General features: G+C 43.7%; 2 protein-coding genes and 1 non-coding gene across 10 annotated transcripts; all 3 read right to left on the reverse strand.

Moving 5' to 3' along the window:
- Positions 1-26,427: 26,427 nt before the first annotated feature.
- Positions 26,428-99,978, reverse strand: LOC122276602 (serine/threonine-protein kinase rio1-like). 8 transcript variants are annotated; one of them, XR_006228903.1, is made up of 9 exons: positions 99,422-99,968; positions 99,003-99,317; positions 98,812-98,885; positions 98,485-98,568; positions 98,293-98,381; positions 96,664-96,723; positions 90,513-95,143; positions 90,024-90,085; positions 26,428-26,960 (listed from the first exon to the last, which is right to left on the reverse strand). XR_006228903.1 is itself a non-coding variant. In XM_043086448.1 (5 exons), exons 2-5 carry the CDS (start codon positions 98,911-98,913, stop codon positions 96,492-96,494), a joined length of 507 nt encoding a protein of 168 aa, XP_042942382.1. In that variant the 5' UTR covers positions 98,914-99,317; positions 99,422-99,973; the 3' UTR covers positions 96,374-96,491. The 8 variants fall into 8 exon arrangements, 2 of the variants coding, with proteins under 2 accessions (XP_042942382.1, XP_042942383.1); XR_006228902.1 differs by having other exon boundaries at positions 90,024-95,143; positions 99,422-99,969; XR_006228906.1 differs by lacking the exon at positions 26,428-26,960 and having other exon boundaries at positions 89,198-95,143; positions 98,990-99,111; positions 99,422-99,978.
- A 25,350-nt stretch (positions 99,979-125,328) lies between these two features.
- On the reverse strand, positions 125,329-125,484 carry LOC122277944. The gene has a single exon (XR_006229246.1). It is a non-coding gene; the product is annotated as a 5.8S ribosomal RNA (ribosomal RNA).
- Positions 125,485-127,286: 1,802 nt separating this feature from the next.
- LOC122276998 (cyclic nucleotide-gated ion channel 1-like) lies at positions 127,287-127,760 on the reverse strand. The gene has a single exon (XM_043086876.1). The coding sequence runs from the start codon at positions 127,758-127,760 to the stop codon at positions 127,287-127,289; it is 474 nt and encodes a 157-aa protein (XP_042942810.1).
- Positions 127,761-144,179: the final 16,419 nt, after the last annotated feature.

The raw sequence follows: 144,179 nt of genomic DNA on the forward strand, positions 1-144,179 counted from the left end.
CTTACCATTGGTTTGGATCAAGCCCAAGAAACGTAGGAAGCCCCAAAGGTTCACATCTAGCCATGGTTGAGCTTAATACTTGAGTTAAGGGCGATAATCAACTCACACATGATTATTTATTTGTTGACCGTATTTTGAGATTAACTTATCTTTTAATATTCTTTCTCACCCTTGTTATCTTGACCTTATTGTTTTCATTGTTGTTTTCCATCATTCTTAGATTTAATTAGAAGATTAGTATTGATCCAAGACATGTCAACTGAAACAAAGTCATGGAAATGCCCAAGTCACCGCAAATCCGCTCCTCAGTGCATTTTCATGTGTGCATTGCAACAAATCCGCTCCAAGCCCATGCCTTTTACACCATTTCCTCGTTGGAAACTTCACTATTTACATCCCACATTAACCCTCCTAGTTTACTTCTAGCATCCGATGAATTAGCAGCAATAAACCCAGTCTTCTATCTCATTCTTTCAGTTGATGCCCACATACACCTTACCATTGGTTTCCGTCGAATGCAAGACGTGTTAAAAGCACCCAAGGTTCACATCTAGCCATATTTAAGCTTCTAGCTAGAGTTAAAGGTCAACAATCAACGTACACATGATTATTCATCTCGAAACCATGTTTTGTGCTTATTTTCCCTTCTAATATTCTTTCTCACCTTTTGTCCTTAAACCTTGTTGTTTTTATTGCCGGTTTTCATCATTCTTGGGTTGAATTAGAGGATTCGTCTTGATCCAAGACATGTCAATTGAAGCAAAGCCATGTAAATGCCCAGGTCACTGCAAATCGGCACCGAGGTGCCCCTTCATGTCCATTGCAACAAATTGGCCCCTAGCCCACGCCTTTTACACCATTTTCGAAAGTCAAATCTCATTACTTACACCCCACCATAACTAGCCTAGTTCGGTAACAGCATCCGACGAGTTGCTTCCAGACAACTGTCTTTCATTTCATTCTTCCAATTGATGCCCACATACACGTTACCATCGGTTTCCGTCAAGCCCAAGAAGTGTAAGAAACCCCCGACATTCATCGCTAGCCGTGGTTAAGCCTATGACCCACCCACCATAATCAACTTAGACATGATTATTCATCTCCAAACCAAGTTTTGAGGTTAATTTCCCTTTCAATTCTCTCACTTTCTTTATCTAGGCCTTATTGTTTTCATTGTTGTTTTTCATCATTCTTAGATTTATTTAGAAGATTAATCTTGATCCAAGGCATGTCAATTGATGAAGGAAAGCCACACAAGTGCCCAAGTCACCACAAATCGGCACCTAGAAGCACCTTCATGTGCGTTGCAAAATAAAGCACCCAAGCCCATGGCCTCTTGCACTATTTTCTCAAGTGAAGTTTCATTATTTACACCCCAGATTAACCATCCTGGTTCAGTTCTTGCATCCGCCGAATTAGCTACAAGAAACCCATATTTTTTTTTTCTTCTAATTGAAGCCCCACAAACAACTTACCATTGGTTTCGATCAAGCCAAAGAAACGTAGGAAGCCCCCAAGGTTCACATCTAGCCATGGTTGAGCTTAATACTTGAGTTAAGGGCGATAATCAACTCACACATGATTATTTATTTGTAGACCGTATTTTGAGATTAATTTATCTTTTAATATTCTTTCTCACCCTTGTTATCTTGACCTTTTTGTTTTCATTGTTGTTTTCCATCATTCTTAGATTTAATTAGAAGATTAGTATTGATCCAAGACATGTCAGCTGAAACAAAGTCATGGAAATGCCCAAGTCACCGCAAATCTGCTCCTCAGTGCATTTTCATTTGTGCATTGCAACAAATCCGCTCCAAGCCCATGCCTTTTACACCATTTCCAAGTTGGAAACTTCACTATTTACATCCCACATTAACCCTCCTAGTTTACTTCTAGCATCCGATGAATTAGCAGCAATAAACCCAGTCTTCTATCTCATTCTTTCAGTTGATGCCCACATACACCTTACCATTGGTTTCCGTCGAGCGCAAGACGTGTTAAAAGCACCCAAGGTTCACATCTAGCCATATTTAAGCTTCTAGCTAGAGTTAAAGGTCAACAATGAACATGCACATGATTATTCATCTCGAAACCATGTTTTGTGCTTAATTTCCCTTTTAATATTCTTTCTCACCTTTTCTCCTTAAACCTTGTTGCTTTTATTGCTGTTTCTCATCATTCTTGTGTTGAATTAGAGGATTCGTCTTGATCCAAGACATTTCAATTGAAGCAAAGCCATGTAAATGCCCAGGACACTGCAAATCGGCACCGAGGTGCCCCTTCATGTCCATTGCAACAAATTGGCCCCTAGCCCACACCTTTTACACCATTTTCGCAAGTCAAATCTCATTACTTACACCCCACCATAACTCGCCTAGTTCGGTAACAGCATCCGACGACTTGCTTCCAGACAACTGTCTTTCATTTCATTCTTCCAATTGATGTCCACATACACGACGTTACCATCGGTTTCCATCAAGCCCAAGAAGTGTAAGAAACCCCCGACTTTCATCGCTAGCCATGGTTAAGCCTATGACCCACCCACCATAATCAACTTACACATGATTATTCATCTCCAAACCAAGTTTTGAGGTTAATTTCCCTTTCAATTCTCTCACTTTCTTTATCTAGGCCTTATGGTTTTAATTGTTGTTTTTCATCATTCTTAGATTTATTTAGAAGATTAATCTTGATCCAAGGCCTGTCAATTGATGAAGGAAAGCCACACAAGTGCCCAAGTCACCACAGATCGGCACCTAGAAGCACCTTCATGTGCGTTGCAAAATAAAGCACCCAAGCCCATGGCCTCTTGCACTATTTTCTCAAGTGAAGTTTCATTATTTACACCCCAGATTAACCATCCTGGTTCAGTTCTTGCATCCGCCGAATTAGCTACAAGAAACCCATATTTTTTTTTTCTTCTAATTGAAGCCCCACAAACAACTTACCATTGGTTTCGATCAAGCCCAAGAAACGTAGGAAGCCCCCAAGGTTCACATCTAGCCATGGTTGAGCTTAATACTTGAGTTAAGGGCGATAATCAACTCACACATGATTATTTATTTGTAGACCGTATTTTGAGATGAACTTATCTTTTAATATTCTTTCTCACCCTTGTTATCTTGACCTTATTGTTTTCATTGTTGTTTTCCATCATTCTTAGATTTAATTAGAAGATTAGTATAGATCCAAGACATGTCAACTGAAACAAAGTCATGGAAATGCCCAAGTCACCGCAAATCTGCTCCTCAGTGCATTTTCATTTGTGCATTGCAACAAATCCGCTCCAAGCCCATGCCTTTTACACCATTTCCAAGTTGGAAACTTCACTATTTACATCCCACATTAACCCTCCTAGTTTACTTCTAGCATCCGATGAATTAGCAGCAATAAACCCAGTCTTCTATCTCATTCTTTCAGTTGATGCCCACATACACCTTACCATTGGTTTCCGTCGAGCGCAAGACGTGTTAAAAGCACCCAAGGTTCACATCTAGCCATATTTAAGCTTCTAGCTAGAGTTAAAGGTCAACAATCAACATACACATGATTATTCATCTCGAAACCATGTTTTGTGCTTAATTTCCCTTTTAATATTCTTTCTCACCTTTTCTCCTTAAACCTTGTAGCTTTTATTGTTGTTTTTCATCAATCTAGGGTTGAATTAGAAGATTGTTCTTCATCCAAGACATGTCAATTGAAGGAAAGCCGGGTAAATGACCAAGTCGCCGCAAATCGCAACAAATTGGCCCCTAGCCCACGCCTTTTACACCATTTTCGAAAGTCAAATCTCATTACTTACACCCCACCATAACTCGCCTAGTTCGGTAACAGCATCCGACGACTTGCTTCCAGACAACTGTCTGTCATTTCATTCTTCCAATTGATGTCCACATACACGTTACCATCGGTTTCCATCAAGCCCAAGAATTGTAAAAAACCCCGACTTTCATCGCTAGCCTTGGTTAAGCCTATGACCCACCCACCATAATCAACTTACACATGATTATTCATCTCCAAACCAAGTTTTGAGGTTAATTTCCCTTTCAATTCTCTCACTTTCTTGATCCATGGCATGTCAATTGATGAAGCAAAGCCACACAAATGCACAAGTCACCACAAATCGGCACCTAGAAGCACCTTCATGTGCATTGCAAAATAAAGCACCCAAGCCCACGGCCTCTTGCACTATTTTCTCAAGTGAAGTTTCATTATTTACACCCCAGATTAACCATCCTAGCTCAGGTCTTGCATCCGCCGAATTAGCTACAAGAAACCCATCTTTTTTTTTTTGTCCTCCCAATTGAAGCCCCACAAACAACTTACCATTGGTTTCGGTCAAGCCCAAGAAACGTAAGAAGCCCCCAAGGTCCAAATCTAGCCATGGTTGAGCTTAATACTTGAGTTAAGGGCGATAATCAACCCACACATGATTATTTATTTGTACACCGTGTTTTGAGATTAATTTATCTTTTAATATTCTTTCTCACCCTTTTTATCTTGACCTTATTGTTTTCATTGTTGTTTTCCATCGTTCTTAGATTTAATTAGAAAATTAGTATTGATCCAAGACATGTCAATTGAAACAGAGTCATGGAAATGCCCAAGTCACCGCAAATCCGCTCCTGAGTGCATTTTCATGTGTGCATTGCAACAAATCTGCTCTAAGCCCATGCCTTTTACACCATTTCCTCGTTGAAAACTTCACTATTTACATCCCACATTAACCCTCCTTGTTTACTTCTAGCATCCGATGAATTAGCAGCAATAAACCCAGTCTTCTATCTCATTCTTTCAGTTGATGCCCACATACACCTTACCATTGGTTTCCGTCGAGCCCAAGACGTGTTAAAAGCACCCAAGGTTCACATCTAGCCATATTTAAGCCTCTGGCTAGAGTTAAAGGGCAATAATCAACATACACAAGATTATTCATCTCTAAACCATGCTTTCTGCTTAATTTCCCTTTTAATATTCTTTCTCACCTTTTTTCCCTAAACCTTGTAGCTTTTATTGTTGTTTTTCATCAATCTAGGGTTGAATTAGAAGATTGTTCTTCATCCAAGACATGTCAATTGAAGGAAAGCCGAGTAAATGACCAAGTCGCCGCAAATCGGCACCTAGCTGCCCCTTCATGTGCAATGTGACAAATCGGCCCCTAGCCCACGCCTTTTACACCATTTTCGGAAGTCAAATCTCATTACTTGCACCCCACCATAACCCGCCTAGTTCGGTAACAGCATCCGACGAGTTGCTTCCATACAACCGTCTTTCATTTCATTCTTACAATTGATGTCCACATACACGTTACCATCGGTTTCCATCAAGCCCAATAAGTGTAAGAAACCCCCGACGTTCATCGCTAGCCGTGGTTAAGCCTATGACCCACCCGCCATAATCAACTTACACATGATTATTCATCTCCAAACCAAGTTTTGAGGTTAATTTCCCTTTCAATTCTCTCTCTTTCTTTTTCTAGACCTTATTGTTTTCATTGTTGTTTTTCATCATTCTTACATTTCTTTAGAAGATTAGTCTTGATCCAAGGCATGTCAATTGATGAAGCAAAGCCACACAAATGCACAAGTCACCACAAATCGGCACCTAGAAGCACCTTCATGTGCATTGCAAAATAAAGCACCCAAGCCCACGGCCTCTTGCACTATTTTCTCAAGTGAAGTTTCATTATTTACACCCCAGATTAACCATCCTAGTTCAGTTCTTGCATCCGCCGAATTAGCTACAAGAAACCCATCTTTTTTTTTTTTCCTCCCAATTGAAGCCCCACAAACAACTTACCATTGGTTTCGGTCAAGCCCAAGAAACGTAAGAAGCCCCCAAGGTCCAAATCTAGCCATGGTTGAGCTTAATACTTGAGTTAAGGGCGATAATCAACCCACACATGATTATTTATTTGTACACAGTGTTTTGAGATTAATTTATCTTTTAATATTCTTTCTCACCCTTTTTATCTTGACCTTATTGTTTTCATTGTTGTTTTCCATCGTTCTTAGATTTAATTAGAAAATTAGTATTGATCCAAGACATGTCAATTGAAACAGAGTCATGGAAATGCCCAAGTCACCGCAAATCCGCTCCTCAGTGCATTTTCTTGTGTGCATTGCAACAAATCCGCTCCAAGCCCATGCCTTTTACACCATTTCCTCGTTGGAAACTTCACTATTTACATCCCACATTAACCCTCCTTGTTTACTTCTAGCATCCGATGAATTAGCAACAATAAACCCAGTCTTCTATCTCATTCTTTCAGTTGATGCCCACATACACCTTACCATTGGTTTCTGTCGAGCCCAAGACGTGTTAAAAGCACCCAAGGTTCACATATAGCCATATTTAAGCTTCTAGCTAGAGTTAAAGGGCAATAATCAACATACACAAGATTATTCATCTCTAAACCATGCTTTGTGCTTAATTTCCCTTTTAATATTCTTTCTCACCTTTTTTCGCTAAACCTTGTTGGTTTTATTGTTGTTTGTCATCAATCGAGGGTTGAATTAGAAGATTGTTCTTCATCCAAGACATGTCAATTGAAGGAATGCCGGGTAAATGACCAAGTCACCGCAAATCGGCACCTAGCTGCCCCTTCATGTGCATTGTGACAAATCGGCCCCTAGCCCACGCATTGCGCTATATTGTCGCAAGAGAAATCCCACTACTCACACTCCACATTAACCCGCCTAGTTCAATAATAGAATCCGACGAATTGCCACCCAGAGACCTATCTTTTATTTCATTCTTGAAATTGAAGGCCACATACACCTTACCATTAGTTTCGGACAAGCCCAAGAAGCATAACAATCTCCCAAGGTTCACTTCTGGCCACAGTTAAGCTTGTGACTTGAGAGTTAAGGGCAATAATCGACTTCCACATGATTATCTATCTCTAGACCATATTTTGAAATTAATTTATCTTTTAATATTCTTTCTCACCCTTTTTATCTTGACCTAATTGTTTTCATTGTTGTTTTCCATCATTCTTAGATTTAATTAGAAGATTAGTATTGATCCAAGACATGTCAATTGAAACAAAGCCGTGTAAACACCCAAGTCACCGCAAATCCAGACCTCAGAGCATCTTCATGTGTGCATCGCAACAAATCGGCTCCAAGCCCATGCCTTTTAGACATTTCCTCATTGGAAAATTCACTATTTACACCCCACATTAACCCTCCTAGTTTACTTCTAGCATCCGATGAATTAGCGGCAATAAACCCAGTCTTCTATCTCATTCTTTCAGTTGATGCCCACATACAGCTCACCATTGGTTTCCGTCGAGCCCAAGACGTGTACCAAGCCCCCAAGGTTCACATCTAGCCATGTTTAAGCTTCTAGCTAGAGTTAAAGGTCAACAATCAACATACACATGATTATTCATCTCGAAACCATGTTTTGTGCTTAATTTCCCTTTTAATATTCTTCCTCACCTTTTCTCCTTAAACCTTGTTGCTTTTATTGCTGTTTTTCATCATTCTTGGGTTGAATTAGAGGATTAGTCTTGATCCAAGACATGTCAATTGAAGCAAAGCCATGTAAATGCCCAGGTCACTGCAAATCGGCACCGAGGTGCCCCTTCATGTCCATTGCAACAAATTGGCCCCTAGCCCACGCCTTTTACACCATTTTCGCAAGTCAAATCTCATTACTTGCACCCCACCATAACTCGCCTATTTCGGTAACAGCATCCGACGAGTTGCTTCCAGACAACCGTCTTTCATTTCATTCTTCCAATTGATGCCCACATACACGTTACCATCGGTTTCCATCAAGCCCAACAAGTGTAAGAAACCCCCGACGTTCATCGCTAGCCGTGGTTAAGCCTATGACCCACCAGCCATAATCAACTTACACATGATTATTCATCTCAAAACCAAGTTTTGAGGTTAATTTCCCTTTCAATTCTCTCTCTTTCTTTATCTAGACCTTATTAATTTCATTGTTGTTTCTCATCATTCTTAGATTTAATTAGAAGATTAGTCTTGATCCAAGGCATGTCAATTGATGAAGCAAAGCCACACAAATGGCCAAGTCACCACAAATCGGCACTTAGAAGCACCTTCATGTGCATTGCAAAATAAAGCACCCAAGCCCATGGCCTCTTGCACTATTTTCTCAAGTGAAGTTTCATTATTTACACCCCAGATTAACCATCCTAGTTCAGTTCTTGCATCCGCCGAATTTGCTAAAAAGAAACCCATCTTTTTTTTTTCTTCCAATTGAAGCCCCACAAACAACTTACCATTGGTTTCGGTCAAGCCCAAGAAACGTAAGATGCCCCCAAGGTTCACATCTAGCCATGGTCGAGCTTAATACTTGAGTTGAGGGTGATAATCAACTCACACATGATTATTTATTTGTAGACCGTGTTTTGAGATTAATTTATCTTTTAATATTCTTTCTCACCCTTTTTATCTTGACCTTATTGTTTTCATTGTTGTTTTCCATCATTCTTAGATTTAATTAGAATATTAGATTTGATCCAAGACATGTCAACTGAAACAAAGTCATGGAAATGCCCAAGTCATCCCAAATCCGCTCCTCAGTGCATTTTCATGTGTGCATTGCAACAAATCGGCTCCAAGTCCATGCCTTTTACACCATTTCCTCGTTGGAAACTTCACTATTTACATCCCACATTAACCCTCCTAGTTTACTTCTAGCATCCGATGAATTAGCAGCAATAAACCCAGTCTTCTATCTCATTCTTTCAGTTGATGCCCACATACACCTTACCATTGGTTTCCGTCGAGCCCAAGACGTGTTGAAAGCACCCAAGGTTCACATCTAGCCATATTTAAGCTTCTAGCTAGAGTTAAAGGGCAATAATCAACATACACAAGATTATTCATCTCTAAACCATGCTTTGTGCTTAATTTTCCTTTTAATATTCTGACTCACTGAAAAATGAGTAGCACTAATGCTATCCCAAGTGCAGGAGGATGTCATGTAATAATTAGGAATAAATTCCTAGATCGTCTCCTCACGGAAAAGTTGCTTAAAATTAAACTTGTTGAAAAAATGTGAAAAACTTCACAAAGAGAAAATAATATGATGGTATATGCAATGGATGAAATAGGGTACTAGTCATGGACTAGCTTCATGTCTGTTGAATTTTTTTTTGTTTGTTGGATTGGAATGTAAAGGACTTATAAATTAAACTCAGAAATTAATAAAACTAAATTAAGCATTAAACTAAATTAGAAAGTAATCGACAAAACATGAGTGGAAAATTTAAAATGCCCAAAACTAAGATTCTAGAATTCATCTTTATAATTAAATTACGAATTAAAATAACATATAACAGTTGTAATTACTATTAAATGAAAACTTAAAGAAGTAAGAAAAATAAATAACACGAAATAAGTAAACAAAAACTTAAAAGTATTCTATAAACTTTAAACTGAAGTTAAATAAAATAGGGAATGAAGAATCTAAACGAAAACGTCCTTTCACGATTCGATTGAAATTCGAAACGAAAAGGAACAATTTCTTACGTATAAAAACTCTAGAACAATTCCTCTGCTCTTCATGTATGATATTCAGAAAAATCAAAAACAAAAACAAAAGCTTAAAATCAAATCTTTCTTGCAATAAATTAAGGTAACACAATTAATTTAGAACTTCTAAAACAATTCCTTTTATTGTATGAAACAAACTAGTAATGAAACAAACTAGAAATGAAACAAACTAGAGATGAAACAAACTAGTAACTTAATGGAAATTAAGGTATTACACTAAATGAAATACAATTCTAGAACAAATATTAATGCAAAAAATAAAAAAATACTAAAACAACAAAGCTTTTAAACTTAAAAGGAGAAACAAAATTTCTTGAAACAAAAAGGAGCTAATTCTTTCAAGTAAATAGCAGAAAATTGTGTGTTGACAAGTGTTTTTCTAAGCTTGAGTTGTCCTCAATTGTACTCAATTGTACTCTAAAATGTTCTCCCTTAAGCTTCGGTGTGCACCTCCTTTTATAGCCAAAAATCTTGGCTACTTCATCTCTCATTCAATTGGTTTTGCATTCACACCCAACAACCAAGTCTTTAATCTTGCTTTCACACTCATTTTCGGCCACTTGCATTCTTCTTTCTTTATTTTGTGTCTTGCATTGCATTCCTCTTTCTTTTGCCGTGTCTTCCATTGTTTTCCTCTTCAATTATTTTATTCAATTGGTTTAGTAATTCAAACCAAACAACAAAGTCCAACATGCCTAACTTCTTATTCAACTCTTGCCTAACTCTTGCCTAACTCTTGGCTAACTCCTTCCTAACTCCTTCCTAACTCCTTGTTCGGTTTCTTCATTGCTGACTTCCTCAATTTGTTTCTTCAATTTGTTATTCAATTTCAGCACATGTTCCTTCATTCACCTACTGCTTTGACCGGTCCAAATTCCCTCATAATTCATTCTAGCACATGTCTCCATTATTCACCTACACGGCTCCTTCCTTTGATTCACCTACACGGCTCCTTCCTTTGATTGCATGGTTAAGCACGACTTCTTCTCTTCAAGAGTCAAGCAAGGCATCTCTCCTTTGATTTCTTCATCCAGCAATATATATATATATATAAATAGCTGCCCCAAGTTGCAAACTCATTCTTCCAATCAATTTCAGCCGAAATTCATCACATGTTCTTCACCCTTCAACAAAGCCGGCTTCTCTTCAATTTGTCACATGTTTTCTTTTCTTTCTTCCTTCATTTCGATTGTCTAATTCAATGGAAAGGAAGCAACCTTTTATGACTTCTTTAATGTTTAATTTGGGGGAGAGTAGCAGCCTTCTTCTTCATATAGTTTCGGTGGACACAAAAAACTTCTTGTTGGATTTGATTAAACTTGGTCTCTTGAAGCTCTAAGCCTATATTCATCACCATATATGCTTGGATCCCTGATATCTTCATTAAATCACCTTTTTGTTGTAGAACAAAGGCCTGGAATAGGCATTGCATGAACAAATGGAAATGAAAAGTAGAGAATCAATAGGAGAGAAAGACATAACCAAACATGCAAGATAAACAAAATAGACATATATTTGAAGTATGTGAACTCATAACTCATGCACAAAGAGCAAAAATATGTGTCCAATGAACTGTGATCACGAAAATGAAGACATGTGAAGCCATTCCAATATCGACCTAGTTCAGTTTATTTTGTTTCTCAATTCTAGAGGAAAAGATCAGAATGCACAGTAATCAATAGTTGGTAGAATTCAAGCATAAATTCATGCTTTTAATCAATTAAAATCACAACTTTGATTTATTCATTTGAACCATTTTTCCATTTAAAACCAATAATAATGTCATGATGAATTTAAAATACATTGGTTTTAAATAGTTAAAATGTGCAATATTTCAGCTCAATCACACCCCCCAACTAGCATTTTGCTAATCCTTGAGCAAAATATTTAAAATTAATTGAGATGAATATTGCATAAAGCTCGAAATTCAAACAAAAACAATCAAACATAATTCTGAATTCTCACAAAATAATTGATTCGTGACTACTCAACACCATGAGTTGTATCCACAAGGAAAGTCTCAGTAATTGTTCACATAGAATTGGGGCAAATGTCTTAGAACTCAGATATGTGTGTGTGGCTAAACCTCTGTATGTTCCTCACTAATAAACATGATTTATCATAGGATTTTTCAACCATAAGATTAATCATTATTGATTCTAACTACCTCAAAGCCTAAGGGACTAGCAGTTTTCACGCCAACTCTGTTTAAAGGTTGATCATTCAACCCCCAAAGTTTTGGGTAACTGTTTCTAGCCCTTTATTTAGGAAAACTTACACGATTTTTTTCGTTTTCTTTTCTTTTCATTTTCTTTTCTTTTCTTTTTCTTTTTTTTTTTTTTTTTTTTTTTATATAAGGCTCGGTAGTCCTGCAATTTACTTCTCCTGTTTTAAATCAATAAACATTAATGAGGAACACTACAAGTGTAAGCATGTGCAAAATGTTCTTTCAAAACTTGCCCTTCATTCTATATAAATTATACTAATTCTCATTTTTGTAAATATCGCATCCCGGTGTTTCAAGTCACTCCTCAACAAAATATGAGGCATCATAAGTCATGTTCTATGCTTAAGGTTGAAAATAAATCTTCACAAAATAATTCCGCTCAACTATTCCACCAAGATACACAAATCTAACAAACATGCCAGAAGTGTGTGTTAATCGTTTATGTTTCAATGCACCACAAATTTTTTTTTTTTTTTAAACACATTTTTAACAGAAAACCCTCCCCCCAACTAAATGTGACATTGTCCTCAATGTTCAGCAATTGAATATTCGATGATGTATGTTATACAGACATGAATTGGAGTAAGATAAACACTGTAGAACATATATTGAGAAGAAAATGATTAAACAGAGAGGAAAAAATTCACCTTAGATATTCAGGAGTAGATTTCTGTCAAAGTTAAAAAATAAAAAAAAAAACAAAAGAAAGAAAAACAAAACAAATAATGCAAAACAAGCAAGAAAGTAAAAGAAATGTTTTTTTTTTTACATAAACTTGAGGTTTTTAGCCTCATGTTTGAGACGCTCATGCTCTTCATACAACATCAGGTCATCCTTAGCCATGGGAACTGGCAAGCGGAATGAAGAATCTAAAAGAGACTTCAACTGTTTATTCTTCTGCCGTTCGATTCCTTCCCTTATATGAGACTCTTGAACAATTCGTTGAAGTACAACAATTTGTTCTTTAAGCCTTTCAACCTCATGGTTTTTGGCTTGTACCCGCTGGGAAAAAGCAACAATGGAGGATGAGTAGCGAGTCCCAAGACTCACCAGGTCGTAGATAGCATCTGAGTCTGACCTATTAGCCATACTATTATTCTCTTGTTGCAACATGGCACTAATGGTAGCTGTAGAAAGGACAGGAGGTTGAGATGCAGAATGTCTCATGGATTGATCTAGAGAAATGCTAGAGGAATGAGCCATTGATAGAAGAATAGGAGGCTTAAAAACGAGAATGTTGAAAGAATGCAGATGAGTTTATAGAGATGAGAAGAAAACTTGATGCGGATTTGATGAAGTTCAGGACTGATTTTATAGAGATAGCACAAAGAACCAGACGAGCTATCATCCAAGTCAAAGAGTAATGTGATTTCGGTGAAATGACATTTCTTAGAAACTCGGAGCCTTCAATCTCGTTTGTCAACAACATCAAGCGATTGTTTTCAAATCTCCAGCCACTCTTGTCAGGTCACGGACGGATCCAATCATTTTTTCAACTATCTACAGTGTCTACTAACGCATTGTTTTCTTCAGTCCACACCCCCCAACTAGCGAGAGACATAGTTCTTAATGAATCGAACGAAAGAAAACAAAGTGCACAGAACTAAGCAAGCAAAACAAACAATCAACATGAAATATAAAATCAAAGCAAACGAACAAATAAAAACAAAGCAAGTAAAGAAAACTGTAAAGAAGGAAAAACAACTTAAAACACTTCCCTGGGGTCCTGCACAAGCAAGATCTCATCATGTGGATCAAAGACCTTCAGAAATGACTTTAGACGTTGTCCGTTGACAGTGAAGCTATTACCATTCTTCGGATTGACAATGTCTACCGCGCCATGAGGATGAACAGTCTTTACAATGTATGGCCCACTCCATCGGGATTTCAACTTTCCAGGAAAAATATGCAAGCGAGAGTTGTAAAGAAGAACTTCCTGGCCAAGTGTGAAATGCTTTAGATGAATTTTCTGATCATGCAGAATTTTCATGCGCTCCTTTGCCATTTGCGCGTTGTCATAAGCATTTCGACGAGCTTCATCCAATTCATTGATCTGCAATTTTCTCAGCCCTGAAGCTTTATCAAGTGACATGTTAACATGTTTTATGGCCCAAAGAGCTCGATGCTGAATATCAACAGGTAAATAACAAGCTTTACAATAACTAATCGATAGGGAGACATCCCTAGATTTGTTTTAAAAGCTGTCCTATAAGCCCACAGAGCATCAAGAAGCTTAATCGACCAATCTTTCCTATTAGGATTTACTGTTTTCTCCAGAATGATTTTTATTTCTCTGTTTGCCAATTCAGCTTGCCCATTAGTTTGTGGGTGATAAGGGGTAGAAACTCTGTGTGTGATACCATATTTCTTCACAAGTGTAGAAAATGGTTTATTGCAAAAATGAGAACCCCCGTCACTAATGATAACCTTGGGCATGCCAAATCGAGCAAACAAAGATTGTAAAAATTTTAGTACAACATGATGGTCATTGGTTTTGCAAGCGATGGCCTCAACCCACTTTGAAACATAGTCCACAGCCAATAAAATATATGTGTTTCCAAAGGAAACCGGAAAAGGTCCCATGAAGTCTATTCCCCAACAATCAAAGATTTCTAAAGTAAGAATGGGGGAAAGGGGCATCATGTTTCTTTTGCTTATGGCTCCCAATTTTTGACAAGACTCACATGCTTTACAAAAATTGTAAGCATCCTTAAACATGGAAGGCCAATAAAAACCGCTTTGCAAAATTTTTGCCACTGTTTTGTTTGCTGAAAAATGACCACCACATGCACCCGTATGACAAAATCTCAATACTGAAAACTCATCATTAGGAATGCATCTCCGAATCAATTGATCCGAACAATACTTGAAAAGATAAGGGTCATCAAAGTAGAAATGTTTTACCTCAGATAGAAACCGACGCTTATCTTGGGTTGACCATTCAGAAGGCGTTCGCTCAGTCACTAGATAATTGACTATATCAGCATACCAGGGAGCTCCATCAACCACAAACAGCTGCTCATCCGGGAAACTATCATCAAGAGGAAGGCTGACATTTGAAGAAGGAGATGATGACAATCTAGAGAGGTGGTCAGCTACCACATTTTCAACTCCTTTTTTATCCTTTATGTTGATGTTGAACTCTTGAAGTAATAGAATCCATCGAATCAAGCGTGGTTTAGCATCTTTCTTGGCCAACAAATACTTAAGAGTAGAGTGGTCAGTGAAAATAGTAACAGGAGAACCAAGAATATAAGCCTGGAATTTATCAAGTGCAAAAACAACTGCAAGCAATTCTTTTTCAGTAGTGGTATAATTTTTCTGGGCATCATTCAAGGTTCTACTGGCATAATAAATCACAAATGGTCTGTTATCCACTCGCTGCCCCAAAACAGCTCCTAAGGCATAGTCACTAGCATCTGTCATAATCTCAAAGGGAAGGTCCCAATGTGGGGGTTGCACAATAGGGGCAGTGGTAAGCGACTTTTTCAAGGTATCAAAAGCTTTTTGGCACTCATCACTCCAAACAAATTCAATATCATTTTGTAAAAGAGTGCACAAAGGTTTTGCAATGGAACTAAACCCTTGAATAAACCGCCTATAAAAGCCAGCATGACCAAGAAAAGAACGAATATCCCTAACTGTCCTAGGGATAGGAAGTTTAGATATTAATTCAATCTTTGCCTTGTCGACCTTTATACCCTCAGAAGAAACAATATGCCCTAATACAATACCCTGAGTAACCATAAATTGGCATTTCTCCCAATTAAGTAAAAGATTTTTTTCTTCACATCTCTGGAGAATACGTGCCAAATTATGCAAACAACTCTCAAAGGATTTTCCAAAAACAGAGAAATCATCCATGAATATTTCGCAAATATCATCAATCATGTCAGAAAAAATACTCATCATGCATCTCTGAAAAGTAGCTGGAGCATTACACAAACCAAAAGGCATTCTAGTAAAAGCAAAAGTGCCAAAAGGACAGGTGAAAGTGGTTTTCTCCTGATCCTCAGGTGCTACAGCAATTTGATAATAACCAGAATAGCCATCCAATAAACAATAATATGCATTACCAGCTACTCTTTCCAAAATTTGATCCAAGAATGGTAAAGGAAAATGATCCTTCCTACTGGCTGAATTAAGTTTTCTATAATCAATGCACATTCTCCAGCCAGTAACCATTCTAGTTGGAATCAACTCATTTTTTTCATTTTTTATGACAGTCAAACCAAATTTCTTTGGTACCACTTGAGTTGGACTTACCTACTTACTGTCTGAGATGGGATAAATGATTCCCACTGCGAGTAGCTTAAGCACTTCCTCTTTCACGACTTCCTTCATGGTAGGATTGAGCCTTCGTTGAGCATCACGAACTGGTTTAGCATCGTCTTCAAGATGGATTCTGTGGGTACATACAGCGGAATCAATGCCTTTGATGTCGGCTATTGTCCAACCAATTGCGCCTCGATGCTTTCTTAATACTTCAATCAACTGGGCTTCATCCTTCTGATTTAGCTTTGAGGAAATCACCACCGGAAAAGTTCCTTCTTCAGGTCCAAGAAACGCATACTTTAAATCTTGAGGAAGCGGTTTCAGTTCCATCTAAGGAACTTCTTCCTCTGAAGATCTAAGTATGTGTGGTGGTGGTAGAGCTTCGAACTGGGGTTTCCATCTTGCTCCCGCAAATTGTACTTCAAGTGGTAAAGATGAATCTGCAAAACAATCAAAAAATCAAAGTCATCTTCATCAATATGATCAATTTTCTCATCAAGTAAAAATTCAGGTGTCTGAAAAATATAATCATCATCAGAAAAAGGAGAAGTTGAGCAAATAAAATCTGTTGGTGTCAAACTCTCCACAGCATTCAAATCACTTGTGTCATCCAAATGTGCTGGCATCTTGCAAGCGTTGAAAACGTTCAATTCAAGTGCCATGTTCCCAAATGTAAGCTTCAAAACTCCACTTCTGCAATTGATCAAGGCATTTGATGTAGCTAGAAATGGTCTTCCTAGGATGACAGGAGCTTGGTAAATAGTGGAGACCGGCTGCTGCATGTCAAGAACCACAAAATCTACTGGGCAGTAGAATTTGTCCACCTGGACCAACACGTCTTCTACAATACCCCTCGGTACCTTAACTGATCTGTCAGCCAGCTGTAGCATGATGGAGGTCTTTTTCAGCTCACCCAATCCCAACTACTCATATACTGAGAATGGTAGCAAGTTCACACGACTCCCCAAATCAAGTAAAGCTCTCCCAATTCTTGATTCACCAATCATAATGGAGATGTTGGGAGAGTCGGGATCTCCAAACTTTTAAGGAGTCTCTCTCAATATCAATGCACTAACTTGCTCCGTTAGGAAAGCTTTCTTCTTCACATTCAGCTTCCTCTTCACCGTGCACAAGTCCTTCAAAAATTTTGCATATGAAGGCACTTGTTGTATGGCATCCAAGAATGGAATATTGATTTTCACTTGCTTGAAAATCTCTTGAATCTCCGTGTGATACTTATTCTTTTTGCCAGCTGCCAATCTCTGAGGATAGGGTACCACAGGTTGGTATCCCTTACTAGTTTCAGCATCTGCACTCACAGGCTTCTTCTGTTCTGGTCTTGCCACCTCTGGTTCTTTTTCAGCTTCATCAATCTCTGCTGCATCTTTAGGTATAGGAGCAATTACCTCTGTGTCTATGGTCATCTCAGGTCGGGAAACTTCCTTCCCACTTCTCAAAGTAAGAACAGCTTTTGCTATCTCAATAACGTCTCCTGAGACATTATGCACTTGATGTTGTTGTTGTCTGTATACTTGAGGATTAGGCTGAGGCTGTGCAGGAAATTTCCCTTTCTCTAGGGTGCTCAAGGTTGTGCTCATCTTATTAACAGTGCCACACAACTCATTTATGGCTTGAGTATTTTGATTATTTGCGGTGGCCTGGATCTGCATGAATTGCTAAAGTGTATTGGCCATCTGTGCCATACTGTCATCTAGAGTCTTCTTGGCAGATGATGAAGGCTGAGGACTTTGTGTAGCTACATGAGGTTGAAATCCAGGAGGAGCTACATAAGGATAGCTCTGAGGATTTTGATATGGCGGATATTGGTGCTGAGGAGCACCTTGATTAAATGGCTGCTGCTGAGGTGAGGTGGTGGGGACCGACCAGGCTGATCATTTCTCCATGAGAAATTTGGGTGATTTCTCCATCCCGGATTATATGTGTTGGAGAAAGGCTGATTCTGTGCTTGATTGACCCAGTTGGTTGATTGTATTGGCTCAGACCCACCTTCTTGAAATACTGGCATAATTGGGCAGTCTTGGGTCTTATGGTTTGAATCAGCACATATAGAACATGCCTCTGCTACTTTCGCAGCCTTTACTTTTTCCATCTCCATGACCTCCATTCTTCTAGTTAATGCAGTTATTCGGGCTTGAACATCCGTGTCTCCTTTGAGCTCGTATCTGCCCCCTCCAGAAATAGCCCTCATTGGCTGTGCTGTTAGTGGAACTCGATCAGTACGAGTGTTCCATTGTTGTGCGCTCTCAGCAAGGTAGTCGAAAAATGATAATGCTTCATCAGGTTCTTTGCTGAAGAACTCCCCATTGCACATTGTTTGAACAAATTGCTTGCATTCCGGAGTGAGACCAGTGTAAAAGTAGCTCACCAGCCTCCAGGATTCAAAACCATGATGTGGACAAATGTTCACCAAATCCTTAAATTTCTCCCAACTGGCCTGAAAGGTCTCATCAGGTCTCTGATTGAACTGGCTGATCTGCTCCTGCAAAAATTGAGTTCTCTGAAAAGGAAAAAATTTCTGTAAGAATTCACGTTGCATGTCAGACCAACTAGAAATGGAATTAGGTCTCAAAGAGTTAAACCATATCTTCGCTTTATCTTTTAAAGAAAAAGGAAATAAACGAAGTCTAATGAATTCATCAGTAACAGCCCTAGTGATAAAAGTAGCACAAGCCAGCTCAAAATCCGTCAAGTGCTGGTAAGGACTCTCAGAATCCATCCCATGGAACTGAGGTATCACCGACATCATGCCATGCTTGATAGAGAAATTAGGTGCATTTTCAGGTAAAATTATGCATGAAGGTGTAGTGGTACGAGTGGGTTGCAGATAGTCCTTAAGCGTGCGTGGTGCAGGTGCAGCCATTTTTTCTGATTCAATTTCAATTTCGTCACCTGGCTCACTCAAAGAAAAGACAGACGAGCTATCGATCTCCAAGTTGTGTATACTACTCTCAACACTCGATGTGACTCTAAGCAACCTATTTGAAGTGTCTCTTACCCATGACATGAAACATCAATCTAATATGGTAGAGATGAGTGGTTGATGCAGATGAGACGAGTAACCAGAGATAATATGGTAAAGAAAAATAAAATAAAATAACAAGTTTAAATTTAAGCTTAAACAACTTTTCCCCGGCAACGGCGCCAAAAACTTGAATCACTCAAAAATGAGTAGCACTAATGCTATCCCAAGTGCAGGAGGATGTCGTGTAATAATTAGGAATAAATTCCTAGATCGTCTCCTCAGGGAAAAGTTGCTTAAAATTAAACTTGTTGAAAAAAGGTGAAAAACTTCACAAAGAGAAAATAATATGATGGTATATGCAATGGATGAAATAGGGTATTACTCATGGACTAGATTCATGTCTGTTAAATTTTTTTTTGTTTGTTGGATTGGAATGTAAAGGACTTATAAATTAAACTCAGAAATTAATAAAACTAAATTAAGCATTAAACTAAATTAGAAAGTAATCGACAAAACATGAACGGAAAATTTAAAATGCCCAAAACTAAGATTCTAGAATTCATCTTTATAATTAAATTACGAATTAAAATAACATATAACAGTTGTAATTACTATTAAATGAAAACTTAAAGAAGTAAGAAAAATAAATAACACGAAATAAGTAAACAGAAACTTAAAAGTATTCTATAAACTTTAATCTGAAGTTAAATAAAATAGGGAACGAAAAATCTAAATGAAAATGTCCCTTCACGATTCGATTGAAATTCGAAACGAAAAGGAACAATTTCTTACGTATAAAAACTCTAGAACAATTCCTCTGCTCTTCATGTATGATATTCAGAAAAATCAAAAACAAAAACAAAAGCTTAAAATCAAATCTTTCTTGCAATAAATTAAGGTAACACAATTAATTTAGAACTTCTAAAACAATTCCTTTTATTGTATGAAACAAACTAGTAATGAAACAAACTAGAAATGAAACAAACTAGAGATGAAACAAACTAGTAACTTAATGGAAATTAAGGTATTACACTAAATGAAATACAATTCTAGAACAAATATTAATGCAACAAAAAAAAAAAAATACTAAAACAACAAAGCTTTTAAACTTAAAAGGAGAAACAAAATTTCTTAAAACAAAAAGGAGCTAATTCTTTCAAGTAAATAGCAGAAAATTGTGTGTTGACAAGTGTTTTTCTAAGATTGAGTTGTCCTCAATTGTACTCAATTGTACTCTAAAATGTTCTCCCTTAAGCTTCGGTGTGCACCTCCTTTTATAGCCAAAAATCTTGGCTACTTCATCTCTCATTCAATTGGTTTTGCATTCACACCCAACAACCAAGTCTTCAATCTTGCTTTCACACTCATTTTCGGCCACTTGCATTCTTCTTTCTTTATTTTGTGTCTTGCATTGCATTCCTCTTTCTTTTGCCGTGTCTTCCATTGTCTTCCTCTTCAATTATTTTATTCAATTGGTTTAGTAATTCAAACTAAACAACAAAGTCCAACATGCCTAACTTCTTATTCAACTCTTGCCTAACTCCTTCCTAACTCCTTCCTAACTCCTTGTTCGGTTTCTTCATTGCCGACTTCCTCAATTTGTTTCTTCAATTTGTTATTCAATTTCAGCACATGTTCCTTCATTCACCTACTGCTTTGACCGGTCCAAATTCCCTCATAATTCATTCCAGCACATGTCTCCATTATTCACCTACACGGCTCCTTCCTTTGATTCACCTACACGGCTCCTTCCTTTGATTGCATGGTTAAGCACGGCTTCTTCTCTTCAAGAGTCAAGCAAGGCATCTCTTCTTTGATTTCTTCATCCAGCAATATATATATATAAATAGCTGCCCAAGTTGCAAACTCATTCTTCCAATCAATTTCAGCCGAAATTCATCACATGTTCTTCACCCTTCAACAAAGCCGGCTTCTCTTCAATTTGTCACATGTTTTCTTTTCTTTCTTCCTTCATTTCGATTGTCTAATTCAATGGAAAGGAAGCAACCTTTTATGACTTCTTTAATGTTTAATTTGGTGGAGAGTAGCAGCCTTCTTCTTCATATAGTTTCGGTGGACACAAAAACTTCTTGTTGGATTTGATTAAACTTGGTCTCTTGAAGCTCTAAGCCTATATTCATCACCATATATGCTTGGATCCATGATATCTTCATTAAATCACCTTTTTGTTGTAGAACAAAGGCCTGGAATAGGCATTGCATGAACAAATGGAAATGAAAAGTAGAGAATCAATAGGAGAGGAAGACATAACCAAACATGCAAGATAAACAAAATAGACATATATTTGAAGTATGTGAACTCATAACTCATGCACAAAGAGCAAAAATATGTGTCCAATGAACTGTGATCACGAAAATGAAGACATGTGAAGCCATTCCAATATCGACCTAGTTCAGTTTATTTTGTTTCTCAATTCTAGAGGAAAAGATCAGAATGCACAGTAATCAATAGTTGGTAGAATTCAAGGATAAATTCATGCTTTTAATCAATTAAAATCACAACTTTGATTTATTCATTTGAACCATTTTTCCATTTAAAACCAATAATAATGTCATGATGAATTTAAAATACATTGGTTTTAAACAGTTAAAATGTGCAATATTTCAGCTCAATCATATTCTTTCTCAACTTTTTTCGCTAAACCTTGTAGGTTTTATTGTTGTTTGTCATCAATCTAGGGTTGAATTAGGAGATTGTTCTTCATCCAAGACATGTCAATTGAAGGAAAGCCGGGTAAATGACTAAGTCACCGCAAATGGGCACCTAGCTACCCCTGCTTGTGCATTGTGACAAATCGGCCCCTAGCCCACGCATTGCGCAATATTTTCGCAAGAGAAATCCCACTACTCACACTCCACATTAACCCGCCTAGTTCAATAATAGAATCCGACGAATTGCCACCTAGACACCTGTCTTTTATTTCATTCTTGAAATTGAAGGCCACATACACGTTGCAATTAGTTTCGGTCAAGCCCAAGAAGCCTAACAATCTCCCAAGGTTCACATCTTGCCACAGTTAAGCTTATGACTTGAGAGTTAAGGGCAATAATCGACTTCCACATGATTATCTATCTCTAGACCATATTTTGACATTAATTTATCTTTTAATATTCTTTCTCACCCTTTTTATCTTGACCTTATTGTTTTCATTGTTGTTTTCCATCATTCTTAGATTTAATTAGAAGATTAGTATTGATCCAAGACATGTCAATTGAAACAAAGACATGTCACCGCAAATCCGCACCTCAGTGCATCTTCATGTGTGCATTGCAACAAATCGGCTCCAAGCCCATGCCTTTTAGACATTTCCTCATTGGAAAATTCCCTATTTACACCCCACATTAACCCTCCTAGTTTACTTCAAGCATCCGATGAATTAGCAGCAATAAACCCAGTCTTCTATCTCATTTTTTCAGTTGATGCCCACATATAGCTCACCAATGGTTTCCGTCGAGCCCAACACGTGTAGCAAGCCCCCAAGGTTCACATCTAGCCATGTTTAAGCTTCTAGGTAGAGTTAAAGGTCAATAATCAACATAAACATGATTATTCATCTCAAAACCATGTTTTGTGCTTAATTTCCCTTTTAATATTATTTCTCAGCTTTTCTCCTTAAACCTTGTTGCTTTTATAGCTGTTTTTCATCATTCTCGGGTTGAATTAGAGGATTAGTCTTGATCCAAGACATGTCAATTGAAGCAAAGCCATGTAAATGCCCAGGTCAGTGCAAATCGGCACCGAGGTGCCCCTTCATGTCCATTGCAACAAATTGGCCACTAGCCCACGCCTTTTACACCATTTTCGCAAGTCAAATCCCATTACTTGCACCCCACCATAACTCGCCTAGTTCGGTAACAGCATCCGACGAGTTGCTTCCAGACAACTGTCTTTCATTTCATTCTTCCAATTGATGCCCACAAACACGTTACCATCGGTTTCCGTCAAGCCCAAGAAGTGTAAGAAACCCCCGACGTTCACCGCTAGCCGTGGTGAAGCCTATGACCCAGCCGCCATAATCAACTTACACTTGATTATTCATCTCCAAACTACGTTTTGAGGTTAATTTCCCTTTCAATTCTCTCTCTTTCTTTATCTACACCTTACTGTTTTCTTTGTTGTTTTTCATCATTCTTAGATTTAATTAGAAGATTAGTCTTGATCTAAGGCACATCAATTGATGATGCAAAGCCACACAAATGCCCAAGTCACCACAAATCGGCACCTAGAAGCACCTTCATGTGCATTGCAAAATAAAGCACCCAAGCCCATGGCCTCTTGCACTATTTTCTCAAGGGAAGTTTCATTATTTACACCCAGATTAACCATCCTAGTTAAGTTCTTGCATCCGCCGAATTAGCTACAAGAAACCCATCTTTTTGTTTTTCTTCCAATTGAAGCCCCACAAACAACTTACCATTGGTTTCGGTCAAGCCCAAGAAACGTAAGAAGCCCCCAAGGTTCACATCTAGCCATGGTTGAGCTTAATACTTGAGTTAAGGGCGATAATCAACTCACACATGATTATTTATTTGTAGACCGTGTTTTGAGATTAATTTATCTTTTAATATTCTTTCTCACCATTTTTATCGTGACCTTATTGTTTTCATTGTTGTTTTCCATCATTCTTAGATTTAATTAGAAGATTAGTATTGATCCAAGACATGTGAACTGAAACAAAGTAATGGAAATGCCCAAGTCACCGCAAATCCCCTCCTCAGTGCATTTTCACGTGTGCATTGCAACAAATCCGCTCCAAGCCCATGCCTTTTACACCATTTCCTTGTTGGAAACTTCACTATTTACATCCCACATTAACCCTCCTAGTTTACTTCTAGCATCCGATGAATTAGCAGCAATAAACCCAGTCTTCTATCTCATTCTTTCAGTTGATGCCTACATACACCCTACCATTGGTTTCCGTCGAGCCCAAGACGTGTTAAAAGCACCCAAGGTTCACATCTAGCCATATTTAAGCTTCTAGCTAGAGTTAAAGGGAAATAATCAACATACACAAGATTATTCATCTCTAAACCATGCTTTGTGCTTAATTTCCCTTTTAATATTCTTTCTCACCTTTTTTCGCTAAACCTTGTAGGTTTTATTGTTGTTTGTCATCATTCTAGGGTTGAATTAGAAGATTGTTCTTCATCCAAGACATGTTAATTGAAGGAAAGCCGGGTAAATGAGCAAATCGGCACCTAGCTGCCCCTTCATGTGCATTGTGACAAATCGGCCTCTTCATGTGTGCATTGCAACAAATTGGATCCAAGCCCATGCCTTTTAGACATTTCCTCCTTGGAAAATTCACTATTTACACCCCACATTAACCCTCCTAGTTTACTTCAAGCATTCGATGAATTAGCCGCAATAAACCCCGTCTTCTATCTCATTCTTTCAGTTGATGCCCACATACAGCTCACCATTGGTTTCCGTTGAGCCCAAGACGTGTAACAAGCCCCCAAGGTTCACATCTAGCCATGTTTAAGCTTCTAGCTAGAGTTAAAGGTCAACAATCAACATACACATGATTATTCTTCTCGAAACCATGTTTTGTGCTTAATTTCCCATTTAATATTCTTTCTCACCTTTTCTCCTTAAGGCTTGTTGCTTTTATTACTGTTTTTCATCATTCTTGGGTTGAATTAGAGGATTAGTCTTGATCCAAGACATGTCAATTGAAGTAAAGCCATGTAAATGCCCAGGTCACTGCAAATCGGCACCGAGGTGCCCCTTCATGTCCCTTGCAACAAATTGGCCCCTAGCCCACGCCTTTTACACCATTTTCACAAGTCAAATCTCATTACTTGCACCCCACCATAACTCGCCTAGTTCGGTAACAGTATCCGACGAGTTGCTTCCAGACAACTGTCTTTCATTTCATTCTTCCAATTGATGCCCACATACACGTTACCATCAGTTTCCGTCAAGCCCAAGAAGTGTAAGAAACCCCCGACGTTCATCGCTAGCCGTGGTTAAGCCTATGACCCAGCCGCCATAATCAACTTACACATGATTATTCATCTCCAAACCAAGTTTTGAGGTTAATTTCCCTTTCAATTCTCTCTCTTTCTTTATCTAGACCTTATTGTTTTCATTGTTGTTTTTCATCATTCTTAGATTTAATTAGAAGATTAGTCTTGATCCAAGGCATGTCAATTGATGTAGCAAAGACACACAAATGCCCAAGTCACCACAAATCGGCACCTAGAAGCACCTTCATGTGCATTGCAAAATAAAGCACCCAAGCCCATGGCCTCTTGCACTATTTTCTCAAGTGAAGTTTCATTATTTACACCCCAGATTAACCATCCTAGTTTAGTTCTTGCATCCCCCGAATTAGCTAGGAGAAACCCATCTTTTTTTTTTTCTTCCAATTGAAGCCCCACAAACAACTTACCATTGGTTTCGGTCAAGCCCAAGAAACGTAAGAAGCCCCCAAGGTTCACATCTAGCCATGGTTGAGCTTAATACTTGAGTTAAGGGCGATAATCAACTCACACATGATTATTCATTTCTAGGCCGTGTTTTGAGATTAATTTTTCTTTTAATATTCTTTCTCACCCTTTTTATCTTGACCTTATTGTTTTCATTGTTGTTTTCCATCATTCTTAGATTTAATTAGAAGATTAGTATTGATCCAAGACATGTGAACTGAAACAAAGTAATGGAAATGCCCAAGTCACCGCAAATCCCCTCCTCAGTGCATTTTCATGTGTGCATTGCAACAAATCCGCTCCAAGCCCATGCCTTTTACACCATTTCCTCGTTGGAAACTTCACTATTTACATCCCACATTAACCCTCCTAGTTTACTTCTAGCATCCGATGAATTAGCAGCAATAAACCCAGTCTTCTATCTCATTCTTTCAGTTGATGCCCACATACACCTTACCATTGGTTTCCGTCGAGCCCAAGACGTGTTAACAATCCAATCAAGACATTGCTAATCGGAAGATAAAAAGTTGTGCTCAAGTTTTGCAATATTTTTTTTCAGGGATTCTCTACTTTACTAGCCAAATACACATTAACAAACAATCGAGAGAAGCCTTGATAATTTTCAAGCTTTTGTTGTGCCTTACGTCAATAACAAAACAAGAGCAAGAGCCACAATCTATTTTCAATTCAAATCCGACTAGTTATATAGAGTAATCATCATTTATCGACAAAATATTGCACTAGACTAGAATCCAAAAAAAAATCAAGCTTCATTCCACAACCCAAGCTTCAAAAATTAGCTACACATGATAATTCTAACAACAAAGATTAATCTAAGCAAAGCCATAACAAAAACTGAGAAGAATATAAAAATAAATAAATAAAACCACAAGCTCCACGCCAACTCAACTAAGAACTTAGGAAAGAAAACTGGGCAACTAAAAAAAATAATAAAACTGAAAATGAGTCCTCTGAAATATCAACTGAAAAACACTACAATCGTAAAGCAAAAAAATGAAACCAGCGCCGCAAGGCCACCGACTCCCTACCCAAATGAAAACAAAAAAAACTGCATCCAAAATGAAAATGCCAGCCGTCTCCCCTGCGTCTCTAAAGGAACGAAAATGTGAAAAAAAAGAAAACAGCCAAATGAACAATGAAACCCGAGAGGGAGAGAGGGCCTTCCGTCCAAAATGTAAAAGAAAAATTCAAAGCAATAATATACTCCCAGCCGAACAATGATCTGAACTAAGAACAAATAAAAAAATGAATCCGACTCCTCAAATTAAAAACTGCCAACGTAAACGAGAAGAGTAACTAAAGCTAAAAATCTCCCCAGGTCTGTAAACCTCAGCCTGAAAACTAAAAGCAGAAAAAGAAAACAAATAACCAGCCGAATGAACGGTAGAAGAAGCTGCCGAGCAAGAGACAGAGTTCCATCCCAGCCAAAACAGAAAATGAAGCAAAAAAATAGAGAGTTCCGTCTGCAACGTAAAAAAAATGAATACAAGAAAATAAATTCAAGCCGCCTAGTTCATGAGGTCTCAAAGTAAAAGAAATACAATAAATGAAAACCAGCCGACCTTGAGGTCTAGTGTCTGCAGCTCTAGAGTAAACAAAAAGAACAAAAAGAACAAGAAGAAAAACTAAAGCTGCCCTGCGTTCAAAAATTAACAACTCCAAAACGAAAATGAAAGATGAGTCCTTGGTCTGGAAAACACCTCCAGCCGTAAAGACCAATAGCATGCCAATGTCTAAATGAAAATTAAATGCATGAAGACAAAGCAAACAGCCTTCTGTCCAAATGAAAAAAAAAAAAAGAGAAAATGAATAAATTTCAGACTACTCTACTCTGCTGCTAAACGAAAACCAGGTGAAGAATACAAAAGGAAAAAACTGCCCCCCGTCTTTTTATAGCCTTGTGTCTCAACCACCCCAGCTGTCTTCCTTCTCCAATATTTTCCAATTAGGTGGAAAGGCAGTAGCCTTTAATGACTTCCTTGTCAAATTCGGTGGAGAGGCAGCCTACTTCTTCAATGTCAAATTCGGTGGAGAGGCAGCAACCTTCAATGACTTTCAGCTCATTAATTTCCAGCCTCTTTTCACATACAGGACGGGAACCCCTCTCACCAGCGTCCTTGTGATGTGCTCCTGCATGTGTGAATGGGTGAGTGCTGTCCGAAGGCTGGTCTGCATGTGTGCATTTGACTGCATGTGTGAATCCGGCTGTGTGTTGTCCATGTGATGCTGCACGTTCAGCTACTCGAAAAAGAGAGAAGGAATCAACTCTATTGTCCTGCATGCGTGAGTGTTCTGCAACGTGCAGGTTGTGTGCTGTCCGAATGAGTTTGTTGCTGCATGTGTGTTGCATGTGTGAGTGGCTGCTGTCACATTTATTGCATGAGTTTGTTGCTCCTGGTGCTCTAGTTGACCCCATGGCGGTTGGGCCTATTCGTTAGGGTACTTCTTTGGCAACATGACTGTCCACGGCAGATGGTGTTATGGCACCCAATGCTATGCACATTGTTGCTCTTGGTGGTATTCGGATGAGGTCGGCCTTGCTTCCTAGGGGGGAACTTGAATGCCACCAAAAATAATTTTTTGGGCTCGTTAACGTGGGGCTGATTCTTACGTTCTCGTTTGCTCTCTAGCAACAAGCTTGTGCTCTAGGGAAAGTCATGGTGCCAATACGTGCCAAGCATGGGCTTGTTGATAGGGGCAATCGTTGATATTAAGGGCTTTCTCACGTTCTCGAGCCCCCCAAACGAAATTTTTTGGGCTCGTTAACGTGGGGGTGATTCTTACGTTCTCGTTTGCTCTCTAGCCACAAGCTTGTGCTCTAGGGAAAGATATGGTAGCACTACGTGCCACGCATGGGCTTTTTAATGCGGGGCAATCGTTGATGTTAGGGGCTTTCTCACGTTGTCAAGCCCCCCGGTGCTCTAGTTGACTCTATGGCGGTTGAGACTATTCATTAGGATGCTTCCTTGGCAAAATGACTATGCACGACGGATGGTGTTAAGGCACCCAGTGCTAAGCACATTGTTGCTCTTGGTGGTTTTCGGATGATATCGGCCTTGCTTCCATGGGGGGAACTTGGACGCCACCAAATAAAATTTTTTGAGCTCATTAACATGGGGGTGATTCTTACGTTCTCGTTTGCTCTCTAGCAACAAGCTTGTGCTCTAGGGAAGGATATGGTGGCACTACGTGCCACGCATGGGTTTGTTGATGGGGGGCAATCGTTGATATTATGGGCTTTCTCACGTTCTCGAGGAACCCGGTGCTGTAGTTGGGCCTATTCGTTAGGATGCTTTCTTGGCAACATGACTGTGCACGGTGGATGGGGTTATCGAACCCAGTGCTACGCACATTGTTGCTCTTGGGGGTATTCGGATGATGACGGCCTTGCTTGCATGGGGGGAACTTGGACGCCACCAAACAAAATTTTTTGAGCTCGTTAACGTGGGGGTGATTCTTACGTTCTCGTTTTCTCGTTGGCAACAAGCTTGTGCTCTAGGGAAGGATATGGTGGCACTACGTGCCACGCATGGGCTTGTTGATGGGGGCAATCGTTGATGTTAGGGGCTTTCTCACGTCCTCGAGCCCCCCAAACGAAATTTTTTGGGCTCGTTAATGTGGGGGTGATTCTTATGTTCTCGTTTTCTCTCTAGCCACAAGCTTGTGCTCTAGGGAAAGAGATGGTGGCACTACGTGCCACGCAATGGCTTGTTGATGGGGGGCAATCGTTGATGTTAGGGGCTTTCTCACGTTGTCGAGCCCCCCGGTGCTCTAGTTGACTCTATGGCGGTTGGGACAATTCGTTAGGGTGCTTCCTTGGCAACATACTATGCACGGTGGATGGTGTTATGGCACCCAGTGCTATGCACATTGTTGCTCTTGGTGGTATTCGGATGATATCGGCCTTGCCTCCAAGGGGGGAACTTGGACGCCACCAAACAAAAGTTTTTGAGCTCACTAACGTGGGGGTGATTCTTACGTTCTCGTTTTCTCTCTGGCAACAAGCTTCTGCTCTAGGGAAGGATATGGTGGCACTACGCGCCACGCATGGGCTTGTAGATGGGGGCAATCGTTGATGTTAGGGGCTATCTCAAGTCCTCGAGCCCCCCAAACGAAATTTTTTGGGCTTGTTAACGTGGGGGTGATTCTTACATTCTCATTTTCTCTCTAGCCACAAGCTTGTGCTCTAGGGAAAGATATGGTGGCACTACGCACGCGCATGGGCTTGTTGATGGGGGGCAATCACTGATATTAGGGGTTTTCTCACGTTGTCGACCCCCCCGGTGCTCTAGTTGACTCCATGGCGGCTGGGAGTATTCGTTCGGGTGCTTCCTTGGCAACATGACTGTGCACGGCGGATGGTGTTATGGCACCCTATGCTACGCACAATGTTGCTCTTAGTGGTATTTCGATGATGTCGGCCTTGCTTCCATGGGGGGAACTTGGACGCCACCAAACAAATGTTTTTGAGCTCGTTAATGTGGGGGTGATTCTTACGTTCTCGTTTGCTCTCTAGGAACAAGCTTGTGCTCTAGGGAAGGATAAGGTGGCACTACGTGCCACGCATGGGCTTGTTGATGGGGGGCAATCGTTGATGTTAGAGGCTTTCTCACGTCCTCCAGCCCCCCAAACGAAATTTTTTGGGCTCGTTAACATGGCGGTGATTCTTATGTTCTCGTTTTCTCTCTAGCCACAAGCTTGTGCTCTAGGGAAAGAGATGGTGGCACTACGTGCCACGCATGGGCTTGTTGATGGGGGGCAATCGTTGATGTTAGGGGCTTTCTCACGTTGTCGAGCCCCCCGGTGGTCTAGTTGACTTTATGGCGGTTGGGACTATTCGTTAGGGTGCTTCCTTGGCAACATGACTATGCATGGTGGATGGTGTTATGGCACCCAGTGCTATGCACATTGTTGCTCTTGGTGGTATTCGGATGATATCGGCCTTGCCTCCAAGGGGGGAACTTGGACGCCACCAAACAAAACTTTTTGAGCTCATTAACGTGAGGGTGATTCTTACGTTCTCGTTTTCTCTCTGGCAACAAGCTTGTGCTCTAGGGAAGGATATGGTGGCACTACGCGCCACGCATGGGCTTGTTGATGGGGGCAATCGTTGATGTTAGGGGCTTTCTCAAGTCCTCGAGCCCCCCAAACGAAATTTTTTGGGCTTGTTAACGTGGGGGTGATTCTTACATTCTCGTTTTCTCTCTAGCCACAAGCTTGTGCTCTAGGGAAAGATATGGTGGCACTACGCGCGCGCATGGGCTTGTTGATGGGGTGCAATCGTTGATATTAGGGGCTTTCTCACGTTGTCAACCCCCCCGGTGCTCTAGTTGACTCCATGGCGGCTGGGAGTATTCGTTCGGGTGCTTCCTTGGCAACATGACTGTGCACGGCGGATGGTGTTATGGCACCCTGTGCTACGCACAATGTTGCTCTTGGTGGTATTTCGATGATGTCGGCCTTGCTTCCATGGGGGGAACTTGGATGCCACCAAACAAAAGTTTTTGAACTCGTTAATGTGGTGGTGATTCTTACGTTCTCGTTTGCTCTCTAGGAACAAGCTTGTGCTCTAGGGAAGGATAAGGTGGCACTACGTGCCACGCATGGGCTTGTTGATGGGGGGCAATCGTTGATGTTAGGGGCTTTCTCACGTCCTCGAGCCCCCCAAACGAAATCTTTTGGGCTCGTTAACGTGGCGGTGATTCTTACGTTCTCGTTTTCTCTCTAGCCACAAGCTTGTGCTCTAGGGAAAGATATGGTAGCACTATGTGCCACGCATGGGCTTTTTAATGCGGGGCAATCGTTGATGTTAGGGGCTTTCTCACGTTGTCAAGCCCCCCGGTGCTCTAGTTGACTCTATGGCGGTTGAGACTATTCATTAGGATGCTTCCTTGGCAAAATGACTATGCGCGACGGATGGTGTTAAGGCACCCAGTGCTAAGCACATTGTTGCTCTTGGTGGTTTTCGGATGATATCGGCCTTGCTTCCATGGGGGGAACTTGGACGCCACCAAATAAAATTTTTTGAGCTCATTAACATGGGGGTGATTCTTACGTTCTCGTTTGCTCTCTAGCAACAAGCTTGTGCTCTAGGGAAGGATATGGTGGCACTACGTGCCACGCATGAGTTTGTTGATGGGGGGCAATCGTTGATATTATGGGCTTTCTCACGTTCTCGAGGAAGCCGGTGCTGTAGTTGACCCCATGGCGGTTGGGCCTATTCGTTAGGATGCTTTCTTGGCAACATGACTGTGCACGGTGGATGGGTTATCGAACCCAGTGCTACGCACATTGTTGCTCTTGGGGGTATTCGGATGATGACGGCCTTGCTTGCATGGGGGGAACTTGGACGCCACCAGACAAAATTTTTTGAGCTCGTTAACGTGGGGGTGATTCTTACATTCTCGTTTTCTCGTTGGCAACAAGCTTGTGCTCTAGGGAAGGATATGGTGGCACTACGTGCCACGCATGGGCTTGTTGATGGGGGCAATCGTTGATGTTAGGGGCTTTCTCACGTCCTCGAGCCCCCCAAATGAAATTTTTTGGGCTCGTTAACGTGGGGGTGATTCTTATGTTCTCGTTTTCTCTCTAGCCACAAGCTTGTGCTCTAGGGAAAGAGATGGTGGCACTACGTGCCACGCATGGGCTTGTTGATGGGGGGCAATCGTTGATGTTAGGGGCTTTCTCACGTTGTCGAGCCCCCCGGTGCTCTAGTTGACTCTATGGCGGTTGGGACAATTCGTTAGGGTGCTTCCTTGGCAACATGACTATGCACGGTGGATGGTGTTATGGCACCCAGTGCTATGCACATTGTTGCTCTTGGTGGTATTCGGATGATATCGGCCTTGCCTCCATGGGGGGAACTTGGACGCCACCAAACAAAAGTTTTTGAGCTCACTAACGTGGGGGTGATTCTTACGTTCTCGTTTTCTCTCTGGCAACAAGCTTGTGCTCTAGGGAAGGATATGGTGGCACTACGCGCCACGCATGGGCTTGTAGATGGGGGCAATCGTTGATGTTAGGGGCTATCTCAAGTCCTCGAGCCCCCCAAACGAAATTTTTTGGGCTTGTTAACGTGGGGGTGATTCTTACATTCTCATTTTCTCTCTAGCCACAAGCTTGTGCTCTAGGGAAAGATATGGTGGCACTACGCGCGCGCATGGGCTTGTTGATGGGGGGCAATCACTGATATTAGGGGCTTTCTCAAGTTGGCGAGCCACCCGGTGCTCTAGTTGACTCCATGGCGGTTGGGACTATTCGTTAGGGTGCTTCCCTGGCAACATGACTGTGTACAGCGGATGGTGTTATGGCACCCAGTGCTACGCAAATTGTTGCTCTTGGTGGTATTCGGATGATATCGGCCTTGCTTCCATGCGGGGAACTTTGACGCCACCAAACAAAATTTTTTGAGCTCGTTAACGTGGGGGTGATTCTTACGTTCTCGTTTTCTCTTTGGCAACAAGCTTGTGCTCTAGGGAAGGATATGGTGGCACTACGCGCCACGCATGCGCTTGTTGATGGGGGCAGTCGTTGATGTTAGGGGCTTTCTCAAGTCCTCGAGCCCCCCAAAGAAATTTTCTGGGCTCGTTAACGTGGGGGTGATTCTTACGTTCTCGTTTTCTCTCTAGCCACAAGCTTGTGCTCTAGGGAAGGATATGCTGACACTACCCGCCAGGCATGGGCTTGTTGATGGGGGGCAATCGTTGATGTTAGGGGCTTTCTCACGTTGTCGAGCCCCCCAGAGCTCTAGTTGACTCTATGGCGGTTGGGCTATTCGTTAGGGTGCTTCCTTGGCAACCTGACTATGCACGGTGGATGGTGTTATGGCACCCAGTGCTACGCACATTGTTACTCTTGGTGGTATTCGGATGATATCGACCATGCTTCCATGGGGGGAACTTGGACGTCCCCAAACAAAATTTTTTGAGCTCGTTAACGTGGGGTTGATTCTTACGTTCTCGTTTTCTCTTTGGCAACAAGCTTGTGCTCTAGGGAAGGATATGGTGGTACTATGCGCCACGCATGAGCTTGTTGATGGGGGCAATTGTTGATGTTAGGGGCTTTCTCAAGTCCTCGAGCCCCCCAAAGAAATTTTTTGGGCTCGTTAACGTGGGGGTGATTCTTACGTTCTCGTTTTCTCTCTAGCCACAAGCTTGTGCTCTAGGGAAAGAAATGGTGACACTACGCGCCAGGCATGGGCTTGTTGATGGGGGGCAATCGTTGATGTTAGGGGCTTTCCCACGTTGTCGAGCCCCCCGGTGCTCTAGTTGACTCCATGGCGGTTGGGACTATTTGTTAGGGTGCTTCCTTGGCAACATGACTATGCACAGCGGATGGCGTTATGGCACCCAGTGCTACGCACATTGTTGCTCTTGGTGGTATTCGGATGATATCGGCCCTGCTTCCATGGGTGGAACTTTGACGCCAACAAACAAAATTTTTTGAGCTCGTTAACGTGGGGGTGATTCTGAAGTTCTCGTTTACTCTCTAGCAACAAGCTTGTGCTCTTGGGAAGGTTATGGTGGCACTACGTGCCACGCATGGGTTTGTAGATGGGGGGCAATCGTTGATATTATGGGCTATCTCACGTTCTCGAGCAACCCGGTGCCGTAGTTGACCCCATGGCGGTTGGGCCTACTCGTTAGGGTGCTTTCTTGGCACATGACTGTGCACAGTGGATGGGGTTATGGCACCCAGTGCTACGCACATTGTTGCTCTTGGTGGTATTCGGATGATGTCGGCCTTGCTTCCATGGTGGGAACTTGGACGCCACCAAACAAAAGTTTTTGAGCTCTTTAACGTGGGGGTGATTCTTACGTTCTCGTTTGCTCTCGGCAAGAAGCTTGTGCTCTAGGGAAGGATAAGGTGGCACTATGTGCCTCGCATGGGCTTGTTGATAGGGGGCAATCGTTGATGTTAGGGGCTTTCTCACGTCCTCGAGCCCCCCGAACGAAATATTTGGGCTCGTTAACGTGGGGGTGATTCTTACGTTCTCGTTTTCTCTCTAGCCACAAGCTTTTGCTCTAGGTAAAGATATGGTTGCGCTACGTGCCACGCATGGGCTTGTTGATGGGGGCAATCGTTGATGTTAGGGGCTTTCTCACATCCTCGAGCCCCCCAAACAAAATTTTTTGGGCTCGTTAACGTGGCGGTGATTCTTACGTTCTCGTTTTCTCTCTAGCCACAAGCTTGTGCTCTAGGGAAAGATATGGTGGCACTACGTGCCACGCATGGGCTTGTTGATGGGGGCAATCGTTGATGCTAGGGGCTTTCTCACGTCCTCGAGCCCCCCAAACGAAAAATTTTTGCCTCGTTAACGTGGGGGGGATTCTTGCGTTCTCGTTTTCTCTCTAGCCACAAGCTTGTGCTCTAGGGAAAGATATGGTGGCACTACGTGCCACGCATGGGCTTGTTGATGGGGGCAATCGTTGATGTTAGGGGCTTTCTCACGTTGTCCAGCCCCCCGGTGCTCTAGTTGACTCTATGGCGGTTGGGCTATTCGTTAGGGTGCTTCCTTGGCAACCTGACTATGCACGGTGGATGGTGTTATGGCACCCAGTGCTACGCACATTGTTACTCTTGGTGGTATTCGGATGATATCGGCCATGCTTCCATGGGGGGAACTTGGACGCCACCAAACAAAATTTTTTGAGCTCGTTAACGTGGGGGTGATTCTTACGTTCTCGTTTTCTCTTTGGCAACAAGCTTGTGCTCTAGGGAAGGATATGGTGGTACTAGGCGCCACGCATGAGCTTGTTGATGGGGGCAATTGTTGATGTTAGGGGCTTTCTCAAGTACTCGAGCCCCCCAAAGAAATTTTCTGGGCTCGTTAATGTGGGGGTGGTTCTTACGTTCTCGTTTTCTCTCTAGCCACAAGCTTGTGCTCTAGGGAAAGAAATGGTGAGACTACGCGCCAGGCATGGGCTTGTTGATGGGGGCAATCGTTGATGTTAGGGGCTTTCTCACGTTGTCGAGCCCCCCGGTGCTCTAGTTGACTCTATGGCGGTTGGGCTATTCGTTAGGGTGCTTCCTTGGCAACCTGACTATGCACGGCGGATGGTGTTATGGCACCCAGTGCTACGCACATTGTTACTCTTGGTGGTATTCGGATGATATCGGCCTTGCTTCCATGGGGGGAACTTGGACGCCACCAAACAAAATTTTTTGAGCTCGTTAACGTGGGGGTGATTCTTACGTTCTCGTTTTCTCTTTGGCAACAAGCGTGTGCTCTAGGGAAGAATATGGTGGCACTACACGCCACGCATGAGCTTGTCGACGGGGGCAATCGTTGATGTTAGGGGCTTTCTCAAGTTCTCGAGCCCCCCAAAGAAATTTTTTGGGCTCGTTAACGTGGGGGTGATTCTTACGTTCTCGTTTTCTCTCTAGCCACAAGCTTGTGCTCTAGGGAAAGAAATGGTGGCACTACGCGCCAGGCATGGGCTTGTTGATGGGGGGCAATCATTGATGTTAGGGGCTTTCTCACGTTGTCGAGCCCCCCGGTGCTCTAGTTGACTCCATGGCGGTTGGGACTATTTGTTAGGGTGCTTCCTTGGCAAGATGACTATGCACAGCGGATGGTGTTATCGCACCCAGTGCTACGCACATTGTTGCTCTTGGTGGTATTCGGATGATATCGGCCCTGCTTCCATGGGGGGAACTTTGACGCCACCAAACAAAATTTTTTGAGCTCGTTAACGTGGGGGTGATTCTTACGTTCTCGTTTGCTCTCTAGCAACAAGCTTGTGCTCTTGGGAAGGTTATGGTGGCACTACGTGCCACGCATGGGTTTGTTGATGGGGAGCAATCGTTGATATTATGGGCTATCTCACGTTCTCGAGCAACCCGGTGCCGTAGTTGACCCCATGGCGGTAGGGCCTACTCGTTAGGGTGCTTTCTTGGCACATGACTGTGCACAGTGGATGGGGTTATGGCACCCAGTGCTACGCACATTGTTGCTCTTGGTGGTATTCGGATGATGTCAGCCTTGCTTCCATGGTGGGAACTTGGACGCCACCAAACAAAAGTTTTTGAGCTCGTTAACGTGGGGTGATTCTTACGTTCTCGTTTGCTCTCGGCAACAAGCTTGTGCTCTAGGGAAGGATAAGGTGGCACTACGTGCCTCGCATGGGCTTGTTGATAGGGGGCAATCGTTGATGTTAGGGGCTTTGTCACGTCCTCGAGCCCCCCAAACGAAATATTTTGGGCTCGTTAACGTGGGGGTGATTCTTACGTTCTCGTTTTCTCTCTAGCCACAAGCTTTTGCTCTAGGGAAAGATATGGTTGCACTACGTGCCACACATGGGCTTGTTGATGGGGGGCAATCGTTGATGTTAGGGGCTTTCTCACATCCTCGAGCCCCCCAAACGAAATTTTTTGGGCTCGTTAACGTGGCGGTGATTCTTACGTTCTCGTTTTCTGTCTAGCTACAAGCTTGTGCTCTAGGGAAAGATATGGTGGCACTACGTGCCACGCATGGGCTTGTTGATGGGCGCAATCGTTGATGTTAGGGGCTTTCTCACGTTGTCGAGCCCCCCGGTGCTCTAGTTGACTCTATGGCTGTTGGGCTATTCGTTAGGGTGCTTCCTTGGTAACCTGACTACGCACGGTGGATGGTGTTATGGCACCCAGTGGTACGCACATTGTTACTCTTGGTGGTATTCGGATGATATCGGCCTTGCTTCCATGGGGGGAACTTGGACGCCACCAAACAAAATTTTTTGAGCTCGTTAACGTGGGGGTGATTCTTACGTTCTCGTTTTCTCTTTGGCAACAAGCGTGTGCTCTAGGGAAGAATATGGTGGCACTACACGCCACGCATGAGCTTGTCGACGGGGGCAATCGTTGATGTTAGGGGCTTTCTCAAGTCCTCGAGCCCCCAAAGAAATTTTTTGGGCTCGTTAACGTGGGGGTGATTCTTACGTTCTCGTTTTCGCTCTAGCCACAAGCTTGTGCTCTAGGGAAAGAAATGGTGGCACTACGCGCCAGGCATGGGCTTGTTGATGGGGGGCAATCATTGATGTTAGGGGCTTTCTCACGTTGTCGAGCCCCCCGGTGCTCTAGTTGACTCCATGGCGGTTGGGACTATTTGTTAGGGTGCTAGCTTGGCAACATGACTATGCACGGCGGATGGTGTTATGGCACCCAGTGCTACGCACATTGTTGCTCATGGTGGTATTCGGATGATATCGGCCTTGCTTCCATGGGGGGAACTTGGACGCCACCAAACAAAATTTTTTGAGCTCGTTAACGTGGTGGTGATCCTTACGTTCTCGTTTTCTCTCTAGCAACAAGCTTGTGCTCTAGGGAAAGATATGGTGGCACTACGTGCCATGTATGAGCTTGTTGATGGGGGGCAATCATTGATGTTAAGGGCTTTCTCATGTCCTCGAGCCCCCCGGTGCTGTAGTTGACCCCATGGCGGTTGGGCCTATTCATTAGGGTGCTTTCTTGGCAACATGACTGTGCACGGTGGATGGGGTTACGGCACCCAGTGCTATGCACATTGTTGCTCTTGGTGGTATTCGGATGATGTCGGCCTTGCTTCTAGGGGGGGAACTTGGATGCCACCAAACAAAATTTTTTGAGCTCGTTAACGTGGGGGTGATTCTTACGTTCTCGTTTGCTCCCTGGCAACAAGCTTGTGCTCTAGGGAAGGATATGGTGGCACTACGTGCGATGCATGGGCTTGTTGATGGGGGGCAATCGTTGATGTTAGGGGCTTTCTCATGTTCTCGAGCCCCCCAAAAGAAATTTTTTGGGCTCGTTAACGTTGGGGTGATTCTTACGTTCTCGTTTTCCCTCTAGCCACAAGCTTGTGCTCTTGGGAAAGATATAGTGGCACTACGTGCCACGCATGGGCTTGTTGATGGGGGGCAATCGTTGATGTTAGGCGCTTTCTCACGTTTTCGAGCCCCCCGGTGTTCTAGTTGACTCTATGGCAGTTGGGACTATTCGTTAGGGTGCTTCCTTGGCAACATGACTATGCACAGGGGATGGTGTTATGGCACCCATTGCTACACACATTGTTGCTCTTGGTGGTATTCGGATGATTTCAGCCTTGCTTCAATGGTGGGAACTTGCACGCCACCAAACAAAAGTTTTTGAGCTCGTTAACGTGGGGGTGATTCTTACGTTCTCGTTTGCTCTCTCGCAAAAAGCTTGTGCTCTAGGGAAGGATAAGGTGGCACTACGTGCCCCGCATGGGCTTGTTGATAGGGGGCAATCGTTGATGTTAGGGGCTTTCTCACATCCTCGAGCCCCCCAAACGAAATATTTGGGGCTCGTTAACGTGGTGGTGATTCTTACGTTCTCGTTTTCTCTCTAGCCACAAGCTTCTGCTCTAAGGAAAGATATGGTGGCACTACGTGCCACGCAGGGGCTTCTTGATGGGGGGCAATCGTTGATGTTAGGGGCTTTCTCACGTTGTCGAGCCCCCCGGTGCTCTAGTTGACTCTATGACGGTTGGGACTATTCATTAGGGTGCTTCCTTGGCAACATGACTATGCACGGCGGATGGAGTTAAGGAACCCAGTGCTTCGCACATTGTTGCTCTTTGTGGTATTTGGATGATATCGGCCTTGCTTCCATGAGGTGAACTTGGACACCACCAAACAAAATTTTTTGAGCTCGTTAACGTGGGGGTGATTCTTACGTTCTCGTTTGCTCTCTAGCAACAAGCTTGTGCTCTAGGGAAGGATAAGGGGGCACTACGTTCCACGCATGGGCTTGTTGATGGGGGGCAATCGTTGATGTTAGGGGCTTTCTCACGTTCTCGAGCCACCCCAAAGAAATTGTTTTGGCTCATTAACGTGGGGGTGATTCTTACGTTCTCGTTTTCTCTCTAGCCACAAGCTTGTGCTCTAGGGACTGATATGGTGGCACTACGTGCCACGCATGGGCTTGTTGATGGGGGCAATCGTTGATGTTAGGGGCTTTCTCACGTCCTCGAGCCCCCCAAACGAAATATTTTGGGCTCGTTAACGTGGGGGTGCTTCTTACGTTCTTGTTTTCTCTCTAGCCACAAGCTTGTGCTCTAGGGAAAGATATGGTGGCACTACGTGCCACGCATGGGCTTGTTGATGGGGGGCAATCGTTGATGTTTGGGGCTTTCTCATGTTGTCGCGACCCCCAGTGCTCTAGTTGACTCCATGGCGGTTGGGACTATTCGTTAGGGTGCTTCCTTGGCAACATGACTGTGTACCACGGATGGTGTTATGGCACCCAGTGCTACGCAAATTGTTGCTCTTGGTGGTATTCGGATGATATCGGCCTTGCCTCCATGGGGGGAACTTGGACGCCACCAAACAAAAGTTTTTGAGCTCACTAACGTGGGGGTGATTCTTACGTTCTCGTTTTCTCTCTGGCAACAAGCTTGTGCTCTAGGGAAGGATATGGTGGCACTACGCGCCACGCATGGGCTTGTAGATGGGGGCAATCGTTGATGTTAGGGGCTATCTCAAGTCCTCGAGCCCCCCAAACGAAATTTTTTGGGCTTGTTAACGTGGGGGTGATTCTTACATTCTCATTTTCTCTCTAGCCACAAGCTTGTGCTCTAGGGAAAGATATGGTGGCACTACGCGCGCGCATGGGCTCGTTGATGGGGGGCAATCACTGATATTAGGGGCTTTCTCACGTTGTCGACCCCCCCGGTGCTCTAGTTGACTCCATGGCGGCTGGGAGTATTCGTTCGGGTGCTTCCTTGGCAACATGACTGTGCACGGGGGATGGTGTTATGGCACCCTGTGCTACGCACAATGTTGCTCTTAGTGGTATTTCGATGATGTCGGCCTTGCTTCCATGGGGGGAACTTGGACGCCACCAAACAAATGTTTTTGAGCTCGTTAATGTGGGGGTGATTCTTACATTCTCGTTTGCTCTCTAGGAACAAGCTTGTGCTCTAGGGAAGGATAAGGTGGCACTACGTGCCACGCATGGGCTTGTTGATGGGGGGCAATCATTGATGTTAGGGCTTTCTCACGTCCTCCAGCCCCCCAAACGAAATTTTTTGGGCTCGTAAACGTGGCGGTGATTCTTATGTTCTCGTTTTCTCTCTAGCCACAAGCTTGTGCTCTAGGGAAAGAGATGGTGGCACTACGTGCCACGCATGGGCTTGTTGATGGGGGGCAATCGTTGATGTTAGGGGCTTTCTCACGTTGTCGAGCCCCCCGGTGGTCTAGTTGACTGTATGGCGGTTGGGACTATTCGTTAGGGTGCTTCCCTGGCAACATGACTATGCATGGTGGATGGTGTTATGGCACCCAGTGCTATGCACATTGTTGCTCTTTGTGGTATTCGGATGATATCGGCCTTGCCTCCATGGGGGGAACTTGGACGCCACCAAACAAAAGTTTTTGAGCTCATTAACGTGAGGGTGATTCTTACGTTCTCGTTTTCACTCTGGCAACAAGCTTGTGCTCTAGGGAAGGATATGGTGGCACTACGCGCCACGCATGGGCTTGTAGATGGGGGCAATCGTTGATGTTAGGGGCTATCTCAAGTCCTCGAGCCCCCCAAACGAAATTTTTTGGGCTTGTTAACGTGGGGGTGATTCTTACATTCTCATTTTCTCTCTAGCCACAAGCTTGTGCTCTAGGGAAAGATATGGTGGCACTACGCGCGCGCATGGGCTCGTTGATGGGGGGCAATCACTGATATTAGGGGCTTTCTCACGTTGTCGACCCCCCCGGTGCTCTAGTTGACTCCATGGCGGCTGGGAGTATTCGTTCGGGTGCTTCCTTGGCAACATGACTGTGCACGGGGGATGGTGTTATGGCACCCTGTGCTACGCACAATGTTGCTCTTAGTGGTATTTCGATGATGTCGGCCTTGCTTCCATGGGGGGAACTTGGACGCCACCAAACAAATGTTTTTGAGCTCGTTAATGTGGGGGTGATTCTTACATTCTCGTTTGCTCTCTAGGAACAAGCTTGTGCTCTAGGGAAGGATAAGGTGGCACTACGTGCCACGCATGGGCTTGTTGATGGGGGGCAATCATTGATGTTAGGGCTTTCTCACGTCCTCCAGCCCCCCAAACGAAATTTTTTGGGCTCGTAAACGTGGCGGTGATTCTTATGTTCTCGTTTTCTCTCTAGCCACAAGCTTGTGCTCTAGGGAAAGAGATGGTGGCACTACGTGCCACGCATGGGCTTGTTGATGGGGGGCAATCGTTGATGTTAGGGGCTTTCTCACGTTGTCGAGCCCCCCGGTGGTCTAGTTGACTGTATGGCGGTTGGGACTATTCGTTAGGGTGCTTCCCTGGCAACATGACTATGCATGGTGGATGGTGTTATGGCACCCAGTGCTATGCACATTGTTGCTCTTGGTGGTATTCGGATGATATCGGCCTTGCCTCCATGGGGGGAACTTGGACGCCACCAAACAAAAGTTTTTGAGCTCATTAACGTGAGGGTGATTCTTACGTTCTCGTTTTCACTCTGGCAACAAGCTTGTGCTCTAGGGAAGGATATGGTGGCACTACGCGCCACGCATGGGCTTGTTGATGGGGGCAATCGTTGATGTTAGGGGCTTTCTCAAGTCCTCGAGCCCCCCAAACGAAATTTTTTGGGCTTGTTAACGTGGGGGTGATTCTTACATTCTCGTTTTCTCTCTAGCCACAAGCTTGTGCTCTAGGGAAAGATATGGTGGCACTACGCGCGCGCATGGGCTTGTTCATGGGGGGCAATCGTTGATATTAGGGGCTTTCTCACGTTGTCAACCCCCCCGGTGCTCTAGTTGACTCCATGGCGGCTGGGAGTATTCGTTCGGGTGCTTCCTTGGCAACATGACTGTGCACGGCGGATGGTGTTATGGCACCCTGTGCTACGCACAATGTTGCTCTTGGTGGTATTTCGATGATGTCGGCCTTGCTTCCATGGGGGGAACTTGAATGCCACCAAACAAAAGTTTTAGAACTCGTTAATGTGGTGGTGATTCTTACGTTCTCGTTTGCTCTCTAGGAACAAGCTTGTGCTCTAGGGAAGGATAAGGTGGCACTACGTGCCACGCATGGGCTTGTTGATGGGGGGCAATCGTTGATGTTAGGGGCTTACTCACGTCCTCGAGCCCCCCAAACGAAATCTTTTGGGCTCGTTAACGTGGCGGTGATTCTTACGTTCTCGTTTTCTCTCTAGCCACAAGCTTGTGCTCTAGGGAAAGATATGGTAGCACTACGTGCCACGCATGGGCTTTTTAATACGGGGCAATCGTTGATGTTAGGGGCTTTCTCACGTTGTCAAGCCCCCCGGTGCTCTAGTTGACTCTATGCGGTTGAGACTATTCATTAGGATGCTTCCTTGGCAAAATGACTATGCACGACGGATGGTGTTAAGGCACCCAGTGCTAAGCACATTGTTGCTCTTGGTGGTTTTCGGATGATATCGGCCTTGCTTCCATGGGGGGAACTTGGACACCACCAAATAAAATTTTTTGAGCTCATTAACATGGGGATGATTCTTACGTTCTCGTTTGCTCTCTAGCAACAAGCTTGTGCTCTAGGGAAGGATATGGTGGCACTACGTGCCACGCATGGGTTTGTTGATGGGGGGCAATCGTTGATATTATGGGCTTTCTCACGTTGGCGAGCCCCCCGGTGCTCTAGTTGACTCCATGGCGGTTGGGACTATTCGTTAGGGTGCTTCCCTGGCAACATGACTGTGTACAGCGGATGGTGTTATGGCACCCAGTGCTACGCAAATTGTTGCTCTTGGTGGTATTCGGATGATATCGGCCTCGCTTCCATGCGGGGAACTTTGACGCCGCCAAACAAAATTTTTTGAGCTCGTTAACGTGGGGGTGATTCTTACGTTCTCGTTTTCTCTTTGGCAACAAGCTTGTGCTCTAGGGAAGGATATGGTGGCACTACGCGCCACGCATGCGCTTGTTGATGGGGGCAGTCGTTGATGTTAGGGGCTTTCTCAAGTCCTCGAGCCCCCCAAAGAAATTTTCTGGGCTCGTTAACGTGGGAGTGATTCTTACGTTCTCGTTTTCTCTCTAGCCACAAGCTTGTGCTCTAGGGAAGGATATGCTGACACTACCCGCCAGGCATGGGCTTGTTGATGGGGGCAATCGTTGATGTTAGGGGCTTTCTCACGTTGTCGAGCCCCCCGGTGCTCTAGTTGACTCTATGGCGGTTGGGCTATTCGTTAGGGTGCTTCCTTGGCAACCTGACTATGCACGGTGGATGGTGTTATGGCACCCAGTGCTACGCACATTGTTACTCTTGGTGGTATTCGGATGATATCGACCATGCTTCCATGGGGGGAACTTGGACGTCACCAAACAAAATTTTTTGAGCTCGTTAACGTGGGGGTAATTCTTACGTTCTCGTTTTCTCTTTGGCAACAAGCTTGTGCTCTAGGGAAGGATATGGTGGTACTACGCGCCACGCATGAGCTTGTTGATGGGGGCAATTGTTGATGTTAGGGGCTTTCTCAAGTCCTCGAGCCCCCCAAAGAAATTTTTTGGGCTCGTTAACGTGGGGGTGATTCTTACGTTCTCGTTTTCTCTCTAGCCACAAGCTTGTGCTCTAGGGAAAGAAATGGTGACACTACGCGCCAGGCATGGGCTTGTTGATGGGGGGCAATCGTTGATGTTAGGGGCTTTCCCACGTTGTCGAGCCCCCCGGTGCTCTAGTTGACTCTATGGCGGTTGGGCTATTCGTTAGGGTGCTTCCTCGGCAACCTGACTATGCACGGCGGACGGTGTTATGGCACCCAGTGCTACGCACATTGTTGCCCTTGATGGTATTCGGATGATATCGGCCTTGCTTCCATGGGGGGAACTTGGACGCCATGAAAGAAAATTTTTTGAGCTCGTTAACGTGGGGGTGATTCTTATGTTCTCGTTTGCTGTCTAGCAACAAGCTTGTGCTCCAGGGAAGGATATGGTGGCACTATGTGCCATGCATGGGCTTGTTGATGGGGGGCAATCGTTGATGTTAGGGCCTTTCTCACGTTCTCGAGCCCCCTAAATGAAATGTTTTGGGCTCGTTAACGTGGGGGTGATTCTTACGTTCTCGTTTTCTCTCTAGCCACAAGCTTGTGCTCTAGGGAAAGATATGGTGGCACTACGTGCCAAGCATGTGCTTGTTGATGGGGGGCAATCGTTGATGTTAGGGGCTTTCTCACGTTGTCGAACCCCCCGGTGCTCTAGTTGACTCCATGGCGGTTGGGACTATTCGTTAGGGTGCTTCCTTGGCAACATGACTGTGTACAGCGGATGGTGTTATGGCACCCAGTGCTACGCAAATTGTTGCTCTTGGTGGTATTCGGATGATATCGGCCTTGCTTCCATGGGGGGAACTTTGACGCCACCAAACAAAATTTTTTGAGCTCGTTTACGTGGGGGTGATTCTTACGTTCTCGTTTGCTCTCTAGCAACAAGCTTGTGCTCTTGGGAAGGTTATGGTGGCACTACGTGCCACGCATGGGTTTGTTGACAGGGGGCAATCGTTGATATTATGGGCTATCTCACGTTCTCGAGCAACCCGGTGCCGTAGTTGACCCCATGGCGGTTGGGCCTACTCGTTACGGTGCTTTCTTGGCACATGACTGTGCACAGTGGATGGGGTAATGGCACCCAGTGCTACGCACATTGTTGCTCTTGGTGGTATTCGGATGATGTCGGCCTTGCTTCCATGGTGGGAACTTGGACGACACCAAACAAAAGTTTTTGAGCTCGTTAACGTGGGGGTGATTCTTACGTTCTCGTTTGCTCTCTAGCACCAAGCTTGTGCTCTAGGGAAGGATAAGGTGGCATTACGTGCCCCGCATGGGCTTGTTGATAGGGGGCAATCGTTGATGTTAGGGTCTTTCTCACGTCCTCGAGCCCCCCAAACGAAATATTTTGGGCTCGTTAAGGTGGGGGTGATTCTTACGTTCTCGTTTTCTTTCTAGCCACAAGCTTTTTTCGCTCAAGGGAAAGATCTGGTTGCACTACGTGCCACGCATGGGCTTGTTGATGGGGGGCAATCGTTGATGTTAGGGGCTTTCTCACGTTCTCGAGCCCCCCGGTGCTCTAGTTGGCTCTATGGCGGTTGGGACTATTCATTAGGGTGCTTTCTTGGCAACATGACTATGCACGGTGGTTGGTGTTAAGGCGCCCAGTGCTACGCACATTGTTGCTCTTGGTGGTATTCGGATGATATCGGCCTTGCTTCCATGGGGGGAACTTGGACGCCACGAAAAAAATTTTTTTGAGCTCGTTAACGTGGGGGTGATTCTTACGTTCTCGTTTGCTCTCTAGCAACAAGCTTGTGCTCTTGGGAAGGTTATGGTGGCACTACGTGCCACGCATGTGTTTGTTGATGGGGGCAATCGTTGATATTATGGGCTTTCTCACCTTCTCGAGCAACCCGGTGCCGTAGTTGAACCCATGGCGGTTGGGCCTACTCGTTAGGGCGCTTTCTTGGCACATGACTGTGCACAGTGGATGGGGTTATGGCACCCAGTGCTACGCACATTGTTGCTCTTGGTGGTATTCGGATGATGTCGGCCTTGCTTCCGTGGGGGGAACTTGGACGCCACCAAACAAAATTTTTTGAGCTCGTTAACGTGGTGGTGATTCTTATGTTCTTGTTTGCTCTCTGGCAACAAGCTTGTGCTCTAGGGAAGGATATGGTGGCACTACGTGCCATGCATGGGCTTGTTGATGGGGGGCAATCTTTGATGTTAGGGGCTTTCTCACGTCCTCAAGCCCCCTAAATGAAATTTTTTGGGCTCCTTAACGTGGGGGTGATTCTTACGTTCTCGTTTTCTCTCTAGCCACAAGCTTGTGGTCTAGGGAAAGATATGGTGGCACTACGTGCCACGCATGGGCTTGTTGATGGGCGGCAATCGTTGATGTTAGGGGCTTTCTCACGTCCTCGAGCCCCCGAAACGAAATATATTGGGCTCGTTAACGTGGGGGTGCTTCTTACGTTCTCGTTTTCTCTCTAGCCACAAGCTTGTGGTCTAGGGAAAGATATGGTGGCACTATGTGCCACGCATGGGCTTGTTGATGGGGGGCAATCGTTGATGTTAGGGGCTTTCTCACGTTGTCGAGCCCCCCGGTGCTCTAGTTGACTCAATGGCAGTTGGGACTATTCGGTAGGGTGCTTCCTTGGCAACATGACTATGCACGGCGGATGGTGTTAAGGCACCCAATGCTACGCACATTGTAGCCCTTGATGGCATTCGGATGATATCGGCCCTTCTTCCATGGGGGGAACTTGGACGCCACGAAACAAAATTTTTTGAGCTCGTTAACGTGGGGGTGATTCTTACGTTCTCGTTTGCTCTCTAGCAACAAGCTTGTGCTCTTGGGAAGGTTATGGTGGCAATACGTGCCACGCATGTGTTTGTTGATGGGGGGCAATCGTTGATATTATGGGCTTTCTCAAGTTCTCGAGCAACCCAGTGCCGTAGTTGAACCCATGGCAGTTGGGCCTACTCGTTAGGGCGCTTTCTTGGCACATGACTGTGCACAGTGAATGGGGTTATGGCACCCAGTGCTACGCACATTGTTGCTCTTGGTGGTATTCGGATGATGTCGGCCATGCTTCCGTGGGGGGAACCTGGACGCCACCAAACAAAATTTTTTGAGCTTGTTAACGTGGTGGTGATTCTTATGTTCTCGTTTGCTCTCTGGCAACAAGCTTGTGCTCTAGGGAAGGATATGGTGGCACTACGTGCCATGCATGGGCTTGTTGATGGGGGGCAATCTTTGATGTTAGGGGCTTTCTCACGTCCTCAAGCCCCCCAAATGAACTTTTTTGGGCTCCTTAACGTGCGGGTGATTCTTACGTTCTCGTTTTCTCTCTAGCCACAAGCTTGTGCTCTCGGGAAAGATATGGTGGCACTACGTGCCACGCATGGGCTTGTTGATGGGCGGCAATCGTTGATGTTAGGGGCTTTCTCACGTTGTCGAGCCCCCCGGTGCTCTAGTTGACTCCATGGCGGTTGGGAATATTCGTTAGGGTGCTTCCTTGGCAACATGAATGTGTACAGCGGACGGTGTTATGGCACGCAGTGCTACGGAAATTGTTGCTCTTGGTGGTATTCGGATGATATCGGCCTTGCTTCCATGGCGGGAACTTTGACGCCACCAAACAAAATTTTTTGAGCTCGTTAACGTGGGGGTGATTCTTACGTTCTCGTTTGCTTTCTAGCAACAAGCTTGTGCTCTTGGGAAGGATATGGTGGCACTACGTGCCACGCATGGGTTTGTTGATGGGGGGCAATCGTTGATATTATAGGCTATCTCACGTTCTCGAGCGACCCGGTGCCGTAGTTGACCCCATGGCGGTTGGGCCTACTTGTTAGGCTGCTTTCTTGGCACATGACTGTCCACAGTGGATGGGTTATGGCACCCAGTGCTACGCACATTGTTGCTCTTGCTGGTATTCGGATGATGTCGGCCTTGCTTCCATGGTGGGAACTTGGACGCCACCAAACAAAAGTTTTTGAGCTCGTTAACGTGGGGGTGATTCTTACGTTCTCATTTGCTCTCTAGCAACAAGCTTGTGCTCTAGGGAAGGATAAGGTGGCACTACGTGCCCCGCATGGGCTTGTTGATAGGGGGCAATCGTTGATGTTAGGGTCTTTCTCACGTCCTCGAGCCCCCCAAACGAAATATTTTGGGCTCGTTAACGTGGGGGTGATTCTTACGTTCTCGTTTTCTCTCTAGCCACAAGCTTTTGCTCTAGGGACAGATATGGTGGCACTACGTGCCACGCATGGGCTTGTTGATGGGGGGCAATCGTTGATGTTAGGGGCTTTCTCACGTTCTCGAGCCTCCCGGTGCTCTAGTTGACCCCATGGCGGTTGGGCCTTTTCGTTAGGCTACTTCCTTGGCCACATAACTGTGCACTACGTATGGTGTTATGGCACCCAGTGCTACGCACATTGGTGCTCTTGTTGGTATTCGGATGATGTCGGCCTTAGTTCCATGGGGGGAACTTGGACGCCACCAAACAAAAGTTTTTGGGCTCGTTATTGTGGGAGTGATTCTTACGTTCTCGTTTGCTCTCTAGCAACAAGCTTGTGCTGAAAGAAAGGATATGGTGGCACTACGTGCCACGTATGGGCTTGTTGATTGGGGGCAATGTTTGATGTTAGGGGCTTTCTCACGTTCTGGAGCCCCCTGGTGCTCTAGTTGACCCCATGGCGGTTGGGCCTATTCGTTAGGGTGCCTCCTTGGCAACATGACTGTGCCCAACGGATGGTGTTATGGCACCCAGGGCTACGCACATTGTTGCGCTTGGTGGTATTCGGATGATGTCGGCCTTGCTTCCATGGCGGGAACTTGGACGCCACCAAACAAAAGTTTTTGGGCTCGTTATGGTGGGAGTGATTCTTACGTTCTCGTTTGCTCTCTAGCAACAAGCTTGTGCTGAAAGAAAGGATATGGTGGCACTATGTGCCACGTATGGGCTTGTTGATTGGGGGCAATCTTTGATGTTAGCGGCTTTCTCACGTTCTGGAGCCCCCTGGTGCTATAGTTGCCCATGGCGGTTGGGCCTATTCGTTAGGGTGCCTCCTTGGCAACATGACTGTGCCCAACGGATGGTGTTATGGCACCCAGTGCTACGCACATTGCTGCTCTTGCTGGTATTCGGATGATGTCGGCTTGCTTCCATGGGGGGAACTTGGACGCCACCAAACAAAAGTTTTTGGGCTCGTTATCGTGGGAGTGATTCTTACGTTCTCGTTTGCTCTCTAGCAACAAGCTTGTGCTGAAAGAAAGGATATGGTGGCACTACGTGCCACGTATGGGCTTGTTGATTGGGGGCAATCTTTGATGTTAGGGGCTTTCTCACGTTCTGGAGCCCCCTGGTGCTCTAGTTGACCCCATGGCGGTTGGGCCTATTCGTTAGGGTGCCTCCTTGGCAACATGACTGTGCCCAACGGATGGTGTTATGGCACCCAGTGCTACGCACATTGCTGCTCTTGCTGGTATTCGGATGATGTCGGCTTGCTTCCATGGGGGGAACTTGGACGCCACCAAACAAAAGTTTTTGGGCTCGTTATCGTGGGAGTGATTCTCACGTTCTCATTTGCTCTCTAGCAACAAGCTTGTGCTGAAAGAAAGGATATGGTGGCACTACGTGCCACGTATGGGCTTGTTGATTGGGGGCAATCTTTGATGTTAGGGGCTTTCTCACGTTCTGGAGCCCCCTAGTGCTCTAGTTGACCCCATGGCGGTTGGGCCTATTCGTTAGGGTGCCTCCTTGGCAACATGACTGTGCCCAACGGATGGTGTTATGGCACCCAGGGCTACGCACATTGTTGCGCTTGGTGGTATTCGGATGATGTCGGCCTTGCTTCCATGGGGGGAACTTGGACGCCACCAAACAAAAGTTTTTGGGCTCGTTATCGTGGGAGTGATTCTTACATTCTCGTTTGCTCTCTAGCAACAAGCTTGTGCTGAAAGAAAGGATATGGTGGCACTACGTGCCACGTATGGGCTTGTTGATTGGGGGCAATCTTTGATGCTAGGGGCTTTCTCACGTTCTCGAGCCCCCTGGTGCTCTAGTTGACCCCATGGCGGTTGGGCCTATTCGTTAGGGTGCCTCCTTGGCAACATGACTGTGCCCAACGGATGGTGTTATGGCACCCAGTGCTACGCACATTGTTGCTCTTGGTGGTATTCAGATGATGTCGGCCTTGCTTCCATGGGGGGAACTTGGACGTCACCAAACAAAATTTGTTGGGCTCGTTAACGTGGGGGGGATTCTGACGTTCTCATTTGCTCTCTCGCAACAAGCTTATGCCCTAGGAAGGATATGGTGGCACTACGAGCCACGCATGCGCTTGTTGATGGGGGGCAATAGTTGATGTAAGGGGCTTTCTCACGTTGTCGAGCCCCCCGAGGCTCTATTTGAGTCCATGGCGTTGCGCCTATTCGTTAGGGTGCTTCCTTGGCAGCATGATTGTGCAAGGCAGATGGTGTTATCGCAACCAGTGCTACGCACATTGTTACACTTGGTGGTATTCGAATGATGTCGGCCTTGCTTCCATGGGGGGAACTTGGACGCCACCAAACAAAAGTTTTTGGGCTCGTTATCGTGGGAGTGATTCTCACGTTCTCGTTTGCTCTCTAGCAACAAGCTTGTGCTGAAAGAAAGGATATGGTGGCACTACGTGCCACGTATGGGCTTGTTGATTGGGGGCAATCTTTGATGTTAGGGGCTTTCTCACGTTCTGGAGCCCCCTAGTGCTCTAGTTGACCCCATGGCGGTTGGGCCTATTCGTTAGGGTGCCTCCTTGGCAACATGACTGTGCCCAACGGATGGTGTTATGGCACCCAGGGCTACGCACATTGTTGCGCTTGGTGGTATTCGGATGATGTCGGCCTTGCTTCCATGGGGGGAACTTGGACGCCACCAAACAAAAGTTTTTGGGCTCGTTATCGTGGGAGTGATTCTTACATTCTCGTTTGCTCTCTAGCAACAAGCTTGTGCTGAAAGAAAGGATATGGTGGCACTACGTGCCACGTATGGGCTTGTTGATTGGGGGCAATCTTTGATGCTAGGGGCTTTCTCACGTTCTCGAGCCCCCTGGTGCTCTAGTTGACCCCATGGCGGTTGGGCCTATTCGTTAGGGTGCCTCCTTGGCAACATGACTGTGCCCAACGGATGGTGTTATGGCACCCAGTGCTACGCACATTGTTGCTCTTGGTGGTATTCAGATGATGTCGGCCTTGCTTCCATGGGGGGAACTTGGACGTCACCAAACAAAATTTGTTGGGCTCGTTAACGTGGGGGGGATTCTGACGTTCTCATTTGCTCTCTCGCAACAAGCTTATGCCCTAGGAAGGATATGGTGGCACTACGAGCCACGCATGCGCTTGTTGATGGGGGGCAATAGTTGATGTAAGGGGCTTTCTCACGTTGTCGAGCCCCCCGAGGCTCTATTTGAGTCCATGGCGTTGGGCCTATTCGTTAGGGTGCTTCCTTGGCAGCATGATTGTGCAAGGCAGATGGTGTTATCGCACCCAGTGCTACGCACATTGTTACACTTGGTGGTATTCGAATGATGTCGGCCTTGCTTCCATGGGGGGAACTTGGACGCCACCAAACAAAAGTTTTTGGGCTCGTTATCGTGGGAGTGATTCTTACATTCTCGTTTGCTCTCTAGCAACAAGCTTGTGCTGAAAGAAAGGATATGGTGGCACTACGTGCCACGTATGGGCTTGTTGATTGGGGGCAATCTTTGATGCTAGGGGCTTTCTCACGTTCTCGAGCCCCCTAGTGTTCAAGTTGACCCCATGGCGGTTGGGCCTATTCGTTAGGGTGCCTCCTTGGCAACATGACTGTGCCCAACGGATGGTGTTATGGCACCCAGTGCTACGCACATTGCTGCTCTTGCTGGTATTCGGATGATGTCGGCTTGCTTCCATGGGGGGAACTTGGACGCCACCAAACAAATGTTTTTGGGCTCGTTATCGTGGGAGTGATTCTCACGTTCTCGTTTGCTCTCTAGCAACAAGCTTGTGCTGAAAGAAAGGATATGGTGGCACTACGTGCCACGTATGGGCTTGTTGATTGGGGGCAATCTTTGATGTTAGGGGCTTTCTCACGTTCTGGAGCCCCCTAGTGCTCTAGTTGACCCCATGGCGGTTGGGCCTATTCGTTAGGGTGCCTCCTTGGCAACATGACTGTGCCCAACGGGTGGTGTTATGGCACCCAGGGCTACGCACATTGTTGCGCTTGGTGGTATTCGGATGATGTCGGCCTTGCTTCCATGGGGGGAACTTGGACGCCACCAAACAAAAGTTTTTGGGCTCGTTATCGTGGGAGTGATTCTTACATTCTCGTTTGCTCTCTAGCAACAAGCTTGTGCTGAAAGAAAGGATATGGTTGCACTACGTGCCACGTATGGGCTTGTTGATTGGGGGCAATCTTTGATGCTAGGGGCTTTCTCACGTTCTCGAGCCACCTGGTGCTCTAGTTGACCCCATGGCGGTTGGGCCTATTCGTTAGGGTGCCTCCTTGGCAACATGACTGTGCCCAACGGATGGTGTTATGGCACCCAGTGCTACGCACATTGTTGCTCTTGGTGGTATTCAGATGATGTCGGCCTTGCTTCCATGGGGGGAACTTGGACGTCACCAAACAAAATTTGTTGGGCTCGTTAACGTGGGGGGGATTCTGACGTTCTCATTTGCTCTCTCGCAACAAGCTTATGCCCTAGGAAGGATATGGTGGCACTACGAGCCACGCATGCGCTTGTTGATGGGGGGCAATAGTTGATGTAAGGGGCTTTCTCACGTTGTCGAGCCCCCCGAGGCTCTATTTGAGTCCATGGCGTTGGGCCTATTCGTTAGGGTGCTTCCTTGGCAGCATGATTGTGCAAGGCAGATGGTGTTATCGCACCCAGTGCTACGCACATTGTTACACTTGGTGGTATTCGAATGATGTCGGCCTTGCTTCCATGGGGGGAACTTGGACGCCACCAAACAAAAGTTTTTGGGCTCGTTATCGTGGGAGTGATTCTTACATTCTCGTTTGCTCTCTAGCAACAAGCTTGTGCTGAAAGAAAGGATATGGTGGCACTACGTGCCACGTATGGGCTTGTTGATTGGGGGCAATCTTTGATGCTAGGGGCTTTCTCACGTTCTCGAGCCCCCTGGTGTTCAAGTTGACCCCATGGCGGTTGGGCCTATTCGTTAGGGTGCCTCCTTGGCAACATGACTGTGCCCAACGGATGGTGTTATGGCACCCAGTGCTACGCACATTGTTGCTCTTGGTGGTATTCGGATGATGTCGGCCTTGCTTCCATGGGGGGAACTTGGACGTCACCAAACAAAATTTGTTGGGCTCGTTAACGTGGGGGGGATTCTGACGTTCTCGTTTGCTCTCTCGCAACAAGCTTATGCCCTAGGGAAGGATATGGTGGCACTACGAGCCACGCATGCGCTTGTTGATGGGGGGCAATAGTTGATGTAAGGGGCTTTCTCACGTTGTCGAGCCCCCCGGGGCTCTATTTGAGTCCATGGCGGTTGGGCATATTCGTTAGGGTGCTTCCTTGGCAGCATGATTGTGCACGCCAGATGGTGTTATGGCACCCAGTGCTACGCACATTGTTACACTTGGTGGTATACGAATGCTGTCGGCCTTGCTTCCATGGGGGGAACTTGGACGCCACCAAACAAAAGTTTTTGGGCTCGTTAACGTGGGAGTGATTCTTGCGTTCTCGTTTGCTCTCAAGCAACAAGCTTGTGCTGAAAGAAAGGATATGGTGGCACTACGTGCCACGTATGGGCTTGTTGATTGGGGGCAATCGTTGATGTTAGGGGCTTTCTCACGTTCTCGAGCCTCCCGGTGCTCTAGTTGTCCCCATGGCGGTTGGGCCTTTTCGTCAGGCTACTTCCTTGGCAACATACCTGTGCACTGCGGATGGTGTTATGGAACCCAGTGCTACGCACATTGTTGCTCTTGTTGGCATTCGGATGATGTCGGCCTTGCTTCCATGGGGGGAACTTGGACGTCACCAAACAAAAGTTTTTGGGCTCGTTATCGTGGGAGTGATTCTTACGTTCTCGTTTGCTCTCTAGCAACAAGCTTGTGCTGAAAGAAAGGATATGGTGGCTCTATGTGCCACGTATGGGCTTGTTGATTGGGGGCAATCTTTGATGCTAGGGCCTTTCTCACGTTCTCGAGCCCCCTGGTGCTCTCGTTGACCCCATGGCGGTTGGGCCTATTCGTTAGGGTGCCTCCTTGGCAACATGACTGTGCCCAACGGATGGTGTTATGGCACCCAGTGCTACGCACATTGCTGCTCTTGCTGGTATTCGGATGATGTCGGCTTGCTGCCATGGGGGGAACTTGGACGCCACCAAACAAAAGTTTTTGGGCTCGTTATCGTGGGAGTGATTCTTACGTTCTCGTTTGCTCTCTAGCAACAAGCTTGTGCTGAAAGAAAGGATATGGTGGCACTACGTGCCACGTATGGGCTTGTTGATTGGGGGCAATCTTTGATGTTAGGGGCTTTCTCACGTTCTGGAGCCCCCTAGTGCTCTAGTTGACCCCATGGCGGTTGGGCCTATTCGTTAGGGTGCCTCCTTGGCAACATGACTGTGCCCAACGGATGGTGTTATGGCACCCAGGGCTACGCACATTGTTGCGCTTGGTGGTATTCGGATGATGTCGGCCTTGCTTCCATGGGGGGAACTTGGACGCCACCAAACAAAAGTTTTTGGGCTCGTTATCGTGGGAGTGATTCTTACATTCTCGTTTGCTCTCTAGCAACAAGCTTGTGCTGAAAGAAAGGATATGGTGGCACTACGTGCCACGTATGGGCTTGTTGATTGGGGGCAATCTTTGATGCTAGGGGCTTTCTCACGTTCTCGAGCCACCTGGTGCTCTAGTTGACCCCATGGCGGTTGGGCCTATTCGTTAGGGTGCCTCCTTGGCAACATGACTGTGCCCAACGGATGGTGTTATGGCACCCAGTGCTACGCACATTGTTGCTCTTGGTGGTATTCAGATGATGTCGGCCTTGCTTCCATGGGGGGAACTTGGACGTCACCAAACAAAATTTGTTGGGCTCGTTAACGTGGGGGGGATTCTGACGTTCTCATTTGCTCTCTCGCAACAAGCTTATGCCCTAGGAAGGATATGGTGGCACTACGAGCCACGCATGCGCTTGTTGATGGGGGGCAATAGTTGATGTAAGGGGCTTTCTCACGTTGTCGAGCCCCCCGAGGCTCTATTTGAGTCCATGGCGTTGGGCCTATTCGTTAGGGTGCTTCCTTGGCAGCATGATTGTGCAAGGCAGATGGTGTTATCGCACCCAGTGCTACGCACATTGTTACACTTGGTGGTATTCGAATGATGTCGGCCTTGCTTCCATGGGGGGAACTTGGACGCCACCAAACAAAAGTTTTTGGGCTCGTTATCGTGGGAGTGATTCTTACATTCTCGTTTGCTCTCTAGCAACAAGCTTGTGCTGAAAGAAAGGATATGGTGGCACTACGTGCCACGTATGGGCTTGTTGATTGGGGGCAATCTTTGATGCTAGGGGCTTTCTCACGTTCTCGAGCCCCCTGGTGTTCAAGTTGACCCCATGGCGGTTGGGCCTATTCGTTAGGGTGCCTCCTTGGCAACATGACTGTGCCCAACGGATGGTGTTATGGCACCCAGTGCTACGCACATTGTTGCTCTTGGTGGTATTCGGATGATGTCGGCCTTGCTTCCATGGGGGGAACTTGGACGTCACCAAACAAAATTTGTTGGGCTCGTTAACGTGGGGGGGATTCTGACGTTCTCGTTTGCTCTCTCGCAACAAGCTTATGCCCTAGGGAAGGATATGGTGGCACTACGAGCCACGCATGCGCTTGTTGATGGGGGGCAATAGTTGATGTAAGGGGCTTTCTCACGTTGTCGAGCCCCCCGGGGCTCTATTTGAGTCCATGGCGGTTGGGCCTATTCGTTAGGGTGCTTCCTTGGCAGCATGATTGTGCACGGCAGATGGTGTTATGGCACCCAGTGCTACGCACATTGTTACACTTGGTGGTATACGAATGCTGTCGGCCTTGCTTCCATGGGGGGAACTTGGACGCCACCAAACAAAAGTTTTTGGGCTCGTTAACGTGGGAGTGATTCTTGCGTTCTCGTTTGCTCTCAAGCAACAAGCTTGTGCTGAAAGAAAGGATATGGTGGCACTACGTGCCACGTATGGGCTTGTTGATTGGGGGCAATCGTTGATGTTAGGGGCTTTCTCACGTTCTCGAGCCTCCCGGTGCTCTAGTTGTCCCCATGGCGGTTGGGCCTTTTCGTCAGGCTACTTCCTTGGCAACATACCTGTGCACTGCGGATGGTGTTATGGAACCCAGTGCTACGCACATTGTTGCTCTTGTTGGCATTCGGATGATGTCGGCCTTGCTTCCATGGGGGGAACTTGGACGTCACCAAACAAAAGTTTTTGGGCTCGTTATCGTGGGAGTGATTCTTACGTTCTCGTTTGCTCTCTAGCAACAAGCTTGTGCTGAAAGAAAGGATATGGTGGCACTATGTGCCACGTATGGGCTTGTTGATTGGGGGCAATCTTTGATGCTAGGGCCTTTCTCACGTTCTCGAGCCCCCTGGTGCTCTCGTTGACCCCATGGCGGTTGGGCCTATTCGTTAGGGTGCCTCCTTGGCAACATGACTGTGCCCAACGGATGGTGTTATGGCACCCAGTGCTACGCACATTGCTGCTCTTGCTGGTATTCGGATGATGTCGGCTTGCTGCCATGGGGGGAACTTGGACGCCACCAAACAAAAGTTTTTGGGCTCGTTATCGTGGGAGTGATTCTTACGTTCTCGTTTGCTCTCTAGCAACAAGCTTGTGCTGAAAGAAAGGATATGGTGGCACTACGTGCCACGTATGAGCTTGTTGATTGGGGGCAATCTTTGATGTTAGGGGCTTTCTCACGTTCTGGAGCCCCCTAGTGCTCTAGTTGACCCCATGGCGGTTGGGCCTATTCGTTAGGGTGCCTCCTTGGCAACATGATTGTGCCCAACGGATGGTGTTATGGCACCCAGGGCTACGCACATTGTTGCGCTTGGTGGTATTCGGATGATGTCGGCCTTGCTTCCATGGGGGGAACTTGGACGCCACCAAACAAAAGTTTTTGGGCTCGTTATCGTGGGAGTGATTCTTACATTCTCGTTTGCTCTCTAGCAACAAGCTTGTGCTGAAAGAAAGGATATGGTGGCACTACGTGCCACGTATGGGCTTGTTGATTGGGGGCAATCTTTGATGCTAGGGGCTTTCTCACGTTCTCGAGCCCCCTGGTGCTCTAGTTGACCCCATGGCGGTTGGGCCTATTCGTTAGGGTGCCTCCTTGGCAACATGACTGTGCCCAACGGATGGTGTTATGGCACCCAGTGCTACGCACATTGTTGCTCTTGGTGGTATTCGGATGATGTCGGCCTTGCTTCCATGGGGGGAACTTGGACGTCACCAAACAAAATTTGTTGGGCTCGTTAACGTGGGGAGGATTCTGACGTTCTCGTTTGCTCTCTCGCAACAAGCTTATGCCCTAGGGAAGGATATGGTGGCACTACGAGCCACGCATGCGCTTGTTGATGGGGGGCAATAGTTGATGTAAGGGGCTTTCTCACGTTGTCGAGCCCCCCGGGGCTCTATTTGAGTCCATGGCGGTTGGGCCTATTCGTTAGGGTGCTTCCTTGGCAGCATGATTGTGCACGGCAGATGGTGTTATGGCACCCAGTGCTACGCACATTGTTACACTTGGTGGTATTCGGATGCTGTCGGCCTTGCTTCCATGGGGGGAACTTGGACGCCACCAAACAAAAGTTTTTGGGCTCGTTAACGTGGGAGTGATTCTTGCGTTCTCGTTTGCTCTCTAGCAACAAGCTTGTGCTGAAAGAAAGGATATGGTGGCACTACGTGCCACGTATGGGCTTGTTGATTGGGGGCAATCGTTGATGTTAGGGGCTTTCTCACGTTCTCGAGCCTCCCGGTGCTCTAGTTGTCCCCATGGCGGTTGGGCCTTTTCGTCAGGCTACTTCCTTGGCAACATACCTGTGCACTGCGGATGGTGTTATGGCACCCAGTGCTACGCACATTGTTAATCTTGTTGGTATTCGGATGATGTCGGCCTTGCTTCCATGGGGGGAACTTGGACGCCACCAAACAAAAGTTTTTGGGCTCGTTATCGTGGGAGTGATTCTTACGTTCTCGTTTGCTCTCTAGCAACAAGATTGTGCTGAAAGAAAGGAAATGGTGGCACTATGTGCCACGTATGGGCTTGTTGATTGGGGGCAATCTTTGATGCTAGGGCCTTTCTCACGTTCTCGAGCCCCCTGGTGCTCTCGTTGACCCCATGGCGGTTGGGCCTATTCGTTAGGGTGCCTCCTTGGCAACATGACTGTGCCCAACGGATGGTGTTATGGCACCCAGTGCTACGCACATTGCTGCTCTTGCTGGTATTCGGATGATGTCGGCTTGCTGCCATGGGGGGAACTTGGACGCCACCAAACAAAAGTTTTTGGGCTCGTTATCGTGGGAGTGATTCTTACGTTCTCGTTTGCTCTCTAGCAACAAGCTTGTGCTGAAAGAAAGGATATGGTGGCACTACGTGCCACGTATGAGCTTGTTGATTGGGGGCAATCTTTGATGTTAGGGGCTTTCTCACGTTCTGGAGCCCCCTAGTGCTCTAGTTGACCCCATGGCGGTTGGGCCTATTCGTTAGGGTGCCTCCTTGGCAACATGATTGTGCCCAACGGATGGTGTTATGGCACCCAGGGCTACGCACATTGTTGCGCTTGGTGGTATTCGGATGATGTCGGCCTTGCTTCCATGGGGGGAACTTGGACGCCACCAAACAAAAGTTTTTGGGCTCGTTATCGTGGGAGTGATTCTTACATTCTCGTTTGCTCTCTAGCAACAAGCTTGTGCTGAAAGAAAGGATATGGTGGCACTACGTGCCACGTATGGGCTTGTTGATTGGGGGCAATCTTTGATGCTAGGGGCTTTCTCACGTTCTCGAGCCCCCTGGTGCTCTAGTTGACCCCATGGCGGTTGGGCCTATTCGTTAGGGTGCCTCCTTGGCAACATGACTGTGCCCAACGGATGGTGTTATGGCACCCAGTGCTACGCACATTGTTGCTCTTGGTGGTATTCGGATGATGTCGGCCTTGCTTCCATGGGGGGAACTTGGACGTCAGCAAACAAAATTTGTTGGGCTCGTTAACGTGGGGAGGATTCTGACGTTCTCGTTTGCTCTCTCGCAACAAGCTTATGCCCTAGGGAAGGATATGGTGGCACTACGAGCCACGCATGCGCTTGTAGATGGGGGGCAATAGTTGATGTAAGGGGCTTTCTCACGTTGTCGAGCCCCCCGGGGCTCTATTTGAGTCCATGGCGGTTGGGCCTATTCGTTAGGGTGCTTCCTTGGCAGCATGATTGTGCACGGCAGATGGTGTTATGGCACCCAGTGCTACGCACATTGTTACACTTGGTGGTATTCGGATGCTGTCGGCCTTGCTTCCATGGGGGGAACTTGGACGCCACCAAACAAAAGTTTTTGGGCTCGTTAACGTGGGAGTGATTCTTGCGTTCTCGTTTGCTCTCTAGCAACAAGCTTGTGCTGAAAGAAAGGATATGGTGGCACTACGTGCCACGTATGGGCTTGTTGATTGGGGGCAATCGTTGATGTTAGGGGCTTTCTCACGTTCTCGAGCCTCCCGGTGCTCTAGTTGTCCCCATGGCGGTTGGGCCTTTTCGTCAGGCTACTTCCTTGGCAACATACCTGTGCACTGCGGATGGTGTTATGGCACCCAGTGCTACGCACATTGTTAATCTTGTTGGTATTCGGATGATGTCGGCCTTGCTTCCATGGGGGGAACTTGGACGCCACCAAACAAAAGTTTTTGGGCTCGTTATCGTGGGAGTGATTCTTACGTTCTCGTTTGCTCTCTAGCAACAAGCTTGTGCTGAAAGAAAGGATATGGTGGCACTACGTGCCACGTATGGGCTTGTTGATTGGGGGCAATCTTTGATGCTAGGGGCTTTCTCACGTTCTCGAGCCCCCTGGTGCTCTAGTTGACCCCATGGCAGTTGGGCCTATTCGTTAGGGTGCCTCCTTGGCAACATGACTGTGCCCAACGGATGGTGTTATGGCACCCAGTGCTACGCACATTGGTGCTCTTGGTGTTATTCGGATGATGTCGGCCTTGCTTCCATGGGGGGAACTTGGACGTCACCAAACAAAATTTGTTGGGCTCGTTAACGTGGGGGGGATTCTGACGTTCTCGTTTGCTCTCTCGCAACAAGCTTATGCCCTAGGGAAGGATATGGTGGCACTACGAGCCACGCATGCGCTTGTTGATGGGGGGCAATAGTTGATGTAAGGGGCTTTCTCACGTTGTCGAGCCCCCCGGGGCTCTATTTGAGTCCATGGCGGTTGGGCCTATTCGTTAGGGTGCTTCCTTGACAGCATGATTGTGCACGGCAGAAGGTGTTATGGCACCCAGTGCTACGCACATTGTTACACTTGGTGGTATACGGATGATGTCGGCCTTGCTTCCATGGGCGGAACTTGGACGCCACCAAACAAAATTTTTTGGGCTCGTTAACGTGGGAGTGATTCTTGCGTTCTCGTTTGCTCTCTAGCAACAAGCTTCTGCTGAAAGAAAGGATATGATGGCACTACGTGGCACGTATGGGCTTGTTGATTCGGGGCAATCTTTGATGTTAGGGGCTTTCTCATGTTCAGGAGCCCCTTGGTGCTCTAGTTGACCCCATGGCGGTTGGGCCTATTCGTTAGGGTGCCTCCTTGGCAACATGACTGTGCCCAACGGATGGTGTTATGGCACCCAGGGCTACGCACATTGTTGCGCTTGGTGGTATTCGGATGATGTCGGCCTTGCTTCCATGGGGGGAACTTGGACGCCACCAAACAAAAGTTTTTGGGCTCGTTATCGTGGGAGTGATTCTTACGTTCTCGTTTGCTCTCTAGCAACAAGCTTGTGCTGAAAGAAAGGATATGGTGGCACTACGTGCCACGTATGGGCTTGTTGATTGGGGGCAATCTTTGATGCTAGGGGCTTTCTCACGTTCTCGAGCCCCCTGGTGCTCTAGTTGACCCCATGGCGGTTGGGCCTATTCGTTAGGGTGCCTCCTTGGCAACATGACTGTGCCCAACGGATGGTGTTATGGCACCCAGTGCTACGCACATTGTTGCTCTTGGTGGTATTCGGATGATGTCGGCCTTGCTTCCATGGGGGGAACTTGGACGTCAGCAAACAAAATTTGTTGGGCTCGTTAACGTGGGGAGGATTCTGACGTTCTCGTTTGCTCTCTCGCAACAAGCTTATGCCCTAGGGAAGGATATCGTGGCACTACGAGCCACGCATGCGCTTGTAGATGGGGGGCAATAGTTGATGTAAGGGGCTTTCTCACGTTGTCGAGCCCCCCGGGGCTCTATTTGAGTCCATGGCGGTTGGGCCTATTCGTTTGGGTGCTTCCTTGGCAGCATGATTGTGCACGGCAGATGGTGTTATGGCACCCAGTGCTACGCACATTGTTACACTTGGTGGTATACGGATGCTGTCGGCCTTGCTTCCATGGGGGGAACTTGGACGCCACCAAACAAAAGTTTTTGGGCTCGTTAACGTGGGAGTGATTCTTGCGTTCTCGTTTGCTCTCTAGCAACAAGCTTGTGCTGAAAGAAAGGATATGGTGGCACTACGTGCCACGTATGGGCTTGTTGATTGGGGGCAATCGTTGATGTTAGGGGCTTTCTCACGTTCTCGAGCCTCCCGGTGCTCTAGTTGTCCCCATGGCGGTTGGGCCTTTTCGTCAGGCTACTTCCTTGGCAACATACCTGTGCACTGCGGATGGTGTTATGGCACCCAGTGCTACGCACATTGTTAATCTTGTTGGTATTCGGATGATGTCGGCCTTGCTTCCATGGGGGGAACTTGGACGCCACCAAACAAAAGTTTTTGGGCTCGTTATCGTGGGAGTGATTCTTACGTTCTCGTTTGCTCTCTAGCAACAAGCTTGTGCTGAAAGAAAGGATATGGTGGCACTACGTGCCACGTATGGACTTGTTGATTGGGGGCAATCTTTGATGCTAGGGGCTTTCTCACGTTCTCGAGCCCCCTGGTGCTCTAGTTGACCCCATGGCAGTTGGGCCTATTCGTTAGGGTGCCTCCTTGGCAACATGACTGTGCCCAACGGATGGTGTTATGGCACCCAGTGCTACGCACATTGTTGCTCTTGGTGTTATTCGGATGATGTCGGCCTTGCTTCCATGGGGGGAACTTGGACGTCACCAAACAAAATTTGTTGGGCTCGTTAACGTGGGGGGGATTCTGACGTTCTCGTTTGCTCTCTCGCAACAAGCTTATGCCCTAGGGAAGGATATGGTGGCACTACGAGCCACGCACGCGCTTGTTGATGGGGGGCAATAGTTGATGTAAGGGGCTTTCTCACGTTGTCGAGCCCCCCGGGGCTCTATTTGAGTCCATGGCGGTTGGGCCTATTCGTTAGGGTGCTTCCTTGACAGCATGATTGTGCACGGCAGAAGGTGTTATGGCACCCAGTGCTACGCACATTGTTACACTTGGTGGTATACGGATGATGTCGGCCTTGCTTCCATGGGGGGAACTTGGACGCCACCAAACAAAAGTTTTTGGGCTCATTAACGTGGGAGTGATTCTTGCGTTCTCGTTTGCTCTCTAGCAACAAGCTTCTGCTGAAAGAAAGGATATGATGGCACTACGTGCCACGTATGGGCTTGTTGATTGGGGGCAATCTTTGATGTTAGGGGCTTTCTCATGTTCAGGAGCCCCTTGGTGCTCTAGTTGACCCCATGGCGGTTGGGCCTATTCGTTAGGGTGCCTCCTTGGCAACATGACTGTGCCCAACGGATGGTGTGATGGCACCCAGGGCTACGCACATTGTTGCGCTTGGTGGTATTCGGATGATGTCGGCCTTGCTTCCATTGGGGGAACTTGGACGCCACCAAACAAAAGTTTTTGGGCTCGTTATCGTGGGAGTGATTCTTACGTTCTCGTTTGCTCTCTAGCAACAAGCTTGTGCTGAAAGAAAGGATATGGTGGCACTACGTGCCACGTATGGGCTTGTTGATTGGGGGCAATCTTTGATGCTAGGGGCTTTCTCACGTTCTCGAGCCCCCTGGTGCTCTAGTTGACCCCATGGCGGTTGGGCCTATTCGTTAGGGTGCCTCCTTGGCAACATGACTGTGCCCAACGGATGGTGTTATGGCACCCAGTGCTACGCACATTGTTGCTCTTGGTGGTATTCGGATGATGTCGGCCTTGCTTCCATGGGGGGAACTTGGACGTCAGCAAACAAAATTTGTTGGGCTCGTTAACGTGGGGAGGATTCTGACGTTCTCGTTTGCTCTCTCGCAACAAGCTTATGCCCTAGGGAAGGATATGGTGGCACTACGAGCCACGCATGCGCTTGTAGATGGGGGGCAATAGTTGATGTAAGGGGCTTTCTCACGTTGTCGAGCCCCCCGGGGCTCTATTTGAGTCCATGGCGGTTGGGCCTATTCGTTTGGGTGCTTCCTTGGCAGCATGATTGTGCACGGCAGATGGTGTTATGGCACCCAGTGCTACGCACATTGTTACACTTGGTGGTATACGGATGCTGTCGGCCTTGCTTCCATGGGGGGAACTTGGACGCCACCAAACAAAAGTTTTTGGGCTCGTTAACGTGGGAGTGATTCTTGCGTTCTCGTTTGCTCTCTAGCAACAAGCTTGTGCTGAAAGAAAGGATATGGTGGCACTACGTGCCACGTATGGGCTTGTTGATTGGGGGCAATCGTTGATGTTAGGGGCTTTCTCACGTTCTCGAGCCTCCCGGTGCTCTAGTTGTCCCCATGGCGGTTGGGCCTTTTCGTCAGGCTACTTCCTTGGCAACATACCTGTGCACTGCGGATGGTGTTATGGCACCCAGTGCTACGCACATTGTTAATCTTGTTGGTATTCGGATGATGTCGGCCTTGCTTCCATGGGGGGAACTTGGACGCCACCAAACAAAAGTTTTTGGGCTCGTTATCGTGGGAGTGATTCTTACGTTCTCGTTTGCTCTCTAGCAACAAGCTTGTGCTGAAAGAAAGGATATGGTGGCACTACGTGCCACGTATGGACTTGTTGATTGGGGGCAATCTTTGATGCTAGGGGCTTTCTCACGTTCTCGAGCCCCCTGGTGCTCTAGTTGACCCCATGGCGGTTGGGCCTATTCGTTAGGGTGCCTCCTTGGCAACATGACTGTGCCCAACGGATGGTGTTATGGCACCCAGTGCTACGCACATTGTTGCTCTTGGTGTTATTCGGATGATGTCGGCCTTGCTTCCATGGGGGGAACTTGGACGTCACCAAACAAAATTTGTTGGGCTCGTTAACGTGGGGGGGATTCTGACGTTCTCGTTTGCTCTCTCGCAACAAGCTTATGCCCTAGGGAAGGATATGGTGGCACTACGAGCCACGCACGCGCTTGTTGATGGGGGGCAATAGTTGATGTAAGGGGCTTTCTCACGTTGTCGAGCCCCCCGGGGCTCTATTTGAGTCCATGGCGGTTGGGCCTATTCGTTAGGGTGCTTCCTTGACAGCATGATTGTGCACGGCAGAAGGTGTTATGGCACCCAGTGCTACGCACATTGTTACACTTGGTGGTATACGGATGATGTCGGCCTTGCTTCCATGGGCGGAACTTGGACGCCACCAAACAAAATTTTTTGGGCTCGTTAACGTGGGAGTGATTCTTGCGTTCTCGTTTGCTCTCTAGCAACAAGCTTCTGCTGAAAGAAAGGATATGATGGCACTACGTGCCACGTATGGGCTTGTTGATTGGGGGCAATCTTTGATGTTAGGGGCTTTCTCATGTTCAGGAGCCCCTTGGTGCTCTAGTTGACCCCATGGCGGTTGGGCCTATTCGTTAGGGTGCCTCCTTGGCAACATGACTGTGCCCAACGGATGGTGTGATGGCACCCAGGGCTACGCACATTGTTGCGCTTGGTGGTATTCGGATGATGTCGGCCTTGCTTCCATTGGGGGAACTTGGACGCCACCAAACAAAAGTTTTTGGGCTCGTTATCGTGGGAGTGATTCTTACGTTCTCGTTTGCTCTCTAGCAACAAGCTTGTGCTGAAAGAAAGGATATGGTGGCACTACGTGCCACGTATGGGCTTGTTGATTGGGGGCAATCTTTGATGCTAGGGGCTTTCTCACGTTCTCGAGCCCCCTGGTGCTCTAGTTGACCCCATGGCGGTTGGGCCTATTCGTTAGGGTGCCTCCTTGGCAACATGACTGTGCCCAACGGATGGTGTTATGGCACCCAGTGCTACGCACATTGTTGCTCTTGGTGGTATTCGGATGATGTCGGCCTTGCTTCCATGGGGGGAACTTGGACGTCAGCAAACAAAATTTGTTGGGCTCGTTAACGTGGGGAGGATTCTGACGTTCTCGTTTGCTCTCTCGCAACAAGCTTATGCCCTAGGGAAGGATATGGTGGCACTACGAGCCACGCATGCGCTTGTAGATGGGGGGCAATAGTTGATGTAAGGGGCTTTCTCACGTTGTCGAGCCCCCCGGGGCTCTATTTGAGTCCATGGCGGTTGGGCCTATTCGTAAGGGTGCTTCCTTGGCAGCATGATTGTGCACGGCAGATGGTGTTATGGCACCCAGTGCTACGCACATTGTTACACTTGGTGGTATACGGATGCTGTCGGCCTTGCTTCCATGGGGGGAACTTGGACGCCACCAAACAAAAGTTTTTGGGCTCGTTAACGTGGGAGTGATTCTTGCGTTCTCGTTTGCTCTCTAGCAACAAGCTTGTGCTGAAAGAAAGGATATGGTGGCACTACGTGCCACGTATGGGCTTGTTGATTGGGGGCAATCGTTGATGTTAGGGGCTTTCTCACGTTCTCGAGCCTCCCGGTGCTCTAGTTGTCCCCATGGCGGTTGGGCCTTTTCGTCAGGCTACTTCCTTGGCAACATACCTGTGCACTGCGGATGGTGTTATGGCACCCAGTGCTACGCACATTGTTAATCTTGTTGGTATTCGGATGATGTCGGCCTTGCTTCCATGGGGGGAACTTGGACGCCACCAAACAAAAGTTTTTGGGCTCGTTATCGTGGGAGTGATTCTTACGTTCTCGTTTGCTCTCTAGCAACAAGCTTGTGCTGAAAGAAAGGATATGGTGGCACTACGTGCCACGTATGGGCTTGTTGATTGGGGGCAATCTTTGATGCTAGGGGCTTTCTCACGTTCTCGAGCCCCCTGGTGCTCTAGTTGACCCCATGGCGGTTGGGCCTATTCGTTAGGGTGCCTCCTTGGCAACATGACTGTGCCCAACGGATGGTGTTATGGCACCCAGTGCTACGCACATTGTTGCTCTTGGTGTTATTCGGATGATGTCGGCCTTGCTTCCATGGGGGGAACTTGGACGTCACCAAACAAAATTTGTTGGGCTCGTTAACGTGGGGGGGATTCTGACGTTCTCGTTTGCTCTCTCGCAACAAGCTTATGCCCTAGGGAAGGATATGGTGGCACTACGAGCCACGCATGCGCTTGTTGATGGGGGGCAATAGTTGATGTAAGGGGCTTTCTCACGTTGTCGAGCCCCCCGGGGCTCTATTTGAGTCCATGGCGGTTGGGCCTATTCGTTAGGGTGCTTCCTTGACAGCATGATTGTGCACGGCAGAAGGTGTTATGGCACCCAGTGCTACGCACATTGTTACACTTGGTGGTATACGGATGATGTCGGCCTTGCTTCCATGGGCGGAACTTGGACGCCACCAAACAAAATTTTTTGGGCTCGTTAACGTGGGAGTGATTCTTGCGTTCTCGTTTGCTCTCTAGCAACAAGCTTCTGCTGAAAGAAAGGATATGATGGCACTACGTGCCACGTATGGGCTTGTTGATTGGGGGCAATCTTTGATGTTAGGGGCTTTCTCATGTTCAGGAGCCCCTTGGTGCTCTAGTTGACCCCATGGCGGTTGGGCCTATTCGTTAGGGTGCCTCCTTGGCAACATGACTGTGCCCAACGGATGGTGTTATGGCACCCAGGGCTACGCACATTGTTGCGCTTGGTGGTATTCGGATGATGTCGGCCTTGCTTCCATGGGGGGAACTTGGACGCCACCAAACAAAAGTTTTTGGGCTCGTTATCGTGGGAGTGATTCTTACGTTCTCGTTTGCTCTCTAGCAACAAGCTTGTGCTGAAAGAAAGGATATGGTGGCACTACGTGCCACGTATGGGCTTGTTGATTGGGGGCAATCTTTGATGCTACGGGCTTTCTCACGTTCTCGAGCCCCCTGGTGCTCTAGTTGACCCCATGGCGGTTGGGCCTATTCGTTAGGGTGCCTCCTTGGCAACATGACTGTGCCCAACGGATGGTGTTATGGCACCCAGTGCTACGCACATTGTTGCTCTTGGTGGTATTCGGATGATGTCGGCCTTGCTTCCATGGGGGGAACTTGGACGTCAGCAAACAAAATTTGTTGGGCTCGTTAACGTGGGGAGGATTCTGACGTTCTCGTTTGCTCTCTCGCAACAAGCTTATGCCCTAGGGAAGGATATGGTGGCACTACGAGCCACGCATGCGCTTGTAGATGGGGGGCAATAGTTGATGTAAGGGGCTTTCTCACGTTGTCGAGCCCCCCGGGGCTCTATTTGAGTCCATGGCGGTTGGGCCTATTCGTTAGGGTGCTTCCTTGGCAGCATGATTGTGCACGGCAGATGGTGTTATGGCACCCAGTGCTACGCACATTGTTACACTTGGTGGTATACGGATGCTGTCGGCCTTGCTTCCATGGGGGGAACTTGGACGCCACCAAACAAAAGTTTTTGGGCTCGTTAACGTGGGAGTGATTCTTGCGTTCTCGTTTGCTCTCTAGCAACAAGCTTGTGCTGAAAGAAAGGATATGGTGGCACTACGTGCCACGTATGGGCTTGTTGATTGGGGGCAATCTTTGATGCTAGGGGCTTTCTCACGTTCTCGAGCCCCCTGGTGCTCTAGTTGACCCCATGGGGGTTGGGCCTATTCGTTAGGGTACCTCCTTGGCAACATGACTGTGCCCAACGGATGGTGTTATGGCACCCAGTGCTACGCACATTGTTGCTCTTGGTGGTATTCGGATGATGTCGGCCTTGCTTCCATGGGGGGAACTTGGACATCAGCAAACAAAATTTGTTGGGCTCGTTAACGTGGGGAGGATTCTGACGTTCTCGTTTGCTCTCTCGCAACAAGCTTATGCCCTAGGGAAGGATATGGTGGCACTACGAGCCACGCATGCGCTTGTAGATGGGGGGCAATAGTTGATGTAAGGGGCTTTCTCACGTTGTCGAGCCCCCCGGGGCTCTATTTGAGTCCATGGCGGTTGGGCCTATTCGTTAGGGTGCTTCCTTGGCAGCATGATTGTGCACGGCAGATGGTGTTATGGCACCCAGTGCTACGCACATTGTTACACTTGGTGGTATACGGATGCTGTCGGCCTTGCTTCCATGGGGGGAACTTGGACGCCACCAAACAAAAGTTTTTGGGCTCGTTAACGTGGGAGTGATTCTTGCGTTCTCGTTTGCTCTCTAGCAACAAGCTTGTGCTGAAAGAAAGGATATGGTGGCACTACGTGCCACGTATGGGCTTGTTGATTGGGGGCAATCGTTGATGTTAGGGGCTTTCTCACGTTCTCGAGCCTCCCGGTCCTCAAGTTGTCCTCATGGCAGTTGGGCCTTTTCGTCAGGCTACTTCCTTGGCAACATACCTGTGCACTGCGGATGGTGTTATGGCACCCAGTGCTACGCACATTGTTGCTCTTGTTGGTATTCGGATGATGTCGGCCTTGCTTCCATGGGGGGAACTTGGACGCCACCAAACAAAAGTTTTTGGGCTCGTTATCGTGGGAGTGATTCTTACGATCTCGTTTGCTCTCTAGCAACAAGCTTGTGCTGAAAGAAAGGATATGGTGGCACTACGTGCCACGTATGGGCTTGTTGATTGGAGGCAATCGTTGATGTTAGGGGCTTTCTCACGTTCTCGAGCCCCCCGGTGCTCTAGTTGACCCCATGGAGGTTGGGCCTATTCGTTAGCGTTCCTCCTTGGCAACCAGATTGTGCTCAACGGATGGTGTTATGGCACCCAGTGCTACGCGCATTGTTGCTCTTGTTGGTATTCGGATGATGCCGGCCTTGCTTCCATGGGGGGAACTTGGACGTCACCAAACAAAATTTTTTGGGCTCATTAACGTGGGGGTGATTCTTACGTTCTCGTTTGCCCTCTCGCAACAAGCTTATGCCCTAGGGAGGGATATGGTGGCACTACGAGCCACGCATGCGCTTGTTGATGCTGGCCAATAGTTGATGGAAGGGGCTTTCTCACGTTGTCGAGCCCCCCGGGGCTCTAGTTGACTCCATGGCGGTTGGGCCTATTCGTTAGGGTGCTTCCTTGGCAGCATGATTGTGCACGGCGGATGGTGTTATGGCACCCAGTGCTACGCACATTGTTACTCTAGGTGGTATTCGGATGCTGTAGGCCTTGCTTCCATGGGGGGAACTTGGACGCCACCAAACAAAATTTTTTTGGCTCGTTAACGTGGGGTGATGCTAACGTTCTCGTTTGCTCTCTAGCAACAATCTTGTGCTCTAGGGAAGGATATGATGGCACTAAGTGCCACGCATGGGCTTGTTGATGGGGGCAAACGTTGATGTTAGGGACTTTCTCATGTTGTCAAGCCTCCCAGTGCTCTAGTTGACCCCATGGCGATTGGGCCTATTCGTTAGGCTGCTTCCTTGGCAACATGACGGTGCCCAACGGATGGTGTTATGGCACCCAGTGCTACGCACATTGTTGCTCTTGGTGGTATTCGGATGATGTCGGCCTTGCTTCCAGGGGGGGAACTTGGACGTCACCAAACAAAATTTTTTGGGCTTGTTAACGTGGGGGTGATTCTTACTTTCTCGTTTGCTCTCTCGCAACAAGCTTATGCCCTAGGGAAGGATATGGTGGCACTACGAGCCACGCATGCGCTTGTTGATGGGGGGCCATAGTTGATGTAAGGGACTTTCTCACGTTGTCGAGCCCCGCGGGGCTCTAGTTGACTCCATGGCGGTTGGGCCTATTCATTAGGGTGCTGCCTTGGCAGCATGATTGTGCACGGCGGATGGTGTTATGGCACCCAGTGCTACGCACATTGTTGCTCTTGGTGATATTCGGATGATGTCGGCCTGGCTTCCATGGGGGGAACTTGGACGTCACCAAACAAAATTTTTTTGGCCCGTTAACGTGGGTTGATACTAACGTTCTTGTTTGCTCTCTAGCAACAAGCTTGTGCTCTAGGGAAGGATATGATGGCACTAAGTGCCACGCATGGGCTTGTTGATGGGGGCAAACGTTGATGTTAGGGCTTTCTCAGGTTGTCGAGCCTCCCAGTGCTCTAGTTGACCCCATGGCGGTTGGGCCTATTCGTTAGGCTGCTTCCTTGGCAACATGGTTGTGCACAGCGGATGGTGTTATGGCACCCAGTGCTCTGCACATTGTTGCCCTTGGTGGTATTCGGATGATGTCGGCCTTGCTTCCATGGGGGGAATTACACGCCACCAAACTAAAGTTTTTGGGTTTGTTATCGTGGGAGCGATTCTTACGTTCTCGTTTGCTCTCTAGCAACAAGCTTGTGCTGAAAGAAAGGATATGGTGGCACTACGTGCCACGTATGGGCTTGTTGATTGGGGGCAATCTTTGATGTTAGGGGCTTTCTCACGTTCTCGAGCCCCCTGGTGCTCTAGTTGAACCCATGGCGGTTGGGCCTATTCGTTAGGGTGCCTCCTTGGCAACATGACTGTGCCCAACGGATGGTGTTATGGCACCCAGTGCTACGCACATTGTTGCGCTTGGTGGTATTCGGATGATGTCGGCCTTGCTTCCATGGGGAGAACTTGGACGTCACCAAACAAAATTTTTTGGGCTCGTTATCGTGGGAGTGATTCTTACGTTCTCGTTTGCTCTCTAGCAACAAGTTTGTGCTGAAAGAAAGGATATGGTGGCACTACGTGCCACGTATGGGCTTGTTGATTGGGGGCAATCTTTGATGCTAGGGGCTTTCTCACGTTCTCGAGCCCCCTGGTGCTCTAGTTGACCCCATGGCAGTTGGGCCTATTCTTTAGGGTGCCTCCTTGGCAACATGACTGTGCCCAACGGATGGTGTTATGGCACCCAGTGCTACGCACATTGTTGCTCTTGGTGGTATTCGGATGATGTCGGCCTTGCTTCCATGGGGGGAACTTGGACGTCACCAAACAAAATTTGTTGGGCTCGTTAACGTGGGGGGGGATTCTGACGTTCTCGTTTGCTCTCTCGCAACAAGCTTATGCCCTAGGGAAGGATATGGTGGCACTACGAGCCACGCATGCGCTTGTTGATGGGGGGCAATAGTTGATGTAAGGGGCTTTCTCACGTTGTCGAGCCCCCCGGGGCTCTATTTGAGTCCATGGCGGTTGGGCCTATTCGTTAGGGTGCTTCCTTGACAGCATGATTGTGCACGGCAGAAGGTGTTATGGCACCCAGTGCTACGCACATTGTTACACTTGGTGGTATACGGATGATGTCGGCCTTGCTTCCATGGGGGGAACTTGGACGCCACCAAACAAAAGTTTTTGGGCTCGTTAACGTGGGAGTGATTCTTGCGTTCTCGTTTGCTCTCTAGCAACAAGCTTGTGCTGAAAGAAAGGATATGATGGCACTACGTGCCACGTATGGGCTTGTTGATTGGGGGCAATCTTTGATGTTAGGGCCTTTCTCATGTTCAGGAGCCCTTTGGTGCTCTAGTTGACCCCATGGCGGTTGGGCCTATTCGTTAGGGTGCCTTCTTGGCAACATGACTGTGCCCAACGGATGGTGTTATGGCACCCAGGGCTACGCACATTGTTGCGCTTGGTGGTATTCGGATGATGTCGGCCTTGCTTCCATGGGGGGAACTTGGACGCCACCAAACAAAAGTTTTTGGGCTCGTTATCGTGGGAGTGATTCTTACGTTCTCGTTTGCTCTCTAGCAACAAGCTTGTGCTGAAAGAAAAGATATGGTGGCACTACGTGCCACGTATGGGCTTGTTGATTGGGGGCAATCTTTGATGCTAGGGGCTTTCTCACGTTCTCGAGCCCCCTGGTGCTCTAGTTGACCCCATGGCGGTTGGGCCTATTCGTTAGGGTGCCTCCTTGGCAACATGACTGTGCCCAACGGATGGTGTTATGGCACCCAGTGCTATGCACATTGTTGCTCTTGGTGGTATTCGGATGATGTCGGCCTTGCTTCCATGGGGGGAACTTGGACGTCAGCAAACAAAATTTGTTGGGCTCGTTAACGTGGGGAGGATTCTGACGTTCTCGTTTGCTCTCTCGCAACAAGCTTATGCCCTAGGGAAGGATATGGTGGCACTACGAGCCACGCATGCGCTTGTAGATGGGGGGCAATAGTTGATGTAAGGGGCTTTCTCACGTTGTCGAGCCCCCCGGGGCTCTATTTGAGTCCATGGCGGTTGGGCCTATTCGTTAGGGTGCTTCCTTGGCAGCATGATTGTGCACGGCAGATGGTGTTATGGCACCCAGTGCTACGCACATTGTTACACTTGGTGGTATACGGATGCTGTCGGCCTTGCTTCCATGGGGGGAACTTGGACGCCACCAAACAAAAGTTTTTGGGCTCGTTAACGTGGGAGTGATTCTTGCGTTCTCGTTTGCTCTCTAGCAACAAGCTTGTGCTGAAAGAAAGGATATGGTGGCACTACGTGCCACGTATGGGCTTGTTGATTGGGGGCAATCGTTGATGTTAGGGGCTTTCTCACGTTCTCGAGCCTCCCGGTGCTCTAGTTGTCCCCATGGCGGTTGGGCCTTTTCGTCAGGCTACTTCCTTGGCAACATACCTGTGCACTGCGGATGGTGTTATGGCACCCAGTGCTACGCACATTGTTGCTCTTGTTGGTATTCGGATGATGTCGGCCTTGCTTCCATGGGGGGAACTTGGACGCCACCAAACAAAAGTTTTTGGGCTCGTTATCGTGGGAGTGATTCTTACGTTCTCGTTTGCTCTCTAGCAACAAGCTTGTGCTGAAAGAAAGGATATGGTAGCACTACGTGCCACGTATGGGCTTGTTGATTGGGGGCAATCTTTGATGTTAGGGGCTTTCTCACGTTCTGGAGCCCCCTGGTGCTCTAGTTGACCCCATGGCGGTTGGGCCTATTCGTTAGGGTGCCTCCTTGGCAACATGACTGTGCCCAACGGATGGTGTTATGGCACCCAGGGCTACGCACATTGTTGCGCTTGGTGGTATTCGGATGATGTCGGCCTTGCTTCCATGGGGGGAACTTGGACGCCACCAATCAAAAGTTTTTGGGCTCGTTATCGTGGGAGTGATTCTTATGTTCTCGTTTACTCTCTAGCAACAAGTTTGTGCGGAAAGAAAGGATATGGTGGCACTACGTGCCACGTATGGGCTTGTTGATTGGGGGCAATCTTTGATGCTAGGGGCTTTCTCACGTTCTCGAGCCCCCTGGTGCTCTAGTTGACCCCATGGCAGTTGGGCCTATTCGTTAGGGTGCCTCCTTGGCAACATGACTGTGCCCAACGGATGGTGTTATGGCACCCAGTGCTACGCACATTGTTGCTCTTGGTGGCATTCGGATGATGTCGGCCTTGCTTCCATGGGGGGAACTTGGACGTCAGCAAACAAAATTTGTTGGGCTCGTTAACGTGGGGGGGATTCTGACGTTCTCGTTTGCTCTCTCGCAACAAGCTTATGCCCTAGGGAAGGATATGGTGGCCCTACGAGCCATGCATGCGCTTGTTGATGGGGGGCAATAGTTGATGTAAGGGGCTTTCTCATGTTGTCGAGCCCCCCGGGGCTCTATTTGAGTCCATGGCGGTTGGGCCTATTCGTTAGGGTGCTTCCTTGACAGCATGATTGTGCACGGCAGATGGTGTTATGGCACCCAGTGCTACGCACATTGTTACACTTGGTGGTATACGGATGATGTCGGCCTTGCTTCCATGGGGGGAACTTGGACGCCACCAAACAAAAGTTTTTGGGCTCGTTAACGTGGGAGTGATTCTTGCGTTCTCGTTTGCTCCCTAGCAACAAGCTTGTGCTGAAAGAAAGGATATGGTAGCACTACGTGCCACGTATGGGCTTGTTGATTGGGGGCAATCGTTGATGTTAGGGGCTTTCTCACGTTCTCGAGCCTCCCGGTCCTCAAGTTGTCCCCATGGCAGTTGGGCCATTTCGTCAGGCTACTTCCTTGGCAACATTCCTGCGCACTGCGGATGGTGTTATGGCACCCAGTGCTACGCACATTGTTGCTCTTGTTGGTATTCGGATGATGTCGGCCTTGCTTCCATGGGGGGAACTTGGACGCCACCAAACAAAAGTTTTTGGGCTCGTTATCGTGGGAGTGATTCTTACGTTCTCGTTTGCTCTCTAGCAACAAGCTTGTGCTGAAAGAAAGGATATGGTGGCACTACGTGCCACGTATGGGCTTGTTGATTGGAGGCAATCGTTGATGTTAGGGGCTTTCTCACGTTCTCGAGCCCCCCGGTGCTCTAGTTGACCCCATGGAGGTTGGGCCTATTCGTTAGGGTTCCTCCTTGGCAACCAGATTGTGCTCAACGGATGGTGTTATGGCACCCAGTGCTACGCGCATTGTTGCTCTTGGTGGCATTCGGATGATGCCGGCCTTGCTTCCATGGGGGGAACTTGGACGTCACCAAACAAAATTTTTTGGGCTCATTAACGTTGGGGTGATTCTTACGTTCTCGTTTGCTCTCTCGCAACAAGCTTATGCCCTAGGGAGGGATATGGTGGCACTACGAGCCACGCATGCGCTTGTTGATGCGGGCCAATAGTTGATGGAAGGGGCTTTCTCACGTTGTCGAGCCCCCCGGGGCTCTAGTTGACTCCATGGCGGTTGGGCCTATTCGTTAGGGTGCTTCCTTCGCAGCATGATTGTGCACGGCGGATGGTGTTATGGCACCCAGTGCTACGCACATTGTTACTCTAGGTGGTATTCGGATGCTGTAGGCCTTGCTTCCATGGGGGGAACTTGGACGCCACCAAACAAAATTTTTTTGGCTCGTTAACGTGGGGTGATGCTAACGTTCTCGTTTGCTCTCTAGCAACAATCTTGTGCTCTAGGGAAGGATATGATGGCACTAAGTGCCACGCATGGGCTTGTTGATGGGGGCAAACGTTGATGTTAGGGGCTTTCTCATGTTGTCAAGCCTCCCAGTGCTCTAGTTGACCCCATGGCGATTGGGCCTATTCGTTAGGCTGCTTCCTTGGCAACATGACGGTGCCCAACGGATGGTGTTATGGCACCCAGTGCTACGCACATTGTTGCTCTTGGTGGTATTCGGATGATGTCGGCCTTGCTTCCAGGGGGGGAACTTGGACGTCACCAAACAAAATTTTTTGGGCTTGTTAACGTGGGGGTGATTCTTACTTTCTCGTTTGCTCTCTCGCAACAAGCTTATGCCCTAGGGAAGGATATGGTGGCACTACGAGCCACGCATGCGCTTGTTGATGGGGGGCCATAGTTGATGTAAGGGACTTTCTCACGTTGTCGAGCCCCGCGGGGCTCTAGTTGACTCCATGGCGGTTGGGCCTATTCATTAGGGTGCTGCCTTGGCAGCATGATTGTGCACGGCGGATGGTGTTATGGCACCCAGTGCTACGCACATTGTTGCTCTTGGTGATATTCGGATGATGTCGGCCTGGCTTCCATGGGGGGAACTTGGACGTCACCAAACAAAATTTTTTTGGCCCGTTAACGTGGGTTGATACTAACGTTCTTGTTTGCTCTCTAGCAACAAGCTTGTGCTCTAGGGAAGGATATGATGGCACTAAGTGCCACGCATGGGCTTGTTGATGGGGGCAAACGTTGATGTTAGGGCTTTCTCAGGTTGTCGAGCCTCCCAGTGCTCTAGTTGACCCCATGGCGGTTGGGCCTATTCGTTAGGCTGCTTCCTTGGCAACATGGTTGTGCACAGCGGATGGTGTTATGGCACCCAGTGCTATGCACATTGTTGCCCTTGGTGGTATTCGGATGATGTCGGCCTTGCTTCCATGGGGGGAATTACACGCCACCAAACTAAAGTTTTTGGGTTTGTTATCGTGGGAGCGATTCTTACGTTCTCGTTTGCTCTCTAGCAACAAGCTTGTGCTGAAAGAAAGGATATGGTGGCACTACGTGCCACGTATGGGCTTGTTGATTGGGGGCAATCTTTGATGTTAGGGGCTTTCTCACGTTCTCGAGCCCCCTGGTGCTCTAGTTGAACCCATGGCGGTTGGGCCTATTCGTTAGGGTGCCTCCTTGGCAACATGACTGTGCCCAACGGATGGTGTTATGGCACCCAGTGCTACGCACATTGTTGCGCTTGGTGGTATTCGGATGATGTCGGCCTTGCTTCCATGGGGAGAACTTGGACGTCACCAAACAAAATTTTTTGGGCTCGTTATCGTGGGAGTGATTCTTACGTTCTCGTTTGCTCTCTAGCAACAAGTTTGTGCTGAAAGAAAGGATATGGTGGCACTACGTGCCACGTATGGGCTTGTTGATTGGGGGCAATCTTTGATGCTAGGGGCTTTCTCACGTTCTCGAGCCCCCTGGTGCTCTAGTTGACCCCATGGCAGTTGGGCCTATTCTTTAGGGTGCCTCCTTGGCAACATGACTGTGCCCAACGGATGGTGTTATGGCACCCAGTGCTACGCACATTGTTGCTCTTGGTGGTATTCGGATGATGTCGGCCTTGCTTCCATGGGGGGAACTTGGACGTCACCAAACAAAATTTGTTGGGCTCGTTAACGTGGGGGGGGATTCTGACGTTCTCGTTTCCTCTCTCGCAACAAGCTTATGCCCTAGGGAAGGATATGGTGGCACTACGAGCCACGCATGCGCTTGTTGATGGGGGGCAATAGTTGATGTAAGGGGCTTTCTCACGTTGTCGAGCCCCCCGGGGCTCTATTTGAGTCCATGGCGGTTGGGCCTATTCGTTAGGGTGCTTCCTTGACAGCATGATTGTGCACGGCAGAAGGTGTTATGGCACCCAGTGCTACGCACATTGTTACACTTGGTGGTATACGGATGATGTCGGCCTTGCTTCCATGGGGGGAACTTGGACGCCACCAAACAAAAGTTTTTGGGCTCGTTAACGTGGGAGTGATTCTTGCGTTCTCGTTTGCTCTCTAGCAACAAGCTTGTGCTGAAAGAAAGGATATGATGGCACTACGTGCCACGTATGGGCTTGTTGATTGGGGGCAATCTTTGATGTTAGGGCCTTTCTCATGTTCAGGAGCCCTTTGGTGCTCTAGTTGACCCCATGGCGGTTGGGCCTATTCGTTAGGGTGCCTTCTTGGCAACATGACTGTGCCCAACGGATGGTGTTATGGCACCCAGGGCTACGCACATTGTTGCGCTTGGTGGTATTCGGATGATGTCGGCCTTGCTTCCATGGGGGGAACTTGGACGCCACCAAACAAAAGTTTTTGGGCTCGTTATCGTGGGAGTGATTCTTACGTTCTCGTTTGCTCTCTAGCAACAAGCTTGTGCTGAAAGAAAAGATATGGTGGCACTACGTGCCACGTATGGGCTTGTTCATTGGGGGCAATCTTTGATGCTAGGGGCTTTCTCACGTTCTCGAGCCCCCTGGTGCTCTAGTTGACCCCATGGCGGTTGGGCCTATTCGTTAGGGTGCCTCCTTGGCAACATGACTGTGCCCAACGGATGGTGTTATGGCACCCAGTGCTATGCACATTGTTGCTCTTGGTGGTATTCGGATGATGTCGGCCTTGCTTCCATGGGGGGAACTTGGACGTCAGCAAACAAAATTTGTTGGGCTCGTTAACGTGGGGAGGATTCTGACGTTCTCGTTTGCTCTCTCGCAACAAGCTTATGCCCTAGGGAAGGATATGGTGGCACTACGAGCCACGCATGCGCTTGTAGATGGGGGCAATAGTTGATGTAAGGGGCTTTCTCACGTTGTCGAGCCCCCCGGGGCTCTATTTGAGTCCATGGCGGTTGGGCCTATTCGTTAGGGTGCTTCCTTGGCAGCATGATTGTGCACGGCAGATGGTGTTATGGCACCCAGTGCTACGCACATTGTTACACTTGGTGGTATACGGATGCTGTCGGCCTTGCTTCCATGGGGGGAACTTGGACGCCACCAAACAAAAGTTTTTGGGCTCGTTAACGTGGGAGTGATTCTTGCGTTCTCGTTTGCTCTCTAGCAACAAGCTTGTGCTGAAAGAAAGGATATGGTGGCACTACGTGCCACGTATGGGCTTGTTGATTGGGGGCAATCGTTGATGTTAGGGGCTTTCTCACGTTCTCGAGCCTCCCGGTGCTCTAGTTGTCCCCATGGCGGTTGGGCCTTTTCGTCAGGCTACTTCCTTGGCAACATACCTGTGCACTGCGGATGGTGTTATGGCACCCAGTGCTACGCACATTGTTGCTCTTGTTGGTATTCGGATGATGTCGGCCTTGCTTCCATGGGGGGAACTTGGACGCCACCAAACAAAAGTTTTTGGGCTCGTTATCGTGGGAGTGATTCTTACGTTCTCGTTTGCTCTCTAGCAACAAGCTTGTGCTGAAAGAAAGGATATGGTAGCACTACGTGCCACGTATGGGCTTGTTGATTGGGGGCAATCTTTGATGTTAGGGGCTTTCTCACGTTCTGGAGCCCCCTGGTGCTCTAGTTGACCCCATGGCGGTTGGGCCTATTCGTTAGGGTGCCTCCTTGGCAACATGACTGTGCCCAACGGATGGTGTTATGGCACCCAGGGCTACGCACATTGTTGCGCTTGGTGGTATTCGGATGATGTCGGCCTTGCTTCCATGGGGGGAACTTGGACGCCACCAATCAAAAGTTTTTGGGCTCGTTATCGTGGGAGTGATTCTTATGTTCTCGTTTACTCTCTAGCAACAAGTTTGTGCGGAAAGAAAGGATATGGTGGCACTACGTGCCACGTATGGGCTTGTTGATTGGGGGCAATCTTTGATGCTAGGGGCTTTCTCACGTTCTCGAGCCCCCTGGTGCTCTAGTTGACCCCATGGCAGTTGGGCCTATTCGTTAGGGTGCCTCCTTGGCAACATGACTGTGCCCAACGGATGGTGTTATGGCACCCAGTGCTACGCACATTGTTGCTCTTGGTGGCATTCGGATGATGTCGGCCTTGCTTCCATGGGGGGAACTTGGACGTCAGCAAACAAAATTTGTTGGGCTCGTTAACGTGGGGGGGATTCTGACGTTCTCGTTTGCTCTCTCGCAACAAGCTTATGCCCTAGGGAAGGATATGGTGGCCCTACGAGCCATGCATGCGCTTGTTGATGGGGGGCAATAGTTGATGTAAGGGGCTTTCTCATGTTGTCGAGCCCCCCGGGGCTCTATTTGAGTCCATGGCGGTTGGGCCTATTCGTTAGGGTGCTTCCTTGACAGCATGATTGTGCACGGCAGATGGTGTTATGGCACCCAGTGCTACGCACATTGTTACACTTGGTGGTATACGGATGATGTCGGCCTTGCTTCCATGGGGGGAACTTGGACGCCACCAAACAAAAGTTTTTGGGCTCGTTAACGTGGGAGTGATTCTTGCGTTCTCGTTTGCTCCCTAGCAACAAGCTTGTGCTGAAAGAAAGGATATGGTAGCACTACGTGCCACGTATGGGCTTGTTGATTGGGGGCAATCGTTGATGTTAGGGGCTTTCTCACGTTCTCGAGCCTCCCGGTCCTCAAGTTGTTCCCATGGCAGTTGGGCCATTTCGTCAGGCTACTTCCTTGGCAACATTCCTGCGCACTGCGGATGGTGTTATGGCACCCAGTGCTACGCACATTGTTGCTCTTGTTGGTATTCGGATGATGTCGGCCTTGCTTCCATGGGGGGAACTTGGACGCCACCAAACAAAAGTTTTTGGGCTCGTTATCGTGGGAGTGATTCTTACGTTCTCGTTTGCTCTCTAGCAACAAGCTTGTGCTGAAAGAAAGGATATGGTGGCACTACGTGCCACGTATGGGCTTGTTGATTGGAGGCAATCGTTGATGTTAGGGGCTTTCTCACGTTCTCGAGCCCCCCGGTGCTCTAGTTGACCCCATGGAGGTTGGGCCTATTCGTTAGGGTTCCTCCTTGGCAACCAGATTGTGCTCAACGGATGGTGTTATGGCACCCAGTGCTACGCGCATTGTTGCTCTTGGTGGTATTCGGATGATGCCGGCCTTGCTTCCATGGGGGGAACTTGGACGTCACCAAACAAAATTTTTTGGGCTCATTAACGTTGGGGTGATTCTTACGTTCTCGTTTGCTCTCTCGCAACAAGCTTATGCCCTAGGGAGGGATATGGTGGCACTACGAGCCACGCATGCGCTTGTTGATGCGGACCAATAGTTGATGGAAGGGGCTTTCTCACGTTGTCGAGCCCCCCGGGGCTCTAGTTGACTCCATGGCGGTTGGGCCTATTCGTTAGGGTGCTTCCTTGGCAGCATGATTGTGCACGGCGGATGGTGTTATGGCACCCAGTGCTACGCACATTGTTACTCTAGGTGGTATTCGGATGCTGTAGGCCTTGCTTCCATGGGGGGAACTTGGACGCCACCAAACAAAATTTTTTTGGCTCGTTAACGTGGGGTGATGCTAACGTTCTCGTTTGCTCTCTAGCAACAATCTTGTGCTCTAGGGAAGGATATGATGGCACTAAGTGCCACGCATGGCCTTGTTGATGGGGGCAAACGATGATGTTAGGGGCTTTCTCATGTTGTCAAGCCTCCCAGTGCTCTAGTTGACCCCATGGCGATTGGGCCTATTCGTTAGGCTGCTTCCTTGGCAACATGACGGTGCCCAACGGATGGTGTTATGGCACCCAGTGCTACGCACATTGTTGCTCTTGGTGGTATTCGGATGATGTCAGCCTTGCTTCCATGGGGGGAACTTGGACGTCACCAAACAAAATTTTTTGGGCTTGTTAACGTGGGGGTGATTCTTACTTTCTCGTTTGCTCTCTCGCAACAAGCTTATGCCCTAGGGAGGGATATGGTGGCACTACGAGCCACGCATGCGCTTGTTGATGGGGGGCAATAGTTGATGTAAGGGACTTTCTCACGTTGTCGAGCCCCGCGGGGCTCTAGTTGACTCCATGGCGGTTGGGCCTATTCATTAGGGTGCTGCCTTGGCAGCATGATTGTGCACGGCGGATGGTGTTATGGCACCCAGTGCTACGCACATTGTTGCTCTTGGTGATATTCGGATGATGTCGGCCTTGCTTCCATGGGGGGAACTTGGACGTCACCAAACAAAATTTTTTTGGCTCGTTAACGTGGGTTGATACTAACGTTCTTGTTTGCTCTCTAGCAACAAGCTTGTGCTCTAGGGAAGGATATGATGGCACTAAGTGCCACGCATGGGCTTGTTGAAGGGGGCAAACGTTGATGTTAGGGCTTTCTCAGGTTGTCGAGCCTCACAGTGCTCTAGTTGACCCCATGGCGGTTGGGCCTATTCGTTAGGCTGCTTCCTTGGCAACATGGCTGTGCACAGCGGATGGTGTTATGGCACCCAGTCCTATGCACATTGTTGCCCTTGGTGGTATTCGGATGATGTCGGCCTTGCTTCCATGGGGGGAATTAGACGCCACCAAACTAAAGTTTTTGGGTTTGTTATCGTGGGAGTGATTCTTACGTTCTCGTTTGCTCTCTAGCAACAACCTTGTGCTGAAAGAAAGGATATGGTGGCACTACGTGCCACGTATGGGCTTGTTGATTGGGTGCAATCTTTGATGTTAGGGGCTTTCTCACGTTCTCGAGCCCCCTGGTGCTCTAGTTGACCCCATGGCGGTTGGGCCTATTCGTTAGGTTGCCTCCTTGGCAACATGACTGTGCCCAACGGATGGTGTTATGGCACCCAGTGCTACGCACATTGTTGCGCTTGGTGGTATTCGGATGATGTCGGCCTTGCTTCCATGGGGAGAACTTGGACGTCACCAAACAAAATTTTTTGGGCTCGTTAACGTGGGGGTGAGTCTGACGTTCTCGTTTGCTCTCTCGCAACAAGCTTATGCCCTAGGGAAGGATATGGTGGCACTACGAGCCACGCATGCGCTTGTTGATGGGGGGCAATAGTTGATGTAAGGGACTTTCTCACGTTGTCGAGCCCCCCGGGGCTCTATTTGAGTCCATGGCGGTTGGGCCTATTCGTTAGGGTGCTTCCTTGGCAGCATGATTGTGCACGGCAGACGGTGTTCTGGCACCCACTGCTACGCACATTGTTACTCTTGGTGGTATTCGGATGATGTCGGCCTTGCTTCCATGGGGGGAACTTGGACGCCACCAAACAAAAGTTTTTGGGCTCGTTATCGTGGGAGTGATTCTTACGTTCTCGTTTGCTCTCTAGCAACAAGCTTGTGCTGAAAGAAAGGATATGGTGGCACTACGTGCCACGTATGGGCTTGTTGATTGGAGGCAATCGTTGATGTTAGGGGCTTTCTCACGTTCTCGAGCCCCCCGGTGCTCTAGTTGACCCCATGGAGGTTGGGCCTATTCGTTAGGGTTCCTCCTTGGCAACCAGATTGTGCTCAACGGATGGTGTTATGGCACCCAGTGCTACGCGCATTGTTGCTCTTGGTGGTATTCGGATGATGCCGGCCTTGCTTCCATGGGGGGAACTTGGACGTCACCAAACAAAATTTTTTGGGCTCATTAACGTGGGGGTGATTCTTACGTTCTCGTTTGCTCTCTCGCAACAAGCTTATGCCCTAGGGAGGGATATGGTGGCACTACGAGCCACGCATGCGCTTGTTGATGCGGGCCAATAGTTGATGGAAGGGGCTTTCTCACGTTGTCGAGCCCCCCGGGGCTCTAGTTGACTCCATGGCGGTTGGGCCTATTCGTTAGGGTGCTTCCTTGGCAGCATGATTGTGCACGGCGGATGGTGTTATGGCACCCAGTGCTACGCACATTGTTACTCTAGGTGGTATTCGGATGCTGTAGGCCTTGCTTCCATGGGGGGAACTTGGACGCCACCAAACAAAATTTTTTTGGCTCGTTAACGTGGGGTGATGCTAACGTTCTCGTTTGCTCTCTAGCAACAATCTTGTGCTCTAGGGAAGGATATGATGGCACTAAGTGCCACGCATGGGCTTGTTGATGGGGGCAAACGATGATGTTAGGGGCTTTCTAATGTTGTCAAGCCTCCCAGTGCTCTAGTTGACCCCATGGCGATTGGGCCTATTCGTTAGGCTGCTTCCTTGGCAACATGACGGTGCCCAACGGATGGTGTTATGGCACCCAGTGCTACGCACATTGTTGCTCTTGGTGGTATTCGGATGATGTCGGCCTTGCTTCCATGGGGGGAACTTGGACGTCACCAAACAAAATTTTTTGGGCTTGTTAACGTGGGGGTGATTCTTACTTTCTCGTTTGCTCTCTCGCAACAAGCTTATGCCCTAGGGAAGGATATGGTGGCACAACGAGCCACGCATGCGCTTGTTGATGGGGGGCAATAGTCGATGTAAGGGACTTTCTCACGTTGTCGAGCCCCGCGGGGCTCTAGTTGACTCCATGGCGGTTGGGCCTATTCATTAGGGTGCTGCCTTGGCAGCATGATTGTGCACGGCGGATGGTGTTATGGCACCCAGTGCTACGCACATTGTTGCTCTTGGTGATATTCGGATGATGTCGGCCTTGCTTCCATGGGGGGAACTTGGACGTCACCAAACAAAATTTTTTTGGCTCGTTAACGTGGGTTGATACTAACGTTCTTGTTTGCTCTCTAGCAACAAGCTTGTGCTCTAGGGAAGGATATGATGGCACTAAGTGCCACGCATGGGCTTGTTGATGGGGGCAAACGTTGATGTTAGGGCTTTCTCAGGTTGTCGAGCCTCCCAGTGCTCTAGTTGACCCCATGGCGGTTGGGCCTATTCGTTAGGCTGCTTCCTTGGCAACATGGCTGTGCACAGCGGATGGTGTTATGGCACCCAGTGCTATGCACATTGTTGCCCTTGGTGGTATTCGGATGATGTCGGCCTTGCTTCCATGGGGGGAATTAGACGCCACCAAACTAAAGTTTTTGGGTTTGTTATCGTGGGAGTGATTCTTACGTTCTCGTTTGCTCTCTAGCAACAAGCTTGTGCTGAAAGAAAGGATATGGTGGCACTACGTGCCACGTATGGGCTTGTTGATTGGGGGCAATCTTTGATGTTAGGGGCTTTCTCACGTTCTCGAGCCCCCTGGTGCTCTAGTTGACCCCATGGCGGTTGGGCCTATTCGTTAGGCTGCCTCCTTGGCAACATGACTGTGCCCAACGGATGGTGTTATGGCACCCAGTGCTACGCACATTGTTGCGCTTGGTGGTATTCGGATGATGTCGGCCTTGCTTCCATGGGGAGAACTTGGACGTCACCAAACAAAATTTTTTGGGCTCGTTAACGTGGGGGTGAGTCTGACGTTCTCGTTTGCTCTCTCGCAACAAGCTTATGCCCTAGGGAAGGATATGGTGGCACTACGAGCCACGCATGCGCTTGTTGATGGGGGGCAATAGTTGATGTAAGGGACTTTCTCACGTTGTCGAGCCCCCCGGGGCTCTATTTGAGTCCATGGCGGTTGGGCCTATTCGTTAGGGTGCTTCCTTGGCAGCATGATTGTGCACGGCAGACGGTGTTCTGGCACCCACTGCTACGCACATTGTTACTCTTGGTGGTATTCGGATGATGTCGGCCTTGCTTCCATGGGGGGAACTTGGACGCCACCAAACAAAAGTTTTTGGGCTCGTTATCGTGGGAGTGATTCTTACGTTCTCGTTTGCTCTCTAGCAACAAGCTTGTGCTGAAAGAAAGGATATGGTGGCACTACGTGCCACGTATGGGCTTGTTGATTGGAGGCAATCGTTGATGTTAGGGGCTTTCTCACGTTCTCGAGCCCCCCGGTGCTCTAGTTGACCCCATGGAGGTTGGGCCTATTCGTTAGGGTTCCTCCTTGGCAACCAGATTGTGCTCAACGGATGGTGTTATGGCACCCAGTGCTACGCGCATTGTTGCTCTTGGTGGTATTCGGATGATGCCGGCCTTGCTTCCATGGGGGGAACTTGGACGTCACCAAACAAAATTTTTTGGGCTCATTAACGTGGGGGTGATTCTTACGTTCTCGTTTGCTCTCTCGCAACAAGCTTATGCCCTAGGGAGGGATATGGTGGCACTACGAGCCACGCATGCGCTTGTTGATGCGGGCCAATAGTTGATGGAAGGGGCTTTCTCACGTTGTCGAGCCCCCCGGGGCTCTAGTTGACTCCATGGCGGTTGGGCCTATTCGTTAGGGTGCTTCCTTGGCAGCATGATTGTGCACGGCGGATGGTGTTATGGCACCCAGTGCTACGCACATTGTTACTCTAGGTGGTATTCGGATGCTGTAGGCCTTGCTTCCATGGGGGGAACTTGGACGCCACCAAACAACATTTTTTTGGCTCGTTAACGTGGGGTGATGCTAACGTTCTCGTTTGCTCTCTAGCAACAATCTTGTGCTCTAGGGAAGGATATGATGGCACTAAGTGCCACGCATGGGCTTGTTGATGGGGGCAAACGATGATGTTAGGGGCTTTCTCATGTTGTCAAGCCTCCCAGTGCTCTAGTTGACCCCATGGCGATTGGGCCTATTCGTTAGGCTGCTTCCTTGGCAACATGACGGTGCCCAACGGATGGTGTTATGGCACCCAGTGCTACGCACATTGTTGCTCTTGGTGGTATTCGGATGATGTCGGCCTTGCTTCCATGGGGGGAACTTGGACGTCACCAAACAAAATTTTTTGGGCTTGTTAACGTGGGCGTGATTCTTACGTTCTCGTTTGCTCTCTCGCAACAAGCTTATGCCCTAGGGAAGGATATGGTGGCATTACGAGCCACGCATGCGCTTGTTGATGGGGGGCAATAGTTGATGTAAGGGACTTTCTCACGTTGTCGAGCCCCCCGGGGCTCTATTTGAGTCCATGGCGGTTGGGCCTATTCGTTAGGGTGCTTCCTTGGCAGCATGATTGTGCACGGCAGACGGTGTTCTGGCACCCACTGCTACGCACATTGTTACTCTTGGTGGTATACGGATGCTGTCGGCCTTGCTTCCATGGGGGGAACTTGGATGCCACCAAACAAAATTTTTTTGGCTCGTTAACGTGGGGTGGTACTAACGTTCTTGTTTGCTCTCTAGCAACAAGCTTGTGCTCTAGGGAAGGATATGATGGCACTAAGTGCCACGCATGGGCTTGTTGATGGGGGCAAACGTTGATGTTAGGGGCTTTCTCACGTTGTCGAGCCTCCCAGTGCTCTAGTTGACCCCATGGCGGTTGGGCCTATTCGTTAGACTGCTTCCTTGGCAACATGACTGTGCACAGCGGATGGTGTTATGGCACCCAGTACTACGCACATTGTTGCTCTTGGTAGTATTCGGAGGATGTCGGCCTTGCTTCCATGGGGGAACTTGGACGCCACCAAGCAAAAGTTTTTGGGCTCGTTAACGTGGGAGTGATTCTTACGTTCTCGTTTGCTCTCTAGCAACAAGCTTGTGCTGAAAGAAAGGATATGGTGGCACTACGTGCCACGTATGGGCTTGTTGATTGGAGGCAATCGTTGATGTTAGGGGCTTTCTCACGTTCTCGAGCCCCCCGGTGCTCTAGTTGACCCCATGAAGGTTGGGCCTATTCGTTAGGGTTCCTCCTTGGCAACCAGACTGTGCTCAACGGATGGTGTTATGGCACCCAGTGCTACGCACATTGTTGCTCTTAGTGGTATTCGGATGATGCCGGCCTTGCTTCCATGGGGGGAACTTGGACGTCACCAAACAAAATTTTTTGGGCTCATTAACGTGGGGGTGATTCTTACGTTCTCGTTTGCTCTCTCGCAACAAGCTTATGTCCTAGGGAAGGATATGGTGGCACTACGAGCCACGCATGCGCTTGTTGATGCGGGCCAATAGTTGATGGAAGGGGCTTTCTCACGTTGTCGAGCCCCCCGGGGCTCTAGTTGACTCCATGGCGGTTGGGCCTATTCGTTAGGGTGCTTCCTTGGCAGCATGATTGTGCACGGCGGATGGTGTTATGGCACCCAGTGCTACGCACATTGTTATTCTTGGTGGTATTCGGATGCTGTAGGCCTTGCTTCCATGGGGGGAACTTGGACGCCGCCAAACAAAATTTTTTTGGCTCGTTAACGTGGGGTGATGCTAACGTTCTCGTTTGCTCTCTAGCAACAAGCTTGTGCACTAGGGAAGGATATGATGGCACTAAGTGCCACGTATGGGCTTGTTGATGGGGGCAAACGTTGATGTTAGGGGCTTTCTCACGTTGTCGAGCCTCCCTGTGCTCTAGTTGACCCCATGGCGGTTGGGCCTATTCGTTAGGCTGCTTCCTTGGCAACATGACTGTGCACAGCGGATGGTGTTATGGCACCCAGTGCTACGCACATTGTTGCTCTTGGTGGTATTCGGATGATGTCGGCCTTGCGTCCATGGGGGGAACTTGGACGTCACCAAACAAAATTTTTTGGGCTCGTTAACGTGGGGGTGAGTCTGACGTTCTCGTTTGCTCTCTCGCAACAAGCTTATGCCCTAGGGAAGGATATGGTGGCACTACGAGCCACGCATGCGCTTGTTGATGGGGGGCAATAGTTGATGTAAGGGACTTTCTCACGTTGTCGAGCCCCCCGGGGCTCTATTTGAGTCCATGGCGGTTGGGCCTATTCGTTAGGGTGCTTCCTTGGCAGCATGACTGTGCACGGCAGATGGTGTTCTGGCACCCACTGCTACGCACATTGTTACTCTTGGTGGTATACGGATGCTATCGGCCTTGCTTCCATGGGGGGAACTTGGACGCCACCAAACAAAATTTTTTTGGCTCGTTAACGTGGGGTGATACTAACGTTCTTGTTTGCTCTCTAGCAACAAGCTTGTGCTCTAGGGAAGGATATGATGGCATTAAGTGCCACGCATGGGCTTGTTGATGGGGGCAAACGTTGATGTTACGGGCTTTCTCACGTTGTCGAGCCTCCCAGTGCTCTAGTTGACCCCATGGCGGTTGGGCCTATCGTTAGACTGCTTCCTTGGCAACATGATTGTGCACAGCGGATGGTGTTATGGCACCCAGTACAACGCACATTGTTGCTCTTGGTAGTATTCGGAGGATGTCGGCCTTGCTTCCATGGGGGGAACTTGGACGCCACCAAGCAAAAGTTTTTGGGCTCGTTAACGTGGGAGTGATTCTTACGTTCTCGTTTGCTCTCTAGCAACAAGCTTGTGCTGAAAGAAAGGATATGGTGGCACTACGTGCCATGTATGGGCTTGTTGATTGGAGGCAATCGTTGATGTTAGGGGCTTTCTCACATTCTCGAGCCCCCCGGTGCTCTAGTTGACCCCATGGAGGTTGAGCCTATTCGTTAGGGTTCCTCCTTGGCAACCAGACTGTGCTCAACGGATGGTGTTTTGGCACCCACTGCTACGCACATTGTTGCTCTTGGTGGTATTCGGATGATGCCGGCCTTGCTTCCATGGGGGGAACTTGGACGTCACCAAACAAAATTTTTTGGGCTCATTAACGTGGGGGTGATTCTTACGTTCCCGTTTGCTCTCTCGCAACAAGCTTATGCCTTAGGGAAGGATATGGTGGCCCTACGAGCCACGCATGCGCTTGTTGATGCGGGCCAATAGTTGATGGAAGGGGCTTTCTCACGTTGTCGAGCCCCCCGGGGCTCTACTTGACTCCATGGCGGTTGGGCCTATTCGTTAGGGTGCTTCCTTGGCAGCATGATTGTGCACGGCGGATGGTGTTATGGCACCCAGTGCTACGCACATTGTTACTCTTGGTGGTATTCGGATGCTGTAGGCCTTGCTTCCATGGGGGGAACTTGGACGCCACCAAACAAAATTTTTTTGGCTCGTTAACGTGGGGTGATGCGAACGTTCTCGTTTGCTCTCTAGCAACAAGCTTGTGCTCTAGGGAAGGATATGATGGCACTAAGTGCCACGCATGGGCTTGTTGATGCGGGCAAACGTTGATGTTAGGGGCTTTCTCACGTTGTCGAGCCTCCCTGTGCTCTAGTTGACCCCATGGCGGCTGGGCCTATTCGTTAGGCTGCTTCCTTGGCAACATGACTGTGCACAGCGGATGGTGTTATGGCACCCAGTGCTACGCACATTGTTGCTCTTGGTGGTATTCGGATGATGTCGGCCTTGCGTCCATGGGGGGAACTTGGACGTCACCAAACAAAATTTTTAAGGGGTGATTCTTACGTCCTCGTTTGCTCTCACGCAACAAGATTATAGCCTAGGGAAGGATATGGTGGCACTACGAGCCACGCATGGGCTTGTTGATGCGGGGCAATAGTTGATGTAAGGGGCTTTCTCACGTTTTCGAGCCCCCCGGGGCTCTAGTTGACTTCATTGCGGTTGGTCCTCTTCGTTAGGGTGCTTCCTTGCAGCATGATTGTGCACGGCGGATGGTGTTATGGCACCCAGTGCTACGCACATTGTTGCTCTTGGTGGTATTCGGATGATGTCGCCTTGCTTCCATGCGGGGAACTTGGACGCCACCAAACAAAATTTTTTGGGCTCGTTAATTTTTTGGGCTTGTTTGTTTGGATCTATAAGATTTTTGGTTTTTGTTTGGACTTTTTTGCAAAACAAATGTCATGTTGAACGGGGGGTGGTTTGATGATAGTGGCACCAATTTGCTACTGGTATCAAGATAGGGGCACCCAACGTCGCCATTAAGGCCCCTTCTCGATCCATGCAAGGGCATGTGTGTACGTAACAAATCCAACGAAGAGTGGATACTTTCCAAAATACTAAAAGCCCTTGTGCCTATTTCACTCTAATTATTCAGCCTATCTCTCAAATCACAAACAAGGGACAACATTGTTTATGTATAAAAGTTATTTGCAAGATAAACTCCATATAATAGTAGCAAAACGGAATGCAAAAAACAATACAAATATCTTTACAAAACATATCTTAATGTTATAAATACGTATATTGGATAAAAGCAATAAATGTTATATAACAAACCTATAGTTTTGTAACTTTGAGGAGATAACTACAACTCTGAACAACTTGCCATCACAAAATCTCTAGCAAATATTAAAAATCAATTAAAAGAAATATACAACAACAAATACCAATAACGATAATACCAACGAAACTAACGAGGATGATTTCAAAACTAATGATGATGATAATATGAAAATATAATGCAATGATGACGTGATGAGATATCATAATATGAAGATGAAGATCTAACAAGATAGATCATAATAGTCATGAAGATGAGGATGTGATGTGATCATGATGGTATGAAAATAAGATGTGATGATAAATGGTGAGATGATGATGAGTATGGTGATGTAAAGACACTAAATGTGATGTTATGTAGATGATGTAATGAGATCATGACGAAATGAAAAGATAAGGTAATGATAAATGATATGAAAAGATGATGAGATGATAAATGATATGAAAAGATTATAAGGTAAGTCGAGCAAATCGGTAAGAGTTTACCTGACAACTTGTCAACTATGTGATGGAGAGTAGGCTTGCAACGCGCTTGCATCCAACAGATGGACGAGCTTTAATTCTCCCAATTGAAAGTCCTGGGGGCGGGTTTTGGGATGGGCCTTGCTCCCACATGGCCATTAATATATGTAAAAACATACATATATATGTATGCATATATATAGATATATATATCATAATATCTTATATATTGGAAACACAAATGCTAACTACAAATACCACTATTTCACTCAATCTCTCTATACTGCCATTTCTTTCATTTCAAACGACCATCACCCTCCACCTTTCACTTCTCCTCCTCCCCCTTCTCTTTTCCACATTCGTTTCAGACTTTCACGCTCTAATGGCCCCCATCCTGTTTTCCCTCTTTTTTCTTCTCCTCCCAATTTCCCTTCCTCTCATCCGGTTTTGAACCCCCTTGTCTATTCACTCCACTATCAAGGGTACTCATGGCCAAGCCGCAATCTACGAGGGTAAGACCACAATTTTACCGGGGGCTTGTACGACTTGAAAACACAACTTTCGTCGTTGGTATGTATGGTAGAGACTCATTGTGACTATGAGTGATGAGTCTGCAAGTTTAATAGACCACTATAATGACGATGGGCTGTAGAGATCAGCTACCCAATACCACGACCTTGCGGTCTGTGCACGATTACCATTTCTTTGTTTCGTTTTATCTCTAATTTTGTGAGTTTGATTTTATTTTTCATTAGATTTGTGATATTTTTCTGATCTGTACGTTTGTTTGTTTGGATCTATAAGATTGTTGGTTTTTGCTTGGACTTTTTCGCAAAAAATGTTGTGTTGAACGGGGACTGGTTTGATGATGGTGGCACCAATTTGCTCCCGATATCAAGATTGGGGCACCCAGCGTCACTGTTAAGCGCCCTTCCCGCTCCATGCGAGGGCATGTGTGCACGTAACAACTCTAACGAAAAGTGGATGCTTTCCAAAATAATAAAAGCCCCCTTGTGCTTATTTCTCTCTAATTATTCAGCCTATCTCTCAAATCACAAATAAGGGACAACATAGTTTATGTATAAAAGATATTTGCAAGATAAACACCTAATAATAGTAGTAAAACGGAATGCAAAAAATAATACAAATATTTGCACAAAACATATCATAATTTTATAAATACGTATATGGATAAATGCAATAAATGGTATATATCAAACCTTTAGTTTTGTAACTTCGAGAAGATAACTACATCTCTGAACAACCTGCCATCACAAAATCTCTGGCAAATATTAAAAATCAATTAACAAAAATATATAACAACAAATACCAATAATGATAACAATAACGAAACTAACGAGAATGATCTCAAAACTAATGATGATGATAATACGAAAATATGATGCAATGATGATGTGATGAGATTATCATAATATGAAGATGAAGATCTAATGAGATAGATCGTGGTAGTCATGAAGATGAGGATGTGATGTGATCATTATGGTATGAAAATAAGATGTGATGATAAATTGTGAGATGATGATGAGTATGGTGATGTAAAGAGACTAAATGTGATGTTATGAAGATGATGTAATGAGATCATGATGAAATGAAAAGATAATGTAATGATAAATGATATGAAAGGATGATGAGATGATAAATGATTTGAAAAGATTATAAGCTAAGCCGAACAAATCAGTAAGAGTTTACCTGACAACTTGCCAACTATGCAATGGAGAATAGGCCTGCAAGTCGCTTGCATTCCACAGATGGATGAGCTTTAATTCTCTCCATTAAGAGTCCAAGGGGCAAGTGTCGGGATGGGCCTTAAGCCCACACAACCTTTAATATTTGTAAAAACATACATATATATATAAATATAAATCATAATATCTTATATATTGGAAACACAAACCCTAGCTACAAATACCACTTTTTTCTCTCAATCTCTCTCTACTGCCATTTCTTTCATTTCTAATGGCCATCACCCTCCACCTTTCACTTCTCCTCCTCCCCCTTCACTTTTCCACCTTCTTTTCAAACTTTCACGCTTCAATGGCCACCATCCCTGTCTTTTCTCTTGGTTCTTCTCCCCCAATTTCCCTTCCTCTCCTCCACTTTTAAACCCACTTGTCTATTCACTCCATTATCTTGGGTACTCATGGCCAAGCCACCGTTTACGACGGTAAGACCACAATTTGGCTATGAGCTTCTATGACTTAATAACACAATTTTCGTCGTGGGTCTGTGTCGTAGAGACTCACTATGACTATGAGTGACGAGTCTGCAAGTTTTACAGTCCACTATGATGACAATGTGCTGTAGAGATCAACTACCCAATACCACCATCTTTGGGTCTATGCACAATTATTACTTTGTTTCATTTTTTCTCTAATGTTGTGAGTTTGTTTTTGTCTATCATTGGATTTTTTATATTTTTCTGATATGTACATTTGTTTGTTTGGATCTGTAAAATTGTTGGTTTTTGTTTGTATTTTCTTTGGACTTTTGCGCAAAAAATGTCATGTTAAACGAAGCGGTTTGATGGTAATGGCAACAATTTGCTCCCAGTATAAAGAGATAGGGGCACCCATCGTCGGCGTTACACCCCCTTCCCACTCAATGCGAGGGCATGTGTGCACGTAACAACTCTAATGAAGAGTGGATGCTTTCCAAAATGATAGTAAAAGCCCCTGTGCCTATTTCTCTCTAATTATTCAGCTTATCTCTGAAATCACAAATAAGGGACAGGATATTTTATATATATAAGAGATATTTGCAAGATAAACCCCTAATAATAGTAGTAAAACGGAATGTAAAAAGCAGTACAAATATTTTTACAAAACATATCTTAATTTTATAAAGACATATATATATTGGATAAAAGCATTAAATGATATATATCAAACCTGTAGTTTTGTAACTTCGAAGAGATAACTACATCTCTTAGCAACCTGTCATCACAAAATCTCTGACAAATATTAAAAATAAATTAACAAAAATACTAGTATACAACAACAAATACCAATAATGATATCAATAACGAAAATAATGAGGATAATCTCAAAACTAATGATAACGAAACTAATGAGGATAATCTCAAAACTAATGATGATGATAATATAAAAATATGATGCAGTGATGATGAGATCATGACAATATGATAATGAAGATGTAACGAGATAGATTGTAATAGTCATGAAGATGAGGACGTGATGAGATCATGATGGTATGAAAATATGATGTGATGATAAATGGTGAGATGATAATGAGTATGGTGATGTAAAGAGATTAAATGTGATGTTATGAAGATGATGTAATAAGATCATTATGAAATGAAAAGATAATGTAATGATAAATGATATGAAAAGATGATGAGATGATAAATGATATGAAAAGATTATGAGCTAAGCTGAGCAAATCGATAAGAGTTTACCCGACAACTTGCCAACTATGCGATGGATAGTAGGCCTGCAACTCGCTTGCATTCCATAGATGGACGAGTTTTAATTCTCCCGATTGAAACTCCAGGGAGCAGGTGTTGGGATGGGCCTTGGGCCCACATGACCTTCAATATATGTAAAAACATACATACATATATATATATATATATATCATAATATCTTATATATTGGAAACACAATCTCTCTCTACTACCATTTTTTTCTTTTCCAGCGGCCATCACTATCCACCTTTCACTTCTCCTCCTCCCTCTTCTCTTTTCCACATTCGTTTCAAACTTTCACACTTCAATGGCCACCATCCTGTCTTCTTTCTTTTTTCTTCTCCTCCCAATTTCCTTTCCTCTCCTCCGCTTTTAAATCCGCTCGTCTATTCACTCCATTATCATGGGTACTCATGGCCAGACCGCATTCTACGACAGTAAGACCACAATTTGGCCATGGGCTTCTACGAGTTAATAAAACAATTTTCTTTATAGGACTATATGCTAAAGACTCACTGTGACTATGAGTGATGAGTCTGCAACTTTAAAATTCTACTATGACGACGATCTGCTGTAGAGATCACCTACCCAATACCACGATCTCGGGGTTTGTGCACGATTATTACTTGATTTTCTTTCTTTGGTTCGTTTTATCTCTAATTTTGTGAGTTTGTTTTATTTTTCGTTGGATTTGTGATATTTTTCTTATATGTACGCTTGTTTGTTTGGATATGTAAGATTGCTGGTTTTTGTTTGGATTTTGTTTGGACTTTTTCACAAAACAAAATGTCGTGTTGAACGGGATGGTTTGATGATGGTGGCACCAATTTGCCCTTGGTATCAAGATAGGGGCACCCACCTCGGCATTAGGCCCCCTTCCCGCTCCATGCGAGGTCATGGGCATGTAACAACTCCAGTGAAACGTGGATGCTTTCCAAAATGATACTAAAAGCCCATGTGCCTATGTCTCTCTAATTATTCAGTCTATCTCTCAAATAACAAATAAGGGACAACATAGTTTATGTATTTAAGATCTTTGCAAGATAAACCCCCAATTATAGTAGGAAAAGGGAATGCGAAAAAAGCAATACAAATATTTTTACAAAACATATATTGAATAAAAGCAATAAATGATATATATATATCAAACCTGTAGTTTTGTAACTTCGAGGAGATAACTTCATCTCTTAACAAACTTTCATCACAAAATCTATGGCAAATATTAAAAATAAATTAAGGAAATACTAGTATACAACAACAAATACCGATAACGATAACAATAACGAAACTAATGATGATGATCTCAAAACTAATGATGATGATAATAAGAAAATATGATGCAATGGTGATGTGATGAGATCATGATAATATGATGATGAAAATGTAACAAAATAGATCATGATAGCTAGAACGGTAAATTGGAGAAAGCTGAGAAATTGCAGCACTGCTGCTTTTTCTGTTTTGCTGTTGTTTAGGTTGCTATTTTCAGTTCCTACCACTACAATGCGCTTGTTTATAGTGTTTTTGAGGTACAGGAATTTAATACACTTATAGTTGATGCCAAAAAGAAAGAAGAAGAAGTATAAGTTGAAGAAACACTCAAGAGACTAGGGGCTACAAATTGCTGCTGTAATAGGTGCAGAATTGTTGGGTTGTTTCAGATGTGCTATGATGCAGCTGCTATTTGACACTTCTAAAGATTGATTCTTATAAAAGGGATCTTGAATGATGTGGCCAGTTATGGCTTGAGAGGAGAATTTGTAAAGGTAAAAGGGCTGGAACAGATCATTACATCTGTTGAGATTTTCCTTTTGTCATGCAGCTGAGACTGTTGCTTTTTGCATCACTCTTAGCTGCTGTTTGATGTCTCTATGAGGAGTAATTTCAATGGTTTAACACAAATTCGTGGAGAATTAATCAAGCTCAAGATGAAACTGTAGAGAGGAGAGGAATGGGACTGATTTGCAGCAATTAAATCAAACCAGAAACATGGCAAGTTAGATGACATTTATTTTTTTCACCTCAAACTTGAACTACTTTGATTTGTTTCTCTAACCTTCGAGCTTTTCCTTTTTCTATACACTTCACTATTGTTTTTGTGGTTTCTATGAAGGTTTTTCTACCTCTTGATGTGGCCTATAAAACAAGGGAATGGTGGAGAGGATGAGAGAGCTGAACAATAGAAATAAAAGAGAGGGGCTGTGTGTTGCTTTTCCCCTCAGTTCCAGCTACTTAGAGCTGGCTTTGGTCTGAGATTTTAAGGTCATTTGGTACTCCTACATGGTTGAGCTAAAGAGATGAGATAAAGGCAAAATTATGGGGCTAGAACTTAAGTGGAATCAGAGCTAAAGTTACTGAATTTTCTGCACTAGCTTATACAGCCAATAAGTTAGTTGTATACCTGTTTCAAACCACCCCCCCCCCCCCCCCCCCCCCCGCATTAAGCCCCCTTCCCGCTCCATGCGAGGTCATGGGCATGTAACAACTCCAGTGAAATGTGGATGCTTTCCAAAATGATAGTAAAAGCCCATGTGCCTATGTCTCTCTAATTATTCAGTCTATCTCTCAAATAACAAATAAGGGACAACATAGTTTATGTATTTAAGATATTTGCAAGATAAACCCCCAATTATAGTAGGAAAAGGGATTGCGAAAAAAGCAATACAAATATTTTTACAAAACATATATTGAATAAAAGCAATAAATGATATATATATATATATATCAAACCTGTAGTTTTGTAATTTCGAGGAGATAACTTCATCTCTTAACAACCTTTCATCACAAAATCTATGGCAAATATTACAAATAAATTAAGGAATATACTAGTATACAACAACAAATACCGATAATGATAACAATAACGAAACTAATGCAGATGATCTCAAAACTAATGATGATGATAATAAGAAAATATGATGCAATGGTGATGTGATGAGATCATGATAATATGATGATGAAAATGTAACAAAATAGATCATGATAGCTAGAACGGTAAATTGGAGAAAGCTGAGAAATTGCAGCACTGCTGCTTTTTCTGTTTTGCTGTTGTTTAGGTTGCTATTTTCAGTTCCTACCACTACAATGCGCTTGTTTATAGTGTTTTTGAGGTACAGGAATTTAATACACTTATAGTTGATGCCAAAAAGAAAGAAGAAGAAGTATAAGTTGAAGAAACACTCAAGAGACTAGGGGCTACAAATTGCTGCTGTAATAGGTGCAGAATTGTTGGGTTGTTTCAGATGTGCTATGATGCAGCTGCTATTTGACACTTCTAAAGATTGATTCTTATAAAAGGGATCTTGAATGATGTGGCCAGTTATGGCTTGAGAGGAGAATTTGTAAAGGTAAAAGGGCTGGAACAGATCATTACATCTGTTGAGATTTTCCTTTTGTCATGCAGCTGAGACTGTTGCTTTTTGCATCACTCTTAGCTGCTGTTTGATGTCTCTATGAGGAGTAATTTCAATGGTTTAACACAAATTCGTGGAGAATTAATCAAGCTCAAGATGAAACTGTAGAGAGGAGAGGAATGGGACTGATTTGCAGCAATTAAATCAAACCAGAAACATGGCAAGTTAGATGACATTTATTTTTTTCACCTCAAACTTGAACTACTTTGATTTGTTTCTCTAACCTTCGAGCTTTTCCTTTTTCTATACACTTCACTATTGTTTTTGTGGTTTCTATGAAGGTTTTTCTACCTCTTGATGTGGCCTATAAAACAAGGGAATGGTGGAGAGGATGAGAGAGCCGAACAATAGAAATAAAAGAGAGGGGCTGCGTGTTGCTTTTCCCCTCAGTTCCAGCTACTTAGAGCTGGCTTTGGTCTGAGATTTTAAGGTCATTTGGTACTCCTACATATTGAGGTTGAGCTAAAGAGATGAGATAAAGGAAAAATTATGGGGCTAGAACTTAAGTGGAATCAGAGCTAAAGTTACTGAATTTTCTGCACTAGCTTGTACAGCCAATAAGTTAGTTGTATACCAGTTTCAAACCCAACCCCCCCCCCCCCCCCCCCCCCCTTCTCCCCAAAAAAAAAACAGAGAGAGAGAAAAACTATAAATCCCAACTATAGAAGCAATGAACTAGCTTTGAAGAAAAATTGGAAATAAGGATGATTTATGTGTAGACATAGCATAAAAACCACAAGAGATGGTTCTATAAACCAGAAAATTCTAAGAGAAAATTTACTACTTTGATTGAAATCCTTGGTTGTTTACTTAGTTATTAGCTTGAGTAGAAAGTGAAACAATACATACTGATCTCTAGTAGTTTAACACATTAAAAAGGAGGCCTAAACATAATTGAAAAGTGATTCAAATAGAGGAAGAAGTATAGTTAAAACTATAGCAGAACCTTTTTTGTAGAAACTGTACAGCTTGGTACAAAACAAGGTAGAAAATCATCCCAACTGATTGAGAGGCATCTATAACATATAAGTGACCCTGCCAATCACAAGATAAATCTAGATGTTCACCAAGTGCACATGGAATCAATTCAATACTAGGAAAGAAAAGGATGAACATATATGTGTATGGACACACACACCTCAAAATAAAGTATATTATACTCCCTGAGGTCTACATGCACCAGTTTATACTTCTGATATAGTGTCCGCATTACAATAATCATCTGAAAAAGAATGCAGAAAAAACTTTATCATTTAAACATGATAGCAAAATAATACATGGTCTTTTTCAATTTCCAAAAGAAAGTTATCATAGAAGCATTTCCTCCACCATCTCATATGGCAGAAACCACTAAACTAATTTAAACCCCACCCCCCGGAGGGACCACGTGGGAATCTCCTAGAAATCAGGTTCCATTTTACACAAACCAGATTCCTGAAGAATGGCTAAAACAATATGGACACACCTCCACATATTCACGTAACCTGTCATGAGATAAAACAGCATCCTTAAGACGAGGTGCAGCCCAACCTGCTTTTCCTGTGCAAGCATAAAGACCAAAATTCATCCAGCGATGTAACTGTACGTTTGAAGCACATCTACCATCAACACGATACTTTTTTATAGGAGATTATGGTGCAAACCTCAGGGACCAACCTCACGTCGACGTCCAAGAGGGAAATACAAATAGAATAACTCTGTTAATGGAATCCAGACTCAAATTCTTCATTCAATAAAATCGGCAACTGCCTTTTCCTTTCCATCACTACCATATTTAAAGGATTACATATCATGCTATAATTCAGGAAATAAACTAGAAAAGAATTGCAACATAATCTTAAGGAAATAAATTCGGAAAGAATTAACAACTAAGCAACAGAATTTTGAAAATAAAAGATAAGAATTGTAAACAGCCGACTAAGTCTCCATCCTCCACGATTCAAGGAGCAGTTTCCGTCTGAGAAACGTGCTCTGCATTTGCATCAGATTAACTGTTTGTTTATAAGTGATTATCAACACAAATCGACAAGAAAATGTGAGGAACACTCTTAACTAAGAGGAAGAATGTTAAGAACCTGCTCAGTAGCCTGTTAACTGATGGTTGATTGTATCTGTGTAATCAGGAAGAAGATGCAGAGTCAAGGGGCGGCTTGAAGCAATGGTTCAGCCTAGTGCACTTAAGCTGTTTGATAAAATGCATGCAAGAATTTAAACTCTCAGAAAATGGCTACGGGAGTACTTCGAGGGCTCCCAACCTCCAATTGCAATAGCAAGTTCTTACAAATTTCAGATGCCTTTGTGTGTTGTTTTTCCCTTCCTATATGGACGTAGCCCATGACTAACAGAACCATTAAAACAGCGACAAGTGTAATGTAAAAACAGAAAGGGAAAAGGCAGTTTGTATAAAACACACCGTTTGGACATGACCCCAAACGCTGTGTTTAATTAAAGGACAAAACGCATAGCTTTATCAAAGGGATCTTCACACGACGCCTTTTCTTCCAAGCTTGAAAGCCCCTCACGCACTACGTACGACGTCGTTGTCTCCATTCTTCTTACAGGTTCACTTCACTTCACTTCCTGCACACACTTCACTTCCGTTTCAACTTCATTCACGGACAGATCCTCCCCATTTTCTCCTCAACTTAGGGCTAAGTCACTGGGTTCTTGACAAAGAACAAGAAACATATGCTCATCAATTAAAAGGTAGAAGAGAAAGGAAATAAACTGACGGCTCGTAGATATATAAAAGCTGAGGGTTTTGTGGGTTTTCTCTTTTTTTTCAACCGTTGTTGGAATGGTTTGCGTTTTGTTTTTAAATATTTTTAAAATAAAAATTGGACAACGGAAAAAGAATGGCTAAATTTCTCTCTTTTCTTTATCTGATTCAAAAAACGCACATTTAATTTGAAAAAATAAAAATAAAAAGAATTGCCTGTTTAGTTTAACCCTATTCATGTTCTCTAATCGTATGTTGCCATGGTGAAAAGGCCCGATTGGTATAACTCAAGGAGTGTAGGCTGCTTCATTCCATTTGCAAATGCGATCTAGAACCCTATAGATACAGCAATCAGGTGGCAAGGGAGGATCCAAACTTTTCTAGCATTTCGTTGATGTCATCTACCACCACATGATTTGTATATTGATGATCATCCACTTGTATGTGTTGAGACATTTGCTTATTGCTGAATTTTTGCTGTGGCTGATAAGTCGTCCATGCATTTAACTAGTTGTCGTAAGCTTCCGGATGACAAATTAACACAAGACGATGCAAATATGCTGAGAAATAACCTCAAAAGATAACAAGCGATAGGAGATCAATATAAAAACACTAAAAAAAGTGTGTTCAATTTTAAACATTTTGTTTGAGTTCATTTTTTGAGCAATTATATGCATATTTACATTTCCCCCCTCTATGCAGCTACATATATAAATATGTTTTATAGAGAACAGTTTAAATTTAGGACTATAATCGAACTGAGCCGAGCGGAGCCGAGCCGGACTTTGAATTGCCGAGTTCGGCTCAAATAAAAGAACTCGATTGCAAAACTTGCTCAAGATTTTTATCCAATCTTTGTTTAAGCTCGGCTCGATAAGCTAAGCTCTTAACTCAACCTTGATCCAAAACAAGCTTGACTCGAGTCAAGTCCAGCCAAGTCGAGTTGGAGTTGTTTATGTTTTACTTTTTGAACAAATGTAATAATTAAGAAATTAGATAAATAAAAATAAAAAATAAAAAATCTAAATTTAATGAAATTTTTACAAGTAACGAATAAACCCTTTACTGAATTAGAAAATTGTAAAAGTTAATAAAAATTAATATGTAACTAGTTTATATTTATCCATAATAACCATATATTATATGATTACATAAATTACCAATACATATAGATAATTTCATTTATGGTTCCCATATACATATTGGATATTATGGTAATTTCATTTCTAAAAGTGATTATATGACAAGTGAAATAACAACCATATTCAAATTTTTATACTAAAGTAATAACTATTTCAAATGAAATTGAAAATATCTTATTCCTTCCATGGTATTGATATTGTTTAATCTGGACCTGATCATGGGGTTATAAGATCAATATGTAACTATTATTTCATCGATGAAGTAAATCTCACTACCCGTATTTTTTCACCAAAGTTTCTGAAATTTGCATATGAATTTTGGAGCTTAAAATGAAATAAAAGAGAAACAGACACAAAATATGAATCTTAATCCAGGATTTGAGAACTAAGCCATGAGAGTAAATTCAAATGTACCAAAGTAGAGCAAAGGATGGGAATTAGATCAGAAATGTACCTCTGACTCGAGACTAGTTGCAATCATGTACATCAAGATAAGAATTTGGCAGTGATCAAGCTTCACGATTGGAGACTAGAGAAGATGGAAAAATGATTGGCAGAGCACTGTGAAGAATGAATCATGGAGGACTCGTCAAATTCTAATATGGAGGTTTAAGTTGACTTTTGGCTCGTGGTCGACCTCGAGTGACAGAATGCTATATATTACTACACAATTATGCCCCGACTTTTTCTTCCACTCCGTAGACAATTTGCTCAAAATATTTATATCTTCTCCATGAGAAACATCTTGCTCAAATTCTTTTTTTCTCTCGAAAATCTGATCAAACACCTCCCATGCTCTAAGATACTTAGAGCTCGTTTGAATATCTCATTATATTTAGATCCGTTATAAATAACAGTGAAATTATTTGAGTAAAGATGTTTTATTAAGTTTTGAAAAATGAGAGAGAAAAAGTTGAATAAAAATATTATAAAGTTAAAAAATTGTTTGAATATTATTTTTTTAATATTATTTTTGTTTTAAAATTTGAAAAAGTAGTATTATTTTTTATATTTTATTTAAGAGTATGGAAAAATTATAATGATTAGATGAAAAAATATATTACAGATTTGAAAATAAAAGTTTTGTATTTGAGTGATTTTTTAGAAGAAACTATATGAGAATATCTGAGATTATCTTAGAATACTTCATAACAGTTGTGTTGCCAAATGGACCCTTAGATTTAGCATCTTGTTCATTTTTTTAAAAAAATAATACCCTATGAGATCATTAGCCTAGCTTTTATTTTTCTAGATTAAGGAAGCAAATTAAAAATGCAAAGTTGATAGATTAATGCTCTCCACGAAGTTTCATGTGTTGTAATTTGTTTTTATGTATATGTTATTTATTTATATAGCGAGAAAGTTCGTCTTGTCTTGATTCAAAATGTTTGGAATGTTTAGAAAAGATTCCTTCTCATGCGTTGTTTGTTTAAATCATTGAAAAGAGAAAGTAGTCTAATATTTAGTTGCAATGAAAATATATATATATCTGTTAAAAGTATGCAACTTGTCATGATGACAACGGTATTTAGAGGAAGGTGGTAGTGTGGAAGGAGGTTGGTGGCGGTGGTGGTGATAGTGGCAGTGGCAGTGGCGATGGTCTATATACATAGAAAAAAGGGAAGGAGAGAGGTCATGGTCACAGTGAGAGGGAATGGGGTTTGGATTTGGGAGGCTAAAGCTAGACAATTGAAGTGGTGGTTATAGTTAGGGGTGTTCATCCAAATCCGGATCCGGATATCCGGCCATAACCGAATCCGGATCCGGATTTCAAAAACGGACGGTTATCCGCCCGGATACAATCCGGATTCATTCCGAGCGGATAACCGGATTCAATCCGGATATCCGGGTTGTAACCGGATATCCAAATTTTTTGCTTTTTTTTTTTTGGCTTAAAACTCAGATATCCGAGTTATAATCTAGATTCAATCCAGGTTTTGTAATAATTTAAAAAAAAAAAAATTTTGTAACTCTAAAAATAAATTATAGAACTTTTTTTAAAAATATATATATATAATCTGATATCATGTTCAAATTGTCCAGATTTTTTTTTAATAATTTAAACACTTTAAAAGTTTTTTTAAAAAATAAATTGATTAACAAAATAAATGCAAAATAGATAATATTGTTGTTACATAACAATGCAAAACATAAATTTACAAAGAAAAAAATAAATAATAATACATCACAATTAATTAAACTAATACAATATCACTACTCTTAACCGATCAAAAAAAAAAAAAAACAATGTCACTACTCTTCATATCTTCAATCCGGATTTGGGGTAAGTTGCACAATTCATATTTCACAATCAAATTGATTAGTAATTGCAGCAGCTATAATAGAACCATACCATAGCATCGAAATGCATTCCATAAGCTTATCAGAACAGAGAGAAAAGCATTCCAGACCATCCAATTTGCAAGACAAAATGATAAATACAGTGATTTAAGATACCTCTCTTAATCCTCCTAGACATGTCAACCAAAACAAAATTCAGACTTCACTCCTCATTTCCTATTTTGAAATTGTAACGTATTTTGCAAAAGCTAAAAAGAATGTCTTGTTTCATTTAGAAATTGTTTGTGAACATGGGAGTTTCATTACATCATTTAGTGCCACAAAAATAACAAAATAGAAACTCAAGAGGCCTGTACAGTGTTGAATTCAGTCAAACAAAAGTTAAGAAAAACTCATTTAGTGGGGAGGGTGGTGACCAATTACAGAAAACAGAAAAGACAAGAATGAAGGGCACAAAACACAGGATAAACAGAGCAATTCAAGAAGAACGAAGGGAAAACATTGTTACACGCAATATGCTGATCTAATCTTGAAAACATTAAATAATATCCTCAGTCGAAGTAATTAGTGAAAGCTGTGATAAAAAAGTTGATCAACATATTGTGTCATGTGTTAAAAATGAATATTGGATAGCACATTAACCCAAATCACGTACTTCCTGAACAGCCTCTCTTAACACTCAAATGCTCCTACCCCTTACCGGTCTTTAATTCAATCATTTCCATATCATTATGCCAAAAAAAATATTGATTTTAGAATCCATATGAAAGCCATTGAACCATAATCAAGAAAAAAAAATCTAGATCTCAAATTTCCTTACCCAAATCTATTTAATGTTTCCATAATCATGTCATTCTCCAGATGAAAAGAAAAAATTGTGAGAATTGATTCATGGACCACGTACAAAACCCAATCTAAGCTCCACAAAGTATTAATTTTCATTCAAGATGTTCTCGATACAATCAATTAATTAATTCGTTCACTGAATGAAATATATATAGTGATATTTTCATAAATATACACCAGACTTTTCATATGACTCCAAAACTAAATAATAGACAGATTGGGAATGGTAATACTACAAAGTTAGAACAGGGAAAGATGGATAGATCACCTGGTTGAAGAAAATTATTGGGCATCCTCTTTTGAAGTCGACCTAAAAATATAAGCTTCAAAATCCTACCATGCTCAAAGAGTAAACAAGAAGATTAGAAGATAAATACAGAACCAGAAGTAGAGAGAAACTGGTGCATCCTATATGCTAGTTATGAAGAAACCCAAACAAATAACCCACCATGAGAGACTAATAAAACCCAAAACCCCCAATAAAAAAGGGAAGGAAAAAATAGAAACTTAGATTTGAGATTGAATAAACATGGGTAGCATACTAACAAATCTGAAACCAAAAAGCAGATCTATAAACATAGAAACTTAGATCTACAAGCACATAAACTCAGATCTACAAACACATAAACTTAGATCTAGCTAAAGTGGGAAACAAAGGAAATACCCATTAAATTCATATGATATTAGTACATTCTGATGGCAGAAATGACTGCAAACTCAACATTTCAAAAGATAAAATCAATATATTCAACCATAAAGTTACTTACACCTTAAACCCCATGATGTCCTTCGAGTGCGATTGAATTAGAATAACTCCTTTTTCAAGTGAAGGAATTAAAAAAGAATAGAGAGTGGCGGTTGGTTCTTTGGAGCCTTTTCTGTGGGGTATGCATCCTTAAAAGCAAGACAAACCTGAAGAAGAGGGTAACTAAGAGCAAGGAACCCTTACAGTCGTGAACCCTTTCGAGATTCATCTTTATGAGCTGGTCGTCAACAAACCTGGACACCGTGCCATGATGGGTCTGTGCTGATGAAACTAAAGAGAGGGTGAGATGATTGAGATTGAAGAGAGGGAGAAAATGGTTTAAGGTTTTGGCCAGAGAGAGCTAGGGAGAGAGCGAGGAATCGAGGATGTCACCTGGAGGTTGGGATGAAAAGTGTTTCGGCTTGACCTAATCAGTAATTTTGTTTAAATAGTGCGGTGCGGTCACGGGTAACTGCATGGCCAAACCGGATCCGTGTCCGGATCCGGGCAATTACAAATTTATCTTAACCGCATAGTAATAATCTGGGCGGTTAACCGCCCGGATCTTCTGGATATGCGATTTTTGGGCCAGACCGGATTTTTATCCGGTCCAAATGCACAGGAAGTGATGAGGTATAGAGGGTGGAGTAGGGAGAGAGATGACGGTGGTCTAGGCAAACCCATCTTATAGATGGCCTCAAGAATTTTTATATCTTTTTATATTTTAAGATTAATTTTTAAATAATCTAATATACAGTCCGTTGTAGTAAGAAATAATCATTTTCACAGAAAATAAATAGCAATAACTGCCTAATTTTCTTGTAGTGACAATTATATTCGACTCTTATCTCATTTTGTAAATCTAGTAATTTCCAACACTTATACTGATTATCTCTTATAAAATTAAATATTGATAGACAATGTTACATCAGGAATAAAAATGTGATGAAGATGGAATGTGCAACATTTCCCTTAATTTATTGGCCCTCCTATATTCATTTTAATTTGATGTACGCGTTGATTTGAAAAGAATAAAATTACTAAATAAAAACTAAATTTTAGTTGTATAAGAACTGTGACGCCCCCAAATCTCACGTAAGGACATGTGGAAATCGAGACGTCGGGATGATGACAACACGGGTCACCACCCTACGCCAAGTGCCAAGTGTGTGTATACGCAACAAGTGTGCAAAAGAAAACATGCAACGGATAAACAAATTCATATAACTAAGTACCAGAATTTTTCTTTGTTTAATACAAAGCCATTCAAAACATACATAATAAAATATTACAAGCTACAAATATTGTTTCAAAACCATCTACATGGCATAAACTCCAAATCAATACTCCGGCGGAGCCGCCTCCTCGGGCTCAGCCTCCTCCTCCTCCTCCTCGACCTCTGCATCAAAATCTATGGTACCAAAATGGTGCCGCAGGTAAGTAAAGATCCAAACGCCACAAGATAAAAAGCATATTAAACTCAACAATATGCATGAAAGAATGCAAATGCACATGTCCCATAAAAATCACATTTTTTCCACGCACGCCAAAATCCCATTTTTGTCCAAAACATATCCTTTAAACATAACCTCGCCATTATCCCCGATAATGGCCCAAAAACCATACCATCAGAGCACTGTAGGCCGGGAATCGCAAGCAGGACTCTACCACCATCCCTGCTCACCACCGTCCCTACGCGTGCACCGTAGGCGGGAATCACAGGCGGGATTCTACCACCGTCCTTGCTTACCACCATCCCTACGCTGCGTGCATCGTAGGCAGGAACCTCAGGCGGGATTCTACCACTGTCCCTGCTTACCACCATCCCTACACGTGCCTCTGACTCCAACCAGTCAGTCCAACCGTTCACATATTCCACAAAACATTTCTCGCTTACAAGCCCAGTTTTCATTTTACAAACACATGTACATGCATGCAACTACACGAAAATCCGGTTTTCCCTTTTTAAACATGAACATGCGTGCACTATACAATGCAAACATCAAGGCACAAATATCTCAAACAAAAATCAACATCAACCAAACAACTTCGTCCTCAATCCATTCGACCCCCGAACTCCTCGGACTCAGTCCGGAATCAACCAACCAGTCCAATAATTTATTGTAAGAGAAAAAATATATTTAAATCTAAAATGAAGTTTGGAAAATACTTACAGCGCTATAAGGTATTTTTCGAAAGCTCATGACGTTGCATACGGCGGAGAAAAAGCAATATAACATTGTATTTTACACTGTGGCCGTGGGTTATAAATTACCCACTTTCGAACGGGGACAAACCAAGATATGAAATTGATAGGGAATGACCTAGGGATGTTTATGAAGCTACTAGAAGTGAGCTTTGGCCGTGGGTGGCAATGGAAACGGCGGTGGAAGTGCAAAAAGGGGCAGATCGGAGTTGAGCTCGTGGGAGCTGCTCCGGCAACGGATCGGGGCCGGAAATGAGTGGGTTAGGATGGCAAGAGGTAGGGGATGAAGTGGTGAAGAGGTGAAGAGGTTGGAGGTGGAGCGACGGCGCCGAAAACGACTCAAAGTCGTGCAGCTTAAATGGGCTGTAGGGGGTTAACGGCAGCTCGGATGAGGCTGAAAATTGGTGGGGTGGTGCGCCGGCCGGAGGGGAGTCGAATGGTGGTGGCTGTGTCGGCCACGTCGGCCGGACGGCGGTGGGTAGGGGTTGAGGGTTGGACGGCGACGGGAGGGAAGAGAGAGAGCTGCTACGCGGGAGAGAAGGAAAAAGAAGAAGAAGAAAAGAAAGAAAAAAGAAAAGAAGAAAAGGAAAAAGAAAAAGGGAAAAAGAAAAAGAGAAAGAGAAAATAAAAGATGGAGAAAGAAAATGAGGTCCAATCCTCACCTCCGGAAACCAAAAATTGACCCGACAAAAACGATTTTAAAAACCATAAAACGACTAAAATAAATTAAACACCACATCAAACTAAAATAAAACCAATTAAAATACAATAATTTAAAATAAAAAAACTAATATATTAATTAAATTAAAATACTCCTTCAGTAAAAATACACCTAAAAACGGGATGTCACAAGAACTACTATGGTTCTTGATATATATATATATAATAGGCCTTCAAGATGAAATAAATGCAATTAGAGTCATTTGAGTTTAATTATATATGCAAATTAGTCGAGATATTTCATATTCAAAATTTCACTAAATAAGAAATGAATCAATTGAGTTTTTAAATTACAAATTAGGAAAATATTGCGTTTGAAATGAAAGTTTTATTGTATAAACATGTAACTTTTGTATATGGCTTACTATTTTCTATTAAATTCAATTTTAGATTGATATTTTTTTTTTTCTCATGCTACAAATAGAGAGTATTTTGCTGAGAATTTGATATAAACCCAGTTGAAGTTTTGACAAAGGAAGGAATGAAGAGAAAACAGAGAAATAAAGAAAACTTGATGTACGACTGAATTGTATTGAACTGAATAGAATTGCTTGAATATTGTACAAAGTATCAACTATATTTATACTACTAACATCATTAAGGGTAATAATGGAAATTTAATGCTTTTTCTCCACTTTTGACTTTTTCTCTATTTTTGACTTTACTCCATATTATCAATATGTGAAGCCATACTCCAACACCCCCCTCAAGATGAACATGTATATTGAGAATGTTCATCTTGCGAAGTATTTGATGAAAGAGCAATTAACCGAGTGGCTTTATGTTTGCCAATTGCAATCTAGATGGAATGTAGAAAAGCTTGATAATATTCTATTGTAGCTTTTCTCGAATAAGATGGTAGTCAATCTGGATGTGTTTTGTTCTCTCATGTTGGACTGGATTGGTGGCAATAGATAAGGCTGACTTGCTATCAGTGTAGAGTGATGTGGGCTGGTTATGTTCGATGTGCAAATCTTGTAGTGTAATACTCGAGTCTTACTACGTAGGTCCTTTATTTCATTTTTTATTAATTCTTTAAGTTAAATATTTTGAGATAAAGATTTTTATTATTTTATTATGTTATTATTTTATTTTAAGATGGATGTGTTTTTATTTTTATGTGGGTTATTAAAATAAATTAAGTACATGATTTTTAAGGCTTTATAGTATTTTCTCATAAAGCCCCTCAAATTTGTATTATTTATGAAAGAGCCCCATTTGATTTCTACCATTGGATGTGGTAGGTGAAGTGAATATCTCTTTATTTTTCATCCAAGCCGTCCCTTTCTTCTAGCTTCCAAGGGAAGCTTTGACCAAGTGACTTAAACCTTTATTCCTTATAGAATCCGTAGGTCCCTTTTACTAAAAGTAGTTTGTGCCTTTAATTTACTTTGAACCATCGGTCTACCTTCCAATCCAATGAGACTAGTTTTGACCAAGACTAACTTTCCTTCTTAAATTTGATTGGTTCTTCTTTAAGCTTGTGAGATAAGTTTTGACTAATCTAAAGTGATTCTTTTCTCCTTTCCGTTGGCTGCCTTGATGGCTTATGGGATAAGCTTAATTAAATTAATTAAGTCCCTTTTTTCCCTTCAAACCATTGATCTTGAGTGAGGGTAGGTGAGGTAAGCATTTTCTTTTATCCTTATCTAATCCATCTCTTTCTTCTAACCCCAAAAGAAGTTTGACTAGTCCTTATCCCCTCTTTAGTCCGTCGATCAGCATAAGAAAGAAAACTTTCTTCTATTTTCTTCCAAACCGACACCTTCCCCTTGTTCTTCCTCTCCAAGCCAACGCCTTCTCCTTCTTCCTCTCTTTTTCTTCTTTCATTTTCCAATTCAAGAGAAAACTAAGATTTCATTTCCATCATTCAAGCCGTGTGATCCCCAAAAGGAAGAATGAAATTTATTTTCCCTAAACTTTTTTTTTTTGAAAGGTGAAACATAGTTTCCTTCATTCGATAAACGGAAAATTACAACTTTGAACTTGAAAATACAAGCCAAATCTAACAGATCACGCGCTCCAGCCCACAAAGTTTTTTGTGGCTAGTAAGGTCTTGTCCTATGCCTCCAGACTAACCGTCTGAGAGACAGGCCTCCAGACTAACCGTCTAGGAGACGCACCTCTATCTTAGACCACCATCTAAGATAGACTACACAACTCCCCCTCCCAAGGAGTGGAGTACAAACTCTACGGACCCCCGGTCCTAGAGAGACAAACTCTACGGACCCTAGGTCCTAGAGACAGATTCCCAAAACTCCCTAATACAAATTAAAAGTACATAAAACTACAACAAAAACACAAGCAGAAAAGAAAACAACTGGACTGAGGCATACACCATGGGCCCAGCCCAACAAGCCTAAAAAGCCCTAGAAACCGGAGGGAAGCACTTGGACTATACGGGCTGAAGGAAACCCAAGGAATCGGCTAGGGTTTCATCCCTAACTCCCCCGCCACCCCTTCTTCTTTCGTTCCAGTTGCTGTGCAGCGCTGATCAGTAGTGCCGACCAGTTTCGTGCATACCGATCTGCTACCAAAAATGAAAAGAAGGAAGGCCAGCATCTTCCGTCGTGAATCCACTGCTCGTACCATCAATCCTCTGTTAAAAACAGAGCACCACGCCTCACCGACGAGCAGCCTTGCCTCACCTCGCCTCGCCTCGCCACACCATAGACCAACGCCTTCAGTCTTGTGCCATCAAAACAGGGTGGCTAGCCTCTCACCTCTATCTAGATCCTCCGCCCTCGGCGAGACCACCGTGTCTCTGTTCGCGTCTACTTGGCTACGAGCCACCCAACTTCGGGGTTGCTCTCGGGAGCAAGTCCTATATGGTTGTAGATGTTCCTCGCCTCGGTACGGCTCCGAAAAAAGAGCAAGAAAACTAAGGCACCATAAATACAAGCACTGACTGAAGAAACAAGCAAAAGCCACCCCAAAAACCAGATAAAATACTGGAAGAAAGGAAAACAAAGCAAAAATAAAAGAAAAACTAACGGGGGGAGGGAGGAAGGAGCCACGGCTCCCACCTCCCTCTAGAGAAGGTTTCCGATTTGCTGTCTAGAGAGAAGGGAGAGGTTTTGCTCGGGTAGTGAGAGAAAGCATCTTTTTAATTTTATCTATTTATTTTATTCAAATGGAAATCAAAGATGTTATTCTATTTTTCCCAAACTGTACCATACATCTCTTTTCCATACCATTTTGAGTTTGTTCATAGTTTGAGATTTCCCAGTTGCTTTTATCTTCCAAGAAGTGAAGAGGTTGAGGGTGAGAGATTCTTAACTCATTTCTTAGTATGGGTAATATATGGGTTTCGAAATACATAATTTATCTTGTATATATGTATTCAGCTTGTAGGTATTGTTTAAGACCAACCGAACCTTGTGTGGGTACTTGTGTTCAGTTTTGTTTTTTTGTTTTTACATCTCTTTATGTTGTGATTTGGTATATATATGTATGTGCCCTATTTTTCTTAGCCGAGTATATATATAGGGTTGTTTTAATGTTATGCTTTCGTATATACATATATATGCTATGTTTTGAGTGACTAAATACATATATGGGGCTATTTTGAGGTTGTGTTTCGTATATACATATATATGCCCTGTTTTGAGTGACCAATTATGTATGGACTGTGTTATTGTGATGACTTTCTTATATATATATATATATATATATATATATATATTTATGTACTGTTTTGAGTAACCAAATATATAAGGAGATGGTGTTGGTGTTGTACTTTTATGTATATTTGAAATAAAAGAGGGTTTTTAATAAATGAACTTATTTAAAATCTTAAATGATTATTGGAATAAATTCAGTATGAGTATTTGTGTAGAGACTTTATTTTGAAAGTGGGTGTTATGTTTTCTTTCTTAGGAGGCTAGAAGTGTTAGATTATTTTGGCTATATGTAATCCTATAAACTTGTTTTAAAAAGAGGTATTAAATGATTTAATTATAAACTTTGATGTTAAGGATTTGAATTACTTAATGGGCTATTCTAGTTAATTTCTATGTTATGCTTAACTAAATAATATGTGTTAACTAGGTTAATTATTTTCTTATGTTATTATTGCAAAGGTTAGACAAGAGGTTAGTTAATTAAGATAATGTTAAGGGTAGAAAGGACGTTAGATTTTAATATCGTGGCTTTCTCTTTCAAATGGAGGGCTAAAGAAATATTGTATAAGTATTTAACACACTTTTGTTATTTAATGGTGTAATGCTTACTGAGTATTAGACTCACTTTGTGTTTATGTTTTAAACGTTTAGGTAATGACGAAAAGGCTGGGGAGTAGGGCATTACTACAGAGGGAGAGGCTGACGTTTAGTGTCTTCCTTGTTGGTTTGACCTTACATGAATGATGGGTTATGTTTAGGGATGTTATGTTTTTATGTTGGGATAATTCCCATGTCGGGACGTTTTGTCGGGTTTTACTTTAAACCATGTATCTTTTGGTATGGTGTAACCGTTATGGTGGGATGATGGTAAACCCTTATACATTGACTTAGTACCTTCTTGTATCTATGGTAGATATGGAGTCCCCCCCTAAGTATAATAGTTATGTTTTTATGAATGTATGATGGACTTTGAGAGCCTTTATGGATGAATGTTAAATAGAATGTCTATCAAGTGTTTCCTTTATTAAATTAGAAATTTAGAGTACACGTGTATCATGTTCATGCTGATCACATATTACTAGAAAAAAGTGAATGAGAAGAGAGAGAAAGGAAGAAGGACATGTATGTACGTAGCGACTCCACCCTTTCCAGGGCAAGGTTGTTACATATAGAGCATAAAGTAACCATTGAATTTCACAAGTAGTACCTGCAAGTGCTCTATTTATGCTTTTGTAGAAGATTTGCTAATGGTAGCTTTTTTTTAGACTTCCATGAAATCAGTGAGTTGCCCAAGAAAATTACAAAACCTGTTATGCTTCTTCTAGTATCAATGCAGCCTGCCCAATCACTATCTAAGAAAGCCTTGAGTTGTAAGTCTGATGATGATGAAAAGAAAAGGCCTTGCTCTGGTGTGGCTTTCAAATATCTGAGAACTCTAACTGCTGCCTAATAGTGACTAACAGCAGGCTTAGCAAGAAATTGACTTAAAACTTGTACAGAATAAGCTAAGTTTGGTCATGTTAATGTTAAGTAGAGTAGCCTTCCAACAAGCCTCCTGTAAGTTGATGGATCCTCATAAGCAATGCATCAGTTGCAATGACTTGAGATTGGATTCCATAGGAAAAGCAGCAGGTTTTGAACCAAGAACACCAGTGTCTTGAAGTACGTCGAGAGCATACTTTCTTTGGCAGAGAGAGATGCCACTTTTTGATCTTGCTACTTCCAATCCGAGGAAGTATTTAAGTTGCCCCAAATCTTTGATGGTGAACTTGTCATGTAGAAAATCTTTTAACAACTGAATTTATGTTAAACTGTCACTTGCCAACAAGACATCATCGACATAAACTAACATTGTAACAAAAGAAGTTGCAATTTTCTTTATGAATAAAGAACAATCAGAGTTGCCTTGGATAAAGCCGTAACTAATGAGAGCAGTAGACAGCTTTGCAAACCACTATCTAGAAGCCTGCTTCAGCCTAGAGAGACTTTTGAGAAGCCTACAAACTTTGTTATCTTTTGCAACTAATCCAGGAGGTAACTCCATATAGACTTCTTCATTCAAATCATCTTGTAAAAATGCATTGTTTACATCTAATTGGTGAATATGCCAATTTTTTATTGCAGCAACAGCAAGTAGTAATCTAATAGATGTCATCTTAGCCACAGGAGAAAAAGTGTCAAAAAAATCCAGTCCCTCTTGCTGAGTATAACCTTTTGCCACTAGCCTGGCTTTATGCCTCTCTATAGTTCCATCAGCTTTATATTTGATTTGAAAAACCCATTCACAACCAATGGTCTATTTTTTTTAGAAAGAGTAACAAGCTCCCAGGTTTTATTTAACTCTAAAGCATCAAGTTCATTTTTCATAGCATTTTACCATTCTGGTATTTTAGCAGCTTGTTTGTAGGTTTTAGGTTCTAAGGAATTAGTGATAGAGGCAAGAAAGTGATGTGAACCTCAATCGACTTACTTTGAGACCCAACAACAGTGTTGGAAAACCAAACCCAAGAAAGCCAATCTCAAGTCTATGGATGGAGAATCTAGACCCGTTGAGATATCGTTTCAAGAACCTAGATTATATCAAAATCTAGACCCATTGAAGAACCTGTCTCAAGATCCCAGATTACAAGTAGGAACGCCACAAAGGTTGTGATTTACCTTTGATAAGTTCAGAAGTTCAATCAAGAACAAGAGGAGTAAACACAACTCACCAATAAAAATTCAATAATGTTTAACCTTCTCAAATGAGACTACAAGTGGTTTAAATAAACAATCCCCAAAACCCTAAATGAATAGTGCCACAGGTACTGTTGCGTGAACAGTGTCGCGCTACAGTAACTTATAAAACCCTAGTTCAGATAATATAATACTTTCCAAATCAGCCCTTGGCCAAAATACAAGACCTTCCCAAAAAACCCTAGTTCATAAGAAATAAGACATATGTGTGGGCTGGACATCCTCCAAGCCCAATTATTCTAGATTAATTCCTATCACTAATAAAATAAGTCATTTTAATGAAATAAATATGTCAATGGCCTTCAATAACAATAGGCCCAAATCGTGTCTTCTATAGTGTATCACATGGATGAAAACTGGATCTCCTCCTCTCAAGCCCATCTTGAATGTTGGGCTCTTGCTAAACACGTCTCAAGTGGATTTCACCCATCCTTGCATAGTTTCTTTGATCTTCCTAGCTCTTGATCTTGTAATTGTTCCATCTAAAACTTGCAAAAGATCTTTACGACTTGGTCCGCATTGGGACCCATCAGAAAGACTTTATATGAAGCTGACAATCTATTTGCAGAAAGAAAAACGGAAATAGGATAGAGAGTACCTTAAGTAGAGGAACAATCAGTAGAAGAAGATGCATGGTTTCCATTTAAAGAAGCATTGCCACAATAATAATCCTGCAAAAAATTAGGTGTTTGTCTAATTCTATTAACCTTTTCTCATGCCATCGCGTCTCCCCCTTACTTTCAGAACCTTTTACTTCTCCACTTCCTAGAACCTTCTCTGCCACCTTCTTTCTCTCCACTCCTTCGCATTCCCCTGCCGTCATCTCCCTCTCTCTTTCTAGTTAATCCCATGGCTTCGAAAGCTTCCTCTGACCCCAAGCCCCTCTACTTCACTGGGAAGAACTAGGTGTCATCCATCACACTTGAGGATCTCCAGGTGGTTTGCTCAAAGTACGATTTCCCTTCCCCAACGGTTGTTCAAGTCCCCAGAGCGGGGCAACACACCATGGACTCCAATGGGATGGCGTCTTGGGTGGCGCTCTACCCCCTTATGTTCACAAATGGCCTGTGCCTCCCCTTCTACCACCAATGATAGGCCCCAAGGTGGACCAAGTCTTAAGGATCAATTACAAGATTAAGAGCCATGAAGATCAAAGAAGCAATGCAAGGATTGGTACAATCCAATTGGGATAAAGCTAGCAAGAGCCAGAACCAGTTTTGATCCACTTGATCCAAGCTATGGAAGACACGACTTGGGTCGATTGTTAATGAAGACCACGAACTTATTTATTTCATTAAAAGAGCTTATCTTATTAGTTTAGAATAAGTGGGCTTGAGGATGTTGGCCCACACATATGTCTTATTTCTAATGAACTAAGTTTTTGGGAAGGCCTTGTATTTTGGCCAAGGGCATATTTGAAAAGTTATAAATTAAAGTGAACTAGGGTTTTAGAAGTACTGTAGCTCGGGCACTGTTCACGCTACAGTACCCGCGGCTCACTTTAGGGTTTTGGGGATTGTTTATTTAAACCACTTGTAGCCTCATTTGAGGGGGAAGACATTTTTTTATTGAATTTTCATTGTGAGTGAGTTTTCTCCTCTTATTCTTAATTGAACTCTTGAAGTTATCAAAGGTAAATCACAACCTTTGTAGCGTTCCTCCTTGTAATTTGGGTTCTTGAGACGGGATTTCATCGGGTCTAGATTTTAATATAATCTAGGTTCTTGAAACGAGTTCTCAACGGGTCTAGATTCTCCATCCATAGACTTGAGTTTGGCGTTCTTGGGTTTGTTTTTCCAATATTGTTGTTGGGTCTCAAAGCGAGTCGATTGGGGTTCACATCATTTGGTATCAGAGCCAGGTTTCCAATCAGGTCTGATTCTATCTTTTTATTTATTGTATTGTTAATTCTAGGGCTTCAATGTTCTAGAATTGCCCAAAAAAAAAAAAAAACAAAAATTCGTTTTTCCTAGGGCTGCCAAAATTTGCACCATCTAGGGTTTGAAATTTCTAGAGTTTCATTGATTTCCTTCTATTTCCTTGTCAATTGTATGTGTTTGATTTTCACAATTGAATATTCCTGTTTGTGGTTGAATTTTTGAGAAAAGAAAAGAAAAAGAAAAGAAAGGAAAAGAAAAGAAAGGAATAGAAAAGAAAAGAAAAGAAAGGAAAAGAAAGGAAAGGAAAAGAAAAGAAAAGAAAGGAAAAGAAAAAAATTCAAAAAAAAAATTTCAAAAAAAAAGGGAGAGAGAAGGAAAGTAGAGGTAGCATATTCAGTGGTTGCTATATAGTTACAATAAAAGAGAAAGAAAGAAATTTGTTGATTGGGTCTTGTCCTTAAAGGAGCTGAATTACCTCTTGTTACCTCTTTCTAGTTGGTATCTTGTCTTATAGTTACCCTTCCATTCCAATAATTTCCTTGATTCCCTTGTCATTTTATTCATTCCGTGTTTCTCTTGTTCTTGTTTCTTAGATCTAATTATTAGTTGGGATAAAACAAGGTTGTATTGTCTTGATTTAGTTCAATTAGTTTTGAAAGAACTTGAGTGGGAAAACTCTTGAGGTAAAAGGCAAGAGAGTGTGAGATCATTATCGGGAAAAAGCCAATTAAGAGTGAAACACGAGTGGAGTGCCATTATTTGAGTGTAAACACGTGAGGGAGAGCATGTGAGGTCTTTTTCCACTAACATTCTTTTTTGTGCAGCACATACAATGTCTCATTAAAGTGACTCATAACCAAAGAGGATGTCAAACAATTCATTCTTTTTGTTGCAGTCCATGCAACAAAAGTTTGAAAGGTTAAATTTGAAGTTGGGGGAAGTGATGGATAAGATGGAACAACAAGGTGCGTTGATAAGAAATTTGCAAAGTGAGAGAGATAGGAGGAGATGTGAGCCTAGTATTGAGAATAGGTACAATAAGAATGAAGAGTATGGCGAGTCTCTTGTTAGGCGTGCTCCCAATACAGAATTTAAGATGGATGGTATAGAGCAGCAAAGAGAGAACATTTTTCGTACTAGGCGCCACATCAACAACAAGGTATGTAGTATGATTATTGATGGAGGGAGTTGTACTAATGTTGCTAGCACTACTTTAGTTGAGAAATTGAATCTACCTACTTTGAAATACCCTAGACCATACAAATTGCAGTGGTTGAATGATTGTGAGGAGGTTATGATAAATAAGCAAGTGCTAGTTTCTTTTTCAATTGGGAGGTACAAGGATGATGTACTTTGTGATGTTGTGCCTATGCATGCTGGCCATATTTTGTTGGGGAGGCCGTGGCAGTGTGATAGGAGAGTGATCTATGATGGGTTTAGAAACATGTACAGTTTTGAAAAAGATGGAAAAAGAATCAAACTTGCTCCTTTAACTTCAACACAGGTCCATGAGGATCAACTGAAGTTGAAAAGTGAGGTTGATCAAAAAAGAAATAGTAAGGCCAAAACCTCAAGAGAAGGAGAGAGTGAAAAGAACAAAGAGAGTGAAGACAAAATAGAGAGTGAAAAGAATAAAGAGACTGAAGCAAAGAGAGAGAGTGAAAAGAAAAAAGAGAGTGAAAAGGAAAAAGAGAGTGAAAGAAAAAAAGAGAGTGAAAAGAAAAATAAGAGTGAAAAGAAAAGCTGGAGTGAAGAAAGTGAGAGAAAAACAAAGAGAGAAGTGAGTTTTTATGCTAAGGCGAATTTTACTACTAACGGATTTAATGAATCTTTGCCTAGTATTGTTATCTCTTTGTTGCAGGGATATAAGGTCGTAATTCCTAGCAGAGTGTTTAGTGGATTGTCATCTATTAGAGAGATAGAGCATTACATTGATTTTATGCCAAGTGCGACAATCCCTACTCGACCTTTCTTTGAAGAACATGAGTCCTTGATGCACTTGAAAGGACACTGTAAGTTGAATAGAATGCATAACAAGTGGGTGCAACTCATTGAGACATTTCCTTATGTAACTAAGTACACACAAGGTAAAGAAAATTTTGTGGTTGATGCTTATGCAAGAAGGTACGTCCTTGTCATCATTATAGATGCAAAGTTATTGAGACTTGAATATGATAAGAACTTGTTTGTTAATGATGATGGCATGGCTAGTGTGTATGGAGTACGTAAGAAAGCATCGTTTTCTCATTTAGATAAACTGGATTGGTACTTGTTTAGAGAGAGGATGACCATTGGTGGGAGTACTACTTACCATTCATTGAATTTACATATAATTGGAATGGTCATTTTGGTACAAAGAAAACCTTAGATGTGTTTCATGAACGTTTGTGGGAGTATCATTTGCCATACATTGAATTGTTGGATGAACATTTCTTTTGGCCTAAGATGAAAAGAGACGTCAATTGCATTTGTGGCATGTGCATTACATGTAGGAAGGCCAAGTCTAAGGTTTTGCCACATTGGTTGTATACACCCTTACCCGTTCCTAGTAAACCATTGGTAGGCATATCTATGGACTTTGTTTTGGGGCTGGGTACAACTAAAAGGGGTAGTGATTCTATTTTTGTGGTTGTGCATAGATTTAGCAAAATGTCACATTTCATTCCATGTCATAAAATTGATGATACCACAAACATAGCTAACTTATTTTTCAGGGGGATAGTGCGACTTCATGGTGTACCTAGGAGGATTGTTTCTACTATCCAGCTCTTATGCACTATTCTTCATAAGAATTTAAAAACTTGGGAGGATTGTTTGCCATTTAAAGAGTTTGCATATAATAGGACCTCGCATACTACTACTTCATATTCTCCTTTTGAAGTTGTTTATGATTTTAATCCACTTGCTCATTTAACTCTAATACTTTTGTTTGTGGATGACAGAAGTAGCTTGGAGGGACATTTTCAAATTCTTGATAAAATTAATGATATTTCATACCTAGTGGATCTTTCAGGTATGTATCACGTGTTTGCTATTTTCGTTGTTACTGATCTTTTTCCCTTTGATCCAGGTGGAGATTCGAGGTCGAATCCTTTTGAGGAGAGGGGGAATGATGGGCCCCAAGGTGGACCAAGTCTTAAGGATCAATTACAAGATTAAGAGCCATGAAGATCAAAGAAGCAATGCAAGGATTGATACAATCCAATTGGGATAAAGCTAGCAAGAGCCAGAACCAGTTTTGATCCACTTGATCCAAGCTATGGAAGACACGACTTGGGCCGACTGTTAATGAAGACCACGAACTTATTTATTTCATTAAAAGAGCTTATCTTATTAGTTTAGAATAAGTGGGCTTGAGGATGTTGGCCCACACATATGTCTTATTTCTAATGAACCAAGTTTTTGGGAAGGCCTTGTATTTTGGCCAAGGGCATATTTGGAAAGTTATAAATTAAAGTGAACTAGGGTTTTAGAAGTACTGTAGCTCGGGCACTGTTCACGCTACAGTACCCGCGGCTCACTTTAGGGTTTTGGGGATTGTTTATTTAAACCACTTGTAACCTCATTTGAGGGGGAAGATATTTTTTTATTGAATTTTCATTGTGAGTGAGTTTTCTCCTCTTGTTCTTAATTGAACTCTTGAACTTATCAAAGGTAAATCACAACCTTTGTAGCGTTCCTCCTTGTAATTTGGGTTCTTGAGACGGGATTTCATCGGGTCTAGATTTTAATATAATCTAGGTTCTTGAAACGAGTTCTCAACGGGTCTAGATTCTCCATCCATAGACTTGAGTTTGGCGTTCTTGGGTTTGTTTTTCCAATATTGTTGTTGGGTCTCAAAGCAAGTCGATTAGGGTTCACATCAACCAAGTCTGCAAAGTCCTCAACTTTTTGGGGTTGGCCCCTACGCAGCTTAACTCGAACTCTTGGCAACTCCTAATATCCAGTTGCATCATCTACAGAATGGCTCTCAGTTCAACTACAGAGGAGTACCCTAACCTACTGCTTGGGAGTTCCAATCCATCTACCGAGTGAATCGCATTAAGGGGAGCATATGTAGCTTCTAGGCTCACATCCCTAGCCAGAAGATCGTTACACTCAAGCGAGAAGGAGTGAAATCGAAAATTTTTCTTCATGTCGGGCTCGGGATGGGAGTACCCCACAGGGGAGGAGGTCCACCAGGAGTACTTGGCTCTGGCTATTTGGGCGTTGGCCATTGTGATTGCTTGGGCAAGGGCCCACCCTAAGGAGTTGCACACCAACTTGGCCCTCTTCGTTGACAACATACAGGACTACATGTGTGCACCTAACCATTCGTACATGATTAGCCAGGATTTTCTGGGTGAGATCCCATCACCCCAGGGATAGAAGCGTGCTCCAAGCTCTTCTGGCGACAACGGGAAGTGGCTGAAGGTTCATCACAACCCACCCTAGGAGACTTCGGGTAGTGGATCCGAGGGGTCTCGGGGCCTGAAAGCTTGTGGACAGGGGGAGTGGGAGTTCGTTCACCCAGAGGTGCTAGTTCCTTTGACTTGGGGGGAGTGATGAGTGTGTGAAAGTGTACTCTAAATACCCTATTTTTGGACTAAAATGCTAAAATGTGAATATACATCATAGAAATTCATGTGTATTCTTAAATTGAGTTTCTATTTACGTTGTGATACTTTTAAGCAGTTTTTTATGTTTAATTTTAGAGTTTATAAAAGAGCAAGTCAAGCCCAGTCAAATTTAAAGGAGGAAATTCATGGGGTTTGAGAGAAATTTGGAAGAAAAGAAAAAGAAAAAAAATCACAAAATGAAACCACAAGAAGTCCAAGTCCGAAATTCGTTAGGAGACAGTCTAGATATACTTTAATCTTTTAACTGTATCTTTTTACTCACATATCGGATTGATGTGATTCTTGATGCATTAGAAATATATCTTAAAGTGATATAACTTTGTCTCTAATAAGGATTTCAAAATTCGAACTCCTTAAGGGCATACATGGCTGCCAAGATAAGTCCTAAAGTTAGGCTATTTTTTTTATACGGACATTAAGAGGACATTGGGGTTTCTTTCCTACCCTATATAAGCATATCATTAGCACGAAATAGAGTAGGGGGAGGCACAAGAGGCAAATCTGAAGATAGAAGAAAATCACTTCCATGGCCACCGTTCGCTTAAGTTTTCTCTGGAGATTTTTGTTGTCCATTATATTTATGGGAAACTAAATTCTCAAGTAGGGTTAGGGATGAACTTGCACATTAGATGGTATTTTTAATTTATGTATTTGATCTTTAATTACTAAAACTCTTTTGTTTTATCATTTTCAATTCATCGTTGATGTTTTATTCTCCGAATAATCATAGAATTTATTATGTTTATAGATTCAGTCATACTTTTCTATTGAATGGATTAGTTCTTTGATTATGTTTGGATCAATTATTTATCTATATTGATTTAGTTCTTTGCTGCAATATCATTCCCTGAGTATATTGTCGTCATTGGATTTTCTCAATAGGGATAGTAATTTACGTATTTTAAAAGTGGTGAATGATTTTTCAATGGGTTACATTTGATTTAATTTTAGTTTATAAATCTATACATTCCAATTGGAAATTTCGGGAATTGAGTTTCTAATTGAGTTATCCAATGAATTAAGAATAATTAAAATACTGGATTTGTGCAAGGGATTCCCGACGCTCTACTGTTCGTCAAATTTGAGTACTTTTTCCGTTAATCACTTTGCTTCACTTTAATTTACATTTAAAATTAATCTTTGTTCTCCATTACTTATTTAATATTTTTCTTTAGTTTCTTTGTTCCTTTTGATATTCTTTTAATTTGTCTTCCTGTGGAATCGACACCCCAAAGCTGTGCTACAACTACCGCGTTATTCTTTAGGCGTAATCAGGGAGTATGACGTCGTAGCTAGGCAAGTCACACTCCACCACCGAGCCTTCTTTTTGTAACAGCCCGCTAGAAATTCAATTATGAAATTTCTATTGGCTTTAGGAACCTCGTGAAGACCCCATAAGTTTTCACAAATCTATTAATCATATAAGTTTTAGTTTAACCACATAGTTAGTGTTATCACTCACTATGGTATCAAAAGTGTGTTTTTAATTATTGGAGATAGTTAGAAGTGTCAGAATGTGTTATGATTTGTGCCATTAGACTCGGTGGATTATTTAAGGTCTTATGGCGCAATAACTTTTTTTCATATTTTCGAACGAAACGCCTGTTTGAAACTGTGATTTTATTTTTTTAGGGTCAGTTTGGGGCTAATTATTGATAAACGATTGTCATTGTAGTTTCAAAATCATAGTGTGGAATGTCCAAATTAAGTTAGAAAAGTTTTAATCGGACACATGAAAGATCTTAGCCACTTCACTCTTCCAAGTCTACACTCCACCTTTAGAAAATATCTTGAACTGATTTTTGTGGATATTATTGGATAACAATATCTTGAGCTGATTTTTGTGGATATTATTGCGTAAAAATATCTTGAGCTGATTTTTGTGGATATTATTGGGTAAAAATATCTTGAGCTGATTTTTATGGATATTATTGGGTAAGAAAGGCCAAGACTCAACCCTCACTTCAGCCTCATCTTCTTCCATATCTTGTGCATAAATATCTCCAGCCCACTTCCCACGAAATCATCTTCCTTTACACCTTTCATTAAAGAACACCAAACACTCTCTCGGATAGCTTTTAGGTGTTCTTTTAAACGCCCATTTCAAAGTTTTTGTTAGTGTTTTATAATAATGTTTCCTTCATAAAAGTTGTTCCTTTTTTAGTCTAGTTTACGTTGATAGCTTATTTATTCTATTTGAAGATCATTTGATCAGTCAAATATTATTTAAACTCTAGAAAGATCATTCTAAGAGATAAACTGGAGAATATGTTGTATTTTGGAGTTTTTGACCAAGCTAATGGATAGATCTTGGTCCGAAATTTTTATGAAGTATTGTTAACCTGTGTATATGATTATTTTTTGAGGATTTGTTGCATGATTAAAGGTTTTGTTGAAAGATTTTCTTAGATCTAGAAACTTAGAAACTGGAAGAGGAAAAACAGTTTCTGTTTTGAGAAAGTTTAAATCTTTGGTGGTTTAAACCTATTTCAATGGATTTGAAAATTTTATTGGATGATCCTAATCCTCTTATATACATGTTATAATATTATTTTGAAGATATTTGATGTTAGTTTCAAAGATATGAAATATTATGCAAAGAGATGTCCGGATAGGCCAAAGTGTGGATGTTCTTGGTTCAATTTATGTTTTGGTTAATGTTTAACCATGTGATCTTGAATTAGAAGCTTATATATGTTTTAGGACATCTTTTTAAATCATGTGATGGTTTGGTTTGAAGATCACATCTTTATAAGTCATAGATCAAAAGGTTAATAAAAACAAGTTAGAAACAAAAATCAATGGAAATAGCATATGAGAATTTCGGCTCGATGGAATTTTAATAGTTGTGATTAGTTTTAAATTTTTCTAAATTTATATTTTAGTTTAGGATAAAATTTACATGAGGCATGTAAATTTTGGTGACTTTTGGAGTTAGCATGCAAAACCCTTAAGTTAAGGGGTAAAATGATCATTTTCCCACATGTAGAGGGTAAAATGGAAATTTTACTCTTAAGTTAGTATTTTTCCATATTTAAAATTATTATTGATTTAGTTCTAACTTTTAAAATCACTAATTACAGTTTCTCGTGATCGCGCTTGAGCTTTCATAAGAAACGCGGAGATCGAGGTAAGTTAATTTTTAACTTACTAGCAGTTTACTGTGTATGTGTGCTAAGTAAAGAAACTACAGTGTATGTATGTGTGTTATCATATATGCCATGCCATGCCAAGTTATCACATATTTATCTGTTTCACATAATTTATTTTGTCATGAGTTTTCATCTGTTACACAAGATATTTTGTCACTTATTACTATACATTGCAAGTACATCATGTTAAATATATCATCTATTACATGTATTTCATGTCACATTTACTGTTACAAGTATGTCATGTTAAGTGTATTTTCCGTTACATGTGATATCATGTTATGAAATATTGTGTTACATGTTTATGTCATATTACGAAATGTTCTATATCAAGTTAGTTATGTCTTTCAAGTTATGTTCAAGTCACGTTATGTTACGTCAAAACTTCTGTCCTTTCATATTCCAGTCACGTCTCATCTTGAGTACAGTGTTTGTATTTCGAGAACAATCAAGTCAAGTTATTCATGTCAATCACGACCCTAAGTGCTAGGATGAGGTAATATCCTAGTAAAACTCCTTTGTTCGCGCTGAAGTGTTTAAATAGGTGTGAAATTTCCTGAGTTGATGAAATACATGTAATAGGTGACATGTAATAGATATTTATATCCAATAATATCCACAAAAATCAGCTCAAGATATTTTTACCTAATAATATCCATGAAATTAGCTCAATATATGTTTATCCAATAATATCCACAAAATCAGCTTAAGATATTTTTATCCAATAATATCCACAGTTTTGAACAGACATTTTGTTCAAAAATATGAAAAAGAGTTATTGCGCCATAAGACCTTAAATAACCCACCGAGTCTAATGGCACAAACCATAATACATTTTGACACTTCTAACTATCTCCAATAATAAAAAACACACTTATGATACCATAGTGAGTAATAACACTAACTATGTAGTTAGATTAAAATCTATACGATTAATGGATTCGTGAAAACTTATGGGGTCTTCACGAGGTTCATAAAGCCAATAGAAATTCCACAATTGAATTTCTAGCGGGCTGTTACAATCTCCCATCCTAAAAAAAAGATTTCGTCCTCGAAATCGAAGTAGGTGCTGGTAGAGTCGCAAGAATGACACAATAGGGTTGAGGAGAGCCTTCAAAGCATCGAGCAGCACACAATGCGGCACGACGGTTTTGTCAACCATCGATTGTAGTGGCGCTCGTCGCCTAGGACTCGCTTTTAGGCTAGTCGTGAGCAACGCACACGGGAGGCCAATGTTTGCCCCGCACCACACACATCCATCATATGAGGTGTTGGGGTCAGGGCAACAATGCGTGACACCCAGGCAGACGTGCCCTCAGCCGAATGGCTTTGGGCACAACTTGCGTTCAAAGACTTGATGATTTGCAAGATTATGCAATTCACACCAAGTATCGTATTTCACTATGTTCTTCATCAATGTGAGAGCCAATATATCTGTTGCCGAGAGTCTTATGTATCATGGTAAGATGTCACCAACGGCACGCACACTGTTTCTGGGGCGACCGTGGTTACTTCTTGTTTAAGTTCCTTGGCGCAGATCGCGCCGGGGTTCATTGTTCGACTGGGAAGGGAATGAGAAGACTGACCCACCACACGCGAGGAGTGGTGGGCAGCATTCAACGTGCCCTCCCAACCATTTTTTGGAAGGGGCATGACACCCCCACCTAGAAGGTTATTACAGGTTCACCCACGAAAACCTTGTTACGACTTCTCCATCCTCTAAATGATAAGGTTCAGTGGACTTCTTGCTACATTGCCGGTAGCGAACCGCCTACATCGCCGTGATCTGGATACTTCACCGGACCATTCAATTAATAGGAGTGATGGGTGGTGTGTACAAAGGGCAGGGATGTAGTCAATGCAAGTTGATGACTTGCGCTTACTAGGAATTCCTCGTTGAAGACTAACAATTGCAAATATTACTCGGGCCTATCGACCAAGGCTATAAACTCGTTGAATATATCAGTGTTGCACGTGTGTGGCCCAGAACATCTAAGGGCATCATAGACCTGTTATTGCCTCAAATTTCCTTGGCCTAAGGGGCCATAGTCCCTCTAAGAAGCTGGTCGTGGAAGGTCACCTCCACATAGCTAGTTAGCAGGCTGAGGTCTCATTTGTTAACAAAATTAACCAGACAAATCGCTCCACCAACTAAGAACGACCATGCACCACCATCCAGAGAATAAGAAAGAGCTCTCTATCTATCAATCCTCAGGAAGCTTTTTCATTATATGCCGCAAGCAGAAGCGATGGCAGGAAGTTGGAAACACCCTCGAAATTGCAATTTCCATGGCCTTGTCTTGGTCTGCGATGATTGCATTTGGCAGTTGGTCATTCATACACTGCAACCATGACTTAAACAACTAAGTGGCGTGTCCACGTCAAGTGGGACTTCAAAACGGGAAGAACAAGTGGGGTCCCTAGCATTATTCTATTGCAAAGAACTTTTACTTGGAAAATGATCGCGACAAGTACCAAAATATTTCAATAAGAAAATTGGACCAGATCTTTTGGTGTCTATGGGCCCAATTCGTATATGAGCTTATAATGCCCTTAAGCGCAATAGCCTATGGCAGCCCGGGCATAGGGCATTATCTAGATAAACACCGTTGCCAGGTAAGGAATGGATCACTACAACTAATAATGAAAATCGTTGAGGATTTACTCGTGGGAAATGGCCATCTTCGCTCAGGGAGGATGGTTATCTTCATTCATGGAAGATGGTTATCTTTTCCTCCAATGACTCTATAAATAGCCTATAGGAGGTAACAAATACTTAACTTGACTTATCACATCTTCTGCATACACTTCCCATCATATTATTCTGACTTTGGCATTAAAGTATTCTCATGCCAACTAGTGCCGCCCCTTTATTTGCTGCAGGTCATCTGTGTGGTTGGTGGTATGAAACACGTCATTTACAAAAATAATCACGTAATAGTAGGAAAATAGAATGAGCCAAAAATAATCAAAAGAAATGGTCTAATATAAGAAAAAATATATACGAACCCTGGACTTCTGTTGCATTAACAGTTAAAATTATTTCTTTCAAAATTATTCTTTTCCTAATTCTACCCTTATCATATAGAATCCAAACACCTACGAACTCTCACTTGAACACCAGGGAAGAGTAAGGTACACATTAATACAAAGACATTCTGCTCGGAGAAGAAAACAATTACAAAAACATCCAAAACAAACTTTAGCTTTTCAACAGGACGCCAGGTGTTGCTGGGTTTTGAACTAGTGAGTCATGAAGTATCAAGAGCATGAAAACCCTCTTTTGATCTACTACGCCATCTTCGAAGAATTTTCGTTCTTCTTTTCAGTAAGGCACTGACGAACTGCTCGTAAAGCTGCTTTTGCAGTGGAAGCTGCTTGGTATGCCTCGAAATAGCTGTCGTCAAGTCGTTGGCCATGAGGGCAAAGGCTTCAACTTTTGTATGTGCTTTGACGGTTTCCTTAGAGATTGGGAGATCGGATGGGGGGGAGTCGTTGAACCCCCAGTCTAGAAGTTCTTCTCCATAGGAATGACCTTTCTCAATACACTGAGTTCTTCCCCTGCCGTCACTGTTCTTTGAAGTCCAACAAATTCCTTGGGTGATGAAGAGGATCGCATCAAGTGGATCTCCCTTCCGAACAATGTAGTTGCGTTCATTGTAGTGCACTAGCTTGAGATATTCGCAGATTAGTAGCAGCTGTTGTTCACTCTTTGCTTTAAGCATTGGCACCAGGTCCCCATAATTCGAGAAAATCAATATATAATGAGAAGATGTCGGCTGATGTAGATTTCTTATTGAGCGTGTATGGGAACTCAATGCCAAGAACAGAAACAACTTGCAAATTGCCTGCAGGCCGATACATCCATATATGGCAGGTCTGGAAGTTACTTCTTTTTCATGCCTTACAGCCTTAAAAGTTCTTTAAAATTGTTGGTTCCAGCCAGAGGACGACGTGGTACATGCGTGTTGCCATTTTAATACAGAAATAGCTAATTTGGATCTACATATTATTTTTTTGATGTCTATAGGGATATAAGTGTTTGGCTATACACCTCTGTTTTTATGTGCTATGTACATTGTCTTTATGCAAGGGAGTCAAGGGACTTTGTATGGCTGTTAATCTTAGGGCTGTGAATCTTAGGTTTGAAGTACTTCATTTTTGTCAGAAAAATGATTCTTCAAGTGATGATGAGCAACAAGTGGAATATGATTCTTTTCCTAATATACGTGCGGAGGGCATCAAAAGAAATGGGAAGAATAAGAGGATTTTAGTGCAAGGCTTCAGGAAATGAAGTTGGGTAGAACTGTAGAAGTAGATCAAGTTCTAGCAAATCCTAAGCATTGAGTAAACCCTATTATAGAGGGTTTCAATTAAAATTTTCAAGTGGGTAACCCTGTATTAATGTACCCTCTTTCAAGAAAAGGTTTTGCTGTGCTTAAGGCCAAGGGTCTATGAATCCCTTTTGTTTGTATTGAACGCTGTTAAATCCTGAACATTAATTTGGATCAATAATAAATGATGCAAACCCAAACTAATGCCAGTGATCCGGGATCATATTTTACGTTGATAGTGTTCAACTACCTCAAGAAAGTAAATATGTGCAAATGAAGCAATAAATGCCGAATCTTCCTTGTATTAGGGCAATATTAGTTGTTTTCCCCCTAATTATCTACTTACCTTAATTTTTGCCATTTTAAAAAATATTTCATTTCCAATTTTTGAAGTGAGTCTGATTTCGATTTTGGCAGATTTATTGTTTAATCATGTATTTAATTTGAATTTTGAAGCTAATTAAGCATGCCTTATTGGCTTCATTAAATAATTTTAAATTTCCTTATTAATCAATATTTTTCAGAGTTTTCTTTTGTGTTGCATATGTTTTTAATCTCACTTCCTAATTTTTGTTTATTGACTAGCAATCAAAATAATTCTAATTATGTCTAATGTTAGTTAGCATCAAAGCTTTAGCATTTTCCCAGGGTGATTTCTCATCAAGTTTAATGGCTAACGGTAGAGGTCATGGTGCATAGGCACGTTCAAAATGAGAAAGCCCCTCACTGTGATCATAACTTACAGGATGTGTTGAATACAGATTTGCAGAAGGAGATGGTAGAATTAACCTAGCGTCTAAAGGCGCAAAACATGAAAGATCCGATAGACGACCATGATTGTTACTCTAGCTTTGAGATCCCGTATCATAATCATGCTCAATTTTGATAGTACCATGGTCCGGAGGAACAACATTAAAACCTAGGCCTCAAAGTTAATTTACCGGAATTTCTTATTATTTTGCAAGCTGAAGGTTTCGCTAAATTGTTACATGACTTTGAGTGGATTACTCTTACCAAGATGACTTTGAGGAGGATTCTTCCATAAATTGGAACTCTACACTTATCTACAATATATATCTTGACAAAGATAACCAGGTGGAGATGGTAACTATTATTATGGAAAACATAGAAAATTTTGAGAAAGAAGATGGTGGTGAAAATTTGAAGTTTGAAGATAGAGCAACTTTTGAAACAATTAATTATGTCAATTTTCTTGGAGTTTCTGAGTTTTTTTTTTTTTTTTTTTTATAAATTCTCTTATACTAAATATTCTTCTTGGATTTGAAATATTGAAAAGAAATTTAATTTTGGAGTGCAAGATGGTAAATATGTTTTTATTTTGAGCTAGTCATGAAGTTAATTTCAATTTTGCCATGATTATTGGGATCAGATTACAAAACAAAATAAAGAATGGTTTAATTGGGCATCGAAAAGATTGAAGTAAAAAAATTTAGAATTTGAAGACAAATTTTCTCTAACCTAGTGAGAATGATGCAAACTCAAACTGATCATGTAGGGGATTTGGGGTGTCCAGATTTTACATTAATAGGGTTGAATTGCTTTAAGAATTATCTATTTTTATGATCATTTTTACCTTCAAAATCGAACCTGAATTACTATATCCAAGAAAAAAAAAAGGGAGCGAAAGAAGAATAATGGACTCACATTCTTTAGCAAGGGCAAGCATATTTGGCGCTTAATCTTCTTTCTAAGTTCGGGCTGAAGATGAGGGAGCGGATTCTGTGGATCAACATCTTTATTGTCTTCTAGTGCAAGCTGTATGCAGGATATGATTTCCTGTTTTATCTTCACATCGAGCTTGTGATTGGAAATCCACAACTCTATTTCCCGTTCTTTAATTCTCATCTTTTGTATAATCTCTTCCGACCTTTCAGTTTTCAATTGCATGTATGTCTGCCAAGCAAAAGTTTAACGTACGCGTTCATCGATCAAATATTACTGACATATTATAATCTCAAAAAGCTTAAATTTATAGAATATAATTAATAAATTAACTTGATCATTTTATCAACATTCTAACTACAAAATTAGCAATTGATCGTCTTGTTTAATTTGTAGATGACAAGATCATGCGTTGAAACATAACTGTTTCTTCAGCCACGTCTAACCACTAAACTTAATAACACTGAAAATGGCAGTCTTTTGTTCCTAATATTCCAGTTTTGATGAGAAAACCAGCAGTAGCAGTAGTAATCCGAAGAATGGACAAGCAAACAGAATATTTATGGGTTAGCATTTAAACCCAATAAAAAGGGCCGTTAGGAGTTTGAATATAGAACTTAATAAGCATATATGATACATCTGATCACATCAAAAGCTAGCACTCCTGCAAATACAAATGATCAAGTCCCCTCGACTTGGCTGCAGGTTCCACCAACTAATGTTTATAAGATCAATTGGGATGTAGCAGTGAATAAAGTCAATTGCAAGGCTAGTTTTAAAGCCATCATTCGTGACTGGGAGGGCCCTGTGAAAGGCACATTGAGGAGGAATTATGACTTATATCCTGATCCTATACTAGCCGAGACCATTGCTGCATTTTATGCATTAAAATTCATTGAGGAGCTAGGCTTTAAGAAAGTCATCTTGGAAGGAGATTCTCTGCAAGTTATTGAAAGGATTAAAAAGCAACAAGTTGATGATACACTTGTTGTGGAATGTTTATAGCAAAAATCTTGGAGATTTTGGCAGGTTTAGAACATTAATGGTCAGTGGAACATGTTGGGAGGGATTGTAACAAGGCATCACATGCCTTATGCAAAGACGCTTTGGGGCTTTGTAGGGGTCAAAATTGATCTCCATGAGATTCCTCTTTGTATTCTTCCTTAATATTGCTTTTATGAATAAAGATATGTTTTTCTCTCAAAATGTTTTTCTCTAAAAATAAAAAGCAAGCACTCCTAGAAAGCAAGTTAACTTAGGAAATTACCTAGCAATATTCTTGTTTTTTTTTAAGAGACAAATGTCACATGTCCTAGAGTAACCCCGGCCCAAGTTTATTGAAAAGTGCCCTCAGTATATTACCTAGCAATATATATTCTGTTGTGCAGGTTATAAACTAGAAAGCTTATTACCTATATATATATATATATATAGCATTATAGAATATTATTGAGCTTAATTCAGCGAGTGCATACTACTATATGCTTTTTTTATCCGTAGAAGTGGTCTTTCAATGAAATAAAAAATAAATGAAATTAAGTAAAAGAAAGATATGAGCACCAACCTGTACATTTCCAATGAAATACAGAAATAGTAGCAAGCCAAAGATTGAGATAAAAACTGCGAAGGCATTTTCCCAGAAATTGGTACTTGTTTGAAGGTTTTGACCAAAAGAACTGCAAAAATTGGAGCAACTATAATTAGTTACAATTAATATTAGAACGGTAATATATTATGATCCAATTAGGAGAAACAAACTCAAAAATGTAAATCAAAACATAAATAACGATGGTAATAAATGGGTTTACAATTAAGATCATCAATTTGAATCAGACAACAATCAGAATATATGGTAATATATACCGCAGTTCATGCATGTACGTACGTGTTTGAGCTGCAGTAGTTTAGCTAATTATACATGCATGTATCTATTTATTTATTTCTTGAAATGAACTTCTCTTTGATAATAACAGATCAATTATAGAGTTTGTCAAACAAGACATTACCTGAGATAAACTCAGGACTCTTCTCAATCATTACAATCTCATTACTATAATTAAAGCTGAACTTAACTAGTTAGTGTGAAATACCATTTCCTATTCTCGGTATCCATGCAACCTTCCAATCTTGTCTTCTCTTAAGCAGTTCTTTGATATCATCCACTACTTGCCCAAACCAAAGCCAATTCTCTTCTATACTATTTACTGCCTTCACAACACTTTGTGCATCATCTTCAAATATTACATTGCAAAGGTTAAGTTCATGGCACAAAACCATTGCTCTATACAATGCCAAACATTCAGCTAGCACTGGTTTGGAATTAAAACTCCTTTTAGCAAAGAGCAAAACCAAAACTTCTCCTTCACAGTCCTGAACTATGACTCCAATACCCATTTCCTGAACATCTTTATGTAGTGCAGCATCCCAATTGGCCTTAATGTAACCTTCTGATGGTGTTTTCCATGTTCTAGTGGTGTTGGTACTAGTCCCTCCTTGCTAACCTTCTTGCCTTCTCACCTGTGTAGCCTTAAAATCTTCAACGAGCTCATCAGTTCCCAGTACAAGTCTTTTTGGATCAAGCATTATTCCTTCAAACAGAAACTTATTCCTTCTTAGCCAGATTTTCCTCAACATAACAACAACCCAATTGAGAGCAACAACATTTAATGTCTCTGTATACCTTATCCAAAACTCTAAAAAATTCATTTAATTTACATTCCATTTCTGCACTAGGCTTGCTGCATCATTCCATATGTCATTAGCCGTAACACACCTCCATAACACATGTACCTCTGTTTCAGCCTCTTGCTTACATATCATACAAATTGAATTGTATTTATTGAATGCAGTTTTATTATCCTTTATTTTGTTCATGTTTAAATATAGATATGGACCTAGAGAAGGTAGGAGAGCCCAAGAATAAACCCCAAAGAATACATTGGGTTCATTCTTTACGAATGACCTACACTTTATGGGAGGGGAAAAAACGTATTTAAGTGTAGAGAACAAACAGGAATTAGGAGCTAAGAATTGCTTGACACTCTTACTGGCCGACAATTCCCTACAGGCAAGGACAAGAACGGTCCCTTACCCAAAGCCTCGGCGGCTAGGCACGTCTCAGGAGTGGGTGCACCTGACCAAGAGCATTCCTCATTAAATGAGATGCGGAGATGGGCATGCCACAGCAAGGGAGCCAAGCCTCATTCAACGCACCCCAGTGAAAGGCATGCCACAACATGCCCTTTGGGGTGTCAGTGGTCGCCACGACCATGCCTTGCGGCACTGCAGCATGGTAGGGGGGCTAACAGCAAGACCTGACTAGAGTTCAGAGTGGCACCCCGATGACCCCCCTCGCACGAGGGGCCCAGGCCATGTATATATACCCCCTCCCTCCTTGATGGGGGTTTCTTCAAACTCTTATACTCATTTTCTCCATAGTCTTCACTAGAGAATTGCATACTGACTTTGGCATCGAAGCTATCCCTCACCACCTCAAAGCTCTCATTTCTTCACAGTTGCAGGTCAACAGGTTGGGCTTTCATGGAGTTGCTCAGGCTGCAAAACACAGCATCAACAATGGTGTCGTTTGTGTGATCTTTCTTATAGAAGCGTGTCCTTTGTAAGCCAACAACGATGCGGTCCAAAACCACATGGAGAGAGGGAGAATAGAGCAAAGAAATGGAGGCGAGACTCACGAAGATGGGAGACACGATAAAGAAATTGATCGAGGAGGTGGGAGTGCTCTACCAAGAAAATGCCGCCCTAAGGTGGACCAAGAAAGAACTGGTGGGAGGAATGGAGCCAGCGGCAACAAGCATGTCGAGTCATGGCACATCCCTGAGAACATCACAGTCGAAGAAGAAAGGCACAAGATGCACCTTGAACTCCTAAAGCTAGGGGACAACTGCGCAGAAATGGCCTAGTGAATGGGCACGTCGTCCACCATAGATCAGCTGCTCATCAGCACTGACCTGCCATACAATGTGGAAGTTATGGTTGCTCCTCTCCCGCCTAAGTTCAAAGTCCCTCAAATGGAGGTGTACGACAGGTCCAAAGACCCATTGGAGCACTTGGAAAGGTTCAAACATTACCCTGAATGGGTTCCCGAGAGAGGTCGCGTGTCGAGCCTTCCCTCTGCCCCCAAAAGGAGTGACACAAGCCTAGTTTGGGTCCCTACCACTCGAATTCATAGACAGCTTCAGCGAGCTAGCTCGTCTCTTCTTGACACAGTTCATGGTGACCCAAAAGAGGAGGTGCCCGGCAGCCTACCAATTGACAGTGAAGCAACGGGACGACGAGAGCCTACAGTCATACGCTTCTCGGTTAAATTAGCAGCGCATGACCATGAACGACCAAGATGAAAAAATACACTGGCAGCCCTATCGGGGGGGATCTGGCCTCGAAACCCATTCATGACCGAGATAGCCCAGAGAACACCCACAACATTATGGGAGTTTATGGACTGAGTCGATGGCTTCATTAATGACGAGGACACCATCAAAGCCTTGATGGCTTCATGGAGGACCGAGCCAGAGCAACCAGACAAGAAGGCTACTTGACAGAAGGGTAGGCCGAACTGCAAAGGAGACAAGAAGGGAGTGCCAGAGGCCAAGAGAATAAGAGAAGTGTCGGCTTGAGTGTGCAACTGGCCCCATGCACACATGAGCATGTTCGTAGAAGGCGAATGTGCCCTGAGTCTATTGAATGAACCACAATAGGGCCAGGAGGGCCGCTAGTACTGCGCTACCATTTGACAGATTGGCACAGTACCAAGGACTGATATACTTTGAGATGAAGAAAGGAAGCATTGGAGGGCATGCTAGACCAGTGGCGGCAGCTAGAGGGCTGACAGGAACAACAGAGGGCAACCATCCGAGGGCCCTACTGAGTGAGAGCCCGAAGAGACAAAGGGCTAGAAGAAAGGCCCAGAGCCGTGATGCAGGAGCCCGGTGAGGCCAAACAACCAGGTGGGTGAGATAAGCATGATCGCAGGAGGATATGCGAGTGTGGGTACCACTTCATCAGCTCAAAGGGCACACGCTCGAAGGAATTGGTACAAGGAGGGGTTCACATCGGGAAGGATCACAACTGGCACCAGGAGACATGCGAGAGGAACCATGATAACCTTCAGTGAGAAAAATGAAGAAGGTATCCTCCACCTCGACAACGATGCATTGGTGGTTACTGTGCAAATCGTGAACTTCACTACTCGGAGAGTCTTGATCGACAATAGTAGTTCGATGGACATCCTATTATGGGAGGCCTTCGTTAGAATGGGGATCAGCCCGGACAGACTGCGCCCAACCCCGATGCGCTTCATGGGCGACATTGTCCAACCAATGGGAGCTATCACTCTGTCCACCTTAGCTGGGAAGGCCCCTAGGATTTCAACCATGATAGCCGAATTTCTGGTGGTCAAGGCCCCCTCATTGTACAATGCAATACTAGGTTGCCCAACCCTCAACAGTCTAAGAGGGATAACCTCCACCTACCACCTTAAGATGAAGTTTCCCATGGTCTTAGGGGTCAGAGAGGTCCACGGTGAACATGTACTAGGCTGAGAATGCTAGCTTGGGAGTTATGGCACGAAGTCAAGGAAGTCAAGAAGATCGGAGAAGCAAGTGATGTAGCCAGAGCACCTTCGTCACCAACCCTAGTTGAATGGGATAAGATGGTCCAAGATCAACACGCCCTACGTTAGGCGGAACCCAACGAACCCTTGGAGCTAGTTTCTGTAGACTAGCAAAGGCTTGAGCACATAGTACAGGTGGGGACCAAAATGGCTCCTGAACTAAGCTTAGCCCTGAAACGGCTCCTCATCGAGCACCAGGATGTGTTCACCTCTAGTCATGATGAGATGCCTGGGATCGATAACTCTATCATTGAGCACCACCTCTACATGGACCCCGTGGCTAGGAAAGTCAAATAGAAGCATCAAAGTTTCAGTGTGGACAAGTACGTGGCCATAGCTAAGGAAGTGGATCGTCTCCTTGCGACGAGATTCATCCGAAAGGGTCACTATCACTGGTAGCTCTCTAATGTGGTTCTTGTTAAGAAGGTGAGCAAGAAGTGAAGGATGTGTGTTGACTTCATAGACCTAAACAAGGCTTGCCCGAAAGATAGTTTCCCCCTGACCAGTATCAATTTGATACTAGACTTGACTGTTGGGCACCCATTTCTCATCTTCATGGATGCATACTCCGAGTACAACCAGATGCGAATGAGCCTCAATAATGAAGAGAATATGGCTTTCATCACGGATCAAGGGCTCTACTACTAAAAGGCCATGTTGTTAGGCCTAAAGAACCCTGGTGCCTCAACCAGATGTTCAAGCAATAGATTGGTCGGAACATGAAAGTGTATGTGGATGACCTACTGGTGAAAAACCCAAGCAGCACCTGTTGGACCTTTGAGAAGCATTCATGGTACTCTGACACTACTAGATGAAGCTCAACCCACTAAAGTGCGCCTTTAGAGTGGAATCGGGCAAGTTTCTAGGCTTCATGGTCTCCAAGCATGGGATCGAGGCCAACCCAGAGAAAGTTGAGGCCATAGTGGGGATGCCCTCCCCCTACAACCTTCACAAAGTCTAGAGACTTGCTGGTCGAGTAGCGGCCCTAAACTGCTTATCGCCCGATCAACTGACCAGTGCTTACCGTTTTTCAAGGTCCTAAGGGAGGCCCATGAATTGGATGCTGTCTATGACGAGTCATTTGCCAAACTGAAGGAAGGACAACAACCTGTTTATTATACAAGCCAGGCATTCCGCAAGCCCAAGGCTAAGTACCCATGAATGGAGATGCTGGTATTCGAATTGGTAGTTGCCTCGTGAAGGTTAAGGTCATACTTTCAAGCCCACCCGATGAAGGTACTCTCCAATGCCTGGTGGCAGTGATGTAAACCCAAATTGATATGGGGTATCTAGGTCCAAATTCTAAGTTCATTGCGTTAAAGATAAATCTGTACAAATATGAAATGAAGAACTTAATATCTTCCTTGGACTAGGACAATATTAGTTATTTTCCATTAAATCATGTATTTATGATATTTTTGCCTTGTTAGCAAATATCTGGTTTCAAATTTTGGAAGTGATTCTAATTTTGATTTTCACCAAATTTTTTATAGGATTATTGTTTATTTATATATTTATTTCTCATATAATAATTTATATTTTCTCTTTTTTGAAAAAATCTTCATAATTTCAAATTTTGTAGCTATTTAAATCCAGATTGTTCATAATTTGAATTTCAAATTTTACTATTAATCAACAATTTTAAGAATTTTCTCTGTGTTTTGAGTGAATCTCTTGTCTTCTCTGTATTGATCATTTGTTTAAACTAGTTGTCAAACTTAATCTCTGTTCTGTCCAACGTCAGGTTTGGATGATGATGGATCATCCACATTCTCTCTCTCTCTCTCTCTCTCTCTCTCTCTCTCTCTCTCTCTAATTAACGAAAAACTTGCTACTTTCATTTGCAATTATCAAGTATAGTTTACACGTGTTAGATGTATTTTTCATTTACTAGTTTTATTTATCTGTCCATAGTATAAATACTTTGTAGTTCTCATTTTTCATTTTTTAGACATTCAAAAATAAAACTGTTCATTTTTTCCCAAACACTCGAGAACCTTCTGTCTGCTAGGGTTTCACCCTTGTTATGGTATTAGTAGCTTTTATTCCATGGCACCATCTCAACTTTCTTTTCCTGATGATGTTATGAAACCTTTTTTCCTTCATCCACGTGACAATCCTTGGGTCATCTTGGTTACTCAACCTCTAATCGGAGACAACTATCACACATGGTCTCAATCTATGTTGTATCTCTACGTTGTATCTCTTCCCTCTGTTGACTCCCATGCCTTCATTACCAAGAGTGATAATTCCAAATCTGCCAAATCCTTCTTCAAGAAGGAAGGACCAGTGTGTAAGTATTGTGTAATCACTGGTCATGTTATTGAAAAGTGCTATAAATTTCATGATTTTCCACTGGGATACAAGCCTAAACTGAGGCAACAGTCTATTGCTAATCAAGTTATCCGTAGTGACAACAATTCCTCAGCTATATCTCCCTTTTCTTTAACTAGGCTCAATATCAATAGCTCTTGTCCATGCATCACTCCCAAAACACCTCTGTTTATCCTACTCATGCTGTTAATGCAGTCGCTTCAACTTCATTTTTTGGTATTTTTTTGCCTCATCATTTATGCAATAATACCAATTCAGTATTTTCATCTCTTAAATCTGGTTTGTCTAGTCCTGATTGTTGGATTCTTGATACGAGAGCCATAGATTATATGTTTCATTTTATAAATTGTTTTTCTTCCATTACTTCTATTGTTAATACATATGTTAGCTTCCTAATGGCCAATTGATGTCTGTTACACACATTGGTACTACTTGTATTTCTGAACATGTTGTTCTTTATGATGTTCTTTGTGTTCCTTCATTTACTTTCAAATTGATTTTCATGAGCAAGCTCACTAAGTCACTCACTTTTTTTGTTTTCTTCTGACCTGTTTTTCATTTAGGACCTAGTTTACTGGAGGCAGATTGGAGTGGGTAGATAGAAAGGAGGACTTCACATATTGTAACATCCAGGCTATTGTTTTCTACTAAGCTTCAATCTTTTCCTATTCTATATACTGCAGTTTCTAACCCTTTTTCATATGGTTTTTTTTTGCATCTTCCAAGTACTCTTTGTTTAAGATTTAGCATAATATACTTGGTCATTCATTTGTTTCAAGGATGTTCTTTCTAAATAAACTTGTTCCTAAAATGGTTGTACCTAATACTCCATGTATGATTAGTCCTTTGGCCAAACAGAAGAAATTACATTTCCCTAATAATAATCATTTCTCTGTTTCTCCTTTTGAACTTGTTCAATGTGATGTTTGGGGACCTTTTTCTATTTCCACTGTTGAAGGTTACATATTTTTTTTAACTAGTGTTGATGATTCTACTCGTACCACTTGGATTTATCCTTTTAAATATAAATCTGAAGTGCCACTTCTCATCAGAAGTTTCTTTAAGTTAGTAAAAAATCAATTTCACAAAAAAAAAAAAAAAATCGTACTAACCATGGTACATAATTTTTTCATTCCAATTTTTTGAATTCCAAATGTGTCATACATCAACATAGTTGTGTTGAGACTCTTTAACATAGTTGTGGTGGAAAGAAAACATCATCACATTCTTAATATAGCAAGAGCTTTACTGGTCCAATCTCATTTGCCTATTAGATTTTGGGGTGATGCTATTTTAATAGCCATTTACATTATTAATAGGTTACCTACTCCTATCTTACAGTATAAGTCTCATTTTGAGCTTTTACTCCATTCTTCTCCTTCTTATGATCACCTAAGGACTTTTGGATGCTTGTGTTTTGCTTCCACCTTACAAAGATCTCGCACTAAATTTGATCCCAAAGCTTGTGCATGTGTTTTTCTTCAATATGCTTTTGGTATCAAGTGTTATAAACTCCTCGATATTAATACAAATTAGTGTTTTGTATCTAGACACATTGTCTTTCATGAACATGTTTTTCCCTTCAAATCTTAGAGTTCTCTCCCTCTTAACTCTACCCCTTCTTCACCTACACATATCCCTTTCCCTCATCAATCTTCAACATTAGATTTTGTTATTGGGCCTTCAACAGTATCTTTACTAGATCCTATCCCTTCTCCTAATAATCTTTCCATGATTGTTGATATCCCTTAGCCCTCTACCACTTTTGCTACTACCTTTTTCTCTCCAATCATTCCTCGGAGATCAACCAGAATCAGAGGAGCTCCTGGTCATTTGCATAATTTCTATTACAACTCTTCCTCTGCACACTCTACATTAGATCCTAAAACAAGTCCTTCCTCTTTTTTTTTTTTTTTTTTTCCATCAAATATCAAGTATGATATATCTGAATTCCTTTCTTATGATCGTTTATCTCTCAATTATAAGTCTTTTGCTTATCCATTATTGCTGATATTGAACTTGAATTTTATCATCAAGCAATCAAACACTCTCACTAGAGAAATGCTATGACCGTTGAGATTAAAGCCTTAAAATATAATAATACATGGATTGTTACTTCTTTAACTCTTGGAAAAAAAACGTATAGGCTGTAAATGGGTTTAAAAAGTTAAGTATTGTGCTGATGGCTCTAAAGAATGATAGAAAGCAATAATGGTTGCTAAGAGCTACACCCAAAAGGAAGGTTTGGATTATTTTGAAACTTTTTTACCAGTAGCTAAAATGGCTATTGTTAGAAGCTTGTTAGCTATTGTTGCTGTAAAGAATTGATATCTTATTCAACTTGATGTCAATAATATTTTTTTGCATGGGGATTTATTAGAAGAAGTGTACATGACATTGCCTCCTGGTTTTCACATTAAAGGGAGGTCCAAAGTTTGCAAGCTGAATAAGTCCTTTTATGTTCTGAATTGGCTTTAGGCAGTGGTTTTCTAAGTTTTTCAATACTCTTGTTGACTTGGGTTTTACTCAATCCAAAGTTGACTACTCTCTTTTTACCAAGATTTGTGGTTCTTCCTTCATTGCCCTTCTTGTCTATGTAGATGCTATTTTGATTGCTAGTAAAGATGTGCAGTATGTGGAACATTTGAAATCCTTACCTGATGATAAGTTCAAGTTTAAGGATCTCGGTCAGCTCAAATATTTTCTTGAGTTGGAAGTGGCTAGATCTTCCCATGGCATTTCTTTATGTCAAAGGAGTATGCAGTCGAGGGTGGATTTTATGGTTGAAAATGCTTCTAGCGGTCGGTGGTGGCAGACTTTTGGAGCTTGTGGCTTGGTGGCTTAGCCTTTTCTCTCTAGCTACGGCGCTGTCTCAAGGCGAGGAACACCTGCTCCATATGCATGGCGGTTTCGCCGAGGATGATCGTTCTAGAGAGGAGCGAGGCTGGCTACCCTGGTTTTGATGGCACTTAGCTGACGGTGATGTTCTAGGGCAAGGTGAGGCGAGGCTACGGTGGGGATGCCCGTCCGAAGGGTGTGCTGCTCTGTTCTTGCAACAGAGCGTTAATGGCACTAAGGCCCTGGGTCACGACGGAACTCCCTTTCTTTGCTTTCGGAGGTGGTTGACGTCGAGTGGTGGTACGGCAGCTACTGCCCAACAGTGGAAAAGAAAGAAAGAAGGGGAGCGGCGGGGGGTGAAGCGACGAAACCCTAGCAGCTTGTTTTCCTTCAGCCAGTTCAGCCCACGTGATCCCCACTGGACCTTTTGGTTGGGTCGGGCCCATGTGTTCTTTCCAGTCCTGTTCAGTTGTTTTTGTTTTACTGTTTTGTGGTTTTGGATGGTTTTATGTATTTTATTTTATTTAGTTTAATTAGTGGTGCTTTGGGAAGTCTTGTCTCTAGGACTTAGGGTCCGTAGAGTTTGTACTCCACTCTTTGGAGGGGGAGTTGTGTGGTCTATCTTAGACACAGGTCTAAGATAGTGTTGTCTCTCAGACTTTTGTCTGGAGGCATTGGACAAGACCTTGTCAACCGCAAAGAAATTTGTGGGTTGGAGAGCGTGAAACTGTTAGAATTTGACTTGTATTTTCAAGTCAGAAGTTGTAATTGTCTGGATATTGAATGAAGGAAACAGTGTTTCATTTTTTAAAAAAAAAATAGATTGTCCAAGATGCTAGGTTTCTTGCATCTAAACATGTTTCTTTTCTCATAGAGTAGAATGTGAAGTTGAGCAAAGATGATGGTGAATTATTACCAAATCCCATTGTTTTTTGTAGGCATATTGGTAGGCCTCTCTACCTTATACTTACAAGGCCTGATCTATTTTACTCAGTGCATAGACTTAGTCAGTACATGGCCCAACCTAGACAACCTCATTTGACAGTAGCCTATCAAATTTTACAATACCTAAAGAGTACTCTTGATCATGGTCTTTTATTTCCTACTACAAGTTTCCTAACAATTAAAGCTTTTGCAAATTCAGATTGGGCTTCTTTCCCTAATAGTTGTCAATCTACAACTTGATATTGTGTTTTTCTTGGGGATTATTTGGTGTGTTGGAAATCAAAGAAACATGCTACTGTCTCTCGGTCTTCAGTTGAAGCTGAATATCATTGAATGGCTTCTTCCTCTTGTGAAATTGTTTGGCTTCTTACTCTTTTATCTGATTTTGGCATAACTCATTGTCACAGTGCTCAATTGTTTTATAATAGTTAGGCTGCCTCGGATATTGCTGCCAACCCAATTTTTCATGAAAGGACAAAACACATTGAGCTGGACTGCCACTTCATCCGTGATAAAATTCCAGGTAGAATCATCAAGACCTTTCATCTTGCTTCTCAACACCAACTTGCTGATGTTCTAACTAAGCCTCTTGGCCATCAACAATTTCTTCACTTGATCTCCAAGATTGGAGTTCACTCCATTTACTCTCCATCTTGAAGGGGGGTATCAAGTATATTTTACACATGTTAGATGTATTTTTAATATACTAGTTTTTTATTTATTTGTCCATAGTATAAATACTTTGTAATTCTCATTATTCATTTTTTAGACATTCAGAAATAGAACTCTTCAATTTTTCCCAAACACTCGAGAACCTTCTGTCTGCTAGGGTTTCACCCCTTGTTAGAAATTATGTGATGGTTTGGAAGATGATGGATCAAAATGAGAGATTGTATTGCAGGGATAGTAAATTAGGGCAGTTCAGTGCATCCTAATGCAATATTTGGCCAATAACACTCTGGGTGTAAAAGGACAGGAAGCAATTAAAACAAAAGAAATGATGAGAAGGAGCGTAATAATCTTGTGTAGCATGTGGATGTTCATTGGATCAAACGAGAAACCCATAGATTGGACGTACGAAATAGTGAGAAGGTCATGCATACAAAAGTCGGTAGGCCGAGAGGTTGATCTATACGCAGATTTCATTGACTCACTCAAAAATGAGTAGTACTAAAGCTATCCCAAGTGCAGGAGGATGTCGTGTAATAATTAGGAATAAATTCCTAGATCGTCTCCTCAAGGAAAGTTTACTTAAAAATCAAACTCGTTGAAAAAGGTGATAAACTTCACAAAGAGAAAATAAAATGATGGTATGTGCAAAGGATGGAAAGGGGTACTAGTCATGGACTAGATTCATGTTTCTAGATTTTGATTGTCGGATTGGAACGTAAAGGACTAATATCTTAATACTCAGAAATTAATAAAACTAAATTAAGAATTAAACTAAATTAGGAAGTAATTGACAAAACATGCACTAAAAATTGAAAAGCCCCAAAATCAATGTACTAGGGTTCATCATTGTATTCAAATCACAAATTCTCAAATTAAACCACCGTAATTGTAATCACTATTAAAATGAAAGTTTAACGAAACAATAAAAGTAAATAACATGAATTAAATGAATAACAAATAAATTACTCAAACGTCTAAATCAAAATTCTCCAAAATAATTCAGAAACTTAAAACTGAAATGAAATAGCAAGTAGGGAATTGAAAAGATCAAACCAATTGAATGGAGATGAAGATTCGAAGCAGTGGAGGAGGCTAAGCTGCAGTGGCAATTGGACCCCTCAAGGAGTTCTTCAATCTGCTGCAGTGTGAGTGAATGATCCAATGGAAATTGTGTAGCTGCGTGAATGATCGATTATATGAGTCCTCCTCTGCGAATCTGAATGAAAATCAATGGAAAATAATGAATTCTAAGTGTTTCTCTACTCAAAATCGAGTTTTCCAGGCCAAGAGTCGGCCATAAGATGTAAAAAATCATTTATATACTCTGACGGCGGAATAAACACTAATCTGTAAAATACGATATTCGCTCGAGCGGAGTGTCGAGCAAAAATCGAGCGTTCGACTCTGCCTAAATTCGCTTGAGCGGAGTGTCGAGCGAACATCGAGCGTTCCACTCTGCCTGACTTCGCTCGAGCGGTCTCTTTTCCCGCAACTCGCTCGAGCCCACTGTTGAGCGGAAGTCGAGCGTTTGAATCTGCCTGACTTCGCTCGAGCGGCCAGAAGCCGCCGCTCGAGCAATATGTACCATAAACCATATTAATCAAAAGTTGATAAAATTAGAGCAGAAATTCATGCTTTAATCAATTAAAATCACAACTTTGATTTATTCATTTTTCCATATAAAACCAATGATAAAGTAATGAAAG

This window comes from Carya illinoinensis, chromosome 9 (genome assembly GCF_018687715.1).
Source record: "Carya illinoinensis cultivar Pawnee chromosome 9, C.illinoinensisPawnee_v1, whole genome shotgun sequence".
NCBI classification, from domain to species: domain Eukaryota; kingdom Viridiplantae; phylum Streptophyta; class Magnoliopsida; order Fagales; family Juglandaceae; genus Carya; species Carya illinoinensis.

What these genes read in the sequence shown, in the direction of transcription:
- LOC122276602 (XM_043086448.1), bottom strand. Translation starts at nt 98,913, where the DNA reads ATGAATTTTGGTCTTTATGCTTGCACAGGAAAAGCAGGTTGGGCTGCA. An exon ending in GGTTACGTGAATATGTGGAG is followed by an intron (nt 98,569 to 98,811) that starts GTGTGTCCATAT and finishes ATTCTTTTTCAG; the next exon opens with ATGATTATTGTAATGCGGAC. An exon ending in GTACAGTTTCTACAAAAAAG is followed by an intron (nt 96,724 to 98,292) that starts GTTCTGCTATAG and finishes TATTTGCCATAG; the next exon opens with ATTTTGTGATGAAAGGTTGT.
- LOC122276998 (XM_043086876.1), bottom strand. Translation starts at nt 127,760, where the DNA reads ATGCTTAAAGCAAAGAGTGAACAACAGCTGCTACTAATCTGCGAATAT.